General features: G+C 42.8%; 2 protein-coding genes across 5 annotated transcripts; both read left to right on the top strand.

Annotated features, from left to right (window-relative positions):
• The first annotated feature begins 22,842 nt into the window (after window positions 1-22,842).
• PARP1 (poly(ADP-ribose) polymerase 1) lies at window positions 22,843-88,116 on the top strand. 2 transcript variants are annotated; one of them, XM_055725807.1, is made up of 24 exons: window positions 22,843-22,938; window positions 49,398-49,552; window positions 58,399-58,561; window positions 59,382-59,500; window positions 60,575-60,789; window positions 66,280-66,376; window positions 67,985-68,101; window positions 69,064-69,240; window positions 69,684-69,825; window positions 71,370-71,510; window positions 72,198-72,440; window positions 73,458-73,526; window positions 74,282-74,414; window positions 75,937-76,132; window positions 77,417-77,545; window positions 80,828-80,911; window positions 81,714-81,836; window positions 82,267-82,395; window positions 83,138-83,236; window positions 83,785-83,937; window positions 84,204-84,331; window positions 84,712-84,773; window positions 85,682-85,796; window positions 87,285-88,116. In XM_055725807.1, exons 2-24 carry the CDS (start codon window positions 49,535-49,537, stop codon window positions 87,364-87,366), a joined length of 2,934 nt encoding a protein of 977 aa, XP_055581782.1. In that variant the 5' UTR covers window positions 22,843-22,938; window positions 49,398-49,534; the 3' UTR covers window positions 87,367-88,116. The 2 variants fall into 2 exon arrangements, with proteins under 2 accessions (XP_055581782.1, XP_055581781.1); XM_055725806.1 differs by lacking the exons at window positions 22,843-22,938; window positions 49,398-49,552 and adding an exon at window positions 54,439-54,629.
• A 5,440-nt stretch (window positions 88,117-93,556) lies between these two features.
• LIN9 (lin-9 DREAM MuvB core complex component) lies at window positions 93,557-133,551 on the top strand. Of its 3 annotated transcripts, none has more exons than XM_055725998.1 (15): window positions 93,557-93,659; window positions 103,112-103,144; window positions 104,141-104,235; window positions 107,932-108,036; window positions 109,958-110,091; window positions 114,111-114,236; window positions 118,985-119,142; window positions 120,268-120,401; window positions 121,398-121,517; window positions 121,691-121,792; window positions 126,480-126,560; window positions 129,961-130,086; window positions 130,450-130,632; window positions 130,743-130,840; window positions 132,147-133,551. In XM_055725998.1, exons 1-15 carry the CDS (start codon window positions 93,581-93,583, stop codon window positions 132,250-132,252), a joined length of 1,680 nt encoding a protein of 559 aa, XP_055581973.1. In that variant the 5' UTR covers window positions 93,557-93,580; the 3' UTR covers window positions 132,253-133,551. The 3 variants fall into 3 exon arrangements, with proteins under 3 accessions (XP_055581973.1, XP_055581974.1, XP_014137085.1); XM_014281610.3 differs by lacking the exon at window positions 93,557-93,659 and adding an exon at window positions 100,467-100,539; XM_055725999.1 differs by lacking the exon at window positions 107,932-108,036.
• The last annotated feature ends 2,009 nt before the right edge of the window (window positions 133,552-135,560 follow it).

The following is a 135,560-nucleotide window of genomic DNA, read 5'->3' as shown; positions in this document are numbered from 1 at the left end:
TACACAGTGTCTTACTGTCCGTTTCAAAGCTGCATTTTTGATGAGGAATTCCTGCTAGGAGTTTAGATCACAGCACAAAATCCTGAATATATGCCACTGGAATGCCACCTGACAAATACATGATTCAACAGTTCAATCAATTTCTGTACCAATTAGTACAATTAAGTTAGTACAATGAAAAAGTTAGGTAAACTGAATGACGCAGATGCAAAATCCTGTTACTAGATTATAGGGATTTTAAATTTTCTAATAGCTGCATTCTGAACCTTAAAACCACAGGCATCCCTTGTAAAATCTCTTTTTTTTTTTTTGCTTATCTTCTGAATGCCTTTCATCCAAAAAATCTTCTGACTTTTATTAAACAACTTTCTCTTGGAAAGATCTGATGTAACTGACGTGAATTCTATCATTCTCTGCTGGCTGACCAAACTACAGTCAGATCAGAAATCTGTGTGATATGAATATTGACTAATATTCATTAGTCTGTGCAAAGCAGAATCCACAGTTGGAATGCTATCAGTAACTTGCAGTGTTATAATTCTCTATAGACTCCACCGCATGATGAACTGATAAAGGTTCTGGAAATTACGTGTGGGTGAGCCCACATTACCTACACTAAAAGTAAGCAAAAGGGCGTTCTGAGAATAGCCCAAATAGATAAAATCAAAGACTAAGGTTTATTAAAACCATATTTTGTCAGAAATTCTTAATAGCAGGTTGTACTTTTATGGAACATTTCCTTGGAAGATCTCAAAGCATTTGACAAATGTGAGTTAATTCATTTACTTCTTTAAGATTAGTTGGCAGTACGTAAGGCTTACTGTACCGACTATTAAAATGCAGGCACTTCTAGGCTTAACTGCATCATTAATTCTGTGCTGCCAGTGCTCATGGACATTCTCAGGCGCCTAAGGCAAAAGTTATGACTGACTAAGAGTATATTAAACATACCATCATGTAACAAGTTGTGACATTTCCAAGCTTCTCTAAACAAAAGAATAGGTGGCAACATTACTCTGCTGTGATTGTTTCGCGCTCCTCAAGTGGCGCATGATAACCATACAAACCATCTCATACCGAGCACCCGTGCACTGCATGCTTTACCATTACTCAGGAGACAAAGATTCTATGTCCTGGAGAGCTTAAGTGAGGAAAGAAAGTTGTTAATGAAAAAGTATGCTGGAACCTAGGTAAAAAAGTATGACCCAGGGTGGATTTTTTTTTTTTTTGAGGAAAGTAAGTTTATCACTTATAAAAAGTAGTAATATTTGTGAGTATTAAAAATACTAAGATTTCTTCAGATTTGCTCTTTCAAATACTCGTTTCACTTCTCAGCATGAAAACAACTCACAGAACCAATATACATAACATTATTTGCCTGCCGTTGAGACGAAAAATGGTTCAAACAAACAAACAAAACACACCTGAATTCAAAATGGTGTTTCAGATTGCAGAGCTCCCCTGGCACACCCCTGTAGCACCAGTGTATTGACACACAAGACTGGGGGTGCATCCTCACCAAGCCTTCTCCAGACTTCTCTCCATAGTAGTTCCTGCAGGAGGCAAGCACTGTAAAACTGAAGACAAGCATTGCAGCTGTGCATCAAGGGTGGACACAGTAGTCTTAAGAAGTTGAGACAGCTTAATCTCCTGGGTGTTTGGTGAAGAGTAGGTGTTGTAGTTGGCCTAGGTGGCAACAAAACTGCAGGACCTCCGCAGATGGCTGGGTCTTCCACACTGTTGTAGCTCTTAACACCAAAGAAGTCTGGCCTCTGACTTCCTCTAGTCGTGAAAAGAGTACCTATAGCTGCCAGCTCCTTGATAAGCAAGCCTGAACAGACAACCTGTTTGTGAAACAGCCTTGTCTCAGTGCCAACAAGACTTGAGCTGGACCTCCTGATTGACAGAAGCCGATGGTCTTACCGTGAAGCCTTTGTGATTAGTTATACTGCATGTGGACGTTGCTGTGGAAGTAGATGCTGGAGCTTTGATCAGTATCCTGAGCATTTCTTATGTAAGGCTTGGAGAAGTCTAATGTGGCTCATGGCCACCAAATCCCCAGTCAGAGGAGACTAATCTCCTGGCTGAGAGCAGAAGACATTTGTGTTATGGTCACCAGCTGACTTTCAAGGAAGCGTGATATGAGATTTTGTAATGGGAGATTTTCCCTTTGTTGGGTTTCCACAGCTGTATTTCAAACATTTTGCAGGTATGGGCTTTTTTACTTATACACTAAAGTGTAAGGGAAGTACCCTTAGGACAAAGGGAACTTCAAGTTGAGCTGGTTGTATGAGTTTGCCCTGGTGCTGTAAAATATCTTTCGCTTGTTTCCCTGCTTGTACTAGTATTTAAGTTCTTATGCAGTCAATGGAGAACTAGAGGTCCTGCAAAAGGAAAGGTTGGTGCTTCTCTGTTACAGTGTTCTGAGGACTGGGCACGCTGCAGTTTGATTCTGTCTTTAGAAAGGAAGAAAACCTGCAAACTGGATACCAATGACATACCTATATTAACCAAGAGTCCATCTCTTTTAAATACACCCCACTCCCACGCTTGGATCCTTTCCAAAGCCATCTTCTTAGGTATCATACAAGCATGTTAAGAGAGATACAAAAATAGACCCAAACACAAATCAAATTAGAAGTGTTATTAACAAAGACAGTAAGGAGCCAAGCAGAGCTACTGCTCACTAACAGTACCCTGGGGGCAGGAGGAGCCCTGAAGTCTGCGTTCCAGTACACCACTGTAAATCCAGCATTGTTCCACCTATTGCGACTGGAAACAGTTTGGTTCAAGGAGTCTAGATTTCCCCTAACATAAAAAATCAATAAATTCCATTCATATACAAGAGATACAGTTATTGGATCACAGATGTGACAGAGTCATTAACAAATCCATTGTATCAGTTGAAATTGGGGCTGGGGAGCCCTGGTTTTTTCAGACAAATGTACCTCTGTGCAGAGGAATGGTTTATTCACCAGTACCGATTGTGGCCCATGTAGACTCTGTTCTGACAGGACCGTCACAGCACTGAGACCTTATAAATAGTTTCCATCTGACAGATGTCAGTCGCGTAAGGCTGAGTTTGACTCCGTGTGCTCCTCCTGGTGCAAATGAGAGCTACACCTATTGCTGACATAGTACACAGTTATAACCTGCACACACAAGATTCCAGACTAGTTTTGTTACAGACTTCAGAGGGACCTAAAAAAAAAAAGCTGAAGTGGATTCTTTGTGCCCAGTCTGGTGGAAAATCTGCATGGGTTCTAGTGGGAGAAATAGTAGCCTCATATTTATTAACTCATCTTCTGTTACATGAGTTTGTCAAAACAACAGGAAGTCTTTTTCTTTCCATAAATTTCTGTTAGCCTAAAACTTTCAATGGTGGCATTTGCAGCTGTGTCCTGCTGTGTCTTGAGAGTATGTGATGCTACCAAGATCACCAAGAAATGTTTTGGACTGCAGGATAAATCTGTTCCCTGGCTCCTGCCTTCCTTTCATGGCTTCAGCTAAAGCGTCCCTTCATCTTTACAGCCTTTGCGCAACAAATTACAGTCCTTTCTAGAAAGCATGAGGATCTCATCACTGACAGTCCTCCTCATGTTTTAATGCATGTAGCGATTTTCTTTCTTCCCAGCTCATAGTGTTCATGCAAGTCGTTCTTCCTCCAAGCAGCTTTGCACTGTTACACATCGAAACACACACGCCCACCCCATTCTGAGTCATGCACACTTGCCCTGACAGTAGAGCAGATACCCCAGTCACAGTGGCTGCAAATCCAAGTGTAAGGAGCCCAAACAAAACAGCATCCGCTAAGTATGCAATGATACTGAAAGGCACATGGTTCTTCTCTCCTGTGTTTCACTTTTGAAGCCCAGTGCTACCCACAAGAGCTTCTCCCACGTAAGCACAACAGACTTGTCTAGCACTGTCTTGCTATGGAAAATGCCTTCTAGCTGCAAGTTAAGTTTCAGTTGTCTTAGAGTTTGAGAAGAGGGGTGACCTTAATGTAGAGCAGTTAGTTCAGGGTTTGTACTGTTAAATTGTCTAGTTTTAGCCTTCCCGCATTCCAGGTTTTCCAAGAAATGTGACATATGAATGGAAATCTGGATTTCAATCTCTTGGTGATTGCATCTGGGCTTTAGGTTTGGGTCTGCCCCCAGTTTGGTTGCTTATTACTGTCTTAGGCTAGAATGGCTTAGGCTTATTGTCAGACTGCCTCTGTCTAAATTATTTGGCAGCACCTCTAGCACAATCTCTAAAGGTTCAGGGATGAATTCTAAAATTTACCTCTGACTGTTACAGGTTAACAGATATTAACCTGCAGTGAAACCTGCAATAGCATCAGGCAGCTGCATCATGTAAGATAAAGCAAGCAACCTGACTAGAATAAATTTCTACCCTATTTGTCCATTAACACCAACTGCTTGTCAAATGGAAGTCCTTCACTCTGAATCATATCCTGTTGATGCCACTGAAATAATGTTCTTTGTCTTTCTTTTCTTCTTCCCTGTCATGAAGTCTTGGTGGAAATGGACCTCAATGACAAAATTTACAGGCAGATCTTCATTCACCTCCAAACATCCCCCAAAACCTGTACAGAAGAAAAGGACTGACTTGGTTTGGTCCTTGCTCTGTTAATTTCATACTACTTGTCTTTTTTTCTCATTTCTTTTCTGTCATTGAAACAAACACACTTATGGAAAGCATCAGGAAGGCTATAGATTTCCACTATTACACCGGCAGCTGCCAGCGTCACGTGCAGTGATCTTGTGGCACTGGCCATTTGCTTTGCCGCTGATTATATTTTTTCTAGCAGTCTTTAATGTCTCTATCCTCGTTTGAACTTATGGAGATGCTCTTTAACTGTTGAAAAGTTCTTTTTTCTCTTAATGTAACCTCATTTCCCCTTTTATGGCCCCTTTCTCTGTGAAACTCTACCTTGCAACATAGCATAAACCTCTTTATTATTCATCTAGCATTCCTGTGCACTGCCATCATGTTCTTTGATTTAAGCAGTCTTCTCTCCAGCATGAACAAATTATTGATCGCAGGCATTATATGATGCTCCTGGGCATTCTGTTTTTGTAAGTGCTGTCAGCACAAAGTTTCTGGGAGTTAACTCTTGTGACATTTAGTATCCTGGATTATTGAGTCCTCTTATAGTTCAGTAGATTGGTTGCTGTGCTTGGAAATGCCCAAGGCTTGCTGTTTTAAACTGTTTGTGTTTTCCAGGCCCATTCCTACACCTCACAAATACAGTGTTCCTTTTCCCCTCTTTTCCACTGGCCACAATCTCATTGCCTAAACAGTCCCTGTGTCTCCACATGATGATACGTTTTTCTCTGCTTTGCCTCACAGCTTCTAGTACCAGCCTTACTCAAACACTGCCAGATTCTGCTGTCTGCCAAGATGAGACCCTGTGCCTTCTCCCCTTCAAAAACTTTTTTCATCCTTGCAGTGTGATAGTTTGCAGAAGGAGGACACAGAACAGACAGGCACAATTTTGTCACCTTTTTTTTCCTTCCCCATGTTCTGTTTGGGTCTAAACTGCCACAATAACGGTACATTGCATTTAAGGCACTTCACCCAAAGCTATCCAGTTTACCTAACATAGCCATTTAAGTTCCCTGTTGCAGTCAGTGGAGAGGAAGATCCTCAGGTCTTCCAGGAATGCTCAAGTCTGCTTAAGTTGAGCATCTATTTATCTGGTTAAGATTGAGAGAACCAGTAGGAAGTATTAGGTTTCTTCATCCATTTGGCGTCCTTTCTGCTTCTTTCTTTTTGAAGGACAAACGTTTAATGGTTCAGTACATTTCACACAAAATAGAACCCAGTATCTGTGTGCTCAATTTCCTGGGTGAGTATATTCTGCCCAAGAGTATTATTTAAAAGCTAATGCTGCTACCACCATGTAAGATGAAATTTCTCATGCTCTGATCATGGCTTCTCTGAGGGACCTAGGCAGAATTCAGAAGCCATGGCAGAACTGCAGGTGGGGGAGATATACCAGTCTCTGTAGAGGAGCACCAATGAGGAGCAACGGGCAACTAAAATTATGTAATAAGGAAATATCCTGACTGTGTAGTGAAGCACCTCTAAATTTAGGTGCCTGAAAGATTAAGCAATCCTGAAAGGTAAGCAGGAATGGATTACTGGGTGGATCTCGGTGGCCTTAGGGTATCCGAGTTACAACTTCAAGCAATGTTTAGACAGATCAGATTCCTTTCTTTGTACACTTGGATTGACTCCCTCAAGGTCATTATTCTTGGACACGTCTTCTAGTATGAGTGTGAGATGAGACAGGAGCCTTTCATGTGCAGACTGTTTCTCTCAGATGATGTCTGAGGGAGTCAAAATATGATCTGTGACTTGAGAACAACATCAGTCTATCAAGTAAACTACTGCAAGGCCATCACGTTCTGCCTTAAATGAAATTACTCTTCAGATCAAATTTCTTGCAACTTATATAATACTTCTTATTTCTCAATAAAAGCTGGTTCAGACAGGATTAAATGTTATGTATTGTAAGACAGCCTTTTCAGAAAGCTGTGAGATAGAAAAACATATGCTGCTCCCCTTTCTTGACATTTGCTTGAATCGTGATGCCGACAGAGTCTCATTTGCCAGCATACATAAGTTTTGATCCTGGAGAAAGGTACCCATCTATTTGACAGCTGTGAGGAACGAAATCCTCTATTTACCAACACAAGAACAGTGGAAATGCATGCTTTTCTCATACTGTTCTACCTCTTATCTGGAGGGACCAATTTTAAAAATGAGTTAGAAGTCCAAAAATATGAGCTATTCATCCTTGTTTCTCTGCTACAGTTGCCCATAGCTTTGTAGTCTTAGTTGGATGGAAATCAGCAGCTCCTGTGACATAGGTCACATCCAGTGGAATGGGGAGTTTTATGCACAGAGTATAAGAAGGTTTCTATTTTCCTACACATGGCTGCCTGGGCTCTGGTCTATGTTGAAGGCTTTTGTCCAGCATTTTGTGGGACAGCAGTAGGTCTCTGGTCTGTTCCAAGGTGCTGATATCCTCACCAGGAGTTCAACAGTTTCAGCCATACTTGCTGAGAACAGATTAAGGGTTTTGCCTGAGGAGTGCTTTCTTGAGATCACTGACAGGCTGTGAAACATGAGGATCTCAGGGGTTTTTTATGATATAACCCATTAGACTTCAAGCTTTCCAGCAGGGATGGGACTCAGTGAGCAGTCATCCTGTGAGCTACAGGGGAATCTTTCTCTTTGGTGTGTAAAAAACTGTGTAGAACCTACGTCCTCTGCTGCCTGTCACTGGAGACTAGCCTGTTCACAAATGCTTCAGCAGGTCTTTTGTTATGTCCAAGAGGGAGAACTTTTATCTATGCACTGTCAAGTACTTACTGCAACAGGAACTTTCTCTGATGCTACCAAGTTGTTCTTATGAGCAAGTAAGGGACATAATTTTCTGAGACTGTAGTCTTTTTGTAAATACTCCATTGACATACCACAGAGTGCTACTAACTGTAGCTATGTTCCATGGCTATTAGGAATTAAAATAGGAGAAAAATGGTATTTTTAAGCTTTTTCATCAAAAGAAGAAATTGCAAAGCTTCACTTGAAGCATAATGCACCCAACTAATGTTGGCAAGAGTTGGGAAGTGAAGATTGTCATAATGAAGAAAGAATTAACGACAGAGGCTTCTTCTCAGGCAATGGGAGCTGGTATTAGCAGCATGCAGAGGGACTGAATATCCTGTTGTAAGTGGACTCAAGGAATGAATCGTGGGGAGGGAGGCTGGTTCCTCATTTGTTTTTGCAATTCATCTAACTGTAAGAGTTCTTGTGCTATCAATGCACTATCAGTCTAAACCACTGCTTGCTCAGGTTTTCTTTCTGAGATCCATCTACTTCTTCCCTGTCTCTCCTGCTGGAACTGGAAGATTACTTTAAACTACTTCTTAGCATAGAAAAAACACCTGCTTAAATTACTTTTAAACTAGAACGGGATTAATGTTGCATTTGCTCATCTCCTTGTGAGTTATTCTCACCCACAGGAAGAGTATACCTGGTACAGTAATTGAGAGAGATGAGTCAAGTGCAATGGGGATTACACAGGAATTATTCTCTGAGCCCTGAAAGGGGTGTTTGCTGTGGAGATTATTACATTTCTGATTTTCCCAGGCAAAGATGGGTAGCAGGTAGATAGATCCTGTATAGAGGACTGTGGTGAGCTCAGGGAAAGAAAACAACGTAGCTGCTTTGGGGTTTCAAAGGCTGAGGGAGAGAAAACAGCCTGCAGTTTTCCAACCCTGAAGAAAACTGCCCAATTTAATCCAAACTTCTTCCCCCCGCCCCAAGGGATTGTAGCTGTCAGTGGCTCTCTCCATCCCAAAGTAATTTTCTGTGCTAAATGAGGCCTAGGGGTCTACACACAAAAAAAAAAACCATGCACTGGGCTCTGTGTCATGAATAGCTGGCAAAAATCTCACTCCAGCATACATTTCTCCAGGGCTCTATAGGAATGCTGGCTGAGCCAGCTGGAATACTTACTTATGATGTGGTTGTAGGGAACTGCCAAGTCATGTCACCAGAGACTGGGAGATTCAATCCCATGATCTCACCCTAAGCATCCTCGTACTTTATCTGCAAGACCAGTACACATCCAAAGTTTCTGTTCTCTCTTATGAAACCCTTACTCTAGTTGCTTGGGAACCTTTGCCCCTGTGTGCTTCCTTGTTGAACAGACTTCTGTATTAGATTTTACTGCATTTAAAAGAGCATTTCTAATGTCCAATTAAACTGGAAAATCCATGCTCAACAGATTTGTTAAGTATGATTCTCCATCTAGTCATTATCATTAATGAGGTCATCACTTCCTGAGTGGTTTTTGCGTGTCCTTAATTAGTGCCTCCATTCTGTATCCACCCCCTCACTGTGGAAGTCAAGCTGTGGGCTTCTTCCTGGTTCTTGGATCCCTCTTAAACTGCAGTATGCACCAGCACCTCTCCAACCCACCAGGTCCTTTTCTCCTGTGGTTTCTCTGGCTGTTTGTTAACGCTCTTGTCCCAGAGACAGTGTCCGCATCCCTCTTATTTAACTACCGACAGAAAGTGCGGTGGAAGCAGCGTTCCTCAAAAGTACACGCTGCCTTTTGAGATAGCCACCTTGCACACAGAGGTTTAAAATGGCTGCAGCTGAGTGAAGTTTTCCCCCATGAGAAGCTGGATCCTCCTGAGTCTTACCTTCCTGTGGCACATTCAACTTGGCCTTTTACTGAGGCCAGGTGGGGCTTATTTTACTCAGTTGCCCATGTGAAATTGCCCGGGTGAAGCATGATGGGCCTCACTCCTTTAATTCATACAATGCTGTATTTTGTGTTAGTTAATTGCTTGATTTTTCTGAGACAGATCCCATCTGGCCCTGATGTTTTGTCAGCCTTGTGACATTCTAAAAAATTTTATAACTATTTTTGGCATGATCTCAACTTCTGACAGTGTTTCTGCTTTCTTCCCTAGAAAATGTATGGCTGTTCTTGGCATCATCTCCACACTCCCCATTCCTTATAAACACTGCACAGAAAATTTGTTTTATCAGTGCCTGCTTCTTCTGTATATAATTCACCCTTCTGCCCTTCTGAGGAGCTGTCCCCTCAAGCATGCCATGTTCTCCAGCTGTCTATAGTTCTTCTTTGTCATTTGTGCAGTAGTTCTGCCAGTCTCTACTTGCTGCTTTGCTCATCAGCTTCCCATGCAGTTCTCCTTTGTGTCTCGTTATAGGTTTCTACTCACCTCAAGTAGTCTGCTTGGGATTTTAATCCCAAATTGCCTGCTAGCACATGGAAGGGCAATACTTGCAGTTGTAAACTTTGCAGTAAACTGCAGATGCCATGCAGTATTCCAGCTGAAACACAATGGAGTTAGTCCTTTATTTTTCCAAGACAGATAGATCTAATCCTAAAGTGATTAAGTGATCTAAGAGTAGAAAACAGGCCTTCATGGAAGGTCAAAAGAAGATTTGATCACTTTATATAGATACGTATGCAAAGAGATGTGATCCAAGGGTGTAAGGCTTTTCAGCCTCGTTGACAAAGGCACAACTAGATGGCTAGTGTGCCATCTAGTTGTGCTTTTCTTAGGGTGACCTATTTGATGTCTGTCTGTCTTGCTCATGAACAGAAAGTTAAACTTGCCAAGGTGGAAAAGACATTCCAGGTTCCAACTGACAGGTCTCAAATCTCTTTGCTCCCTTTTGTTAACAAAAATCCCAAGGGTACTTGTCGTTCCCTGCTGTAGCCCAGGCTCCATTCACTCTATTAAATGAATTCATAGTCTTAGGAGCTCTTTGCTGGCCAGTTCCTAACCTTTTTTTTTTATTTTTTGAGATAGTCTCTCCATCTCCATAATCTATTTTCCATATGCCTTCTGTTCAGCAGGAAAGCTTTCCAACCTAACTATTTCTGTGCATGTACAAAGGTGTCATGACATTACCCACTCACATATTACACGGGCCTGGTATGATGGTTGAGCTTCCTCCGCGCATATTCATCACTGACCCCAATTTAATGGAGAATGAAAAATCTAGCAAGTTGCAGGCTGTGTGCCTGAAAGATATAGGCAGCAAACAGGCTTCACAATTGTGAGCTATTATGATTCTGCAGAAGTCTGTCGCTACTGTCAGGGACAGAAGTGATTTGATAACTCTGTCAGCCTAGCAACATGACAATACTTCAGGAGACTTTTAAAAACTTCCCCCGTATTTTCCCATGTCAATAGATTTGTTATCAGTTGGAGCTTGTTATCCTTTCTATAGGCATGAGAAAGACTTCTGCCAGTAATATTGTCAGAGTGAACTCTTCTGCTTTCTGAAGAGAAAGGGTAAGCAATCTGAACACTGAAATAAAATCATAGTTTTAAGATTTGGAGAGACTTCCTGCGGTAGAGCAGGAACCTATCCAGTCCAGCACTCTGCTAGTTGCTGGAACCTCTAATGGCCCACTTCTAGTTTGACTTTCCAGGGATATTTTTGTGAACCTCACTCTTGGTCTACACATGCCTTCTAGTCCATGGCAAGATTTCCTACATTTTCTGGCCTTAGTGGTTTCTTACAAAACAGTAGTTTGCATCTGCTGTCAGTGCTGATTCCCTAATGACATGTTGCCTACTGTAGTACTTTTTGTATTTCAGAACTTTCTTGGTGATGCTGGTTGGGGGGAGAAAACATCCCATAAAACCCCTTTGGATCTGTTGATACCAAGGTTGCATCAACAGTATCTCAGTAGGAATGGAGAGTAGTGATAGGAGGAATATTGGGATCCGTAGGGGAAATCGTGTAGGCAGGGACTCTCTCCCGCTGTTCACTTAGTCTCTTAGCAACAGCAGGCCCAACGGGTATGGCACTGCTTGCTGGGGTGTGCAGTCCCCTTTGTCAGGTGAAGAAGAGCAGAGAAGATTTAGCACAGAGGAAATGGGGAAGTGAGAGGAGAAAGAGTCAGTAAGAGCGTGAACCATATCATACTGGGAGAGCAATGATGAAAGATGCCTTACCTGACACAACCATCAATGAATGTGCTTTCAGTAGCAATGGGATGCCAGTGAGCAAAAGGTATCTCCAGGCTTTCAGAAAGAAATGCACGTGTGCAGCCTTGGGTATCATTTGTATCCCTTCCTGTTAATGATCCCCACTGGGGCTTTCAACATGGGTGGATATCGTTAATTAATATCTGAGCCAGGCAGCTCACCTGCTGTCTTTACCTGATCCCAGAAACATTGCCTGGCTCACCTGTGCCTTGTCTGCAGAGCAGTAGTGTAAGCCCTGACTAGACCTCTTCTTCACTCCATCCTTTTGCAGTACCACAGCACCGTGGAAGACCATTTGTGCAAGACTGGAGGCAGATGCTGAACTTTAGTGCATCAGCCACTCGGATGCCTAAGCCCTAAGTCCTCTGCATTACGACCTCTTGCTCAGTTGGTTTCTAAGGGTCTCTCTCCCTACATTTCTTGGGCCTGGAGGGTTTAGTATGCAACAAGGTATGTAGAAGCTGTGCGTTGCAGCCAAGTGTGTGATCTTTTATGCTGACTATATCCACTGTAACAGCGACCTTGGTAATGCCAATATGTATGTTAGAACACAGGCTGAATCACACGTTAAGTCATTTCCAACATCTTTGATTTTCTGAAATATGGTTTGTTTGTTGTCTAACAGGTAGGCTGTGTTTTTTCCTTCATGTAAATAGTTTTTTTATATATAAAACATGTAAGTCTCAACCATAATGGGAACGAAGAGGGGAAAGGAGGGGTGAAGAAAGGAAGATAGGGCACAAGTTAAAATGTTCTGCTTAACCTTCTTCCCCCTACTGAAAAAATATCAGTGTGTTCTTTTCTCTGGAACTGTGCCACCTGCCTCTTTATACCTGGAGAGGCATTGTGTTAAAGCCATTATGAAACATTATAGGTGGTGACGGCAATGAAACAGCATAGCTGTAGCTTCCAAAGACCCTCTTTTTCATAGTGTCAGGTCAATGCTGAATTTAAGAGCCTTCAGAATGGAAGTATTATTTAGTCCTTACCTTTGTAAGTTTCCTTTTCTTCTAATGCCACATTAGCACATAAAACAGAAACAAGAAAAAAGAATCTCATTCTTATTTTAAAACTAGTCTTTGCTGCTGGTAATGCCATTGGGAATGATGACATGCAAAGTATTCCATAAGTCAAAACTAGATTTTGAAGTCAGAGCAGTAGTTCTAGACTGGCTGTTTTGATACTAGCTGGTATAGCTGGACCTCAGCTTCTCTGCACAGACCCCGAATTCTCTTTCAAAACTCATCCAGATCCAGCTCTTAGCATTTCAATGTATCTCACACCACGAATTTCCTGTTCAACATGTTGACATTTACTTAGAACTGCAGAAGGTGTATCTGCCTCCACTCCCCTTCCAAAATATGCCTGAAATAGATACTTTTAAGGTGACTCGTATTATATTACCAGGGAAAATTCTTCATTTCTTGCAGCAGGGGTGACAGCCAGTGATCTGATAGACTGTCCCCTAAATCTAATGTCTCTTGGGGGGAGGGAGTATTATATAGGTACAGCATATCTGCACCCACCACTGATTCTAGAGGTAATTGAGGGTACACTGACCTCTAACTTAGACTGTCCCTAGCAAATGAACTGTTGACTTCATGGTGTGTTCCTACATATATTGGCCTGCATAACAGCTACAGGTGATACACATCTATAGTGCTCCTTACAGCATAAGCCACTGTAATATCTGTTCCATTGTTGGATTTAAATTGTCCTGTGCTCAGTTGTTGCCATGTCTGACTGTTCTGTGAATCAGACAGAGCTAGCGAACACAGAGCTGGTGCCACGGACCGGTCAGGCAGTAAAAGGAGAAACTAAGGAAAATGAATGAACTGAAAAGGAGAGAAAGGATGTAGGTGTGTGAACCTTCAGAAGAAAAGCTTTGGGGGCTATCTCTTAATCTAAATTAGCAATACTAACTCATGGTAAGAAGCTGATGTGTCAAAGGAGATACTGGAAAAAGCTAGTATAAGTGAAGGCAGTAAAAATCAAACCATATTTGTCAAAAAATTCTGAAAGCATGTGGTCAATTCACAGACCTACTAGGACTCTATGCACTCCTTCATTAAAATCAATAACTACTTCAAAAAAGCAGCCAGTTTGATCCCCATACTGGAAGGTGCTAGGTGTGATCCTGAACTAAAAATAACCATGCAAGAAATCTATAAGAAAATGAGAGAAAATTCAGCAGGTCTTTGAAAACAAGATTCATGACCTGTAATTTTATAAAAATTGATTCTGTTTCAAACTACATTGGTGAAAAGTTTGGCTCCACAGTCCTGACATTTGTCTTTTAAGCTTGAAAAATTGAGGGCTTAATCTGAAAAACATAGGAGTATGGAAGCTCACCATGACTTTCAGAGTATGACTGTGCCATAATTCTCACTTTGAAATCATGGAGTCAGTATTACAGCAGAGAATCTGACCCACAGACTCATCCCCTTCCTGAGAAACATGTTCTGTCTCTCACATTACCCAAGCAAGAGAAAAATCTACAAGTAGTGCTGATCTGACAGTTCTACCACTAGTGCCAGAGACAGGACAGAATCCAGCTCATTCTTCCATGCTTGCTGTTTCATTAGTAAAGATAAGATTTACAAAAACACATAGAACAGATAAACTGAGTAAGAATCCCTTCTATAAACTGAGATTTCTGACTTGCTTTTTAAGGTGTTCCCAGCAAACTCTGTTTCCAGAGTTTAAAGGAGGTGCTGTCGTCATATTCTATGTTTATTGTATTGCTCAGGCAGTGTTGAGAAGGTAAGGCCAGTGTTTTGCACAGCATTGTCACAAGCAAAGAGGAATTACAGCATCATAACTGAGTCTCTCAGTGAAGCTGGTCTAAGAGAATGTGAAAATTGACTTGCAGCTGATATTTGTATCAAGATGGAAAATAGCCTTTCACTTATATTCAAGGTCCAGTTCTGGAATCCACACACATCTAGGAATACCTGGACAGTGAAAAGGAGTTTCACTGTAAGGAGCGCAAAGGTCTACTTGTTGCAGACTTCTGTATATTGACCCACTCCTGACTGAGCAAAGCTACATCATCGCCAGGGATTTGGTTTTCTCATTTGAATGCTCTGAAATTATTTGGCTTTTGCCCAGTGTCATGCTAAATTAGGTCAGAGATTGAATTGGAACTCTGGATCATGACTATTCGTACCTAAAAGCTGAATCCAAATATGAACTTTCCATCCAGGGACCACGTCTAGAACAGTTTAATTAATCTAATATCACAAAGTGAACTTCATGGTACAACAGTTCAAGGGTGTATTTCTTCAACAACACAGCAAATGCTCTTTGTCTTGGCCTTAAATCCAACTTACAAATATCTCGGGAGCCAACAGATCTCATTAATGTGACTCAGAAATGTAAGCAGTTCTTTGCACATCAGGTATAATCTCTTCATATACATCAGTGCACAAGCTCACTGTCATGACCATGTTCCTGAGTTTTATTGCTGCTGAGGCCTTACTTTTCTGCAAAAGGAGATTTTAAAAGTTTTGCCTTGTCTAAATGACCAACACAAGCATTTGAATTTCATTCTCTTTCAAATTCAACACCATCAGTTGACCCTTTAAAGTACAGACACTGAAGCAGTGTTTAATCTAAATGCCATTTCTAAGCAAACACCCACAGAGTTATTAGGCATTGGCTCAACACAGTACATCCAACTTACATTAAAAGGACCAAGCTGAGACCCATCTGCTTTTTAAACATTATTTGGCTCAATCCCCAAAAGCAAAGCAATAATAACATTTTTTTTAAAATAGTGGTTTGTGATTGTCTGTTAAGAGATTTTACAAGGTAATGTTAACTTATCTCTCTAGCAGTACTTGGCATAACCCAAAACTGTTCCTAACATGACTGCCTCGCTAGGAGAGTACTTTTTTATAAGTACTTTAAAATACAGTTAGCAGTAATGAGGAGGGGGTTACGCTGGCTTCTGCGGAATCAGGTTTGCCCTCCTAATAGAAGGGAAAGTTCTTATCAAAACTTCATCTAGGTAGACTTAGGAAATGATGTAGCTTTCAGGGGGGCGACATCTTACATACAAGCTGAATAAAACTTTAAAAATGGTCAGTGTTTTTAAAGCAAAGAACAGCTTCAAAATTGAAACACCCTTGTGACATTTTCATGTTATCCAAAATTGTTCTGAAAATATTTGTGTGACAATGGTCCATTTTAAGATTATCAGTTAGGCTTTCGTTTTAAAAATGGTCACTGTTAGCTTTAATTTTGGATTAGAAAACCAAAAGCTTTTATCAAAAGTATATTTACAAAAGACCCCCAAAACCTCAACCCTGTTTAAAGCTTTACGTTTTGTTTTTTACCTAGAAAGCAATGAACTGTACTGAACAGTCCTGAGGAAAATGCTTGAGGATTATCTGTGTTTGGGTGAAAAGAGTAGAGCTGAATTCAAGTAATTTAGTGCCCATTTCTTTATTAAGAAAAACAAAACTGCACTACCATGAAAGAGTGCATTTTACTTGTACAATGAAATGCTCTTCCCTTTGAAGTTAGTGATGACTTTGCTTTTACTGCAGTGGATCCAGTATTCCAACTACATTCTTTATTAGAGGTGACAGCCCTGTGACAGGGATGTGCAATAGCTTTTCAGAAGCAGGAGAAAGGTCTGTTAATTTGGACTAAATAAATTTTTCTTTAGTATCTTTCTATTTTGAATGAACTCTCAAAACTAATTCAAACTGCCAACATAGGAAAGATCAACCAATTTCACTGAAATGTGTCCAAGCCGTAAGACATCAAAAGTAAGGAGACATCATAACTGCAGGCCATACAATGAGTTCTACCTAAAGGATCTATATACACAAACATAAATTGTTATTTATCCCTCAGAGAAGGCATTCTCTGAGCAATCCCAGCACACAGCTCCAACAGCTTACTCAATAAGCTCAAGTGTGGATTTCTCAGCCAGTTGATCTAAGGCCAAGGGACCAGCAGCTTTTGAATCATTTACTGCAAGAAATGTGATTCAGTGTGCACTTCCAGCTGAAAGGACAGAGAAAATGGTGCATTGGATGGAGCTGAGCCCCAACCCCAAGATTTTGACCCTCAATCACTGCTGTGACTTTCATTCAATTTGTTTTCACTGTCACACAGCCACTGGTGCAGTTTCAGAGACTCACAGCTTTTGTGTTCATTTACATCGAGTGTGATGTACTTAAGACTTAGTACTTAATTTATAACAATGTTGTCCCACCTGCTCATGAAGTTAATGAACCCAGAGACCAGAGAGAGGGCATATTTCAGTTATTCCTTAAGGTGGACAGTCTGCTGTTTACCTTGTATTGTTCTGTGCTATGAACCATCATATTCCCAAGCAGGTAATTTTTAGTCTTTTCTGGGCTTGGGTCATTGTCCATGTCAGGTACCTGCCATAAGTTATTTTCTTTCAAAGAAATAATGAGGATGTAATTTTGTATGTTGTGCCTCAAAAAAGTAACTTAAAAATCCATAAAAGTCTTTGAAAAGATGCCATAAAGATTAAAAATAACAGTCTTTAACTGGCAGCTTTTAACTATACAGTACTGTTCTAGAAAAAAAAATCTACCAATAATGTTCAACTGTTTGTCTATGGGGGGCTTCAGCAATCCTAGACCTAGACCATTTCAGGCAATGACAACAAAATCTTATTGACATCAATGAGTAAGCCAGATTCATCACTCAGTTGGAATGGCACTATTGGCTTTTTGTGCTCTGTCACATCATTTCTCTACTTGACGTGTTCCTTGAGACGATTTACTCTTGTCCTTTAATGTCAGTATTCCTATTTCACACAGCTGTCAGGCAGGTTAACATAGCAAACACATTTCCATTTGGGTGTTATAAAGATTTTCACTCAAAGATTAAAATGTGCTCTAGGAATATTAATTAATTAAATCTGAAAGCACCTGGATGAAGTTAGTGAGTAGCACATAGAGTTCGTTTCACTCTTGACGTCAGTTTAATTGATTATAGCAACACTATGTAACGCTTTAGGATAAACTGTAAAGAAATGGTGAGCTCACTTGAAGCCAGATGGGAATTGCATTGCAGACATCACATTTATTAAAGTAACACCAGCCAACAGACAGATTAGACAGCAGCTAGTGAAGCTGTTTCCCTATCAGGTGCTGTGTTCAACCACAATAGTAAACACACATGTTTGTGGTTTGATACCCTCATGGAGTGCTCAGAGGAAGACAAGCTATCTGTATTCCCAGTAAGCCTGTATAATCCAGGGAAAGCAGCCATTCTAGGCTGCTCTCCAAACTCTTCACAGAGGTTGGTAGGAATTGCTCTCATATCGACTTCTTATTGCAGTACCAGTTAGGCCTTTTCTTGTGGTTTTAATCTAAAAAACTAGAAGAAAATTTAGAAAATCTAGAAGCAATAGCTGACCAAGGAGCTAGTAAATAGCATTTTTCTAAGTATTTTTGCTTTTAATGAGTATTTATTTTCATTACAAAAACAGAAGCATGTTTCAGGAATTCTAAGAATTGAGATAATAGGTATTAAACTGACATTTCTGTCAGCAAGTAAATTTAAAAGTTCTGTTGCTTTTTGTAACGGCCAATTTGTCATACTTTACACAGGAACATCAGAAAGGCCATGCTTGCTCAGAGTAAAGGTCCATCTGGCTCAGCATCCTGTCCCTGGGCAGTGGCCAAGAAAGGATGCCTGGGGTGAGTATAAGAACAAGGAAAATCAATAGTGATTCTTCTTCAGAATACAGCTCCAACCTTCAGTTGCCAGTGACTCAGGAACTTCCAGTCTTACTGTCTCGGTGCATTTTCTAAGACTAACAGACTCCTGTTTGGTATTTGAGGGAAGGAAAAGAGTGTTTGGCATGGCTGGCTTTATAGATCCCGAGATATGCCTGTTGTTAGTGATGCCCATGGAGTGCTCAAAGGAGAAAACGTGTTTGGGTTCCCCAGGTAGTTTGTGTAACATAAGGACAGCAGTGGTTCCTGTCCTCCATCTTGTTGCTTCTCACAGTTCATGACTGTCTGTTCCTGGCCAAATACAAGCTGCCCCTCTGTTCAGGATACATTACCAGTTTTCTCCCACTCTTCCCTCACCACCCCTTGGCTCTCCTCTGTTTCTTATTCTCTCATTAGGCAAAGATGAACTATTTCTCCTCTGCTGCACACACCTCCAGGCTGGCTGTAATGTGCAATGAGGGAGCACAGAGCCAGCTGCCCTCACAGTTATTCAGGCAAGAACAGGAGCAGGTTCCACAGGATCCTACCCACAGGACTGCTGATCTCCCTAAGGCTGGAAGACTGAAGCTGGGAATCTCACTGCCTGTGAAATTAGTCCAGGGAAAAGTATCTGTGTGTTTATAACTAGACCTCCCAGTACAGTTTTCCTGTAAAGCTCTTGACTGCATAAGGTCTGTGCAGGAGGTCTGAGCCAGCTTGATCCAGGCCACTACATCCAGCAGGATGAGAGGCAATCAAAACCTTGTAGCACAGATGAGAAAAACAAACATCCAATCAAATATGAAGTAACTCATCTGGAAGGCATATCCTGTTGTGTATTTTAAAATTAACAGCCATTTTTCTGTTTCCATAGAAACACTGAGGTGGCAAAGCTGGTGAAGGGTCTAGAGTATAAGTCTTACGAGGAGCAGCTGAGGGAACTGGGGTTGTTTATCCAGGAGAAAAGGAGGCTGAGGGGACATTATCACTCTCCACAACTACCTGAAAGGAGGTTGTAATGAGGTGGGTGTCAGTCTCTTCTCCCAAGTAACAAGCAATAGGACAAGAGGAAATGTCCTCAAATTGTGCCAGGGGAGGTTTAGATTGGGTATTAGGAAAAATTTCTTGACCAAAAGGGTGGTCAAGCATTGGAATAGGCTGCCCAGGGAAGTGGTTGAGTCACCATCCCTGGAGGTATTTAAAGAAGGAGATGTAGATGTGGTGCTTCAGAATGTGGTTTAGTAGTGGACTTGGTAGTGCTAGGTTAAGGGTTGGACTTGATGATCTTAAAGGTCTTTTTCAACCTAAACAATTCTATGATTCTATGACTTAATAACAATTTGCTGTACAGCTGGCAGACTGGTGAGGTTCTTGAATGCAGACCCTGAAACAAACAAGACTTGCAGGTGCAATGTTGTTTGACTTTTTAAAGTGAAATTGAAAAGTTGGTACAGCTTATGGATAGAGCAAAGGAACATGTAACTGGAGTGAGAGAATGCATCCAGCAGAAACACTGTCAGCTGTGGTGTTAATAGGCTGTTAGAATAGGAATAATTTATTACAGAGCTTTCCCTGTTAGTGCCTTGTCATGGGCATAATTAAAGGGGTGAATACATATCAGTGGGGGCCCTAGAACAATCTGCTATATGGCTTATCTTTGATCCAAATTACTATAATGCTCTTTGTTGTGTCAGCAGGAAACGGGCATACAGGCAGCTTGAAAATGAAGTTGCCACTCCAAGGAGGGACTTAGGGATGTATGTGCGCAAAAGTAATGTGTAGGCAGTCCCTGTGTTGAATCTTCCCTTCTCCATATAGCTGACTGCACACAGGTGAGACTAAACTGAGATCCTCCATCCTTTTCCTATCAGTTGCTGAGCAGATGGTGAGCCGTCATCGTTGTTATTTTATATTCCAGACTCATGGAGTGGGGCTGTGAGCTGGCAATTTCTTTTTCTCAGCTTGGGACCAACAGATCTTTAGAAGTCACAACATTATTATTTTATTAATCTCTAGGGAACCACTAAGATCGGGGTGCCTTGTACTAAGTACACACATGAAATAGAGGCTACTAAGAATTCCTTGTCCCAGACAGTTTAAGTATGGACCTAATTTTGGCATAAACCTGTGAACTATACCTAAACAATCCTGGCTTCTTCTGTGCCAGTCCTAATGCCCCATTTTGCTCAAAGGGGCAATATTTGGCTGTGATCAGGCGGATGGAAGGTTACTGTTCCAACTCCCAGCTTCTTCTAGCAATAGCTGGTCATCATACACTCCTAATTTCTATAGTGACCTGCTGAAAGTGACTTACCTGTATTAGTTTTACATCAAGTTGAAACAGAGTATGCGCGTGCACACAGCTGGTTACTGTGTTTGTTGCAGTGGGGATCTCTGGTTCAGGCATGGTAACTTTTTAAGCCGGTTTAGTGTGATATCAAACATTCATCTGATGATACCAGTCATGTCAGATGAGTACAAAAGGCAATTAAAAAAATATTGGTGAACAATTTATAGTGCTAAAGCTAAGCTGAGAAGCTAAAACCACAAGCTTTGTCTCTGTTAGCAAGGTAACAAGCTGCAACAAGCTGTTCTTATATAACAAAGCAATTACGTTTTCTCAGTCTCACAAGTTTTTGAAAACACAGCTTTCTCAGGCTTTCCACTGATAACACTTTGAGGCTCTTCAGGGGAAGTACGATAAATAAGCAGTCACTACTGCAAGCATATTTTTGATCACCAACTTTTCCTGCAGAAATAGCTTACATTTTGTATCTATGCTGATACACTCTCACACTTGAAATAGGTCAAATAGCTGTCACTGAAAGAAGTAGCAAGTCACTCGGTGCAGATCCCCTGACAGAATCAGAAACAAATCAAAAAAAGGTCATTGCATCTACGGGGAGAAGCAAGAGGCTGGGTTAATGTCCATGGTTAGAAAGAGAACTAAGTAATGAAGCTGTCATAGAGTTTTTCCAAACCATTTTTTATCCTAATCTTCCTGAAATATTAAATTACAAGAGCTGCAGTAGCAGGCTCCCCAGACAAAACTGTGCCATACATACAAATTAAAAATAAATTATAAATGGCTCTGTACAGGAAAAATGTAATTCTTCCCATCAAAGCATTGAATGGACTGAGGAGAACATGTCTCTTATGGCTTACAGAGACGCTTAAGAAGAGAAGGCTACCATTTGTCTTTCTAAAGCAATAACAAGTAGTATTTGTGGCCAAATTATGCATTACTCTTTGCAAGACAAGAAAGGCAACTAAGACTCTTTAAACCAGTAGTGTGGAAAAAGAAAGATGATCCTTAAATCCATATTCCAGGTACAAATGGGTGTTTCATGGGGGTGTTGAGATCCAGACATGAAATTGCACATGCTGAAATTTGTCAGCTCAGGCCCACCTCTGTGATAACAGCAAGGGCTCCCAAGGACTCAGCCCACTCTCAGAATCAACCAGGCCTTCAAACCCAGGAAATAACAGGAGCATGTGCAGAGTGCCCAAGCACTGCAGGCATCAGCACCCATTTAGGTATGCAAGTGTGTATTTCTGAGAGCATATTCTTCTGATCTTAATGCACTCAGGAGGAGGAGAAGATGCTTAGTGTTATGTGAGTAGCACTCAGCTGTGTCCAAAACACAGAATCTTTTGGGCCAAATTCAGAGGTATGTCCTGCAGCTCCCCTCCACGTTCTCTAGGAACTGTAGGAGTCTGCTGGATGTTCAGCATTTTATTCTCTTGTAACAGCCATTATTCACAGGTGTCTGGGAGAAACAAAACCTGTAGCAGTTTGTTATTGTTCCAGGCAGGAAAAAAAAGGATAAAAATACTGAATCCAAATGAAATTGCTGGCAGGATTTCCCAAGATAAAGTACAGCCTTCTACCTGTGCAAAATACCTATATGCATAGTTTTGTTCTTGTGGGGTAATAATTCTGAGCTCTTTAATGACCACAGATGGTAAGTAGTCCCTCTGCACATATTTTGAATCATAATAACCGTAGTAACTATAATAGCTATCAGCAAAGAACCCCAAACACCTAGCTGAACTCCTGCATTAGAAATGACTCAGGGGTATGAGAGATGATTCAGAAGGTGAAATATTACCTCACATAGCATGTGGGTGTTCTTCTAAGATTTCCATGCAAGTATCGACTTTGTTTAGTTTATGAGATCTGACAAGATCACAGCCCTTGCTAGTAGACTGTATTACAAAGCACTGTACTAATTCACAGGTGTCAAATCTGCCACCTCGGATAAAATACACTGGTAATATTCAGATTTCATATTGAGCCCTCTGCCTTTTCAGTGGGTACAATTTAAATAGGCAAAGGGAGAATAAATCCAAGTTACATATTGAAAATGCTGCTGAAAATAGCCTAGGAAAAATAACGTTAGTAAATGGCAATGTTAGTACTATGTGAAAGTCTATTAAAATAATCAGACTTACACATACATCACACCTAGTTTCAAAGCACCTCATAAATATTAGTTAATCTCAATAGCTAGCATTCCTGTGGTACAGAAGCATAGCATCTGTTTCTCTGTTTTACAGAGCTCCATCAGACTGCAAAGGAAGAGATCATACATTTAGAAAGCAGCAGAGGAGAGGCTGTGACCCCTGGAGTCTTGATGTCCTTTGTGCACCTGGAAGAGGTTAGGTATACTTTGTTACTCAAAATTCCCAAGCAGGTAAAACAGATAGAAAAGTCCCTACCAGAGCAGCTCTGCAGCAAGACTCAGGCTACACTCAGGCAGTTGAAGTGTGCCTCTTATGCACCCCAGCCGCATCCCATGACCACCACAGAGACTGTGCATGCCCAGACATTGCTGGGAAATTCTTCTTCCCTGAGAAGAGAGGGAGCCAGGCAGCTCTGGGCTCCTGTTCACACCTTGTTGCAGACTCCAGCTACATGCTCATTACAGTGTCATCATCCAGTGTAATCTGCTGATAGGCTATGGATATTCCCTGCATGTGAAGATGACCCTCAAATAAGTGACATATATCTGGTGGCTGGGTGAGAAGTCTGGCAGGTAGCTGGGGTAGGTTGACTGCTCCTGCTAGAGAGCTTGCTGGGGAACTGCTGCATTATTTCTTTCAGACACTAGAATCTGGCCATCATCATATTAAGGAATATCGATGCACAAGTAGCCTCTTCATCTTAAACTAACAACAAAAAAAGGTTATTATCAGGTACATGGGCATAATTTCATGATTAGGGCTATCTAAATAAGGCACTTAGGCAGATGGACTTGAAAGAACATCATTAAAGACCTGTACAAGCAGCTGGCTTTTTCTACTGCAAAGGTGCTTAGAGTCAGCTGAGCCCAATTCCTGGCTAAGCTGTTTGAGTAGGGCCCTAGCTGGGAGGAAAGGGTGGAAATGTGAATGGCACTTCAGGGTGCAGTTTCTCATCAGACAGTGATTTAACAGCTGCCAGCTAGGGAAGGGGGTGTTCTTCCCCCAGCCCCTATGTAGTCTTGTGACTTTCCTAATACCAGCTCTGGTATTTATCTAGCCCCAGGGAAATTAAATTCAGGTAGCAAAGCTGGTAGAGATTTGAGCTCCACAGAAGAGGAGGAACAGATTTTCACTGGCTGAGCTTTGGGATCTGGTTTGCAGTGGCAGCAGGCAAGTGGTAGAGCAGACATGGGAAAGGAGTGGAGCAGGTCCAGCTCTGACCTGTGGCCAATTGTAAGATAGGCTCTTGGGACTCCTTTTTTTTTTTTTTGTAATTCCTTTATCTAATGAAAAATACTTGCATTTGACTCAAATTTGAAAATACTTCGCTCTAACAGAAGTGATTGTCAGGTCCTGTTTGCCTTACCTGCAAAGTTCTTTTTACTTCCCCTAGCAACCCCCTGGTTAGAGAGCTGTGCTGGAAATATGTTCTGAAAATCCATTTTCAGGAGACTAAAGTCTTTGATGGAAACCTGCAATGCTCAAATGAATGTCCTTCTGTTATGCTGAGATTGCCTACAGAAATGTTAAAAGAAAGTCTTCAACTACCACTGTGTTTGTAGGGTAGGAACAATTTAGTTTCAATAATAACAAGGCGATTGGCAAAGAGTAAATAATTTCTGTAGTAAGCTATGCCTTAAGTGTAGATCATTGTTGTAGTGACATGCCCAAACAATTATTTATCACAGGAGATGTTAGCGTGGGCTATGGAGCTTAGTGACCCAGCAGCTGCAACGTGCTGGGAATAGTTTTCTTGTTGTATTTCCTACCCTGACCTTTTCCTGGGGGTAGGGAAGAAACAGTGCTGTGGAACTGAGATTACTTGTGTGTGCTTACCACTAGCAAAATGGCCTTTTCTGAATGAACTGCGTAATCCTGGGGAAAGAGCAGAGCTTAATTAACTAACTAGCATGCGTGACTGGAAATGGGACTTCAGTTATTCTGCTGATAGACCACCAGCTTGAAGCAGCAGTCACTGCAGCTCTTGTCTTCTGAGATCTATGGGGTGACTTTGACGAAGTGAGTCTGAGCCTCTTGAATCATTATAATGGCAAGCTTGGAAAAGAAAAAGGAGCTCTCACTGCATGTAAGTATGGAAACGTTCACCTGCCTTCATAGGTGCTCTGTGGGCAAGTGAAATGAGGCATTCATTTACTTTTTGTTTTGTTTTTTTTTTAATTGGATATGTAACTAAAAAAATATGAACTGTGCTGGAATGCAATTGTAACATACGTTTCCAGAAAAAGTTATTAACTTCTGGAAAGTATAAGTGAAAGCTGTACAAATCAGGAAAGATTTCAGTATGTAGTTTAGTGTGGTTATACAGTTGACTTCTTATTAAGGCAAATCTTGCCTTCTACATAAGCCTACCAATTTCTTCTTGTCTGCTATGCTGATTCTGATATGAATTATGTCATTAATAAGCTGACTGCTTGGTTTAAAATTACTAGTTTAACTGGCAATTCCTGCTTTCTTTTCCACAAATTGAATAAGTGGTCCTCTTGAGGAAAATCATGGAGGGAGTAAAGAATTATTTGTGTGTGTGTGTGGCTATTCTTCTAGTGTGATTCTTGATCTCCAGGTGGTTTGTCAGCTCTCAGATTGAACTTTGGAGGGGGCGAAGCTGATGGAACATGGTGATCTGAGGGTAACTCTGTTCCATTTTGGTTACCCTCATGGATCATGGAATTTAGTTATTTGTCCTAGGTCTGGATTTGTTTGGATGAGTTAATTTAAGGGGTACTGTGTCTGGGCAAACATATATCAAGAATTTCCTTTTCTAGAATACTGGTAAGTGAATGGAGAATGAATGAAGCCATACTAAATTCACACCTTCATCCAAGCAAATACTCCGGTAATGCATTTGAGCAAATGACTCAACACTAAACTAAGCATATATCTAGGGACTAATAATCATAGATTCTTCTCTTAGTCTGCCAAGTGCGTATAGCACTATATATACCCTAAATAACCAACAGGGATATGTATTACATGGACTGAAATAAAATAGAGTTGCAATCATGCTGCTTCCAGCAGCTGCTGCAGCTGCACCTTATTTACATAAAGAGCGGAAATGTTTTGAAGCTATTTCCTTTCCTACTGGCACCAAGAGGACCAACTCTTTCAAAAACACTGAAATAGATCAGCCAGTTCAAACAAACTGAAGCAGGCCTGAAATTCTGTATTTGGATTCACTTCTGACCCTGATCTTGGGCCTGTCTTGATTAAGCCTGCCAATGTAAATTCATTGGCTTTCACTGACTTGAAGAGGAGCAGGGCTGAACGCTGAGCTGTTAGAGCTGTTATAGGGGAGTGCAGAATGGATTTTGCTGTGTTCTTTCTTTACAGTGATGAGCAGATTTATTGTTTTGTTTTAGTTCCAAGTACTACTTTGCTGTAACTTTAACCTGGTGAGGATCAGATAGCAAAATGCAAAGAGAGAGCTAGCCAGGCATTCCCAAGCGCGTTTGTCTCTCCTTTGAGAGGCTAGTGTTCAAGTCGCCGATTCCTTGTGTCACTGAGCCAGGCTGCTGCGTAGGCCCATAGCCACAGAAGTACTGGGGCTGTTGTGTCCTGCTGACTCCAGATGGGCAGAGCCTGCTCAGGTCAGTGAGGTGCTGATGGGGCTGGGGTGGGAGAGACCAGCTCTGGCCGTGGGAACTTGAGCTGCTTAAAGCAGTGTGTTGCAAGCCTGCCTCTGCAGCCCCACTGCTGCAAATGCCAGCCTTGGTGGCAGGGACCACCGATACCTCTCCCACCAGCTTTTGGCCCCATGCAGCGGGACACCAGTGCTGTGAGGGTGTGCTAAGGCTGCCAGGCCAAATGCAGTCACCGGCACTGACCCCATGAGAGGGGCAGGATCTCGGTGCTGAGGGAAGGGGCACACAGCTCAGCTGCGGCAGTGCAGAGCCCCTTGTCTCTCTGTGCTGTGGCTCCTTGGGGGCCCTGGGATTTGGGATAGCAATGCTGTCTGCCTTTGCAGAGAAGTTGTGAGGATAAGGGAATTAAAAGTCACAAGAGTGCAGAGACTAAGTTAATCAGTGACAGACAATTGCCTGAGACATATCAAGATACAGCTTCCCTTTCTTTCATCTCCCCTAATTACACAAAGCTTTAAAAGACCTTTATTATTCTCTGTATTACACTGGAACATAACCTATGATGTTTGTTAGGAGGAAGTGACAGAAAAGCCACTGCAGCAACAGGCTCCTGAAGGAAAGATTGATTATTTGTGTGTGTGTGTGTGTGTGTTAGGATTTCCATTATTTTGTGAAAAATACAAAGGCTTTCTCGTATTTATTCCTGCTGATTTCCTTCTATGGTGAATTCAATGCTTCTCCACTCAGGTACTAGTTTGTTAGATATACTTCAGCTAAATGGAAGGCGAGAAAGATCTCAGGTTAATTTGCTGCCCTAAAGATACTCATCTTATGAACCATGATGCTGATACATATGGCAAAGCAAAGGTGGAGTCTGCCACTGTGCAGCAGGGGCTTCTGCCTCCCCAGTCGTTTTGAAGAAGAGACATCTAAAACTCCAACTCAAATGTTAAGAAGATCAGGAGGTGAATGATTACCTGTAAATAAAGATGTGCAGCCAAGCAGCTGCTTCACACATGCACAGTACAACTGTAGGATCATACCTAAGTCTCTGTCTGCTTGGGGGTTAGCTGAAAAAAGCCTGCAGCATAATAGCTACTATTATTTTTAAACATTTATTTTGTGATAGCACTCTGAAGTCTAGCAGGTCAAGCCCTGCTGTCTGAGGCACTGCACAAACATGCTGCAGAGAGCTGATAATCTGAAAGGTGAGACTTTTAAGGTGGCTAAGACAGAGAGGCAGATCAGAGAGACACAGCAGTATAACAGCAACTGCGATTAATGTTGTCGCTATATTCAAAGTGATGCTGTGTGTTCTTTCACCCCAGAAGAAATGCTGGAGCTGAGTGAAGTCTCATGTGGCTGGCCTTTTCTTCCTCAGGCTCCTCTTTGTGTGGTTGGTTATTTCCTATGCATCTTATTTAGGGAAGTTTATGCCCACAGCATAATTCAACCCCTTTATTCAGACACCTTCTTATTTCTTTGTCTGAACCATAACTTGACGCAGAGGTAGGCATTTGACATGGAAATCTTAAATCTGCTTCAAGGAAAATGTTTCCAGGTTGGAGGCCACTGAGCATATGGCCTTACAAAGGGGAGACAGTCAGGATGCATCATTATAAGCAGTACTTGTTCCTCAGCAATAAGACACTGTGCGCATAGTGCCTTCTAGTCTTTTTTCATTATTATTCTCCTGTGTGTGTTACTGATTTCATTTCTGGCAATGCATATGGAAATCAAGTAACTTTTCTGTTATAATTGCAAGAGAAAAGGAAAAGAAAAAAGTGAGAAAAAGAAAGCACAAACTTTCCTTCTAATACTTTGTAAAGACCCAATTTCTAATAAAGCAAGACGTTCTGCACTTACAAGTCTTCCACCTGCAACATTTGGCTAAGCTCTGTTACTGTTAGCTAGGGTACATGTTCTGTAGCCATTTGACTTGGCCAGCTGGTAGCGTTGCCTCTCAATCACGCTAGTTTAATCTTCAGTCTCATTTCATATTGTGATTATTTCTTGCTGTTCTGTTCTTTTGTTTTGATAATTCAAAAGGAAGTATTTCCATCAAGTGTCCAAAGTGTGACCAAATGCTGGTTTAGTGGTTTTTATTGTTTGGGGCTTTTTTGCAATTCAAACTTTGTTCTCCTTTTCTTTTGCAAGATCATATGTCAAGATATGCAATGGCCCAGATTCATTCCCATTTACTTTACTAGGAGTGTGACTATTAACTGAATGTGTGTCGGTCTTTACCTATTGCATTTTCCCCATGCACACCCTTCCATCTTTTCAATTTTTCTGAATCTCTCTCTGCTCACTTCCGATTCATTTCTGTTTTATGGACACTCCTGATATGATATGACCCCGTGTGACCAGTTTGCTCAGCCCAGAGCAGTTACAGGATTTGGGACCAAAGAAGCCTAGGTGAAAGCACTTCACCTGATGCAGCTGTACTTTGTTGCACCTGCATTGCTGTCATGAGAGGGCACTATAAAAACACTAAACTGAATCCAGAGTGCAAGACCTGGCAGTTTTGTGATTGTCAAAGCTGAGCTGCCTGGGGAGATTTTAGTAGTTGCTGTCAAGCTTTCAGAAGGTCTTGAGTTGGCTGAGCACCTAAAATTCAGCACAAACTATTTGTGCAGCCCCTCCTCAAGGAGGCATGTGTCAGCCCTTTGCAGAGTGGGAAGCCTCTTCTGTCCTTCATAGTGGCACAGAAGTGCCACCTTGTTCCTTCCACAGAGACAAGGGAGCTGGAGAATAAGCTCTTGGTTTTAATCTGGGCCAGCAGCTTTAATGGAAATCAATGTTAATTACAGAAAACTCATTCCTGTTTAGGATGAAGCAAATGCTGGTTAAATTGCAGGATTAATCACTCTAGGGGCAGACTGGCTTTCCTATTCTCTCTTGCTCATGGGTAGAAACCACCTACATGTTTATAACTTCCAGCTCCCTCCTGCTGTGTGATGGCACGAAGGTGCAGATTTGTCAGTCTCTGGGGACCAGCCATATGAAATTGTTTTCTTTGCTCAGTCATTTGCAGAGGGTGTAGGGAGCAGAGCTGCGTGGCTGACTTGCGCCTGGGAAAGCCAGCTGGTATTGCAATGGCTGCTTTAACGATTAGGGAAGAGTGCTATTACTGCTGTCTCTGGGGGAGTAATCAATCAGAGACAGCAAATGTCTTTTCACTCAGCACAGATGACCATCTCCACGTGTACAGTGCCAGGAATACCTTCCAAACTCACTGTAAAGAAAGTTGGGGCCTGGGCCTTTGGCAGGAGCTACAACAAACAACAAATACTGATTTACCTGGGGAGTGCAAGGGTGGAAGGGAAAGGGCTTTTTTTTCCCTCCTGGTAGATTAGGGTACACTAACCTTGATTACAGCATTACAGTAAAATCCCTGTGTCCAGAAACACTTCAATTGGCAGCTTTCCAGCTTTTCCAGTGATGCCACCTTTGAGCTCTGAGCCACAGCAAAGGCAGTTCTAGCCCTGTTTTCCCTGCTCATCCAGGAAAAAGAGCAGCTGGCAGCTGTGAGGGATGGAGAGGAGCCCTGTGGGGAAGATCTGTCACTGCCTGCTGACAAGTGATGGAAAATAACTTACTAGGGCAGGCCTTTTCAGGTACAGTGAAGTTTGGGCCATTTTGTCAGCTAATGAAGGGAAATAGCCACATTGACAAAGCTTCAGCCTGAGGCTGCCCTGTAAAAAAAAAAAAACAACCTAAAAAAACCCCAAACAAAACAAAAAGGCCTGAGAAAGGATTTTGTTTTGTTGGTTTGGGCTTTTTCTGTTTGGGTTTTTTTGTAATTTTTTTTTTAGTTACCACAATCTGTTAAGAGTCACATGGAGTCTTGCTTATGAGATTTAAATCACCTGAGTGGATCTGGGGCAGTGGACAAGAGCAAGAGGCTGTGATGGCTTTGAGGAGGTAGCCACAGCATTGGAGGTGCTGCTGAGCATGAGGGATGGGGATGGGGTTGAACAGGGAGTCCTAGGTGGAGGTGTCTCTTTTCAGAAATATGCACTGAATTAGTTCTCTGGTGAGGGCAAAGGAGGGCATCCCCAAGTAGAACAACAGTCAGGACTGGTGGATTACTGGAGGAAAAAGCAAGTGAGGCATACAGAGGCAGTTAATGCAAAAATGTGTCTCATAAGAGCAGCTTCACTGCAGGAGGACTAGGATTAAGAGGGTTGTCTTCTGTCCTTTTTTTCCACTGCCTCCCCCAGCACATCCACCTGGTTTAGACCCTTGGTTTCAGCTTCCCAATCTGGGAGGACTCAATTGCTTAGCTGGGCAGCAAGCTGAAATGATGCTGCTGACCTATAGTTAGTGAAGGGTAACACCATTCAGAAGTTCTCCTGAAGTGCTTGAACCCTGTCCTCATTAGAGCCTGCCCAGAGGGCTTCAGATGCAAATTCAGGTGTTTTCCCGGAACAAACTCTTCCCCATCCTGCAGAGATTGTACCTTGATATAGCCTAAAAACAGACCATCCTACAGCTGCTTTCTGTGTGCTGATTTTTACCAAGAGCAGAAACAGCTCTATATTATAAACTCCGTGGCCCCAGAGGCTTGTTTCTGCCCAGGCTCCCGCTAGTCTGGGAGGAGAAAGAAAATAAAAGCCAAGTGCAGACAAGGCAGAGAGCAAGGCCTGCTGACAGAACTGAGCACAGAGGACAAGCAATGCAAATTAAAGTATTCCAGGACTTACTTCTGATCCAGTGGCCAGTTTGGAATAAATGAGGTAATACCCTGTGGGCTGTCCTTATCAAGAAGACATTGATTACTGTAGGAGTGGTGGTGAGCCACGGGCATCTGAGAGCCCATACGTTTAAGCTTCATGTCAACTTTCACCCTGTTCTAATCAGAATCTGATTTAAGGTGCAAGATTTTTTTGACTATTCCTAGTATCTCTCAAGTTTTGTTCAACTTTGAAATGTCCTTTTCCAAGTTATATGTTTCTTTGTACTTTTTTTTTTTTTTACAAGCCCAAACATAAAAGGTCTTACAACCTGGACCTTTTCAATATATGAAGAAATGTCAATATATTTTCTAGATGTCTGACTTGCAGCCTCCTCTGTCTTACAGTGAAGGCAACTTTCCCCTTCATGCTACCTACAATCAATGGATAAATTAGACTTGCTTTTGCCCATTTGCTGGTAGCTGTACAGAGGCTGCAAGATGTCACACATTTGATATTAACTGAATTATGAAGCTAGCTTTCTGTGCGATGTAAACCAATATGCTAAGGAAGGATGTGCCTAGTCGTCAAGCATTTTCTAGATTACTCTTCCATTTACTGAAAGCAAGCAATTGCTAAAAAAACCCCAAAACACACACTGATATTTCATCTTGCTGTGCAAAGATGTGCATTCCAACAGCTGCAGGTTTCTCAGAAGGCTTTTTGGAGTTATTCAACAAAAGGGAAGGCAAAATCTGGACCAGGAGATTTTCTTGGCATATTTTCAATGTCCATTCATAACAGCTCAAACACTTGCATCACTTGCAGGGTGAGGGGGTTACAGGCAGAAACGTTGATCTGCTGAGAGGAGTGCTGAGCTTTGCTGCTCTGTGATGGCTGAGAGAGGGGATAGGAGTTGAGTTTCCAAACTCGCAAGGCCACAAGACCGCAGGACCAATACTGGACAGCATTTCATGGTATGCATTATCAGGGCCTGTGTCTAACCCTAGGGATGACAGCAAGGAGCTGCCTCAGGGGCCACTGTCTTGCCTCCTCACTGCCTCCTCACTGCCCTGGCTTTTTGGTCCAGCTTAGCATGGGCTGAGAAGTTTGTCTGCATCATTTTTATGTTCTCTTTCCTGCTTCTGAGAGAAACAGGGCATTTGGACCTTTGCTTCTCTCACCATCTCCAGCATGTGCATGGTTAATGGGTCACTAGTTACCTGTGTCAGGAGCCAGCAGGGCCTTGCTGCTTGGGAGAAGTGCTGAGTGGTCCTTGGGAGAGGTTTCCTGACCCATTAACAACATGGAGGTAGAGCACAGAGAGGAGCTCCCCTGTATCCCCACTTCTTTACATGACAGGCATGTGCTGGGGCTAGCCCACTGGCTTGCAGCACCCACTCCTTTCAGCCAGCTGCTCTGGCCCAGTGCTCGCCAGCCACTCTCATGCCAGGAACCCTGCCATGCTGAGTTCTCAAGTCTGTGCTTCACTCTTACACTGGTGTTTGTACTGGCAGAGGAACCTGGGGTGGAACCAGGGAAGCTTTTTGATGCCAGAGTGCTTGTGTTCGCTCCGGATGCCACTGTTTGCCTGATTCCTTTTCTCTTCTGGTGGGTCAGGAAGCCTCCCCTCTCTGGTCAGTGGGGCTGGAGGCTAAGTGCCTGCATTCAATCCCTTGCTATCCCCCCTTTGCTATGTGCTGTTGGCAGGGGCTGGGAGGATGTTTTCCTAACTTTGCAGCACCAGAGTGCTAGGAGCAGATGGGCTAAGCTTGTCACTGAGTCTGCTTCCTCCCCTCATAGCGTATTTGTCACAGGGGATGAGGTGCTGGCAGCTTGGTCTTTTGCTGGGCTTCTGTTGGGGCCAGCCCCTGGCAAAAGGTTAGTGCTTGCTGCAGATCTGCAGCCAAGTTTGCAGCGTTGACTCGGCCCCGTGACTCAGACTGAGCCACAGCGTGAGAGTAGACAGAGTTACATAAATCTCACTCTGGCTCCTGGGGACATGGGCAGAGACTGAGGTACGTTGTGTGCTGTCCATGTGTTTGGATTGCTGGTCAGCAGTAACGACGACTTTGCATGTGCCTTGTGAGCTGAAGCTGCTGTGCCCAAATGGAGGGAGAAGGGTGAAAAGCTGTGCAGGAGCAGCTATATCACAGGATGCCAGGATGTCCCTGTCAGCATCACTGGAGGAATGGCACTAAATCCATATTTATCCCATGCTCTTTGCTCTTTCACGTGCAGCCTGTGAAAGGGCTTGCCTTGCTGTTGTGTTTGCTTCCTTCCAGCTGCACAGTGCTGTCACTGTGCAGATATGTATGGCAGATAATGATTTTTCACAAGAATAAGCACTGCCCCTGAAAAAACCTCAAACCTTTAAAATTCATAAAGTAACAGAAATAGGTACTCAAGATTAGCTTCCACGAGATGAACTTTCTGCCTTGCTTGACTCACACTAGCATAAGCAGGAATATATCAATAGGATTTAACAGTGTAGCTATCTAAGCCCACTCTGGCTACTTCTTTATGAAGCACGGAAGGTGGGAGGAAAACCTAGCAGAAAAGTCAGTTTGCTAGGGTGAGATCCCTCCTTTGCCACCCACACCACTGCCCATAGAGGATATAGGCATAAAGCAGCCGTGCTACGGCAGCTCAGGGGAGCAAGCAGTATTGTGAGGCACCCTGAGGTGATCTCACATGGACAAGATAGCTCTCAAGGGTAGGCTGAGCCTTTCTACAGACAAGATGAGGAGCCTAGTGATATTAGTCTTCACCATAAATGCCTCAGCCGAATGTCTTAGACGGGGCAAATCCACACAGAGGACCTTACACCAAGCACGGGTCCTCCAAAGCATCTTTCCCCAGCAGTCTTTTTCGTGGCGGGTCACCCTACAGGCACTTGGCTCGCTCTGCCCACAGGCATCCCTGTTCACAACAATTATCTGGCCCTGCAGCACTGACTACAGCTGCCGTTCAGGGAGCACATCCTCCAGCTGGTACGAGCCCTCCGTAGGCGTTGTACCAGCATTTCTCCTAGGCCAGCGAGGAAGCAGGGGTTAAAATGAACACAGAGCTGTAATCAACTGAATCGCACGGTACTAGAACTAAGATGCATTTGATGAAGCTTGTAGGGAATGGGTTTCACAGAGAAATAATGTGTACCTCTAGACAGCAGGGAGTGAACTTCTGCAGATTTATAACCTGTAGTATCCCTAAGCAACAGCTGTGCATCCTGCTGGACTAAGCAGAGAGTAGGCTGCAGAAAGTTGCCAGGCTCAGGTGATCTGAGACAGGATGGAGAGTCTGGATGCCTGTTAGGTGTTTCTTTTATTCTTAGGGCTGTTCAATGAACAGGAGAAATAAAACACTTTTTTTGTGGTTCAACAGATAGCCTTGATGATACTATATTCCATGACTGTCAGATTCAGGCAGTTTGTTAAAATTAGAGATGGTAGATTTATGGCCCAGAAGGGATTACTACCGCATGTTGCAGACGAGACTTCCCTCTCTTATTTTGGCATGTTTGCCCTCTTCCACGCTACTGGTGTTCTCCCCTCTAGGGATGAGGCCTTCAGGCACAACTCTAACATAAGCAGAGATAAGCAGCAGCCCAAAGGCTGCCACATTGGGCCGTAGCTGCCATGATGTTAGCAGGCCCAGGGTGCTGTTCCCTTCCTCCTCTGATGCCTTTGGCCCAGAGAGCTGCCTCAGTACCTTCCTTTCCTCTCCATGTCTGTGGCCCAGGACAGGAAAAATATTTGAAGGTTTGAAAGAAAAATGAGGACAGGGACAGAGATCTTCACTGTTATTTTGAGGAAGATGTGGCTCACAACTTTGACTTCTAGCACAAAGGATTTTTTTCTAGAGTGCCAAACTAGGATCAGAGCATCAATCCTCTAGCCCGCTTCCAACCTACACTCTTCCTTCTTGAACAGAATCTGGTTTTCCTCACTACCTCTGGCAAGATGTGTATCCTGGTATCTCATCTCCTGTTGCCACAGCCCTTTCCCAGGCTTCTCTGCTCTACTTTGCACTGAAATATGCTGTCACTTTTTAATTGCAGTCCTAGTACTTGGCACAGTTATTGTCCAGTGGTGTCATATGAGGCATCAGGCAGTAGCTATGGTCTCTTCCGTGGTGTCTGAAGTGCACATGCTGTCACATGTGTAGCTCCTTTGCAGGTTACACAGCCCCTAATTGTTGTGTGTCTACTTTCTTTTAAGCAATGTTTCTACCATAATTCTATGGGGTAAGAAACTGATTAAAACGTACCAAACTGTATAATCTTTAGTGCTTTGAAAAATCCCTGCAGTCGGTGGGTGGCTGTGGGGGAGGGAGTGATTGATGCAAAATGTCCCCTCTCCCCAGGAGATCTTTCTCCCCCACACCCATAATCCTACTACTTTGTACTTACATAACATTGTCATCTCATATAGCGCATATGCAATTGATTTGTCACCAGAAGAAAGTTCAACCAGAAGTTGGATCAAGGGACTGAGAGTTGGGGGTCCTGACTTCTGCAGCTGGCTTTGGTTTTCTTCTTTGCAAAAGAGATCCTACTGAGTGGGCAAGGCAAAAAGCAGCTGATGTGAAATGAAGTTTATGTTGGAGAAATGTTTTGAGATCCCTTGATGGAACTCACTAATTTATTAATGGAATCTTCTCTAATAATCAAATTTCTTTCAATTAACTAATGAGACTCCCTTGTGAGGGTACAGTATGCCATTCAGCAAGCAAAATAAAACCCCTGACCTTCAGAGAGCTCTTCCTAGGTGTGCAGAGTGAGGCAGTGCTGGAGTTCTAAAGGGTGGCAGGACCAGAGCTCTGCTGGTGCTGCACACTGCTGTATTGCACCAGGGCCTGGTAGCCTGCAGCAGGTGGGATGGGCTTGTAAAGGGTGGGTATTTTTAGGGAGAAAGAATTAGGCAATATGAAAAAAACAGGTCCCATCTGGGAGGAAACACTGAGTGATGCTTAACATCTGTATGTGCATGATGCATGTCTGTTATTTTAGTGGGTCAAGGAAGCTGATCCATCTGCCCCCTAAAACACATGTCAATGCTGGGACACTTTTCTTGGGCTCCATCAGCAGCCTTATGAAGCACAGGGGACCACAGCCCCAAACTGGACTGGACAGAGTTTTATTCAGCCCCAAAACACCATAGATGTTCCTGTAATCTTGGCTAAAGGGGGCTAAGGAAGCTGGTCAGCCGAACACATTTATAAAAAGTTTTGCATCTGTGTAGCAGCAATGGGAGTGTTAAATTACGGGCACCAGTGCCACATGGCTGGGTTATGACCAGATAAGGAGAGGCTGTTAACTCTACTAGAGCATGTAAGGGACAGTAGGGGAGGGAGAGAGTGTGTGCAGAGTCTCTGTGCAACAGGTCAGGACTGGGAAGGCAGAATTAATATTGCCTGCTCTACAGTTCCAGTGTAAATTACTCTCTTGAGCTTTAATATTTAGCTCTTTGTATTTCTGTATATTAAATCTGGATAAGCAGTTCCTGAGACAGGAACAGATATTGTATTCCTGCAGCACCCAGGTTGGGTAGCTGTTGTATTCAGCTAGCAGCAACAAGTATCATTAGGTTTAACTGGTGATCAATATGTCATTTCAACTAATGGGAGAAAATTTGCCACATAAGAATGTATTGGGTTTGCTCAGAGCAACACAAGGGCTGGAAGTATTCCAGAACCCTTAGAACAAGCAGACGCTGCTGCTAGGCCAGGCTTACCTTCATGGTGTGAAAGAGGGATGGATGTGACTGTGACACTGGAGCTCAGCCTCAGTGCAGGGGCAGGTGGGAGCTGTCAGTCCCTGGCTCCCAAACCTCTTCTGCTACTGCTCAGGAAACTTGCTTGTTAGCTTTCTGACTTCCTTCAATTGTTGGGGTTTCTTTCTTTGAAATACATGCTATTCATCTGCCCTATAGAGAAGCAGATATAGTTAGCCTATCGCTGTTAGAAACATGATGCCTCTACAAATTTAGCCTGTTTTTTAGCAGAAATTCCTCTCCAGCAAGGCTCCCTGCTTTGTCAGAGCCATTCTTCCTCCTGATCTTGCATGCAAGGCATGCACTGCACGTGGTCCTCATGGCGGGATCTCTGGGAGGGCAGCTACATGCCAGCTGGCCACAGTCACAGCACTGTGAGTGCATCCTTTTCTCCAAAAGCTCGGGCACAATGTCACTGTGTGACTTTGTAGCAAGTGTGTCATATCATCACATCCAGTATGAGCTTTAGTGAGTGTGGTTGATTTCTCATTTTAGGCTCATGAACAGCACCCTTTTTCTTCCTTTCCCTCCATCCCCTACAGAACCTTGGATCTGGTCTTTATTTATAAGACAGCATCTTTTCAAATTTCTTTATTTGTCCCATGGATATGAGTGCCTAGCTGGAACTTGCACTGGATAGAATGCGAAGAATTTCTTTCTTCGTTCATGTAGCATATGTTTTGTAAATTCTTTCTTTCTTTTCCCCTAAAGATTTACTCTCTAGTTAGATGTTGGATTGTGATATCCTATTTACAAATACATCTGGAAGAAGCAATGAAGGCAAGAAAACATCAGATTAGGGGATAAAAGGGAAAAGGGAAAATAAAAAAAAAAAGCAGAAAAAAAAAAAGCAATACGTATAATTATTTGTAAAGGACACGCTGTTCCTTTGGGCCACCAAGGTATGTTGGTCTGACTGGAACTTTTGCTTTTTGCCTGGTCCCACTAAGCACTTTCCATGTACCTTTGTGAACTAGCACATGCTGGAGGAAGCAACTGTTATCCATTGCTTCACGGGAAGAATCCAGAGGTGGTTACACCCTGCTGCCTTGCTGGCCCCTATCTGTACTTCTGAAAGGCAGCAAAACAAAATTAGATCTAGTTGAACAGGACAGAGCATAGCCTCGGGGGTCTAGTATATTTTGATAAGTGTGTCTCTTTGGCTGCCACATCCGAGCAGCTGAGGTTAACATACATGCTTCCACTGACAGCTCCTCGTGTTGGGCTTGCAGGACCCACTCTCCAGGGACAGTTCTGGCACATGGGTCACCTGTGGTGCTGGGCCCAATTTGCTGCTCTTCATAGCACAGCAGAAGCTGTATTTCCATCCCAACATGTGCCGATTCAAAGAGAAACAAAAAAATACTGTGATATAGTTGTAGGTTAGCAAAAGGGCTATCAGTGTATCTACACTCCCCTGCAGTGGGTAGACACATTTGCACCTCTTATGTCTCCAGTCCTATTCTGGCTGAACTGTCTTAAATATTCTGTGAGCTGTGCATTCTTCCTCCACTTTCCACATTCATAAATTCAAAGCACAGCTGGGCTAAGACAAAATGTTTGACTTAAGAGTAACTTCAGAAATGGGATTCAGTACTGTAACACAGCTACATCATGGGTCTGTGTTTAAAAGCACAGCACTTGCGCTTTTTGCATGAGTTCTCTCATCCTGAGTAGAAGAAACCAGCTGTTTTCAAAAGCTTCCTGCTAATGTTGAGTGAAAATCATGTCCTCCCAACATTTAAAACATTTCTACCCAAAAATACACCAGTGATCTTTTTATTTCAGATTAGAAATGAAGGCATTGTTTAGAAAATTGGTTTTGTAGCAGGCTACCTTCTAAAATCCAAAGAAATTCCACATATTTATTAAATATTATTATAAGCAAAATGTCCCAAGCTGTCACGCACTAAAATGGTACTCATTGGTATGTCACAGTCATTTTCCAACACTTGCTGCTGTTCTTCATTAGCAGGTATCAACAGCAATCAGCATGTCATTTTGTGGCTTCAGACCACCAGGCTTGCACACCAAAGGAACCAGAAGGTTCCTGCCTAATAAGAAGTAACATTTTTTTTCTCTTCAACCCAATAGTCAGAGATATGCCCTTAAACTGGACTCGAAATGTGCAGAGCTGCAAAGAAGAAACCACAGACGCAAGGTACTGGGTTGCTACTGCGGCCATGGTTTTAGACCTTGTAGCTTAGCTGCTTCTGAGCTGTGGGACCCACAAGTAGTGTGACGTGTTGGAGGAAATCCCGTCCAGGGACAAGGCAGACCCGCTCACTCTCGTAGCACACACAGGTGGCAGCTCTCTGCTGAAGTCATACCAAAGCAGTATTTTTAACATGACTTGAAAGAACTGCCAGCTCTTCTGCTGATGAAAATAAGGCTATTTTTAGCAATTAGCAGTATTCAAATGTTCTTTTCATGATTTGCATAGCCAGCAAATGGTTTAGTAGATTACCAGAAAGGATTAGATATTCCTCTGGATAAAAGCAGTGGTTACCATTTTTAACACACAGATGGAAATCTTCACGCTTCACAGTGTCAACTGACCCTGAGGCAGGGTGGGGAAGGAATATAACCTTGCGGCATCCTGTTAACATTTATTTGCCCACTTTCTGAGAACTTGTCTATTCATCTGTCTTGCCTAGTTCATGATAGCGCTTTGCATTACTATAGCTTCTTTCAGCTCGTAGTCTCAGACCTTCCCCTGAAACATCATGGAGGTGGACGAGATATTCAGTAGGTGAGTGTGATCTGTTCCCATCTGGCAAATTGACTGTTGAATGTAGTCCTCGATAAAATCCACTAGAGCTTCCTGGTATGTGGCAGTCTGTGCCTTCCCATAAACTATACTGTGTTGTTGTTAATAACCAATTAATATTTCTAGGATTCACAAAAACACACTTGAGCGGAGTTCCCAGGGAGGCACAGGGCTGTAGTACTGGCTGTAGTCTCAGATTAACATAGCAGACTTTGATAACAAGGCTTGATGCTGCAGTGGCAGCCAGAGCCAGCTTTCTACTTGCAGTAGTCAAAGCTTTCTCCTGTTCCCATACGCAAAAGACAAAGGAAGGTTTTGATGCTAAATATCTGGCATTTTGCAGGTCAGGTTATTATTTAATTGGCTTTTCTAGAGGCACAAGCGTGTGTGTGTCTGTCTGCAGCAGAGCCTGCCATAGCCTGTGCCATGGGTTCGTCAGTGTGTGCTTTGGCATCTGGGGAAGATCTCCTGCTGTGAGAGTGGTGGCAGAGACAGCACCAGGGTGGCTTGCAGGCAGTTCTGAACACATGGTCACCTCTCAGAGCTCACTAGTTGTATTATATGTGGCACTTCACTAAAATTAACACTGGTTTCTTAAACAAGTCTGACATCAGCCATCAGGCTGCCATGGGGTGGCAGGAGATGGCTGTGATCTAGCTATTGCATAGACTGTCATGTAGTACGAACGGTGCCTCAGATGGCCCTGATTCTGCAAATATTTGAATGACTATTGCGCAAAGCGTATGCTTATGCTTTAAGTCTGCAGTCAAGGAGTTTAAGCCAGACACACAAAATTAAACAAGTGTTCAACAGATCTGTTACAATTTTAACTCCTCAGTTTGCTTCAGAGGGCCTGGCATTCAGTATTGCAAAGCAATTTTAATGCCTCTTGCTTGATCTGTAAAGCTGGGGAATTACTCAGCTGGGGAAAATGCAAAACATTGGTTGCATGCAGTTGGCAGGTTTCCCTGACTTCTGGGCAGGAGCAAGTCGCAGGCCTGCCAGATTCAGTGTTTCTTTGAATGAAGCCATACAGGTGCTGGAGGTAGTAGGCACCGGAGGCAGCACTCCCATCAATCAGAGCCCTTCAGGAAGAACTTGGTGGAAAAAGCTCTTTTCAGACATAAAATGACCTATGCAATTGGATAGCAGAGCTACACCAAGACAAATCCTTTCCTATGTATGGCAGGGAAGGGAGGCATGGTTTGCCTTTTCTTCCTCTTGACAAGTGCATCTGTGAGTTGAGATTTTCTCTGCAAGCCAATATGGAAACTTTAATGCCTGACATTAAATATCCCTTTTTAAAACTGTACTGAACTGAAAAAAAAGTCAATTAGATCTTCTTGCAAAGGAAAGAAAAAAAGTATATTAGCTAAATCAGTGACATTTCCTTTTGATAGAAAGCTGATGTTTCCAAGAGTCTGAGATAAAGGCTAATAGGCAGTAATCAAAGAACACAGGAACCAGTCCTTATGCAATACCTCTCCCGTCTGTTCAGCACAAATCCATGTGATCTTTACCATTAAGCAATGGAATTTAGCTTCATCCCGCAAAAAAAAAAAAAAATATATATATATCTTGGAGCACATGAGAATTGTGCCAGGCCGTAAGCTTTCTGCCTGGGCTCACAGGCACATTTCCCCACAGTAAAGCTACATTCAGATACAGAGTTTGTTTTGGCCTACTGTAAAATTAGTCACTAGCCATAAATCTGGCGCTTGAGGAGGTACTGGAGCCTGAGCCCCAAACTCAATTTTGTCTCTAAGAGGTAGGGAAAGTGCCACTCTGCAGCCCAGCTCTGAATCTTAGGTTGTTCTTCATCCAGGATCCTCTTTGTCTTCTAGTTCCTATTCTGTTCCTTTTTATGCTCCTTCTAGTTCTCCTCTTACATACCTGCTGATATTTTTTTCTGCAGCATCTTATTTTTTCACTATTTCATATTGCCAATACTAAACCACCTGTTTCTAAGAGTCAAAGGTGACAATTTCTGACTCCAAAAAGCATTGCATCTAACGTAGGAGGAATGCTGTATTAGAACTGAGTCTTCTGGACAAGATTCACTAGATAGAGAATTCAAATCTCTTGTTTCGGTGCCAGCAGGGATGTTTTGGTTACACTTGTTATGTGCAAACAGGTAAAGCACAGAGCACAGCGTCTGGCACGGATGGGGGTCAGGTTCACAAAGTGAAGCTGCTTCTTGGGCTAAGTGGGCTCCATACCCCACTTGGATGCAAAGAAATGTTTGCAGTGTGCACCAGCTGCCCTCCTGTCTCACAGACAGTAAGCAGAGACCTGGGGGGTGGAGGGCTAATCACCAGCATCCTTAACCCCTTCAAGCCTGGCAGCCACCTCTTTTTCAGTCACAGACACTGTATTGGCACTTGTCTTTTCCAGTCAGACCTCAGCTGCTGCCCAGCAAATCAGGCTTTGAAAAATTGTCTGGTTGATTTAGTGCAGCAGTGTGTGCACAACAGAAGTTTCTCCCAGGACTGTGACTCGTTATGAAGTGGGTGCATATATCTTCCTCAGTTTGAATAGGTAAAGAGGAAGCAGACTTTACAGTGGTATCTGAAATGCAGAGAGGGTAGAGTCTTGTAACTGTGCACCAGCCACTGTGACTTGCAGCGGTGGGTACTGGTGAAACCAAACTTTTGGTGGGAAAGGATGAGAACAAAGATCCAAGCTCTAACATAACCGATCCCAGAGGTAGAAACAGCAGAGAGACATTCATCCACACCCAGTAGAAAAGTGAGATTGGTCAGCTGTGAGGAACCAGAGGGAAATGCCCCGCGAGGGTCTTTCCTGGGCAACACATCTGCTTGTGCAGGGCCTGGGAGATGGCTGGCTCCCAGCCTTACCGTGTCTCCTGCTCCAAGATCTCTGTGCATGCTCTGAAGACCAGGGCAGGGGAGGCTAATTGTGCCTGCTAATAGCTACTTTGAACAAGCAAACACCAGGAGGTTTATTCTTTTCCTTTGGCTGCTTTGCTCATCCCAGTGCATGTTGCGCAGAGCCTCAGTGTCCTGTGCAGTAAGACTGTGTATTACAAAATACCTTCAGTGCAGAGTCTACCTTGTGAATCCAGCAGGATGTGATCCATCCAGCAGGATGCATGGGCTCTCCATGAGGAGCACCATGTTTTTCTCTGTGTGGAGCAGGTGCAGAAATCTAAGCCCAGAAAAGGCAGGAGCCAGGCAAGGGCTCAGGACACCTTCTCTGTGCTGCCAACTGTGAGCAGAGTGGGGTGACCCTGTGGTTTTTGAGGTTGCCTGATAAGGGAAAGCCCCCAGCTCAGGACTTTGTAGAACAGGACTGTGCCTGTTGCCCACAGTAAGCGTGTGGGCAGCTGGAGGGCTCTTGTGCCTGGAATTAAGGACTAGGGCAACACAACCCTCAAGAAAGGGAAGGACTTCAGCCTCCACTGCCTTCTGACTCAAAACCTCTTGGAGCCATCACCAGGCCACAGTCCTGGAGCCTCCCCTGCACAGAGAGATGGGGTTAAAATCCTGACTACAGCCATAGCTGCAGCCTACAGTAGGAATTCCTGAGCCTTATATGGTTGGGTTTCCTACTGTGAAGATTAGAGGAGCTCAAAAGGGCAGCAACATACTTTCTCCAAGTGTGGGGATTTTTTGTAGCTAGCTTTTTATAAGCAGAGACTTCTGCTGCTTGTAAAGCAAGCTAAAGGAACTGCCTTCAATGGGCTTTCCTCCTCACCTATGGATGAGATGTCCAAACAAGCATTTGTAAACCTGTGGAGTTGTATGAGCCAGTCCAGTTCCTTCAGGCACCGCTGCTCTGGTTGTGAGTTCAGGCAATTTCTGTTTTGAAGACCTGGTGGATTTTTTTCTAATCTTCTTTAGAGGAAACACTAATTAGCTTCAATCAAGAATAAAGAATCTGGTGCCTCATCGTCTGGCACTGCATGTTCTTTGATTGGAAAGAGATGAACCGGTGTTTGTGTCTTTCCTCCATGAAGAAAAGCTTGAGTGGGATTTGAAACCCAGAGTGAAAACAGGTTTTGCTGAGAAAGTCACTGCAAGTCAGAAAGCCATCCAGAATAGCTGAGGCCACCACAGAGGGAACTGAAGGGAGATGGTTGTGATTTCAGTCTCCCTTCAGAAAGCAGCCATGATATCACCTTTCTGAGTGTGCTTTCTGGTTTTTGCTATAGAAAAGGATGGGGTGAAGCACTTCGCACGAATCTTTATTAGACTCCACTACAATACAGATTCTGAGCTCGAAAACTGAGGCATCTGTGCTTGCATTCACTGAACTTGCTGGACATTTTGACATGTAATTTAGTGTGAAAAGGATCTCATACTCATTCCCTTTCTTAAAAATGGATCTTAAAAAATGATGAATAACCTCAGATTCCATTAAGCTCGATGTCTGTGCTCAGCTACTGTCAGGATTTGGTCCCTATGCTTGTGTGGAGTTTATGGCTCTCTCCTTGGTAACATGTCAAATGCCGTGTTACTCCATTGGTTCTTCACCAGGAACACAAGAATTACTGCTCCTTTAAAGAAAATTTTTCCATGCACTGCTAATAGGCTTCATAAGAGTCACAGATTGGGGTGAGTGGAAGAGGGCCACTGCTAGCCTCTGCTCAAATGAAGTCCAGCAAGAGCAGGTTGCTCGGGACCTCATCCAGTTGCGTTTTGAGTATCTCCAAGGATGGACATCCCACAGCCTCCCTGGGTACCTGTTCCAGTGCTTCATCACACTTAGGATAATCCTTTTTCCCTGCTATCAAAGCCATAATCTCTTGTGTTTCAGATTGCCTCTATTGCCTTTCATCCTTGTGCTGTGCACCTCTCTGAAGGGTCTGGCTCCATCTTCTTTAAACACTCCCAAGTAAAATAATTAGGGACATGTTAAAAAAAAGGGGGCAGAGTTGCAGAATGTGTACCCAGACTGAGACTTCAAATATTACAACTCCAGGGGAATTAGTCTGAGCTACTGGTTCAGATAACCTTTAAGCGAGGAACAAAAACGTTCAAAAATCATGTTTGATCTGAGAGTCAAAAATTGTTCAGAGCCTTGCACAGATCTGTCACTAAGAAAAGCCAAAGGGAAAACCCCCTTCAACAAGTTTCCAAATAAATTGTCCAATTTTCTTTTGAAGAGCCTGTGAGTGCCCAAACACTTTGTGGTGGTCACATCCAAGATGGCCCTTTGTCCTTTCAGGTGGATTTGATATGTGCTGATCCCCTCAGGAATACAGATCCCCTCAAAACTGGTTGCGTAATGATTCAAAGCCAAAGACAGAGTAAAAGGCTGTAATACTGTCAGTGTATTCAGACTTCAAGGTCAGCTCTGAATTTGGCTCACTGCATTGGTCACCTGATGGCAATGGCAGCAATGTGGGATCATAGGTAACCTCTGTGAAACGGGAAGCCTTAAAGAACTGTAAGAAAGAGGTCTCTTGGGAACTGTCCCCTCAACTGTCTGAAGAGCTATAGAAACTCTCATCTGTTGAAGCTTACACTTTTGGGTGCTAGTGTCACCTCAATAGATAACTGTGTAATACAAAGTTATGGAGAAAATATGTGTTGGGCATCAGGCGTAAGAATCCAACAAGACATGTTAAGTGTATGTTTAACTCTAGACAGGCATATAAGACCCATGCACGTGAATGAGTTCAGAAACATTGCTGGGTCAGAACTAGGGAAGGCAGAAAGCTTTGCTAGCACCTTTTTTTTTTTTTTAACAGTGACATTTGAAAACTAGAGGATACATCAGTCTAAAGGTCTTAATTTTCCTTATAGCAGATAAAAAAGTACATGCCACTAACCACACAGGCACTGGAGAAAAAGTTCAGTGCCTCTTTTGGCAGCAGGGCTACAGTTCATCATCTGGTTTCAGTAATGGTACCGCAGCAGCAGCAGTACGGCCAGCAGAACTGCTGATATATAGCAATGGCATTGGCTGCTTCACCATGGCACCACCATCACCTGCCCTTGCGTGAGCTCTCTGCACCCATGTGCCAGGCACTGCAGACTGGCTGTGACCAGCACAACTGACACCAAACTTCCTCGGAGCAGCTCTGGGCTCGGTGTGCTTAACTGGACTGTGCAGTAGGAGCAACTGTGTGGGGCTGCTTCATGACAGGGTCCTTCCTGGCCAGGATTCTCTGACCTCGAAGGTGTCAGGTGGCCAAAACAGAGACGCGGTATGAAAGCTGCACTATATGAAAGCTGGTGTAAACCATAGTGCTGTTATTTTTAGGGTTTTTTTAACTTTGTCCTCGGAAGCATACGCTGTCATATACTGGCCTATTTTAGTTCCTGTGGATGTGACTAGAAATATGACGCATGATAACTAATTAAGACTAGTTGCAGAATGATTAAACTAAACAGTATTTTCCTTTGGGAGAACCATGAGCGTTTCATGCCCTAGATAATTGATTTCCATATGCTTTGCCTTGGCTAGGAAATGCAAATTCCTTGCTACATGTTCCCTGCTGGGTTTGGTCACTGAATTCTTGATGTTAGGAAAGGAGATAACAAAAGTTATCATATCCTATTCACTCCTACAGACTCAGTTCAGTGGGGGGTCTGAGCATTTTTCCCATCAGCAGTAATCATAATGGGTCTCACTTAATGAGCAGCCACTGAGATAAGCATGCACATGACAACAAATTAGCAAGTACATATGCAGCCCTCGAAAGAGGAAGACCATAGGGCTCCAGGATCTCTCACAGAGGTCATTGATTTGTTGGTCCTTTAATGAAACAGAGGATTACTGGCCTCAGCCTTGACACTGGTCCTTGCAACTGGCTGATCCTGTTAAAGAGACACTGTAAAGGAGGACCATGCTTTCCAAAAGCAGTTTCTGAAATGTAACTGTAGACCGTGCGATCAGACTGACACAGCAGAGGGGACATGACCTGAGGAGGCTGAGAATAGCAATGAGACCTCTGCCAAAGCTGACTCTGGGGCAGGCGGGAATAACTCCCTTATTCAGACAGAGCAAAAGCAGGGATAAAGCAAAGTACCTGTAAACAAGACCCGGTGAGCAAACTTGGAACCTTCTACTTTGAGAAATGCCAAAGCTGCTTTCTTTGCAGCCACAGCAGCCACTGTCACTGCATCAAGGCAGACAAGAGCTGCTTGTCTTCTGCATCACCCTCCACAGCACTGGATCGTAGCCAGCGGTGTTGCAGGAAGTCAGCACCATGGAAGCTCCCCATAGGTAATTGAAAGTTGATTGTATCCAAAATTAGCCACCAGCAGCTGAACATGTACTAAGCGTCATGAAGTGGGCACCTGGCCTCAGCTCATTTGCAGAAGGGATGTGTCCACTTCTGGGCACCAATGGCACAGCCAGCTCTGGCTGTCTGCAACCTCAGCAAAGAAGTGGATTGGTTCCCCTCCTACCCCTATCAAGAGGTCAGTGTGCCCAGAAATAAGATGTGCTGATGGCAAAACTGGCCTTGTACTGCCCTCATGCAGTTTTTCTATGAGTGAAGAGAGGACTTCGGTTTCTAGGGCTGCTAATCCTCTGTAAAGTTCACATAGTAGCTGGAGAGATTGCTGCAGCTTTACTGAAAACTAACATCTTCCTCTGAAATGTGTTGCCTTTGGCTGGACTAATGTATTTATCAAGTCACTTGCATCATTGCTTTCTTTAATTTATGCCATATATTATCACTGTCCTATATGCTTTAGCTCTCTGATGTGCTTTATGTATTTTTTCTACAAACACAGTGCAAATGAAGTTAATCTGATTGCACCTGGCTTGCTCTAATTAGAGCAACACTGAAGCATGGGTACTCAGTGTTGACATTGTTCTCCCAGATCAGGAGAGCAGACATCAGGACTCCTGGGTTCTGCTTCCAGCCTTCCTTCTCTGTGTGATCACTGCAGAGTAAATTGTGTAAATGGGATTTCCAGAATTAGAACCCCGAATAAATGCAAGGCACCTAAATTAGTGGCTGAATATTTTGCAGATCCATGAATGCATCAGATGCCCTTAAAAAAGTTAATTTTTATTAGGACAAAGAAAGCAATTATCCTTTAAGCAACCCCCTAACAGTTGTTAGTCACAAAGGAAGATTAAGATTCCCTATCAGGAATACACAATTTAAAAGAAAACTATCAAGATAAAATCCATACTTGGAGATATTTATTGACATGAACTTGTGTGACTGTAGTAGTCAGAACTGAGAAATACTTCAGAAAGCAAACTTGATTAGATAGATGGTCAGTGCTCCTTTTTGTGGCATTTTATACAAGCAGTTCACAGTTTTCTGAAACCAGCTGATGACAGAGGAGTTAGACTGGCTTTTTACCAAGTTATGACCCAGGCAGAAATCTTCTAAATGAGCGTAAGCAATGCTGAGCTCTTGGCTAAACCTGGGGGGGGATCCTGTAGATAGGAAGCATTTTACAAATTTTTGGCAACTGAGGAAAAAGAGCATAAAAAGTTTCTGGAACAAGACACGTTTGTGTCTGAAGGCAACTGAGAATGGAAGTGAGCCTGTAAGAGGAGCCATGAGGACAGGTCTGTCCAGTGTAACAGGAAACCCCCTCATCAAGAGGCAAGGGAGATAATTATGGGGCAGTGTAACCTCCACTGTCACCACTCATTTGTTGCACTTAATGAATTACTGGAATCAGTCGCATAGTGGGTGCTTAAAGACCTGAAAAAACATCCTACTGCTCACCTGGGCAGAACTACAGAGCATCTGAACAAACGCATGTCTGGCCGTTGCCTGACAGAGCCAGCGTGGGTACAAGCAAAGCAAAGTCAAGTCTGTCTCCAGCTGGGCTGAGAAAGCAAGGTCTCAACTGTTTGTGTCCATCAAAATCAGATGGGATTTAGATTTTCCATAATTTATAGGGAGGGACTAGCTGGGTCAGTAACTTGGCATGTTTCAATTCCATATGCAGTTTCACTGCTTTTTAACAGAATGCAGGATGCTGTAAGAAATTGCCGTTTCAAAGATGGATTTGTTTCAGAGGCAGGTGGTATCTGTGGAAGGGGCCTATTGACCTGTGCAGCCTGAATCCACCACAAAGCATGCACAAGACAGTGGAAATATAATTTTCTTCTGTAGCCTATATAGTGCAATACTGCTGAGGGTGTCACTGGCCACTCTGTCCCTTTTAGCCCTCTGGCTCTTCTTTTCTGCTTTTCTTTTTTCATTTTCAAGAACCCAGACTGGGACCCATATCCAGACTCTCTAGTTGGTATCTCGTACTGCCCAGTATGTGTTTTGGCAGCTGTGCTGGGCCAGAGGATGCCCATACTGCTGATACAGGTAGGGCAGATATCTGCCACCCCAGGCACGGGGTCATCTGCCATGGGGCCGGAGCAGCATGGTGCTGTAGTCACAAGTCACAGCTTGGTTTCAAGCCTACGTGGAGACAAGATGTATTTGAGATTAGAGCTCTGGATGGGGAAACTGACAGCCTCAACTAAACTCCTTTTCCATAATGCTAAAGCTTGGGACTGACACATACAGATCTGTGAACCTTACAACTCTCTCTCCTGGTTCCTGCTCTTGAATGTTTCCAGTGTTGCAGCTGGTGCTTCATTCTTTTGGCAGCAAAGGTTCTTGCCAGTGGCATCCATGCAGACAGGATGCTTAACAGCCACACTGCACCACATAGGGGAAAGATGGTGCTTGGGAACCCAGGTCAGGGAACAAGCTTCTGGGCAGCATCCACACAAAAAAGTAGCAAAGTGGCCCAAGAAAGAGTTTGCCATAATTTTTCATGAACTGTGCCCAAGGCTGACCAAATGGCTGTGGGATTAGCCCATGATCTGGGAGACCTGAGATCTGCTTTTTGCTTGGATGTGATATATTATTCTTGTTGGCAGGTAGCAGAAATCAAGAACGGACTACAGGTGCCCATTCGGCAAGTGCTCATCCATCTGCAACTCACTGGACTGAGCAGTTCAAAGGAAGGCCCCATGCTGAGACTGAGGATCTTCTCTTCCAAAATGATGGTCTCCTCATGACCATCATTAATGAGGTATGGGCTTAATCTCCAAAGCTCAATGTTTTATGTCCCTTTTAACATTTGCAGTTAGGAGAACTCTAAATGCAGTATTACTTTGTCACAACATCTGCCTTTGGCTGTAGACCAATCGGTGGTTTAATTAACCTGCCATAAGAACAAATTTCCTTTTACCCTTTTTTAATTTCCCACTCTCTAATTTCATCAAATAGGCATCTGTGTCTTGGTTGCCACATGGGGACTGTAAAACAGGGATAATGGCGCAATCCTTCCTATATTGGGATAATGTCAGAGTGAATAACCTCAGAGCCTGGCAAGCAGCCAGATACTAACTATGGCAAGCACTAACTATGGCTGCACTCAGCTTCTGCCACTGACTTCAGACTCCAATCTTCCCCAGATTCAGGATATGTAATTCATGCCACTGTTACGTTACCACTGAATTTACTCCTCAGTTAAGCTCCCAGTCAGTCTGAAGTGCTGCTTCTGCTCTGTCACCCCCTCCTTCCTTGCCTCTTCCGACATCTATTTTTCCAGGCGTCTGGAAAGCTGAAAAAACAGGTTTATTTAAGGAAGCTTTCTGAAGAATGGAGAAACCATCAGAGCCGCTTCTCAGAGAGCTCTGTGCTGGTCTGTAATGCAGAGTTGCAGAGAAAGGCTCAGGTCTGGGCACCAAAACTTCACTTCTGCCCTGTGGGAACACTCTAAATTCAGTTTAACAGATTGCATATGTTAATTATCATCCAGGAGAGGGGAGCCATAGGAGGTTATTAAGCTATTCAAAACAGGTTTTGGAACCCTCAGACAGGAAGGTAAGCACTCTGATTTTCTTCAATGGAAAGAAAAGACAATACGACACCCAGTTAGATGTGGGATACATGATCTTGTATCCCTTTCCCATTGGCATAGTCTTACTGGTTTTGGTGAGATGATCGTTTACATAAGCAAGGAAGGCACAGCTGAGCCACAGCAGTAGTTGCCTGTAGCCCATTGCCTAAATGCAAACAGTGATACCAGCCATACTGATTATGTGCAGTGGCATGAAATAAGTGGATAATCAATATGGACAGGATAACCCAGCAGTGAACAGGTTTTTCTTGCAAAACTCTTGGAGCTGTCCAATATCAAACATCAAATAATATAAAACCTCCCCCAGCAACAATCCAGACTTGAGCAAGAACAGTTCTGACTCTCCTCCCTACAAGTGATAAGCAATAATGTTCCCTATGTATGTCCAACATTTTCTCACCCTTTCTGAGATGCTTAGCTGGGTAGAAATCTTATAGGAAGGTATCTCAAGTATGTGTTAGAAATGGAGCCCAAAGCAACACAGTCTGTAAGATTTAGTGCTCAGGGTACCGTCAGCACAATGTGAGGGGAAGCATTTGGTCCTGTGACACTGAAGAGATATCTTATGGCTTCCTGCTACCAGGAGTTTGACCTGCTTCCCTCTGGCTTTCAGAGGAATCTAATGCAAAATGGCCCGGAAAAGAAAAGACAATTCTCTGTGGTGCCCTGAAGTCACAAGCCAGGCACCTGAATGCTTGGCATTGAGTTTCACATCATGAGACACAACTGTCAGAGCTGGCGTTTCTTGGGTTGCTCTTTTCTTCTTTGCTGTTTTCTTGGGATTTGCCTCTAGAGATCAAAAATTACTGGGGGCATCCTAAAGATAAGTGAGATTCCTATATAATCACATGACTCCAGAAATAGAGTCTTTGAGAAAAATACCAAATGTCCTAACATTATGGGGAAACCTGCAAATTAGACCCTTGAATTATACCCCCTTCCTCACCTACGCTCCTGTCCATAGCACAGCAAGCTATGGGAGCCATGGTCGCATGTGTGATACATGTTTTTCCTGGCAAGCACCAGCAACCAGTCTGGCATCTCAGCATCAGTATTTGGAGATAAACAAACCTTATCTCTAAGCATCCTGGTACCGTAATCCATGATTTCTGCTCTGGTAACAGAGAGGAAAACCAAACCATTGGTCTCACATGTCTGTGCAGCACCTGTCGTCCAACAGGATCTCAAAAGTCAGCAGTCCACTGAGATGGGATTATTATTAGAAAGGGAGGTAGACAGCCTGCATGGGATCATAAAAAGCTTTCCCTCTTTAACTGCCCCTGCTCCTGCTGCAGCCTGTGGAAAAACCCAGCAGCCAAATACCAGGGCTCTTGAAATACCAGATTTACTTAAAGGGATGGTCCCCCAGGAAACTGGCCTTGCAGATGCCACTTCTCACAGCTGCTGCCAGAGCATTCTCTGTTTCATAACAAAACAGCATCCTCAGCACTGTTTGTGCTACTGAGGGGCCTGCATGAGCACTAACTCACTGGCCACCCACTGCAGAGGCAGAAGGAAGAGGGGAAGGGATGTGTTGTGATCCACATGTCACACCTGGGAAACAAAGATGCAGAGTGAGGCAGATCCGTTGAGATCAATGGATTCATGAAAGGGATTAATGTGATTTGGCAACTCTCACAACCACAAATCAAGATGACAGTTTGCCTACCGAGGAAATTACATTGCAGTAAAAAGAATCATAACAATGTAATTATTTTTGTACAGACATTCCCATTTCAAAGCAAGACTTACACTGGTTATAATCATACAAACTCCTGTACAAATTTTCAAAGTAAGGTTGAAAAGGCAAAGCACCCAGAGCTTTGAGCTTGGTCCTTCCAAGCAGCATGTTTGAGCTCATTCATACAGAAGGAACACCTATGCATTTCAAAAAGGAAAATTCACTCAACACCATTTTGTACAGTATTAATTCGTGATTTGCATTCACAACTGAAAAAAAAAATAGGGTAAACTTTAAACAGCCATTTGTTAATTCACTTTCTTTGCTCGCTTTCACGCTTGCATGCCTGTGAATGTCTGTGTATGCTTCTGTAGACTACTACTTGATGTCTTACAGATCCTGTGCCGGTCCCTAGGCTGCAGGCTATGGAGCAGTGCTTTGCTATTTACACAGGGCAGCCTTTGCTTAGAAGTGAAAATGGCCCCAGCTGGATGAAATACTAAGAAGAAGCCCTTTCTCTTTTGCTCAAAACCTATAAATAAATACCATATAAACAAAAGAGTATTTTCAGAGAAACTGGAAAAATTCTTGGAATAAAAATTCCCCCCAGGATGATGGCATGCAGGAAATCCCTAAGCCACAAATCTCGGGAGGCTGGAAAATGTTTGGGAGAGCAAGTACTGCTTGCTCGGCCTTTCTTATGTCAGCTCCTGGCAGACAGTCACTGGGAGAGGCAGGATCAAAGTTAAACAGGCCATTGACTTGACTCGGGACAAGTCTTGCAACTCAACCCTCGTTTGTGTGTAATCTGCTTTTCTCTTGGAAAACCTTAGTTGGAGCAGGGTGGCAGTAGGTTTGTTGAAATGGGTGAATGCAACGCCACACTTCACTGCTGTTCACCTTCAAATTGGGCAAAACCCCTAGCAGACACGTCAGGCAGTGAGGGGTGCAACCATCTCCAGCTCCTGGTCAGACCATCTAGATGAGCTCTCAGGGTGCAGGGGGGTGGGGGTATCTTTCGGTTTTCTCTAGTGTTGCACTGATCTGCCTCTGAACCACTCATGTCTGATTCAAGAACTCCTGTAAGAAGTAATTAGGAGCCAAGACCACACTGTATTGAGCATCAGTACGGAGCCGTGTGTACGCAGCACCATCTAGTGCTTTTAGGGAGATGGTTTTTTTATTCCTCCTTCCCCAAATCTGGACTGATGTATTCAGGGCGCAGCCTTTCATCCCTGGCACACCGGGAGTCTGTAGGCTCTTGGAGGGCTCACTGTAAAGGGAAACGCTGCGTAGCTTTATAGCAAATGTGTGACAGCCTGAGAGATGGAAAGAGTACCAGACGAGAGGTGTGGTAACATCCCAGCCCGTACAGGTTTGCCGAGATGCCGGCATGCAGCTCCAACCGACACCTGTGAGTGTCCCAAGCCCACCCGGGACTGAACATCCAGCTTTAGTGGGACCCCAATTCGAGAATCACTATAAAACTAATGACAAATACTTAGCAAGGGTTCGGAATAACTTCGGTGCTCTCTTCCTTTCTCCAGTGAAGCTACAGAACCAATGCCCTCTGCTGATCCTAGAGGATACTACCTCCTGTAGGAGAAAAAAGCCAGGATCTGATTAGTCGAATTGCTCTTTTTTGCTTTCTTCAGCCTCCGTGCTATTATCCCGAGCCTGGGGGCGAGCTGACCTGAGGGACAGCTGCCAGGCACAGGTCCCCCCCGCCCTTTCTGCAGCAGGCGCCACCCGGGGAGCAGCGGCACCAGCGCGGCGGGACACGGGGACACAGGGACCCCGTCCCTGCCCACCGGCGGACCGGGTGGGTGCCCCCGGGGCCGGCTCCCGGGGCCCACCTGCCGGGGCAGAACGCCGGGCGCTGCGTGTCCCGGGGGGGATTTACGCCCCTCCGCGGCAGCTGCCGGGGCGCTGCGGGCCGGGCCCGGGGCCGGCTGCGCTCCGCGTTTAACCGAAGGCCCTATTCCCCGGTGCGCGGCCGCCCCTGCAGCGGGACGGGATGGGCTCAGACCAGCGCTGCTGCAGCAGAGGCACCGGGAGCCGCCGGCTGCCTTCTCCCGAGGGCTTTCCGGGGGGGGACACAGCCTGTCCTCGGTGCGGGCCGGGAACCGGCGACCCCTCCCCGCCCGGGCCGCCGCGGGAGCGGGGACGGGGGCGGGGAGCCGAGGGAGCGCGCGGGGCCGGGCGCACCGCCACCACGTGATCCGCCGCCGCGCGCCGCCCCCCATTGATACACCGTACCAAACCGGAACGTTCCAGCCGCCGCCAGGCGTGCCGAATCGATGCCCGAGCGGCAGATCCGGCCGGCCGCTGAGACGGGGGTGGGCGCTCGGCGCTCGGCTAGCTCTCCCGCGGGCGGTGGCGGGGGGAGCGCGGAGTGGTGGGTGCGCGGCGCGGGGTGTCTCCGCGGCGGCGGTGGCAGCGATGGCGGAGCCGGCGGAGAAGCTGTACCGGGCGGAGTATGCCAAGAGCGGCCGCGCCTCCTGCAAGAAGTGCGGCGAGAGCATCGCCAAGGACTCGCTGCGCCTGGCCCTCATGGTGCAGGTACCGCGTGGCTGGGCCCAGGCTGGCAGCGGGGCGGGCTGGCCGCTCGGCTCCGCGGCGGCGGGGCCGGGACGGGGCTCCGCTCCCTGTGCCCGCCGCGGCGGGCCGGAGCTCCTCGGCCGTGCGTCTCTCCGCCGCCTCGGGGGCGAGCGCAGCCTATTTTTAGCAGCGGCGCTTTCGCCTGCCGCTCCCTACGGTCTGTGCAGCAGCGCCGGCGCCCGGAGCGCCCCAGCCCGCAGCTCTTCGGGCCGCCCCCGGTCTCCCGCCCCACTGCGGGGCGGCCGGGTGGGCGCTGCTCCCCGCGGGGGCCGGCGCCGTCGGGCTGTACAGGCGTGCGGAGGCGAGACGGTGCAAAGTTCACCGCCAAGCGCCTTAGCGGAGGGGGCGGCCCGGGGGCGCGCACAGAGGCTCTTTGTTGTCATGGCGGGCAGGGAGCGGGGCAGCGGGGGGGGCGAGCTTGGTGGCTCGGCGTGTCTGTACCCTGGCAAGTGTCTGTCACCTGGGGTGTCTTGCGGCGGGGCAGGGGAATCTCCGTTTGGTGCCTGCTTTGCATACGAGACAGAAAATCCGAGCCCCGAGAGGCGCTGGGGGCCGCGGCCAGCCCAGCGGTTTCCCCGCCGCCCCCCCGCGGGCGGCACGCTGCGGCAGCTGGGGGTCTCGGAGCTGGCTGCCCGCTGCGGGCGCGACACGGAGCTGAACTGATGGCGGAGGCATGTTTTGCTCTTAGCTGGCCTCAAATTATTTGCGTTTTGGGGTCGAGGCTTGCTCGGGTTCCTTTCAGAGGGAAGGGAAGGGCCCTTGGAGGGCGGGGGGCGCACAGACCCCACCGCCGCGGTGGCCGGCGTGGGACCCTGCCCTGCAGTGGGAGGGTGGGGAGGGAACGGGGCTGGCTGCAGGCAGGACAGGTGGAGCGGAGGCTTTGCTCGGGGTGGGAAGAGCTGTCTTCTTCCCAGGCTGTGGGCCTTCAACCAGCCTCTAGCAGGAGAGATGGAAAGGCACCTGCATCGTGCGGGTGGTGCGGATGGGCAGCGGGCTGGACTGGATGTGCCTCGCTGTGTCTCGCGTAAGATAAACAAATGCATATGTGTTTATTTATGGAAAGCTGGCAAGGACGTGGGGTGTGAACGCTAGAGCAAAGCTCTGCAGATGGGTGCTGTGGCTCCCAGCCGCCTGAGGAGCAGTCCCTGGCGGCCGTGCCCTTGGGAGAGGCTGCGCCTGCAGCCGCCCCTCGCCCGGGCTGCCGCGGGGCTCGGCTCCCCGCAGGGGGTGCCTGGCTGCCGGGGCAGGGCTGGAGACAGGCGCTGGTGCCGTGGAAAGGAAATAACTGCCTCTGCTTTTGCTCCCCGGAGCCTCCGTCCCATAGGAAGGATGCTTAACTGTGCAGGCCAAGCTGGCGTGTGCTCGCACGTGTTCCCGTTGCCTTTCTCTTTTGTTTCTCCTGCTGCCCTCGGCAGCTCTCTGGAGGTGCCTGTTTTCCTTCCCCCCACCCAGCTCCGGCTGCTGCTTCTCCGGTTCCCTCACGTCCGTTACCCCTTCCTGCCTTCCCCAGCAGCTGAAGCTGGTGTGGGGCGGGTTGGCCTTCCCCCAGCACGGGGGCCTGTGGGACTGCAGCGTGCCTTACTTAGTTCAGGGACTGTCTTTGGTTTTGTAGGGTTGGGAGGGGAACAGCTGGGATCACGGCATCCTTCACGGAACCACTGCCTTTGAGCCAACCATCTCCCCAAAACTTCTGGTCTTTCACCAAATGCTTGTAGTTTTATTTTTTTTCCCCACAACCTCTTATATTTGCAGTCTTCTGCAAAGGGCTCCCCCTCCTCACTGCCAGTTTTTGTGCCAGCAGAGTGCTTTTCATACCCTGCAGCTGAGCATCCCCCCAAAAAAGGTCTGAATTTCACCTGAGCACCCAGGCCTCTTGTTTCCTCTTGGGGAAATCCCTTGCAGAGCAGTCTCTGCTCTGCATTGCATTCTGTGCACCAAGGTCTTTTGCAAATTATGCAGAAGAAATTAAAAGGAGGCCTGGAGCAAGTCCTTAGCTGGGTGCCTTTTAAACTAAATCCGCCCTTTTGTTATGGTTCTTCAAGTGAAGAGCTCTGAATGACAATGCAATGCTCGATGTTTAGCACTGGGTGGACACCCAGGCTCTGTAGCACCAGCATGGCTTTGACTTTTGCTTCCAGGTAGAACTGAGTGGTTTCTGTTATTTGCATGTGCGATGTGAAAGCAAGTGAGTCTCTCCATAGTTTGTTTAGGAAACTGTGCTCTAGAGATAGGTGAACTGAGAGAAGTTGTGTAAACAAGGTCTAGCTTGCCTGGAGGTTGTGTTTCCCACACAGAGGGAAGTAATGTTCCAGGTGCACAACCGCATGTAGCGGAGATCTTAACTCACTGCTTGCATGGTTGTCTTAAAGACTGAGCCAGCTCTGCCCCCTTCCATGCACCCCAGTGCCTTGTGCCCCCAAAGCCTTTGTGTTAGGGACGGAGCCATGAGGAGTCCTCCAGGAAAACTCCAAACACGAGCCCAGAGCTCAGGGGTGACCAGCTTCCAGTGCCAGAGCTGTGTATGACTTCCAGACATGTTGTGAGCAACCCCGGGGTGGCTTCTGTGTGGCTGTGGTTGCTGTGAGGGTAACTGGGCAATCCAAATCCTGGCTTGTGGGATGAGTCCAGCTGGAAATATAAATGTTCTCTTACACTTTTGGTTGATGGTTAGCTGTAACTGGGGCTCCCAGCTCTCCTAGTCCCACGCTGTGGTCTTTAAAGCCCTTTCCTCTGCCTTCCTGCTCATGTGAGAAACTTTCTGCTGCTGTTTTCAGCTTGGAGATCTCCCTCCTGTTGGTGGGTGAATATGTAGAACGGTTTCCTAGGTCATTAGTTCTGTATCGTCAGTAGTAATAATTATACGATACTGACTATTATTAGCACAGCGGTTGTTTGCATGCATTTCTTGGAGCCAAACCACTATACACTTATTTTATCTGATAGGTAACTGGAATGATGCCAGGTTGGTACTTAATGTGTCTGAGTCATAAATGAGTGGAGCACTTCCACGATGAGGCTGGTGTGGCAGGGCACACAGGAGCTGCGCTTTGGGGAGGACGTGGGTGATGCTTCTGTTCTGACTTTCTTGGGCTCTGATGTTTCTCTTAAATTTTGCTTCTGCCTCCTGCAGTCTCCTGAGGAATCTCTTCAGACCACAGTCGTCTTGTGCCTGGTGATGCGCTACCCAGGAGGGCATGGATGTTTTGCTTGAGAGGCATCTCTCAAAGGGATTGTGCGTTGCACTTGGAGGTCCTGCAGAGCAAAGCCAGCCTCTTGCGCTGCAGCAGTCTCAAAGGAGTTTGTAGCAGATGAGCCATGTGCTGTTACTCGTGTTGCTCTTTCCACAACCTCTGTTTTGCTTTGCTCATGCCTGCAGATGGTCTGATTCTCATAGAGAATAAACCTCTCCTTGTCTGCTCAGGGTTGATACAGCCACGCTGAGGCTGTGACCTTTCTGTTTTGAGTAAAACAAGCTAAGCAGTGAGGAGATGAACTGGTTAAGCTAGGCAAATGCTCCTTCCACATCTATTCCCTTTGGGAGCTATCTCCAGCAGCTCATCTGTCATATCAGATTTTCTTCTTAGACTTTGTCCTAAATAGTATCCATCTCTTAATTTAAAAAAAAGAAATTACTCGTGTTTACCCAGGTACTCTGTTTCATCCTGGGTTTTTTTTTCCCCTTGATTCTGTCTGAGTCACTTCATCTTGGCCTAATGTGCTTTCTTCCTAGTCACCCATGTTTGATGGCAAAGTCCCTCACTGGCACCACTACAGCTGCTTCTGGAAGCGGGCTCGAATTGTGTCCCATGCAGACATTGATGGCTTCCCTGAGCTGCGGTGGGAAGATCAGGAGAAAATCAAAAAAGCCATTGAAACTGGCGGCCCTGGAGGAGGTAAGCAGAGGTCTTCTGGTGTTTGGAGCTCCAGCTGCAACCGTGCTCCCTCTTCTCAAGCTATTGTTGTGGTTATTTTTTTGCTGTGTCCCTTCAGCAAGTGATGTCAGAAGGATTCCTTGTGGCATCTCGGTACTCCAGGGCTAGGATGCTGGCAGTATGATCCAGCGTGTTAAATCAACAAGGGAAAAAGACAAGTCAGGTGGCAGATGTGTTGCCAAATATTTCTTGTTATCATGATAGGTGTATTTTGTTCTTTAACAAATGCTGTTGTAATATGTTGTTTTAATGGTACCTTCACTGCAACGTATGGTTATGGTGGCTCTTTGGAATTGTTACACGATGAGCAAGTGAGTTGAGGAGCAAGTGGGAAGGGTCTAAGTACAGATCAGACTAAACTCACCACTGGTGGTGATGCTGGGCAGTTTTAGATTATTGTTTGTCTGTTGAAATGTAGTAACAAAAGAAATAAAAGGAAACTGGCAGTTGGGAAGAGGAGTTCTGCTTTGAAGCAGAGCTCTTTGTGACCCCTGTTACAGTCAGGTCTTCAGGTAGATTGCACTTCACACTACTTTCAGGAAAGAAGTAGAAAGGGTCAGTTCTGTGCACATTTGAAAGTATTTTAAAATCATGAAATAAGTGGTCCCATAAAACTGTTTCTTGGCTGTTTATGGAGCTCTTTATTTTAAAAGTGCTTTTGAGCATGGACTGCTTGTCTTGCTCTGTGGTCATATTCTCAGCAGATGAGTTGCTGGGGCAGAGAATAAGAAATAAGGGAATGCTTTTAAAAGCCAAACTCTGTATTTGCTTTGTACTCCAGGAAAAGGAGGAGAACAGGAAGGAGGTGGCAAGCCTGACAAGAGCCTAAATGACTTTGCTGCAGAATATGCCAAGTCTAACAGAAGTACTTGCAAAGGCTGTGAACAGAAAATAGAAAAGGTAGAAAGCTTTCCTTTGTTCTCTCTCTCTCTTGTATTCTCTCCCACCATTTCCAATTCAAACAGTGCCTTTAAAAATTGGTTTCTATGTCCTGCATATGGAAAGCACTTGCAGGGCTGCATTTCTGTGTCTGAGGAACAGCTGCGTCCTGGACAGCTGACAGTAAAGGCATCCCTCAGGCATTGTAGCCTGGGCTTCAAACCTGCTGATGCTTCCTTTCACTTGGGTCTTAGAGCAGGCTGGAACACCGCTCGCCAGCATGTCTGTGGCAAGAGAGCCACCACTAACTGCAGCTTTTCCTGCTTGTTGCAGCACTGCGGGAGTGTTGGCCTCTTCTTCCTCCTCAGCCAGGCCAGCTCTGTGTGCCATGCATCCATATTAACTCCATGAAAGCAGACAGAAACAGTGGTGCAGCTAATTAACAATGCAGCCCTGTAGATGAACGTGTCTTGGTGCTCTGCATTTAAAGCCAGTTGGCAAATGAGGTTGTGAGCCTCTGATAGATGTGGATAGACCTGCCAGTTGGGTAAAGCTGGCAAGGGCCAAACACCAGTGCTGGTATGCTTGTATCTGCAGGAACATTGGTGACTGTTGTGTAGACATTTCCTTGTTGGAACATGAAGTATTGCAGTCTAAAAGCACCTAAAACAACTACTTTTTGGGCATCTGGGAAGTAATTTGTAATAAGATGGGGTGAGATCATGCTAGCAGAGATGCTTGAGTGGTAGGGACATAAAGTTAATTTTTTCAGTTGTCTGTATGGGGTTTGGTCATGTTAGTTTTGGTTGTTCGAGCTTACTGGGAGTTGGAGTAAAGGCTACAGGATTACCTGTTTTGACTGTTTTTTGAACAGAACATTACCTAAGAAGCTGGGTTTTTTTCCAACCTAGAAAAAATATTGAAGAAAGCAGAGGAAGTGCAGTGAAGGGACTCAAACAAAAGTTGCAGGCTTTGCTAGAGGATCTGTTGCTATTTTACAGGTGTTTAGGAAGCATCATGTTGGTAACTTGTTAACATCCTGCTCCTCCTAGAATGACTTAACAGTTGCTCTTGTGTCACTTCAATCTACCTTAGGGCCAGATCCGGATTTCCAAGAAGATGGTGCATCCTGAAAAGCCGCAGCTGGGAATGATAGATAACTGGTACCACCCGGACTGCTTTGTGAGCCGCCGAGCGGAGCTGGGCTTCCTCCCAGCATATGGAGCCACTCAGCTCCTGGGCTTCAGCATATTGAAAGCTGAAGATAAAGAAACTCTGAAGAAGCAGCTCCCAGCTACCAAGAGTGAAGGGTATGTCGGCAATGTAAGAAATTGCGTTGTCTAGAGGAGCCAGTGCTTGCTGTCAGATACTTCCATGGTAAATGTTTTGGGATGTTGTTGGCTCTGTTAAAAGAATACTGTTAATAGGAGGATTTGGTTCTTCCTGTGACCTTAGGCAGACGACAACAGACAAATTCCTTGTCCCTGGGAGCGTGCAGTCCACTTGCCCCTTGTGACTGCCTTGAGAAAATGCAGAGACCAGCAGCTGTGACTTGGAGGACTGATGTAGGGCTTTCAGCCATAAAACGATGCATACTTAATACAAATGGATACTCAGCTCTGCACCTCCTAGTGTGTTGCTGTTATCAGTGATGGTTTCTCTGCTCTAACCACTTGTTAGAGAATTGACTTGACATCTGTTATAATCTATGAGTTGCTGATCTGTGATAGGCACTGAATCTGATAATGGTGTTTATTGGCTGCGTAGTGCTTACACTTGGATGCTTTTGTTTGCTAAATCTTTTATAGTTTGCCTGAAATTTCATTGCCTTGCCTGGAAATTTTTAGTGGAGGCTCTTGGCAGATCTTGTACTGACAGAGAAGCACTTCCAGGTGACTTGCTAGCTTTGGTCAATCTTTCTCTGTTTAATGAAGGCTTTTGTTATTTGTTCTTGAAGTGACTTGCCTAAAGTCATGCTTCATAACACAAGCCAGTGTTGCATTGTCCTCATGGAGGAAGGAACACAAGGTGTTTCTGGGTCGTACAAGTCGGATCTTGTCATTGTAAAACATTGGGCTTTTCCATGTAGCTTGTTGACTGAATTCAGCTTTACTTTTGCGAGGGTTCACCTTGAAACTGTGCAGTGAGACTGACGCTGGGTTCTGAGAAGCTGCAGCCATGTCAAATCTGTGCAGTCTTTGTTAGTATTGGTCCTCCAGATGTGTGGCCTATGGGCATGGTGTGTACTGTTCAGAGCCTTGCATGTATGTGAATGTCATCCTTGGCCATAGGTAACAGCGGAGCGTGCATAAACTGATCTACGTGTTCTTAGCAGGCTGCAACTTCAATGCTTTATTCTTCATTGGCAAGTAGTTGCTCCAGAAGCATTCAGCAGTGGTGTGGGTGCTGTGGGGAGGGACCCACAGTACCCCAGGAGCAGGTGCTTCTGCTGGAGCCCTGTCAGATTCTGTGCTGTTCGCCTCACTTGGCTAAGATGAGCTGTCTGCATCTACTCAGCAGCCTGCTGTCTTTTCATGCAGACATTTTACCTCTGTGTGTGTTGCAGGATGTAAGTAGAAGTACAGTGTTTTAATGTGCTTGCAGCTTTTCAAGTAGTCCTTTACTTTTTGTGCTGAGGTGCCTGTTCTGCTTTGTCCTAGAACAGCATGTGAGTTTAATAGGGTTATTTGTAGTTTTCTCCTATGTCTTCCGCAAAGCTCTAGAGATTTGACTGTGTAAGTGTTTCTCTTGTCTGCCCTGACTCTGCTTTTCTGGGCCGCTTCTGGGATGCTATGCAAAATATGAAGGCTTTGTAAAGATAGGCTACAGAGTCGTTTGCCAAGTCACTGTGTAAATAAAAGCCTAGAACTGCAGTGGAAAAAAGCTTGAACTGGTGATGCAGGGTAACGTGAACCACAACCTGGTGCCAGAAAAGCAGCAGGAGATCTCATCTTTCCTGCTTTCGAAGGACTGCATGGACAGGCACCTCAACCCTGAAGGTGCTGTCTGCCTTTAACGCTTCACTACCTTTCTTCTGCTTGGGCCGTGTGCTTGAGCCACGGATATTAAGGGTCAATTGGAAAAACAGTTGTCTATCAAACTGAATGAGTGAGAGTGTAAACAGACTGAGTGGAGGGGTGTGGTGTGCTTCCCACCTGGTGATTTTCTGCCACAAAAGCACAAAAGTTCTGGAGAAGCCAAACTAAAAACACCCCAGAAGCTTGAATGAGATGTAGTTACCTCTGATAATTCATCTTGTGCATTCAATCAGGTAACAGAAATTGATGACAGAAATTACAGCATCTCACAGAAATGATGTTACAGTATCTGCTGTAGGTGAGATTCTCAAAGTGATCTTTAAAGATATTCCAAATTGTGCTGTGTCCAGATTATGTTGGGACTCGGATGTCTCTGCAAGTCAGATGGGATGTATCCAGATTCGCGGGCTGCTTGTGCGTGCCTGGCCCATATTCAAGGAGGAGCTCAGGCTTTGGGACTGCCCTCTCAGGTTCTGTAAGGGCTGCAGTGTGATGTGGCTCTTGCAGATGGGGGAAATGAGGTGCCGAGTAGGGCTCCCAAGAATAGGTTGGGACACCCCTTCCCTTTGAAGGGCAAAAATGGGAAGGTTTCCTGCAAGGATCCTGGCTCCTTTTCTCAGTCAGCTCCAGGTGAGACGTGCTGACCCTCCCCTGGGCTACTGGCTCTCATGCCTGAGCACCAGCACTTTGCAGGCCTGGGGAAGAAGGATTTTGTATCCTTCCCAGCAGTTTCTCTGTGGAAGGAGTGCTCATGTACTGATGTAGGAAACGCAGCGGCAGCTTGCGAGCTCCCTTTGACTGCGTGTCTTCAGTGGCATGTGTTTTGCCCTCCTGCTCAGAGCTGTAATACTTCCCTGCATTTTCTGCCTCACTTGTTTGGGTAGAATTGCTGCCCAGGACAGGAGCAAAGCATAATTCTGGAGGTGTCATGCAGCTCCAGATTAAGCGTAGAGGTTGCCTGAGGCAGAGGATAAGTACTCAGGTCAGCAACAATCTGGGGTGCTTTACAGGGAGGAGGAGAAAAGAGGAGTAGGCTCCTCCCTACGTAGGCTGCTTGCTTTATCCAGGGTTGTCATGACTGTCCTTCCCACCCTTCATTTTCATTGTTGGGAGGGGAATGTGAAAAAATGGAGAGTAGATGGTAAGGAAGGGCCAGGCTAGAGTGGGACAGTTCACCTCCCTCTTCATCTTCATGAAAGTTGTAATCCTGTAGTTGTGTATCCTTCATGGAGGTGAGGAGTGGTTTGCGTTGGCTGCTAAGCAAGTGGTTGGGCCCTGCCTCTTGAATGCAGGAAGACTGTCCCATCCCCAGCAGGAGAAAGGGTGTACGCAGCAGCAGCCAGCTGCTGTTAGCAACGCGTAGTGTTTGGTCCCAAGGACGGAAAGTAAAATTAACATGTATGTCGGTGAGTGTGTATTTTGTCGATTGTTCTAGAATTTGCTGGTTTGGGAAGATGTAAGATGGATTCAGCTTTGCCATTCCGTTCTCCAGGCTGTATAAAATGAGCATTTGCTTTAAGCCCTTGGGATAGCCAGGGGCAAGAGGGTGGTGGTGACTGGCAGCTTTATGCCTCTCTGCAATCAGGATGATCCCTCCCGCTCTGCGGCTTGTTCAAGTGGCTGGAACAGGTACAGTAATCGCTCCGTCCAGGAGAGCAATCCGCTGTCCCCTTGGCTCCAAGGAGAAGCTGCCAAAAGTGTAAGTCCCTTTTGGAATTTGGATGCTTTCCCTGGGTCATAGGGCCTCTCAGCAGGGTGATAGCCTTCCAGCGGTTGGTGTGCTGGCTTTCCTCCTCTTGGAGACAAGTTACGGCACAGGAGGGAGCGCTGGCTTGCTGGAGGCAGCCCACCTGTCAGCCTGCCAAGGGAGAGGCATTGCAGATACACAGTGTTTGGGCACCCATCCTAAGCACTTACATTATTAAGCCCTCTGGCTTGGGAAGGTGCAGCAGAGCACTTGTACTTAACCTGATAGGCTTTTCCAAGATTGTGGTTGTACCCATGACTCTCTTAAAACTTACAAAAGCCATTATCCTCATGTGGGGCTCAGTGAATACTCTGGTCTTGCCCCTTGCAGGGAGTGCAGCTGGGGAGGAGAGAGGGGGACTTGTTTGGCTTGGGGACATTCAAAGGCACAGCTCTGTGTGTGCTGTATCCAGTCCTGCCGCATTGCTTCCTGCTTGCCTGATTTAGAACGCAGTATGGAGATTTTCTCAAGAAATGCGAGCTAAGCCAGAAATGCGAGCTAAGCCAGAAATGCGAGCTAAGCCGTTGTTGCGCGTTGCTGATAGTGCGGTGCGGCTGTTCCCCCTGAGGCAGCGCACCTTATAGCATAGCCCCAGCTCGACTGATGGGACCTTGCAAGGGGGCAGCTGAAAGACGACCTCTTCTGCAAAACCAGCCCCCTTAAAGACTGGCAGAGTGCCCTGAATCATGGGTTGGTCAGAGGGGCTAGTGGTGGCCACTGCAAATAAAATGAGAACTTGGCCCAATTTTAGGGGCCAGGACAGTTACTAGAGCTTACAGGTGTCTTGTGTGTGAGTCTTTAGAAGAAGAGTACCTTTTGATATTTTCCTGCAGCTTTATAGCTCATAAGCTGTCACACAAGGTTAGTCTTAACAGTAGCAGAGTACTAGAAAGTGAGGTGTTTAAAATTGTAAGTAGGAGAGCAATCGAGAATGTCAGCTTTATAGCTTAACCATCAGCCACAGCTTATAAAGTTAAGACAGATGATTTCTTAAAAAAGAAACCTGGCTGACGTTTCAAAACAACAGCAGCTCTGTCAAAATGAGGTGTGAGATCCAAGCTGTGTTCATGCACTGCCTCAAACTGCAGGCCCATCCGGCCTCAACTGGGACAAAATTTCCCTTTATGTCCTTATGGGGAGAGCACACACTGATTTGATTTACTGATACTAATGTATTTTGAAGCCAGACAAGGAGGTGACATGACTCTGGAAACATAAATGATCTTCCTCTGAGGTCTCTTGTCGTTCTGAAGTCTGCCAAAAATCCCTCAGTTTTCATTTGGCTTCCTCTTCTTTCCACTCTTGAGCAGTGTCTTCTATAACTTCTCCCTGCACAGCTCTAAGGCCCCATCTAATAACGATAAATTTCTTCACACATAACTGCACAGTAGTACATCACAAAACCGCTGTCAGCCTCGGAGCACTTTGCAAGTCAAAACTCCCTCCTGTCTGACTTCAGAGACCTGACTTAATTCCAGTCTGAAGAGAATCTAGCAGGGAAATACCTGGTTTCCCAGTGTGTTAGCTTATTAGAGTTAGCGTGTTTGCTGTCCTTTATTTCAATACAGACTGTCTAAGCTGAAAAATCAAGCTGTTGATTCAGCTGAAAGATGCTGTAGTCCTTCAACCTGCAATGCTACACCTCCTCAGACTGGAGGGGTGTGCTTGTATTCAGTGATTCTTAGGTATGCCTTTGGTGCAGCTAATACAGGTGTAGATGAATGTGCCGGAAAATGTTGCAGTATTTCATGTGCTCCCTTGCCACACCGTCCAGTTACCCTGTGGATAAGCTGTAAGTGTACCTGACCTGATTGAGGCAGCTCACGTTGCACAGCCAAGCACATGTCTACAATCTAGCACTGAGGAATCTGAAAAATGGGCTTGCCTGCCAAAACTGAGGATATTCAAGCCTCTGCAGATACCGGCCGTCAGTAAACCGAGCTCTGGTAACTGTTGGACAGGCATTTAAATAACTTCCTTTCATGTGTACGTTTTGTTTTGGTTTTCTCTAATAGAAAGAGAAAAGGAGAAGAGGTAGATGGAAATGTGACTGCAAAAAAGAAACAGAAAAAAGAAAAAGAGAAAGAATCAAAGCAGGAAAAACAGCTGAAGGTGAGTTTTAGTTTATCACACCCTAAAAACTGCTTTGTTAGAAGAGTGCCATGTCGGGCACTAACTGAAGAGCTGTGGCACCTAGAGAGGGGTTGTACCTCATGCCCAGACAAAGCAGAGCTGCAGCACAGCCCGGACCTGGCACAGGAGGTGCCCACCCTGTCCCTGAGGCAGTTCACCCTGCTGCTCTCTCCTGAAAAATGGGAAGGAAGTTCTCTCGAGCTTGTGCTTACTGGATTTAAATAGATTCGGTTAAACGCCTTCTCTTGGGGAGGCTGGTTCTGTGGTCCTTCCTGTATCATCTGGCTGTGGTGGCTGAAGCTCTGAGCCCAAGTACTGTTGCAGAAGAGCTTGGAAACCGATAAATGACTCATTATAAAAATTAAACAGAGGTAAAGTGCAGAATAGATTAATGATAAATCATATCTTTTTTTCACTCTCTGGGGAGCTGTGTTCAGTTCTTGGGTACAAAGTGTGATAGATCACAGCCTTCTACCTTTCACTTTTTTGAGTATTGTGGGAAGAATTCAGAATAGAGCATCAAGAATTTCGTATTTATTGAAAGTTTGGCATAGGTACTTTCGAAGGAAAAAATTAGCAAGCTGCTTTTGGTGTTTGAAATCGTAATGGAGCTGTAGAAGATGGTCTGTCTACTTCTGAACAAAAGTTTTTCTTTTTTGTTGTGTGGCAGTGCCTTAATTTTCAATAAAACTTAGCTAAGACATCAAGGTTTTACTGCTGCGGTGCAGATGTTCTAGATGGATCAGGGTTAACTTTGGGTTCACTGATACTATTTTTTTTAACAGCATTTTATCAAGCATGATTGTTAACTGAAAATTAAACCATTTAACACAGACAACCAGTTTTTCCAGAGTAGACTGCATTTTTTACTGTAGTCAGTGAATAACATTCAGAAACTAAATTATCTTGAGATATTTTAGGATGCTACTTTGCTGTCCAATCATTTGTAGAAAGGCCAAAAAGAATGTGCAGGTTCCTCCACGCTGTTGCAGGTGACTGATCTGGTAGAAATTCCTCTTTACGCTTAGGTAGCTTAAAAGATGAACTGAACAGATAAGCATTTCTGATTTTTTGCTTTAATGCAAGGCCTGCTTGTTGGTGTCAGCTAGTTAGGTGATATTTGCAAAGTTTGTTGAGAGCTTACTAAGGGTAGAAGTGTGATAGAAACACAGGTGTCACTCTACCTAAATGCTGGCTGTCTTGTTGGTATTGCTTGTACCTTCTTGTTTGGGATAGTGCTGTAAAGGTTACTCTGTGGCCTTTCTTTACATATACATGATGGAGAAGCCTTGCTTTATACAGAATCCCATAGGGATGTCCTTCCACGTGTAATCTTGAGAAGAGAAACTTCGCTGAAGCTGCGATGTGCTCATGCGTTCATACTGAAAGCTGGAGCATGTGGCTTTAAAGACCTGTTCTCCTTTTTCAGATAAAATGTGTGACCCTTTTGGTAAAACTACTGGTTCGTGATGTTCATCTCGCCCTCACCACGGGCTTGCTAAAACCTTGTTCATATGCTGCAGTTTCAGGACTGTTCTCAAAAAGCAATTGACTGCAAGTAGCTAAGCTGCTGGGTTTTGTCAACAGGAGCAGACAGAGCTGATCTGGGGCATCAAGGATGAGCTGAGGAAGTTGTGCTCCACTAACGACCTGAAAGAGCTGCTAATCGCCAACAAGCAGGAGGTCCCTTCCGGGGAGAATGCTGTGAGTCTGCCTGTAGTTGCTTTGCATGTGTGCTGGGTCTCTGAATTGGTGAAGTTGACCTGAGCCAGTATCGCTGCAAGGTCCACAAGTCTGAAGCATATTTCTAACGTAACGCTTCAGAAGGGAATTCAGTGCAAAGCCCGGTCTTTTTTTGTCCCAGGATTCTGATGATACTGCTGTTACGCTTGCTTGTGAAGGGCTGTATGGTGGTGTGTGATGCTGAACTGGGCGCCTTGGTTTCAGTGACGTGCCTTTATTCTGCTACGCCCAAACTGGTCCATGTTTTTGGTGGGGTTTTTTCTGTTGCTGGCTCTTCGAGTGGGTTACTTATGGCACTTCACATTGCCTCCCTCAACTGCTAAATTATGCAAAAAGAAGCAAAATCTGCACAAATTCTTTCCTGGTATCTTTTCTAAAAACAGTCAGTTTTCAGTCTGTGTAATTTGTGAAAGTCTTCTCTCTTTTGGAGCCACACATCGCTTCAAGTATTTGTATTTATTAAGACTGTAAGGAGTGTGGGCTGGGATGTGGGAAGTGTCTAGACTCAAAATGGTCAAGAAATACTCTCTAGGCAGGAAAACCAGGATTTGTCTGAGCCTGCATTCCCAGCTACCTACTCATGTGCTCAGATGCCATAGCTGGTCTCCTCCTTGGCTGTTCTGGCACGGCTGCCTGGTCAGGTGCTGTGTGGTAGGTATGCTCTCCTGAATGCTGAGTCTAGGAGAGGGTGTGAGCAGACATGGTATGACCAGGGAAGCTTCATGTCTTGTCTTTGAGGCATCATAAATCACTCGGTGCTGGTAAGAGTCTTGGTTTATGTGTCATGTTTGCATGACAAGCGCTGGGAGCATCTGCGTGCCAGCAGCCTGGCAGTTCTTTCCTTGTGCAGCCCAATGTAGTGTAGTGTGTGGGTTTCCAGCCTCCTTCTGCCATGACCTGTTTTGTATTCTTCGTTGCTTTAGATTTTGGACCGAGTAGCAGATGGAATGGCATTTGGAGCTCTGCTTCCCTGCGAGGAGTGTAAGGGGCAGTTTGTGTTCAAGAGCGACGCATATTACTGTTCTGGGGATATTACTGCCTGGACCAAGTGTGTTGCTAAAACGCAGACGCCCAACAGGAAAGACTGGGTAATCCCAAAGGTGGGTGTTTACTGCGAATTTGATGATCTCAAGCATGTTTCTTAACTGATGTTACCTCTTGGAAGGGGACTGAATAAGCAGCAGTCAGTGTTGGATGCCAGAGTGTGCTGCAGTGCTGAGCAGGTGTCACAGTGGGGAAGTCCTGTCACAACTACATCCCTCCAGGGGTAGGCAGCTAACGCATAACTGAGTCATATTTTTTCCAGTAACACTAAACTGAAAGAGATGTTGCTGTTTTGATTTGAAATCCATCGTTTACCCTCTTCTAGTTTGGTTTTCCCTGTCAGTAAAGTGGATATTTGCCTCCCTTGATGTGAATGTCTTGGAAATCCTTTTCAAGACCTGCAGTAAATGCTAACATCTGGCCAGCACGCAGTTTAGCCTTTAAATCTTATTATAAGATTTGTTGGTTTTAAATTCTGCTTATGCTTAACACCCTACAGGAGTTCCGGGAAATTCCGTACCTGAAGAAATTTAAGTGTAAGAAGCAGGACAGGGTATTCCCTCCAGATGCTGCACCTGTGAACTCTGTGCCTCCTCCCTCCGCATCTGCTCCTTTGGCAGAGACTGTGTCCGCCCCCAGAGGTAAGCGGCTGGCTGGGCATGGGTCAGTGGAGGTCAGGGTGGTGCATAATGCCATTCCCAGCCAGATAAACGTGCCACCCCGAACAGGCAGAGCTCTGCTGGTACAACGCAGTGTAGCAGAGTCTTACATGCTTTATCTTCCTAGTGCGGGTAGACACTGATATGGTGGGTTGTCTGGGGACATGGTATTGAGGTCCTGGTTGTTTTCTAACAAATCATTTGGTATAATATGTATTTGCTGATGGTGAGGAGGTGTTTGCAATGAATCAGAAACTTAAAGGCTGATGTTGGAAAATGTGTCCCAGGAGAGACCTGCTGTAAAATACCTTCTTGCTCCATTTCTTGGGGAACATCCAGGGACCTCCATAATGCCAGATATTCCACGTTGTGTTGGGTTTTTAAGAGCAATAGGTGGTTGTTTTTTTTATAATCCTCCAATGGGATTTGGCTTTACCAATCACTGACGCTGACTGCCCTTATGCAAAACAGATATATTGTCTCCCATCCGCAAACTGGCAAAAGATTGGGCTGGCTGTTGGAGTGAGTTGCATGCTTTAGTGATACAGCCTGTCCACAAAGAGTTATACTTTCTTTCTTACTCAGCCTTTTTTAGCCCTGGCCATAGTTTTGGTAGCAGGGGTTTATTGTTACTTGGTGAAAAGGTTGTAATTCTGCACAGTTTTAGCCAGGTCGTGTTAATTTAGCAATGAAGACCTTGGTTCTGATTGGCAAGTTGATTCCAGCCCCAGTGTGCCCTGAAAGTAAACTCAAAAGTTAGACCAGAGTCGGGTTACCTTGTTTGCTAGCAGCCTAGCTACTCCGAGCTGGGGGGAGAAGAGGAAACACCACCCTCAACTGGCCAGCCAGAGTTAATAGCATGTATCTTCAGCAGTGCAGATGCGCTCTTAGACACTTGCCATGTCTTGGAGCCGCTTGCATTGCAAGGTGTTAACACGATCATGTGATGGAACATCAGATGGGTGCCAGTTTGCTCCTGACTTGTTATGGGGTTTTCATCAGATACAACCTTGTACTGTCTGCAAGGTGAAGACTCAAATGTACTGTAATGTAGTAACACTGTTGCTTGAGAGGCAATCCTTTCTACAGCCCCTCAAAAACAGACTTCCTTTTGAAGAGGCAGGAGCTTTCATGTTACAGTGAGTTTCTGCCATGCTGTCCAGGCATCAAAAGAAGAGGGAAGCAGAGCACAGCCTGAAGTAGCACAGTGCTGAAGCAGACTGATTTTTCTTTTTTAATTTTAGTTGGAAAAAAAATAAACAAAACCAGGCAAATGAATGTGCCTACATATCCATCTTTGCTGTCTTCCATCACTTCTGTTTGTTGGCTGGTGCTGAGCTTTGGTGCCTTTCCTAGGTGAAGGGGAAGCTTCCTCCCACTTGTGTAACACGGGTCAGACCTGCTTGGACCCTTGTCTCCCTGCCAGTTGGGCTGATTTTACTGAGATGCTGTCCCTTTGTGCTTGTTATTTGTCTGGGGGGCCCTGTGCCTGTTGCTGACACACTGTGTTACTTCCTAACCCCTAGACAAACCGCTGACCAACATGAAGATCCTGGTTCTTGGAAAGCTGTCAAAGAACAAGGAGGAGGTGAAAGGCATTGTGGAGGACCTGGGAGGAAAGATGACAACAACAGCTAACAAGGCCACCCTGTGCATCAGCACACAGAGTGAGCAGCTGTGCCTTTGTTACTGGTAGCTGAGCAGATTACAGAGGACACGTGTCCTTGGAGCTGTCTGGGGATCAGTGTTTGGATTAGGGGGAGTGTTTTGTGTGTGCAGGTGGCCTTAGTGCACTTGGAAAAGTAAAGACAGATGGGTGCTGTTTGAGTTTTACTTACCTAGCAAGTTAACCCTGTGGGTTGGGCAGTGATGCTCTGTTGGGTCTGTATGCAGACCACGGTGGTGCACAGGCCACCCTTGTGGGGATGACAGGTGCTGGGGCTGCGTCCACGCTTGCCTTGGAGAAGCTGCAGAGTGACTGTGGGTGCCTGAGGGCAGTTGTTCTCTGCTGGCAACTTTAGGTCTGCTTTCGCTCCCTGTTGGAGTTGAAGTGCAAACTGGATGCTGAGGTGGATCTGCTCCCACCTGCCAGGAGGTCCAAGGGGGACTGGAACAGGCCCAGCTCTGGGAAGGGGAGAGCTGGACCAGCCGCATAAAACGGGAGTGTTCCTGCTCTAGCGCAAGCTGCAGCTTTGAGCTGATGGGGATTTTCCCCTGCAAAGGTCAATCTAAAATGTGGTGGAATTGTGTTTCCACAAAGTGTTACAGAACCCTGAATCATGCCCAGAGGGAGGGGCTAAAGTCTGAAACCTCACTGATGTTTTTTTCCTTTGTTTCCTACCCTGTCTCTGCAGAGGATGTGGAGAAAATGAGCAAGAAGATGGAAGAAGTGAAGGAGGCCAAGGTCCGTGTGGTCTCGGAGGAGTTTCTTCAGGATGTGAAGTCCTCTAGCAAGGACTTTCAGGAGCTTGTGTCTCTCCATGCGCTTTCACCTTGGGGTGCGGAGGTGAAAATGGAGCATGAGGAAATGGCCGTGGATGGGAAGTGCAGCAAGCCCCCAAGTATGAAGAGTGCTGGGAAGGTCAAAGAAGAACAAGGTGAAGAACAAAGTGGTTGTTTCTCCATAGGCCTGTTCAGTGCTGTGCATGCACAAAGCAAACCTGGGTATAGTCTATCCTTGCTCTTTCCTTGAGTTCTCTGCCCTTTTTCTCAAAATAAATTTAAGTAATGAGATCTCAGGTCAAGAATAGCTTTAGGTAAACATGAAGTTATCTCCTGAGCTAGCTCTTGTTTCCTCTAGTTCAGTCTTGCTTCAGAGATCTTCTGTGCTGTGTGTGCCCAGGCTCCCTGACATCAGCCCAGGCTCTTCCTCGTAACACATCAGTTCATCTGCCAGTTTGGGTCGGTGTTGCAGCTCAGGGAGGTACTGGGGCACCAAGATGTGACAAACACTGCAGTGTCCCCCCAAGGGGTGTTGGCAAGTAAGAAAAAATTGAGGTCCAGAGCAATGGGTCTTTGTCCTATGTGGTTTAGAAAGTAACACTTCTTTAACGGAGGAGAAAAAACATCCAACACCAGTGGCATTCCTCACCAGTGCTGTAGAGGCCTTGCATTATTAATGCTGGACGGTGAACAAAACCATTGGATTTGCTTGTGCATCTTCAGAACCCATTTTCTATGTCCTCCAAGCGTAGGTTTCTGTCGTACAGTTGGGTATGTTGTTGCAAGGCTGTCTCACAGCAGTAGCGTCTCTGCAGTATCTGAACATCCCCCGTGCCCTGTGAGGTTTTAAATACCACTTAAACACAACCATAAATGTGACTTTTATCTGTTGTGCAGGTGAAAAACTGATACAGCCCAGCCCTGGGGCCAGAAGGAAGGAGATAGAATCTGGGAAGATCTTATTTTTTGTTTTGCTGGTGGGGTGGGGGGCTATGAATTGGTTGCTAAAGCCAGGTTAAAAAAAAAGCCATGGAAGTCATTGTGCTTATATACTGGAAATCTGATTTGAAGTCTCCTTAGGGTGATAATTATGCAAATTGAAAATTTAACTGTTGATTCAAGTCAGGCTGTGTTGTCTGCCTAGGAAAAAAATGAACTCTCTTTTGCTGCAGGACCTAGCAAGTCTGAAAAGAAAATGAAGCTAACAGTTAAGGGTGGAGCAGCAGTAGATCCTGATTCTGGTGAGTGATAACAATGGCTGTGCCTGCACCACACACAATCTTCAGGATGTGTGATCATTTGCAAAATGTTTTTCTGTGACAGTATAAAGGTTCCATAAAAGGAATGTCAATTTTTAAACCATTTTTGCTCGCTATCTGAGGAAGGATATTGATTGGCATCCATCCAGAGCTGGCTATTCCAGGATTTTCTAGTGCAACTTTCAGAAGGACCACTTAAAACTAGGGTCTACACCTTGTTCAGCTTCTGGAGCATCTGTCGGTGGGGTGAGTAAAGGCCCAGCCAGCAGAGGCCACAGGTCTGGTGTGAGTATCTGCCCCTGGACTCTTCAGGGGGCAGCTGATGCTATTCTCCAAACTTGTGGTGCGTGGACATTGTTCAGATGCTGCATCCAAGACTAGCCTTTTGGTTTTCAGTCTGTTTGCTGATGTGACACCTGCAGAGCCTGTATTTCTCTTGAGAATTCCTTCAGCCAGTCACAGGGTGTTAAATGCTAGATTTTAGATGGTCGCTTACAAAGTTACCATCTTTTTTCCTCTAGCTGTGATTGATGTTCACTCCAGTGTATCTAAAGATAGATGCTCACAATTTATCAAAAAGAAAATACGCTTCATGTAGTTTTGAATGAGCATGTGGTCACTGGTTTTGTGGTATTTTAAGAGTCACGCTACTTCATGGAACATCTGGGTGAGCGCAAATGCAGGAAGGAGGCCTAAAATGGTAACCTCCTCTGTCCCAATTTGTTTCTTCTCTGTAGGTTTGGAGGACTCTGCTCATGTCTTTGAAAAAGGTGGAAAGATTTTCAGTGCAACCTTGGGACTAGTAGATATTGTGAAAGGAACAAATTCCTATTATAAACTGCAGCTGCTAGAGGATGACAGAGAGAACAGGTGAGTTTAGTTTTCCCTAGAAATACTTCTGTTCACTTTTTTCCAGTAAACATTGGATTTTTGGCATCTACAAAAGCAAAGCATGAGTGATAATGTCTTTGAGGAGATCTGAATAAGTTTGTTTATTTAAAAAGGGAGAAAAAAAACCTCCACCAAGAAACAACAGCAACAAAAACCCCCCACCACCCCAAGAAACTCCCCAAAGGCACCAAAAACTACAAAACAAGCAAACCTATCACCCATGGAGAGATCTCTGTTCTGTGTGGAGGTGTTTCTTTGTGGTGTTGACAAAACCTTGTCTAGATCAAAGCCTACAGAGACCTTTGATGGATCTCAGTGACTTTCCCATAAGTTGTGAGGTGAGTGAGTTTGCAGAATTGCACCTGGTAGTGTTCATTCCTGTATCCTGGGATGACCAAGGCTTGTACAGTTGGTGCCTTTAGGACTGGGTTAAGTGGCTAATGTGAGGGCCATAATACTCTGTGACTGATCGCTGCTCTTCAAAATACAGAAGCAGAGTTCGGTGATGGTTCCTCTGTTCTAACATCAAGGCCCCACACGTACAGTCAGCAGTGGTGGGAATCTTTCCTGTGTTCTCCAGCTTAGTCTTTTCTTCTAATTGCAGAGCTGTAACCTTGGGAAATAAAACCAGATTCTGGCTGTTCTACCAGAATTTAGTCCTGTGTTGTGTGCCCTGAGGCTTAACAAAATGTACTGAAATGGTCAGGGGACAATCATGGTTTAGCCTTCCAGGCTCATCAGACACGTGGCAGAGCTGTCCAGTGGTTGCATTACTGAATAGATAAGGAAGTTGAGAGGGTTCCTTAAAATGAAACTGGCCCCCCAAGCACATAGGGGCGCACAGAAATCCAGGGGAGCTAATTGCTGTCAGCAACAAACCTCATTCAGCTCTGAATTTATTGCACTTTACGGTGTTCCTAATAAGCTTTTGTTGCTGGCTCTTGTATGTGGGGTTTGAATCTGGATCTGCAATTCAGTGCATGGGAGCATCTCTGTGCCTGCGTTTCATGCGTGACATGAGGAAGGTTGATTGATTGTGTCCCTGTAAACGCTACGGAAGCTTACCCAAGGTGATGTCAGTAATACAAACCAACACTTGAATGTCTCTAAAAATCTGAACTTTAGGACTTCAGGCTTAAAGATGCATTGTGTTTTTCAAATACACGACCCCAATAGTCTGAAAATTCATATTTGTGAAACATGAAGACTGAAGAGATTAGCCTCTCTTTTCCTGCTGTGCAAACGTTTATCCTCGGGGCTCTAGGTCTGGCATGTTAACACCAGGCATTTTTTCACACCAGTTCTCTGATGTATGCTCTGTGGTGGCTCTTCCGTTGCTCTCCTACAGTCTTTGATAAGAGAATGTCTTTCATAAAATTGATGGTATGCAGATGGGTGATTCGCATGCAGTTGCATAGCTGTTGCAGGGCATTTCATTTGGACCAAGATCTAGAACCAGTGTATCTTACATCGGTTCTCTTCTCATGTTTCTCTTCTCTAGATACTGGGTGTTCAGATCTTGGGGTCGTGTGGGCACTGTAATTGGGAGTAACAAGCTGGAGCAGATGCCGTCAAAAGAAGATGCCGTTGAACACTTCCTGAATTTGTATGAAGAGAAAACTGGCAATTCTTGGCATTCCAAGAGCTTCACTAAATATCCAAAAAAATTCTACCCACTGGAGATAGATTATGGACAGGTAACTCTGCGATGTCCCTGTACCAGGTGGAGCATTGCTTAGCTGCTCTGCTATAGCTGTTCTGTGCTCGCTGTTGGATCACTTACACTTGCCAAACCTGAGGAACGAAGTGCAGGTGCGACTATTGCATCTTCTCTGTGCTACAGAAAGAAGCTGTAGATCCATGAGTGGCATGCGTTAAAATAGATGTGTTGGGAAAACTACGTAGTTTTCCATTGTCAAGTCTGAAGTCCTATTTAGTGCTTGTTCGTGCTCACTCAAGTCTTAAGTTTAATTTGAACTTCATTCAGTAGTTACTTCACATATAACCTGTCTGAAAACACCATTTTCTTTTATTTAAAATAGATACTTCTCGTCTGTCTTCTGCATCCAAAACCCTCCCAAGTGCTGAAGCAGCTCCTGTGCAGCATTCTGCTTAGTGCATATCTTGAGCAGGCTGAGGAAGAGAAATTATTCGCTGCCAGTGAGATGTGGCTATTCAGACAGCTAAACTAAATAATTCTCTTCCTTCTGCCCAGTGGGGGTTTGTGTGTTTATTTAAAGGCATACTCATAACTTAAGCTATTTTCAGATAAAACAGTTGAATGCTGTTAATAGCTATAAAGATACAAGAGAATGTATTTTCAAGCTGTTGCATTTTTCTGTGGCCAGATTACCGGATCTCATCTTTCAGTGCAAAGTACTCGACGCTTAGCTTTGTTTCTGGAAATTTGAATATTGCAGTGGCAAAGCATCTGTCACACTGCAGTGTACAGTGATATTCTGAGGCATCTGGCAGATGCTTTATTCATGCAATGCTCTATCAATGAAAGCATCTAGATGGTACTATGGCTAATTGATGATTCCTATACTCATCTGTGACAGTTTTCATTAGAAAAACTTAGTGAAACTAGTGATTACATCTCTATGTTGTCATAAAAGCAACAAAGTAAATAGTATTTTTTTCGTATCAAGGCCTCTATGCAGCAGAAAGCTTGCAGAAAAAGTAATTCATACTGTTGCTTGAGGTGAAGCAGAGACACATGGAGAGATCCTATTCCTTTAATTCTACTTGTATTTTACAGTGCCACCTCTTGAAATAATGTCTGCCAAATTACTGAATAGGTGGATTTTTAAACCCCCTTTGTTCCAAAATGTCAGAGCAATGTCCCACGCTCCCCATGAACTTAAGGCTAGTCATAGTATGCATACACTAAATTGGTTTTCAGTTGTTACCATGGCAGCCAGCCTGTTACTTTTATCCTTTGTGATTTTGCTAATTCTGATACTATTTTTACCTCCCAGGATGAAGAAGCTGTCAGGAAACTGACAGTAGGTGCTGGGACGAAATCAAAACTTGCTAAGCCAATCCAAGACCTTATTAAGATGATCTTTGATGTGGAGAGCATGAAGAAAGCGATGGTGGAATTTGAGGTGACTACACACATTCATGTTTCTCAGTGCTAACTCTCCATCATACTTACAGCCAGAAGCAAGTTCTTTGCAGTTCAGGGTGTATCATACTTCCCAGACATCAGTGCAAGTTTTAGATTGGCCTTAAAATAAGGGCAAGAGTCTGACCAGAATTTGCCAAGCACTGGAAGTAGTAACTTAGTTATGCCACATGCAGTTTTTAAAACATGGGTACATTCTGTGTTCTTCAGTGTAGAATGTCTGTATTAGCATCTTCAATTTAAGAAACTTCTGAGAAACCCATCTGCCAGTCCTGGGATCAGTAATCATTCTATGGTTGTCTTTTTTTTGTTGGTGGGGTTTTTTTTCCCCCAGTGATAACATGCATCGTGACCACTGTTCACTGAACGCTCTTAAAATATTAATGCAGAACCAACTTGCTGCCCATGTGAGGCTGGAGGCACTTCTGGGTTTTGTGAGTGGTGAACCACATTTTGAGCGGGGCAGCACTACCCCTAATTTAGGTAGCAAATGGGCCTGCAGTTCAGACTTTAGAAGTGCTGCCAGTTGATACACACGCGAATGAAGTGCCTTGACAGAGTCCAGAGCTTCTTCTGAACAGGGCCAAACTTGAGACTTTTTTGGTTGTATTTCTCATTTGTTCTAATGATACCCTATTTTCATCCATTCGTCTTTTCTCCATACTTCTTGAGCCACATTTCTAACAAGCTTTCAGAGAGTGGTCGGGTAGTATTGTCTGTCCCTCCTTGCATAGAAGCAGTTTTACTGATGTTTAGAGATCCTGCATTTTGTTTTAATGCAGCCATTCAAACTGGCTTAGTTCTAAATAACACATTTCAATTTTCTTCAGCCACCTTAATTATCCTGCCCTAAGACTTCATATTTAAGCAGCTGCTGTTTGCTTTCTGTATCAGTATTTTGTGTACCTGCTTTTCAGAACAGGCTTTGCACCATTTCATAGAGCTTATCTGAAAGCTTTCAGGTGGCTTGCCCAACATTTTGCAGTACCTTGGGTTAATTGTGTTCTCGTATATCTTCAATGGTTCTTTACATCAGTCTGCTAAAATATTTGTGATTCTTTGTAACTGCAACTGGCTAAAGACTGAACTGATAATCATCTGATGTCATTTGGTCTTGTAGAACTGTTGAAACTATGTTAATTCACACCATCTGCAGATCTATAGCAGACCTAGGAGTCCAGATGGGCCTGTCTTCCTATTAGATTTATCTTCCTGTACTGTTGCTGCTGAACAGCTGTTTTCCGTTAGAGGAAATAATGCTTTTCCTAGTTAGAGGTTTCTGTGCATCCTCTGAAAACTGCTGCTTGCTTTCTTTAATCAGCCTGATCTCAAGTATTTCGTTCCATCGAGGTGCTCTCACTCTGCCAAAACTGTAGCAAAAAAATCTACTGTCGTAGAGTAAATCTGATGCATTTCTTTTCCTGCTTCTCATTTAGCTTTTAAGGTTTTACCTCACCAAGCATACAGTTTATGACAATTGTCTGTGACATTGCCTTGCATGAAATTGCTAGTTAGAGGGCTGAATCTGCTCTACTGCTGTACCCTTTCTTTCTTGGTGGAAGGCAAACATCCCTCTTGCCTCTCGTGACAATCTTGGTGCACACATCTGTGATGTGGAGCTGATTCTTCATGCTGCCCTCGGTGCATCTGGTAGTAATTGCAGTGCTGTTGTTTTAGACCTAGCCCCTTGGCTGTTTGTGCTCTTTTGATGCATTTAATGATAAAGCTTTGGATGCAGTTTAGCTTTACATCAGAGGTTAGATCTGTTCACCTCCCATGAGTCACAGGGGACGCAAACTCCAGCCCTTTGGCTGTTTGTGGGCTCAGTAGATGTGCTCCTAAATCACATTACTGGGGGATGTGTTAGTTTATAGGTGTTAGTGTTTAGCTGTTAGTGCTTATACGTGTTATTTTATCGTTTATATAACTTACAGTTAGTATAGGTGTCTGCAGCTATTCTGCACGCCCAAGTTAAATGGCCCATTTTACTTTTACATGTCCTTCATGATTTTTCAGCTACTAATTAGATAATGCGGATGATTGGTACTCAACAGGGAAGTATTGGCCCCAAAAGTTTGAGAGCCACAGATGTATTGCAGGTTGTTTTTCATTAGGTTATTAATCTTGGCGTTGTGCCTCATGTGTCCCCAAGACGTGATTGGTTTTGAAGCCCACCTTCTCTCTTGCAATCCGTCCTGACTTTTCTTAGTATCTGGCTTTATGCTTAGCTGCAGCTAAAGGTGAAAGTTCTCCTAAGCCCAGTACAGGGTAGAAATCTCCATGCAAAATCACTTCAGGGCTTTCACACCAGTCTCTAGCTTGGAAGAGCCTTCCAAGTTCAGCTTGCAGAGAAGATTTGCATATGGCTGGGTTTCCTAGCTCCATAGTGGATAAATAATATGGAACTTACCCAGATGGTATGTGATATACATGGATTCGTAGGCTGTTCTGTCTTTGAGGTGAATCTTAAACCCATGAAGTTAAGTAATAGCCAATTTGACCTCCAGAGTGTACGGTGAGTACTGTCAGAAGTCCAGAGGGTGTATGTATAATCTTTGTTAAAGACTCCATTGGACTTCACTTCTGTCAAATGTTTTTGCATTTGGATGATCCTTAACTATGCAAGGATTTAATGCAAATCTGAAACTCTCTCAAGTTCTGTCAATACACAAAACAACAACATATAAATAAAGTCAGTGGATAAATGCAGGCAACCAAGATACCACTTTTAATTTAGTTGCGCTTTTTTGTTGTTCCTTTTTCATTAATGAATATGAAGCATCTTAAAGCCTCTTTGCATTTGACCCTTGATAACTGTAGGGTAAAGCTGGAAGAGGGTGTCTGGGCTGTACCTATAGACACAGATGATCTTACGAAAAAGAACTACTTAATTGAGGTTGCTTCTTTGCCAGCCTGAAATGTATGGCTACTGAAATGATTAAGGAACGCATCTGTTGCCAGGTTAATATTCAACTTCAAGCCAGATGCTTAGTACCCTATTTTTGTATTGTCCTAGCATGCATACTTAGTTTCCTGTTGCAGTATTTCTTTGTTTATAGGATGTCTTCTCAGTAGTGTGCACTGTCCTTCTGATGTCGTTCCTCAATTCACAGAGATTAATACCAATTCTGAAGTGTTTCCATGCTTTCTGTGGTCAGTCCTACCAGGATGGAGATACTGGTTCCCTAGAAACCAGAGAAGGAAGGCTGCAGTGGTTTCAGTGTAGCAAAACCCTGTGTTAACAATTTAAATCTTCCATCAGATTGACCTGCAGAAGATGCCATTGGGAAAACTGAGCAAGCGACAGATCCAGAGTGCATACTCCATCCTGAATGAGGTTCAGCAGGTGAGCATGAAAGAGATGTTAGAGCAAGAGGGGAATTCAGAAGTTCTTCTGGGCTTGGAGTGAGGTGAATGCTGAGCTCTGTGTATGAAGAAGACCTGTGCTCACTTTTACTGGGGAAGAGGATGTCGCTTCCACATGTAACTCATTAGTTCTCTTCACTGTTGTACCAGTTTGGGCAGTACTTGTATCTTTCACACTTTTGTACCACAAAGCTCAGGCTGAGCCAGGCGCAAGTGGCAGCTGAGTAAATGAAGCCAGTGTCTTGATCTAGTAGTGAGCTGGGTTTCCACCCCAGAGAAGTCTGTTAGAGGATGAGAATAAAGGTTGAGTTGACACAGTAAAGGGTCTGGTTTGATGACATCACTGTATTAACACATCGTGATCTGGACCAGTCCACGTATGACTACACAGTATGCCTGAACAGCTTGCAATAGTGTACCAGTATGTCCTATTTTTTGTCGTGGGCTCCCTGGCAAAACATAGATACAGGAAGTTTTACTTTAGTTGTCAGAGGACCAGAACTTTGCCAAGGACATGTACCCCTTCCATATCCAGGAGCCTTTATTTTGCTTTCCAGAAACATAATCCCAAATAGATTTTTCTCATACCAGAAATCCTGTGTATTTCTGTGCAAGTACTGTGACTTCCTACATGCAAAACAATTAAATAGAATTGCCATTTTTAGTCCTGTGAGAGTTTCAGCATTACTGCTTGTTAGTCCTCAAGTATCTTGTGTGTGTCTATTGCTATGGAGACTGAATCTTACTCAGTAATTTTCTTTGGTGCTTGTTGTCTTGTCCAGGCGGTTTCCGACAGTGGCTCAGAATCCCAGATTTTGGACCTCTCCAATCGCTTCTATACTCTGATTCCTCATGACTTTGGGATGAAGAAACCACCTCTCCTAAATAACTTGGAATACATTCAGGTATTGACTGGAAGTAGTATGTTGTCTACAGGCAGCAGGTCTGAGACCAGACATCTAACACAGAGAATTTGTGAGGTTTTAAGACTTCTTTAACCTCACGCTTCCATGAGGTTAAGCTTGTCTTTCTTAAGAATATCTTCTTGTTTGTTTATTTATGTGGTTATGCACATACAAATAATTATATGTATAAGTTATTAGAAGATGTATATATTATGGTCTACTTATATATATGTACATACGTGTATTTATATTTTAATATATTTATGTGTATGTATTTTATTTTCTTAAAAAAAAAAAAAAGCTATGATGTTATGTTGTTAGATGGCAGTGTGTGGCCAGTGATTCACATACACTTCTATAATTCGGGATATTCCAGAGTTACTCTGAACATGTCACAGGCGCAAGTAAAATAAGCTCTTTAATTCTTCAGGCTAAAGTGCAAATGTTGGACAACTTACTTGATATTGAGGTTGCTTACAGCCTTCTCAGAGGTGGAAATGAAGATGGAGATAAAGACCCAATTGACATTAACTATGAAAAACTTCGTACTGATATTAAGGTAAGGAAATGAGCGAGTGAATACAAGCTGATGGCCGTTTAGTTCGGAGTATAACAAGTCACCTAAACTATAAGTGGACAGATGTATTGGCATGAGTTCAGAGAAGGGCCACTGAGTGGGTTAAGGGACTGGAGCATATGAGGAGATGCTGAGAGAGCTGGGACTCTTTAACCTGGAGAAAAGAAGTCTCAAGGGATATCTTATCAATGTCTATGAGTACCTGATGGGGGAGGGGAGTAAAGAAAACAGAGACAAACTCTTCTCGGTGGTTTCCAGTGACAAAAGGCAATGGGCACAAACTGAAATACAGGGAACTGTATTTAAGCAAAATTAAAAGCTTTTCTTGACGGTGTTTGCTTTTGGGTTTTTCGCTTGTTTACTGTGTCAAACACTGTCAAAACACTGGAAGAGGTTGCCAAGAGAGGCTGTGGAGGCTCCACTCCTGGAGGTGTCGGAAGCCCGATTGGACTCGGCCCTTGGCAGCCTCCTCCAGCTGACCCTGTTTTGAGCAGGGGAGCTGGAAATCATCTCAGTGTCCAGAGGTGCTTTCCCATCTCAGACATTCTGTGACTGAGTGCTGTCTGTATGCCTGTACACCATCTCTAGCTGGGAATAAATTTCCGCCTAAATGATAAAAGAGGCTTAATCTGGAGAGTTGCCAGCATAGTGTGGATGTCAACATTTTGTAAGAAGCCTGCTAGTTTGTATGCTAAAGAAACTTGTCTCATTTGCCTCTTTGCAGGTTGTTGACAAAGATTCAGAAGAAGCCAAGATTATTAAACAATATGTGAAAAATACTCATGCTGCTACTCACAATGCATATGATCTCAAAGTCGTGGATGTAAGCTGGGCAATACTGGGGTTTATGCTTGTGAAGATGGACTCTAAGTTGACTTCCTTGTTTGCATTTTCCTTTTATATTTGAGTGGCTTATCTGGTTTCCTTTGTTGAAAGGGTGGTTTGATAGACCAATTGCTATTTAATAGCATAGCAAAAGTCTAGGCAGAGATGAATCTAAGCTTAATGAGGTGTCTTTGAGGTTGTTTTTATTTTAATTTAATTGGCCTCAAAATGGAGGTGGGGTAATAATCATCTAGAATTAAGCCTAAGTTTATTGAATGATTTTTCAGAAAACTATGATCTCATGAAAATGCAGAAGGGAAGGTGGAGAAGTAATCGATAAGAAATACCGTGTGATCAATGCTACCTACTTTTTTGCTAGCATGACATAGCAAACAGCAAATACTAAAAACCGTCCAGATCACTTTTCCTAGCAGATTAGTGCATATTCCAAATCGGGTGATTTTTTTGTTTATCTGATTAGTTGCATGAAGGTAATGGTTTATTTGCTTGGTTGTTCTTTTTCTCCTGTCCATTTTTTAATTTAAGATCTTCAGGATTGAGCGTGAAGGAGAGAGTCAGCGTTACAAGCCATTTAAGCAGCTTCATAATCGCCAGCTGCTGTGGCACGGTTCCCGCACCACCAACTTTGCTGGTATACTCTCGCAGGGTCTCCGGATAGCTCCTCCTGAGGCTCCTGTGGTACGTTAAACAGCTCCTCTGGCTGCCTCCATCCCTGTGCCCAGAGATTGCCGCAGTCAGAGACAACCTAAATAGGAGAATTTGGGGGGGAGGGGGGCAGTGTTATCTCTCAGCATGCAGACAACATCGTATGTCCAGAGTGGATTGCTGACTGGTGTCCGCGAGAGCTTGAGTTGCAGCTTTGCTCTCCTGGGAGCCCAGCCAGGTGGATTCAATGCTGCCTTTGTGTTATTGTCTCAATCTTTTTTTTGTTTTGCTGCTTGCAGACTGGCTACATGTTCGGGAAGGGCATCTATTTTGCAGACATGGTATCCAAGAGTGCCAACTACTGTCACACATCTCAAGCTGATCCCATAGGCTTAATACTACTGGGGGAAGTTGCCCTTGGAAATATGTAAGTAACTTATGAAGAGTATTTGCTGAACAAGCTTAATATATCGTGGTACAAGGCGATGCTAAAATTGCAAGCCTTTTGTTCAGTGTGAAGAAAGAGCACGTGGTATTTCATTAGAAACAAGATTCTTAAAATGAGAGCTATTTGGTTGGGGGGAAAAATATCAGTGTTTCAGGTCTAGAATCTTGTACTAAATGCCAATATTGTTAAAATCAGTGACTGAAAACAAAGAAGGGAAGGCAGCTAAGTTTCAGAAGTTACAATCTAAATTGACTTTATATTAACTCACCATAAACTGAAGCCTGTAAAAAATGTGATTTTTCATCAAGATAGTTTAAGATGAATATGAAATGCTATTGTGTGTTCTTTGTGCTGGCCAGGTATGAGCTAAAGAATGCTTCTCACATAACAAAATTGCCCAAGGGAAAACACAGTGTGAAAGGTAAGCATTAATAGTTGTCGTTGGTAATCTTTTATTGATGGCAAACTCACATTGTGTCTCTCTGCTTAGCAAAGAGAACTGTAGTCATTTCATAGTTGTATTTTATTTAAGAGTCTGCATAATGTTGCCCTGTAGTTGCATCTGTGTATGTGGCATTTTGAGGCAGGAGTTAGTACACTTGGTATGTCCATACTGAAGTTAATGTGTTACCTGAAGTTAAGGAGGAAACTTTCATTTGATATTACACAAGAGAAAATGTAAGGTGCCGCCTTACTCGCTTTCATCATAACAATACTGTGTATTTTAGAAGAAAGATGAGAGGTTTGATAGGTCAGAAGAATAATTGTTTAGCTTTCAAAGTGCCTTAGAAGCTTGGGGAAAAGGGAAAAGCTAAGAATAAAAGTTCAGAGGGAACAGCTGTTCTCATTACATTTCCCTCTGCAAAAAGCATCAGTATCTGGCACTGACAAAGGATGAGAGAAAAGACTCAGCTCTCTAATTCAAGCAAAAGAAATGGTAATCATTACCATCTTCTGTACTGAGATGGGAGAGTGGAGAACAGTAACGTTCAGTAATGAGTGAATGTGCATGTGTTCATTAATGGACCTAGGATATTAGAGCTATTAGTCTGGTCTGGTTTAGCTTTGATCATACAGATTATCTAATTAACAGCCAAAAGTCTTAAAATTCTCACTTTTAGTGTAGCAGCATACGACTACAACAGGTACAGTGGTGCTGAATTGAATAAACAGACTGTATTTTTTGTGTTCTTTTTAATATATTTTTGCACTTGGTCAGCATTTAAAAATATATGTGAAGTAATAATTGGCTGGCTGAGTAATTTCTTTATGTGCAAAATCTGTGTTTGCCTTCTAGATTTGTAACTTTAACGTTTTTTCCCTTTCTAGGCTTGGGCAAAACTGCACCTGATCCCACAGCCACTACCGCCCTTGGTGGTGTAGAGGTTCCCTTAGGGAATGGGATCTCAACAGGAATTAATGATACCTGTCTTCTGTATAATGAGTATCCTTTGCTGTTATTTGGCTGCACACTGTGTTTGAGTGTTGCTGAGTTTAGCAGGATCTCGCTAATGTCAGTCAGGAGTTTTGGCACACTGTTCTGTTTCTTTAAGATATGCTTTGGAATACTGGGAGACAATTTAGTCTCTTCTCCAAGGGGGATGATTTTATAGTTGTAACACTTAAATTGTCATCCTGCAGAAAAGGGAAACAATACATGTAGCAATTAGCTGTTGCCCCCACAGGACTCGATACCTGAAGGCACTGGAGTGGCCAGACAATGCTGCCCAATAGTGTCTGGCCCAGAGACATGCCAGGACAAGGGGTGGGGAATGCAGCCTGTGGTTTCACTTCACTCCAGTTTGGTTTCTTCCTTGTGGTGCTGTGGCTGGCCAGCTTGGCCAGGAGGAGGTGGGGGAGCCAGCGCTGTGGCTTGATGGAGTCTCATCACACAGCTTCTCTTGTGTTCCCCACACCCTTTGCAAGTATTGAGGTCGACCTCAGGTGCCCATCAGAGATGTGGCCATTAAGCCTCTTTCTAGGCAGAAGTGCACCCAAATGAATGGGTGCTCAACATTCACAAGAGGTCACAAGAATAAGTAATGTCTAAGGTTCCAGGTCAGTCTCTTCACTGCCCTCTGGGTTGCATAGAAGCTGTCTTCTCGCTTGGTAAGGTGTTTTCCTCTTACAAGCAGTTTTGGCAACAGAACTCATGGCAATGGTGTTTTTATCTTGAATTTTCTTAAATATAGCATCTGTCTTGGTCAGAGAATAAACTAGAATACACTTATTATTAGCTAATTGAGGTACCGTGTGCATTCGTTTTGTTTTACGCCGTGTTTAATGGGGATGCTTTTCATCTAAAACTGGGATTAGAGGTAAGTTTGAGGCCTAAAGCACTGAGAAACACGTAGGTGATCTGGGACAGTCTTCTGGGAAAAAAATGGTGTGTTCATAGGATGTGCAAGCACTGCTAACCATTGTAGAACTCTTCTCTTTGATTCCAGTTTGGGTTTTTTAGTAGGAAATTAAGAGGATTTTAATGACTTTGTGCTAGATGGTAGCAGTAGAACTGCAGTTACAACTGTAGATGCCAGCTCTGTAACTGCAGATACCATCTAGACTACATCGCTCCACTGTTTGGTTAGTGGGACAGATGATGTGTGCTACGGCTCTGGCTGACAAAAAATACTCTTCAAGAGCTATAGCCTTATATCTAAAGTCAGTTCATCTACCTGTCACTCAGGATTCCTGCTGCACCATCATTAATTCTCCATATGACTGCTAGTTGCTTGTTTCTAACTATTGCATAAAACATATTCGGATTCAAAGAAAATTCAGATTTAAAGATTTATGGTTTGATCTGTTAGAACTGCTTAATCACACAGGCATCTCTATGGTAACTTCAGCTCAAAGGTGAGGTTTGACTGTGTTTTGAAGTTTTTCTGTGTTGATATCAGCAACTGTAATTATTCCTTAACATTATTCCCAGATATATTGTGTATGATGTTGCTCAGGTAAACCTGAAGTACCTGCTGAAACTGAAGTTCAACTATAAGACATCACTCTGGTGAACAGTATTTAGAAGCCCTGTTAGACTTATACTGTAGTTACACTATAGCGTTGACTTCTGACATGCTTACGCATTGACTTCTCTTACCAAGATATCAAGAGCTAAACTGCAGAAGAGGTTACTAAATCCTATTTAGTACAACACTTAGTGAAAGTTTTATATAAACGTGTGGCAACACATGGACCTGAATTCTGATGAGAACAAGTACCTGGTTTTGTTTTATACCACTTGTAATTTTGGGGTTTTCAAGTGTTTCTTTTAATTGACCAAACTGACAGAAAAAAATATCAAGGTTATGTTTTTAGCCAAACAGAGCAGGGCAATAGCAGAGAAGGAACTTGAGGATGTTTGCGGTATTTGCTCTGTTAAGGCTTCCTCTTGTTTAAGATGCCCATCTTCAGTTTTCATTTGAATAAATGATAAATGTGCATTTATTTTGAGGTAAAAAATAAAAGCTAATTTCATACTAACAGCTTTATGTTTCAAAACTCCCAAATTGTTTTGGTTTTGAGTCACGATTTAAATGTATTTGGTAGAATGTTCTTAAACATGATATATCTCTCTGAAGATCAAATGCCAAATATTGAGATCTGTAGTCACGTTTCAGGAAGTCATGGAGAAATGAAAATTTGGACTTTCCACTGAGACTTCATCTGTCAACAGTTGGTGCGATAAACATGGAAAATTAATTTGTGGATGTTTTGAATTTAGTATTAGCCCCAATAAACCTCCTTTAAATATCTACCTTCAATGTGATGTAAGTTGGTTGTTGTAGACTTATGTCCTAACAAAGCCATAAGTTGAATTTGGGCTCAAGCTTCACTCGTCATGACTTAGTGAGGTCTGTTGCCACTCTGTGGGTAGTCTTGAATTCCCTGACTTGAAACGTCAATATAAACTAATAATTTCAATGTTTAGTGATGTTTTGCTACTTTTCACTTTCAGTAAGTCATTGAGCAGTATGGGAGTGCTAGAGCAACATCAGTTCTTTCTCGTCAAAAATGACTGATCTCCCTGACCTGTTGGGGCAAGTTGGCTAATGCCCAGGGACATTAGCAGGACGTTCACTCTCTCTTCCACTGACAGTTCCCTTCCCAAGAAGAGACAGTTCAAGCTCATTCTGACGGTTGCAGCTTTGGTCTTTGGTAACCTGCGCAGAAACAGCAGACTAGATTCCTAAAGCATTGTCATGTCCCAGTGCCCTTTGAAAAAAGGAGTTTGAAGCCAAAGCGGTTGCTAACGGTGCAGCTGCTCCCAGGACCCCTGAAAGGAGAGGAGGATGAGGAGTGATGGAAAACAAAGCTGCTGCTGGGAGAGAAGGAAGTGTGGAAGGACTGGGTAAGTCGTATGGCTTGAGGACAGCTCAACACAAGAGAATCAATTGAGGTTGGTGCTAGTGGGCTTTGAGGAGAGTGGCCCTTGTCTTCTGGTTCTTCTGTAGCCTAACCAGTGGCTAATTACTGTTCTGATTCCAACAGAAACTTTTGGTTGGTCACTTAAGTATAATCCTGTCAGTCTCTGAAAGAGAGCATGGGAAGTGGTTGTTTAGTTGTGAGGTGGATTCCTCCTCCCCTTGCAAAACAAACGAAAAACCAACCAAACAAAAAAACCCGCAGGAATTAAAGGTAGATGCTTTCAGTGTTCCGTCACCTGTACCACAGGCAGCTCAAAATTCCCTTTTGTTCCAACCTGAGCAGCACAAGGAGTGCTTTACATGTATGCAGTGCTCAGTTATAATTGTAGCACAACCGGGTATATTGCAAGCTGTCTCTAGCCTCGCAAATACAGCAGTAAAAGGTACGGTGGGACAGGACCTTCTGGAGCGGCAGCATGTGCCCTCTGGGGACTGTAGGAGAGCCCTGGTGTGGCTGTCCCGCAGGGAGATCTAATGTGGATTCAGGTGCTGCATCTGCTACCAGCTTGTCTGACGGCAAAGCGGACCTGCTCCTGAAAACAGGCACTGGTGCCGCTGTGACCCAGCATAGAGACGGCCTCTCCCCGGGGCCACACTGGGAAGAGCAGCACGGTGACAACCACCGAAGGCATTAGTTCTGGAGTATGTGCAGGAAGCACAGCTGAATGAATAGGCAGCCCCATTTCTGTCAAAAGTACTGGAAAGGAATGAGTTGTCAAGACAGTAGGTCCCATGACATCCTCTGCTTTTTTCAGAGAAGTGATGTTGAGGAATGACTTCTGATACAAACACTAAACTGCAAAAAGCAGCAATTTATAAATATTTAAGCATTTTATCTTTATTTAGCGTGGCTGGAGGCTCTGTTGTACAATAGCTTGCAAATGTTAAAGATAGTCCATGCAGTTTATGTGAATTGGGTAAACTGAAGGAATACAGCCTAGGCTTACTGATTGGCAGTCAGCGTGAATTGTTTGTGACTTGCCCGAGTTCATGCAGGAAAGAAGTGGCTGCAAAAAAAATACAATACAGGTCACCCAATGCAGTATTTTAGCCCTAGAACAATCTTGGTACAGCCTTTAATGAAATCCACACACCTCACCTTCTGTTTCTAATCAGAGGAAAGGGGGGAAAAAAAAAATCACCAACCCAAATAATTTATATATGTAAAAAGACCTCTGGGCACATCAAGTTCTCAATACCGTAAAGAGTTGTACTCATGAGTCATGCACTGTTCGTAACTATTGAGGTTTTTGCTTCAGCTTGCTTTCTGGAAGACTGCTTCAGCCTCTCTCTATGAGTTCTGGGGACGTGATTTTCTGCTGAAGTGTTTTTGTGGCCAATTTATATCCCACTTACTATTTTGCTTTAATTACTTTTATACATGTGGTGAGCCCCCTAACTTAGTCCATTATACTCTCACTCCTGTTATGACCATTAAAAAAAATAGTTTCCACTGTTGTGGAACACAGGCATCAGACCAAGAGCTTGTGCTTTTACTTTCAAGTAAATGCCAGGCTACTTCTCCAGAAATCCATTTTGGAGATGCAGTGGCATCTATGAGAAGAAATGCAGATGTAGATCCCAGCCAAGATGACTTGCTGGTTTTCATTTGTTCCCGTGTGAAAGTAGCATGCGGGCAGTGGGCACTGTGGGTCACTTTCACGGAAAGTGAGAAACACAAGTACAGTCTGAAAGCAAGAAGGAGGAATGGCCTCCCAACAACTGAAAGGGGAGACTACTGCTTCTCCCGCCCCCTCGTTACAAATTCTAATTTCATAATGTGATGAATGCAGTAGGACTCAGACTTTACAAGAACATGCTTTGGTGACTGAAGAGAATGCTCTTTGCCAGCTGTCTGTGCTTTTCTTCCTACTACCAGGGCCTGTCTAGGGGAGGAGAAAAATGACACCCTAGCTGTCTCCTGTCCCCGGGATGTAGTGCTACCTGCACTGTGCTTACAAGACTGATTAGTAGGTGGTGTAACCCATGTCTTAATACCATCTGCAGAAATTAAGAAGAAACAGGAGTGCGGAGGTGCTTTCTGCAGTATTTGGGTGCACACCGTTAAGAGCAGGTTCCTAACGCGACCCTTTGGGAAAGGGAATGGCGTGGGTTGAGTGAAGCCAGTTTAAAGATCTCCCTCCATCTGTGCGAGGCAGGTGACCAGCAGTACCTAATGGCAGGTTGTTCGCAATGAGCGCAGGTGTTCTCTGTCACTGTGCCTGCCTATCGGAATAGTTGTGTGGCTTCTGTGTCACTCAAGTGCAAACGGCAAATCTGCCAGAATGGTAGAAGGACGCACTGGAAACATTGTGTATTGGTCTGCGTACTGGCAAATGGCACCGGCTGTGGCTTTGTCAAACAGGGTTGCATCTGTGTGACTCAGAAACAGCATGCACAGGAGAAATGAAAAATCAGAATATAGGGATACTGCAGCAGCCATAAAAGGCCAAGATGTAAGAGGCCTTTTGTAGCAGGAATCGTCGTAATATGGTGGTGTTACCCTTTCAGCACAGTGAATGGTAGCAGTTTCTGCTAAATATTTTCCAAATGCAGCTGTTGGAATGAAATGAAGGAATACCCAGCATCATGTTCTTGGGAGCTGAATTCTACCTTCTGACCTGGTAGTTTTTAAGGTGGTCGGCAGGAGGTGTTGGGGGCAGGGGGAAAGCTCTCTTAGTTTTTTCATGTGTTTTCTAGGGTTATCACAATGTACAAAAAGCCCTGAGAGGCACTGGGGTTTTTGGTTTCATTTTTCCTCTTCTAGAAATTCAGGCTCTGAAGACTGTTGCAAAATGTGATGGTGGTGTAGAAAACTTCTCTTCCCTCCCCTGAAAAGCTCTTGCCTTGGTGACAGCTCTTAGCATCGGGGTGGCACGGGGCAACTGCTGCTCTCAGCACAGCGAGATGTGATGACAAGGTTTACAAAGCACAGCTGTGAAAGTCTTGCTGGAGATCAGTGTTTTCTGTCAACTGTGGAAGTCTCGGTGTCGCCACTCTTAGCTGAGCGTTAGCATACAGCCCTTGGAACACGGGGAGCCTAGCTGAAATACAGGGACGGGATTAGTGTTAACACACTATTGTTTACCTGAGCCTGGAAGGTCTGGTCCACCTCAGGTCTTTTGGGTGGTGGAGGTGTTTTATTAAAGGAGAAAGCTGTACAGGGTTTAATGTGTAGCTTTGGCCTTTGAGATAGCACAGATTACTATTTTGTTGGTTTCTGTTACTAGTTTATTTGGTGTTATGCCTGTGCTGCTTTGCATCTCTCTGCTGTAGTTGCTTTGCTTAGTGCTGTGCAGTACAGAAAGCTCTTGCTGAAGTGTCTTAGGCCCTTTGGGGGCTAAAGGGAAGGAAGGCTGTTTCAACAGCCTTTCAAAGTGACCTGGAAAAGCGGGTGGAAATGTGTGCTAGGCTTTGTCTTCTCTTTTTACATTATTTTTTTTTTTTTAATTCTGCTACAACGTATATAGAAAGCCCTTGGGGAATTTCTAAAGGATTCTACTCTGTTTGTTTCTTCTCTTAGAAACTCACTTTTTTTCCTCTTAAGCGCAAGGGCAGCATTGATTTTTTTTTTATTATTATTGTTTGTTTTTTAAAATTCTTTAATAACATGACCTATATCCTGCCCATCTCAACCTGCCAGAGCGCCTAGTCATCTGAGTTCACTAGCAATTTAAGAACTATATATATAATTTTCTGTGTTTTGCAGAATCCTTGGTTTAACCTAGATGCTTTTAAAGAGATGCAAACAGGCATAGTGTCCATTTTGCATTACACCACGGTGCTGTTGGCAGTATACTGAAGATGTAATACAGCTGTAGCCTTGACTGAGATACATTGTTTATTTTTCAGTTTGCATTTCCATATATTAAAAAAAGGGTGGGGCAAAGGAATTTTGGTTGCTCTAAGTAGCAGTAGGTACTGTTGTCAAAGCCCAACATACATAAAGAGCGTGGTCCATAAGCATTTTTGGTGCTTGTTGTTTGCCTCAATATCTCCATGCTTAGATTCCTTGATGCAGAGACCTGGGGGGGGGGCTATTCCAAGGAAACCATCTCTGCTGCTTGCAGAAAGCTGTCAGCTGTGATGGCCGGGGGCTGCATTAGAGGGCAGACCAAGACAGGGAGTTTGTTAGGCAACGGTAGGCTTGTTGGCTCTCAAGCGAGACCTTGACCTTCAGGCCTTGGCCTCGGTGAGCGTTTCAGTTGGCTCTTGCGGAGGAGTGCCACAGACCAGGACTGATTATGCTGGGGTTTTTGTTCTTACCGGTCACCCCTCCTGTAGCCTCACCTTTGCAGGCATTTTGTTTAGGCATGGGACAGGTGAAAAGCAGAGACAAGGAAAATAGGTGGAATTTAGCAAAAAATTAGTATTTAACAAAGGAAGATGGACAGAATATAAAGGTTGTTTAAAGGCACTAAGCTAGCACGGCTCCTTTAGGGAGCCCCTTCGGACCAGTGGCAGCCTACCACCCGGAGCCGCCCGTTCCCCCCTCATCCCGCCAGGCTCCAGGAGGCCCGCGGGGGGGAGCGTACAGTTTCTGTCACAGGCGCGGTTCGCCCTCGTACCGAAGCGGATCGGGACGAAGCCCGTTTCCCCTCCGCGGGAGCGCGGGGCGAACAGCCCGCCGCCCGTCCCCCTCCCCTCAGCCGGTGGCTCCTCAGGGCGGCGAACGCCCGTTAGCCGCATCCCCCCCCGTTTCCCGCCTGCCCCGCGCACGCGCGCGCCGCGCGCTCGGCCCGCGAGTGCCGTCCCCGCGCGGCAGCGCCGCCTCGCGCAAGGCCCCGTCTCCTCCCCCAGAATGCACCGCGCCAGGCAGCCTTTGAAAAAGCGGCGCGGCTCGTTCAAGATGGCGGAGCTCGATCAGCTGCCTGACGAGAGTGAGTAGCGACCGGTGTCCCTGCCGCCGCCGCCCTCCCGGCACCGCCGCCCCCTCGCCCTCGCCTCCCCCCCGCTCCGGCGGGACGCCCGCGCCGCGCCCCGCCGCCGGCCCGCCTCCCTCCCTCTCGCCGTGGGCGCTGTGCGGGGCCGGAGCCCGAGCCTCCTCCCTGGCAACCGGGCCGGCCCGTCCCCCCCCCCTCGCCCCGCCGCCGCCGCCCCTCCCGGGCGAGGCTCCGGCCCAACCGGTGGCGCGGGGAGGGCGGCGGGCGAGGGGCTCCCCCCTGAGGGTGCGACCCCCGTTGCCCTCGGGGGTGCCGGGGCTGGGCCCCCCGCCCCGCCCGGGTGAGGCGGCGGGGCTGCCCGGGCGTCACCTGGCGGGCGGGGTGCGGGGTAGGGGCGCGGCGCGGAGGGCGGGGGGTGCGGGGCGCACCTGACAGCCGGCCCTGCCGCCGGCACCGGGGCGCTGCGGGGGAGCGGCGTCCTGCCCCGGGCGGGCGGGCGGGCGGGCGGGAGCAGCCCCGTGCTCCTGTCCCTTCCTTCGTCCTAGGGGGGAAGGAGGGCTTAGTGATCGCAGTACGGTGGGAGCACCTCTGAAGGGCTGGGGGCGGAGGGTGTGCACATTGCATCTAGGGGGCACTGATAAATGCGGAGGGAATCTCTCAAAGACCCTGTATTGTCTGTCAGTAGATGAAAGCTGGTCACACAGGAAGACGGCATGAAAATACATGCTTGCTTGTGTATGTACATACAGACCTATACATCTGCATAGGGTTTGTGTGGATGTCATTTGCAGTGCACATGAGGGTTAGATAAAAAGTTGGGTATAGATGGAAAAAATACATGTGGTGTTGTGTATATGGATTCATGCATGAGGTACTTGAGTGTTACAGAAGAGGAAATTATTCAACGTAAAACATGTCTACATGCTATCTTGACATGTTTTCTTACAAACTGTAAATATATGCTAAGCTAAAACTAGGGCATTTAGTGGTTTCAATAAATGTGCACACAATAGGGTAGACTTTTTTGGTGAAACCATTTTGTTCATTGCCATGCAAGTTCACAAACGTACCAACTATTTCTGTATCAGAAGATTCTCAGAGTTGAAATCTTGCTTCTGACTACTCTTTGTAGGTCTTTGTTACAACTCGTGACAACTGTCAAGAGCAAAATTGGTTAATATGCATACGTGGCCAGTGTCATGGTGTTAACTGAACAGATTTATGAAGGATCATCATAAATTAAGGATAGAACTGACACTCATTTTGGTACAGCTCAGTCATGTACGCTGTACCACATTAGAGTCTGATTAATACAAGTCATGGACCAGCTGAGACAACTGTAATTAACAATTAGCAATGGTTTATTGCTTATTGAATCAACCTTCTTTCTTCGCTAAAATGGACAGTGTTTAAGTTACTGTTTCTCCTTTTGCTTTACCTGTCTCCCAGGTTATGTTACCTGGAAGTTTTTCAAGAAGTTAACAAAAGTATGAAAAGTAACTTTTTGTCTCTGCCACCTTTATCTTGCCTACAGTGGGATTAGGGGGATTTGACAGGTCTGTTGCTTTACCTGTCACAGATACTAGAATAGAGTGTGCTGTTCAGATTCGCTTAGGACTGTGCTATACTGCAGACCCTTGCCAGCAGTGTCGTTATGGTATCTGCTGAGCAGGTGAAGCAGACACACAGTGCATGTATTTATGAAGGTAATAGACTTCTGCTCTGCTGACCTTCCCTCTAAGGTTTGTATTTACCCAAGTTTGGCACAAGTAGGGGATGTTTTGGTTTTGCATCAGATAGGAAGCTTCATGTTTTCTCTAGTGCTGGTGTTGGTAAACAGGTAGAAATGTGAAAGTTTCAAAGAGTGTTTGCCTTGTGCATCCATTCCTATTCTTTCCAACTTTGGTGCACTGGATATTTCCAAATTACACTGTAACTATTGCTGCACATATTTCAAGTTACACTAACTATCACAGCACATAATTGTTTCATTTCCAGTCCTATACTTAAGATGTAAACTCAGTTCTGACTGATTTAATACTGACTTTGTGCAGCTTTTGGTCTGCAGCTTGATGTATAAGGGATAATAACGGTAAGCATTGCAAAATTGTTTTTGGAATCTTCCATGGTGCAGTACAAAGATGATACTAAAAAAGTTAGATTAGTTCATGACTAACAAACAGGCTTTCAGATTTATGTATCACCCCTGTGAATTTTCTCCAGCATAGTTTATAGTAAAGTAGTAGACCATAACTGAGTTTTCACATTAAAAGAATTATAAGTAAACACAGCATACTCAGCGACAAGAAAACTGACATTTTGCAGTGTGGTAAGGAGTATGTAGTTTCACTTTCAAATTGGAAATCTGATTAAGCGGAATTTGTCCCAGAGTATTCTGATTACAGAACTTGCCGGAGAGCAAGTAGGTGTTATGCAGCTGGGCAGTGAATATTCCTTAACCCAGCAGGGAGATGAACATAATGCACATAGTTGTCTCTCATAATGTGTGCTTATTTTATCTGCTAAAGTTACTATTGTTCCATTCTTCTCTAAAGCTGACATTCTGTCCTTTTGGAATGGATAAGAGAGTTCACACTGGCCACCTTAAAAATGAAGAAGATGGTAATGCGTAAGTTTATGTGCATTTCTTGTAGTTGAGGCCTTTTCTTACTAGTCCTGCCAGGGGAGAGGGATCTGGTAAACTGGGATGGAGCAAAGTACTGTGAAGAAAGAAAGATTCTGTGGCAAACCCTCTAGCTGAAAAATTCCAGAATTTTAAAGGTCCCAACTGCAGAAGTACTTCCAATACTGGTAATTGGATTTATATTTTGCAGAAAAAATTCATTTCTGCAGACTGTTGGGTTGGTGCCCGATGAGTGACTAATTTTAGTCAATGCATTTTTTTCACCCGTCTTATCTCCTGGTAGTTTTGCAGTGGAGGTAAATGGTGGGCAGTTTTACTGCTGCAAACCAGATGGCTATTTCTCTCTGTCTCAGAAGAGGAAAACAGTTGATTGTATTGGGCTGTACATAATGCTGCCCTGTCTCCTGCTCCTAGTAATAACCATCTTATTTATGGGTTATTCAGTTATAAAATACACGCAATGAAGCTGAGGTGAGACTTGGATAAAACAGACAATATGTGCAAATGTGACTACAAGACCGACCTAGTCCCAGTAGAGACAGAGCTCTGCAGACACCACCACAGGCAAAGCTGTGTCTTGGTGCATTCTTTTGCACAAGTCAGTATGAATGAGGAGGACGTCTGAAATCAGCTCTGTAAAAGTGAGAGTGAGATCTCATTTTTGATAGAAGTGAAAGCATGCTTAGCTAACTAAATTGTCATCAGCATGGTGCTGCCGTCAGCCGTAAACCACTGAGCTGCTGTGGAGCACAGTGTTTCTGTGTTGTATGTAGGCAAACACCAACAAGTGGCAGGTGAATTAGGGAAGGAAGCAGTGCTGGGTGTCAAAGCATTAATTAACCTTTTACAGTATGAATGCTGAGAACAGTCATATATTGCCAAATATCATATTGGTAGACATTGCTGGTGGTGTTTCTAGGACCTTGTGTTTTAGGACAGGCAGAAGAAAGGGACAAGCATCTTTCTGCATGGCCTTTTATCCCATGGATGGAGCTGCGCAAGTCATTGTCCTTACCCCCAGCACAACCTTATGCTGTGGTTCACAGGCACCCTGCCCCTGCTCCGCTCTGACACTTTCATGGATAGCTGGAGGTAGGATGTGGCACATTCTAGTCCCAAGAGGCCGTGAGCCCTAGCACCACTGTGCTGTGGACATTTGAGGCAAAAATCAGCAGAACTGTATGAGATTACAGCATTTGAAAGAAAGCTCGATATTAGTTTTGTGGCTGCTAAATAGAACCCACAACTAATAATTTTGGGATCGTTTGTGCTGCATACCTTTAAAATTGTATGTTACCATGGTATCAACGTATTGTCCGTTATAAGAATACAGTGTTTCAAAAAGAGGGCTTTGGTATTGTGGGTATTGTCTACACAAGTTCTGTGAAAGGGCTTACATGGCTGAAAAAAATATTTCCATCCAGTAGTTAAATTAGGTTTTGGAAATGCATTGATGTCAGTTTATTAGTGGGCTCAAAGCATGAAGGAAATACTGATTTATGATTGAAGCGAAAAGTTATTGTTCATTTATTTATTTATTTGTTTACCTCTTCAGCAAGCCCAGAGTTTTGGGGGAGCTTAAAAGCTACCTGAAACCTCTGATAAGTGTTTTTCACTTTCTAAACTTTCCTGAATAAGCCATCCTTTTAGTGGCCAATTGTTTGAGATGCTTCCTCCACTGGAACAGCTTGCGCCGTGCTTTTGTAGATGAATGATCGCTCGGAGGGTTAATGACTCAACATATAATAAATGCTCATGTTTTTCCCTTCTCCATGATTTTCCTCTGTAACACCATTTTTAGCGTTGGTGATGTAGTTTAATTACAAGGGGTTTTGAGGTAGTCGTGCAACCAATGTTAAAGTAACTGCTCACCTGTGCAGAATTTAGACAAAATAATGTAATGATCTGGAGAGGAAAGGTTTTACATTATTTAACTGCTTATTTGGATCCTAGAATTTTCTAGATTAATTTAGATAAGCCCCTTGTGTCTACACATTAGTAAAATCAGTAGCTATGGTACATCCCTGTGGTTACTTGTAACCTTTAATTTCAAATTTGTAATCACTCATTATGAATTAATTATAAAAAAATCTGAAAATACTTTCATAAGTGTAATGTGCTTGTCTATGTTCCTGTTCAAATTTTAACATCAGCTGTTGGGAAGCTGTACTTAAACTGCTTTGCTTCATGTTAGTACTGAAAATACACCTCAGGGCATCCACAACTGCCCGTATGGAATTGCAGTCATACTCCACCTCTTCAGTTACAGTGTTTTCAAATGAGGGGAGACCATAGATGCTTGTTTTTAAACTTAAACCCAACTTTAACTTTTGAAAAGGAGAAAAGCTTTTGTTCTTTTTTCCCATGCCTCAGAGCCCATTTCCACATCAGCAATACTTTTTGGAGGGCAAACTGTCAGAGTTCCTTTTTAAATCTGTGTGTACTGCTCGCAGAGCAGTTAGAGGAGGGTTTTTAGGCTCTCTTCATGTAATCCTCAATCCTCTGTGTGTGCTCCCTTGTGCTGGGAGAAGGAGGCTGGAGCTAGAGGAACGATTCCTGGTGGCCGTGCTGGTGCAGGGAGGGTGGTGGGTGAGGACTAGGGGAGCTGTCCATCTGCTGGACCCCGCATGGGCAGCCACTGGAGCTGGCCCAGCCTCTAGCTAGCCTAGCATGAAAACACCAAGGTCCTTATCATGCTAGACTTGGTGGACTCGAGGTTATTTAATTTTTTTTATTTGGTTTAACATGGACTTCCTGAAAATGACTTCTTGCAAATGTTTAAAACACATAAATACACTTATTCCTGACTCTGGGTTACTAATGAGCTTCCTGTTACCATACTATTAAATGCCTCATAATCTAGCGTGCAGTTATTTTTACTGCACATCTGTGCTGCACATATTTTACAGATATTATTTTTTTTAGGTCCAGAAAAGGCCGTTGTAATCCTCTTGCATTCTTCATTAAACATGCTAGGATACTGGTATCTGGAACTTCTGTGCATTGGTTCCATGTTTCCTTTTTAGCTGTAGTTTTCTCTTTAAAAATAGATGTAAACTTGGTTTAAAGATCTGCAATGATAGGGAGCTCGACATGCCCTTTTGTAGTATAGTTACATAAAATCTGTTTAACCTGAACATATCCAATGTTAGTTTCTGACAAACAGATGTAGTTATGCCTTTCCATGTAAAAAAAGGCTGCAGAGCTATTTACTGTCTGAATTGTCTTCCTTTGTAGATACTTGTGATCAGTGCAGATCTTGACCTTCTTTGGGAAGAACAAGATTGGAGTGTCTTGACTTTCTCGCAATAAGGCATGTTTATAGATCTTCAAATCTTTCCCCTAGCTCTGTTCTGAATCCTTTCCTAATTTTTCAGACTTAGTCAAGTATGAACACTGTGTTCCAGTATTAATTTACTAACAACATAGGCAAAGCAATACTCAGTAGGATACTAAGACAAGACTAAGGCAATCGTACAGTTTGCACTGGAATAGTATGCCAGTTAGGCTACTGAAAGCAGGCCTAGTTCCTAAGCCACTGCTGTGGTGAGCTGGCTGTGCTTCGTCCCTAGGTTGAGGGGTTTTTACTCTCTGTATTAAAAAGGTCATTTCCATGATCCTCTGAACCGGGAGGATCTGGAATTAGCTCTTAGCCATAATATGCTAAATGATGCATAGGCCTCATTTCTTCCTTTCCACCCATTTGTTTTTTTAGTGTTTGGTGTTTGTAGAAATGAAATCTGTGTCATTGTCATAATAGGTGTTTACATTCAAGCATGTCTCTATATTCTACTTTAATCTCTGTGTTTATAATTAAAATGCAGGTTAGAAAGACTGCCTATGATTATAATTTGTTATTCAGAACAGGAGTGTACAAAATTACTGGCGTTTAATGTCAGACTGGGATATTATAAATCTAATAATTACTTTGACTAAAATTTTGGATAGTTTTAATAAACTTAATCTGTCCTAAATCACTTTGCATTTTTTATAGTTTCTGAAATGCTTAAATATGGTTGGTTTTTATTGTAACATATTATTACTTAGAGGGTCATCCGAGTTTCTGTTTTTCTGGCCCGGTATTGCCAATCTAAATGGAAAAAGTAGGGAGGTGTACCTTCTTCACTTAAACAAGGCGTGTACCTTGCAGTTTGCTGTTGTTGCAGGTAGTCCCTAAAATCAACACAGAAGAACTTGACAAGAAAACCCTTGTAGCATATTGTTGCCTTTAAGGTAAAATTAAGCTTACGGACATCACCGTTGTAATTTTCTACCCTACATGTATTCTAATGCTTTAAGCTACAGAAATGTTGGTGTTAATAATTTTCTGCAACTTGTTACATTAAAATAGTTTAGTTTAACTTTGAACTTGCCTAGATCAGGTATTTCTTCTTTGGACATTTGTATTCCTAAATAAAGATGGCCTTTTCTGGTTACATTACTTCGGTTGCAGGTTAAGTGAAAACAAGTGAGCAGCCTTATTCTAGCATGCGTCTGTTGAAGATTAACTATCCCATGTGGAAAAATCCTTGGCAACTAATGCTGTTTTGGAGTGGTAGTCTTACAAAGCTAGAATGTAGCACACCAACATTCTTCTGTCCATCGCTTCTTTACCTGTTGTTTCTGATGCAAATCATCTAATGCCCTGCTCCACTGACCCATCATCAGTCTCACAGGTAAAGCACCTGAGTGTCATGGTTAGCAAAGGATCTCAGGCACTTCAGCTATGAGATTGCCACCACTCCCTGTATAAAGCTTTGCTGCCTCTTGCTGAGTTGTTTCATTTCCATTGTTGACATACTTACCCTTGACTGAATTGACTGAACTTGATTCATGTGAGCAAGATGGTCAGAAAAAGGGGAAAATGATTGTAAAATCAGTCTTGCAGATGCAGTGCCTGAGATCTTTCAGAACAGTGATTCATGCTGAAAAGCCAGCATCTCCGCTGGACGATCCTGATGACCCCACTTCTGCCTTTCCATCCCCAATGACATGTACTTTCCCCATGTTCTTAAACTGCTTGTACTTACTGATCTCTGCACACACTTCCCACCATCCCTTGTGTTAATTTAGGGGGACACTAGTTCTTCGCTGTTCTTGCTGTTACTGTTCAGGACTGTGTTCTTGGCTGATAGCAGGGTACCCATGTATTTATGCATGCACAGTGTACAGTATCTGATTGTTAGTATGAAATAATAAGAAAAAAAAGGCTTTAATCCTGTGCTACCTTTAATGTACAGCTTAGTTACAAGAGCTGAATTGACTGTGAATCAGATCATCATAGAAGCATGCTCCTGTATCAGTCACTGTTAGGTCTCCAACCCAACAAAGGTGATATGTCAGAAAAGAAATGTGTAAGAAGGGCAAGAGTATAGCCCAGGTTCATCACCTTGTTTTTGACATGTAATCCCTTAAGTGTTAGTTGTTGTAGATTTGAACAGCGTGGGAGATACTGGGTGGAGGCCCTCTAAACCACCAGTGAGTCAAAACTGATTCCATTTCCTATCTTAAATATTTTTATTTTTTTTTTAAATAATAGAAATTTTCTTTCCTTTTTCTTCGCTTATTGAACTTTTTTTAACACTAGTTATAATAAGATGGCAGCAAACAAAATAATAAGATGAAAAAATAAGGAATGTGGGGGGGTGCCATTGCTGCACCTGTATTCAACAGTCCACCTCAAACCAAAATGCTGTTTCCCTGGAAAGGGGCAATAATTCATTTTTTGTCTCTGTGATATTTCCTGGAATGTATCCTCTTAGAAGCAAGGTTCTCTGGCACTGTGAAGTTACTGGGATTAGGACCTAGATACAGAACAGCCACAAGAAAAGGAATTTCTTGGAGTCTTCAGAGTCAGTACTGTTCTTGGAACAGAACTAAAGAGAAGCTGAAAGAGGGAGCAAGGAAAGTGAGGGGGAGAACAGGATGCATGCAAGAAGGAGTGGTTGCAACACTGGAACGTAACTGGAAAGATAAAGTTGATCTGAGGGAAAAGCATGAATCTGTGGAAGCATTATTATGCAGAAATATCTTTCCCATCTGCTAATGTACTTGCTTCAAACAGCTCATTCTTAGACATCTGAAAATTCCAGAGCATGAAGGCCATAGGCCCAGTTTTGTCCTTCCTGGCACAGAAGCGCTGCAGAGGTCCTACAGATGCAGTGGAAGGGGAGAAGTGACATTCTGATGAATGTGTGACACAGTTTGAACAATTCAAGCAAACTAAGGATCCTGTCTGCATTTATATCTGAACCTGGTGCCTTTCTGAATTAGGAGGTTCCACCAGGGCGCAACTAACTATCCATCTCCCTACTTGTGAACCAAGCTTAGAGAGCATAGGCTACTGCTTTTGTGGAAATTTTTGGCATTGAAGAATTTTTAATTGCTAGAAATAATTTTTTTAAAAAAGTAGTAGTGTTCATTACAGTTTCCTTGTCAATTGTGTAATACGTTTGCGACTGCATCAAACAAGCAGCCACATAGAAGCGTGTAGTTTGGACATAAAGCTTCTTCAGAATTTGCTGTGTTAAACAAAAGAGCTTGGCATCTGGAGCAGTTTTGTAGATGTGAAACTAAAGGGGAAAAAAAAACATTAATATCTTTTCAAGATTTATTGGGTAATAAACATACAATGCTATATTTAGTTGCCGTGGAGGGCGCACTGGGTTCACTCATTCAGCTGTGAAGTATTTAATATTAAATTCCACATTCAGCCTAAGAATTAATTAAGAATTGAGTAGACTCTGCATAGGCTCTACGGTTTGAAATAACTTATGATTTATGTGGACTTTTTGGTATATTGCAGGTTCTTCAGCAAAAGCACTTGTGAGCTTGAAAGGTAAGAAATTAATGTATTATTTATTTGTACCTAGTCTGACTTCAAAAAGTTCAAGAAAATAACACCGAGGAAGGTTTTTTGTTGAAATGTGATTGGTTTTGTTGTGGATATTTGTTAGTGCTGTAGACTAATAATCCTTGGTGGTTGAAACTATATATGTTGTGGTGTATTTAGACACTGCTTTTCTGGGTGAAATTCCTGAAATGTGTTTTTTATTCCTAAGTACTGCCTAGGCATCAGGATTCATGAGAAGATTGAGATAATCTTTTCTCTCTTGAGGATGAGATAGGGGAAGGATTTTTAGTGAGACCTGTACACGTGACAAAATTGACATTAGGAACGCATCTCACAATCTCATCATGTTTTCTGTCAGCAAGTTGTGGGCTAAATCAAAAATCTGTTCCTTATATCTTTTGCTTTGTTGTTGTCTTCATGAACATTCAAGTACTTATAATCTGCCCAACAAAAAAAGTTTCTTAATATTTTACAAGGTTTTTACACAAGGAAGAAGACATAATCTGTGTGTGTAACTAATATAGGTTTATTTCAATAAAATTTTATATGCTTGTTGGTGTGCACCCACTTAATAATTTTTTAGAACCAGAAGGCAGCCAGGTCTTGTAGGGCTTTACCATCTCCAGGTTTCAGTTAAAGCCACAGTACAGCTGTCTAGATGTGGGTCAACCTGGCAGTGGAAGTAACTGATTCCAGTAAAGGAGGTTTCAAGAAATCTAAATGGTGTCAGGAGTAAAAAATGTTCTGTTCATGTTTCTCCTTGTACTAAAAATCTCTTAATTTTTTTTTAATTGGTGTTCAGAACTATTTAATAAAAATGTTGAAACTAAAATCCATTTGTAGTTGAATCCAAAGATGATGTTGCAAGTAACAAAAAATTATATTAGTAGTTAATTATGTTATGCTAGCTTTTGGTCAGTAGTTATCTTATAACGTACATATATGTATATGTATCTTAATGACATGATTTCTTCAAAACAGAGGGAAGTTTATCCAGTTCGTGGAATGAAAAGTATAATTCTCTGCAGAAAACACCGATTTGGAAAAGCAAGAATGCTGGTTCTGCCGTGGAAATGGTAAGAAGCAATAAAAAGACAGTTTCAGCACTGGTAAAATGCCACAAAATGAATCAAATCTAAGGATCAGAAAATTTGGCTCAGATTTATAGTTTCATAATTTCCAAATGTTAAGCTATGTCCTTCACAAGCAGTCTATACAGTTTGATATGAGATGAAAACATATTTTATAAATTAATAATCAAATTAAATTGCTGACGTTGTTCAAGGTAGCTTGTAATAACTTCCCCTCATTTTTTGTAAAGCAAGTGCTGTGTGAAATGTTTGTACTTATTCTACCACCTTGAACTTGGGAATCACCAGTTCTGATCAACCATTTGTTTTACCTCATGAAATATCTCACATCTAATTATGGCTGAGAACTGATGCGTAAAGAAAAGGAAGAGAAAATGTCATAATGAGCTTCCACCATTGTGTCTTCTGAGGGCCAGATTTTAACCCAAAAAAAGGAATGTCAGTGAAATGCCATGTAGTGTTCTGAGGTTTCATAGGAGACCTTACATTACAGAGTAATTTGGGGTGGAGGAATGAAAAGTAATGAGCCTGCAGCCTCCAAGGGCACGTGTCTGGTGTTTGGGTTGACCCTTGCCCTCTCTCTTTTTTAAATATTCCATTGTTGTTTCTTTCCCGGTTGTATCACATTCGAGCTATTCTCCACCTCCTCTACGTTACCGAACAATGTGGGTTTGGTTTGGTTTTGCCACCAGCTATATTGCACCCAGTACCTTGTTTGTCTACACCTGTAATACTGTGTGCTCTTTTTACTACACCTTGGAGAGTATACAAAATGCTGTCTCAATTGCGAGACGGATCTTCCTCCCATACTTTCCTGGTGCTGCCACCTTCTACAGCAATTGCAATCAACTTGCCAACTATCACCTGTTTTTGTGAACTGTTTGTTTATTGGAAGCAAAGCATTATGTTTGAAAATGTATCACACTTGCCTGCTCTGCACGTAATAGAAATATCTGAGCAGCATCCAGCAGCGCATCAAGCAGTGTGACTGACATCTGTCATATGTAACTTGTTCTGTGATCTTCTCCCTGCAGAGAGAAACTTATATAGAGAAGGTGTTTATTTTGGTAGGATTTACACAGGTATATATACATACATGTTGCTATGTGTTTATGCTAGAGAACATAAGGTCTACAAAGTGCAGTTCCAGTGATCAGAACTTTGTGGTGGCCCTTAGCTCCTGCAGGAGTTCATGTCACATTTTTCTGCTGTTCCTCAGGAATGCTCATCTTCTCACAGCAACAAGCCTTACTGGTAATTTAAAAGATCGCATGTGCTGAAGAACCAAAGTCACTAGCCATAACATTTGACCAAAAACTTTGTCAATCTTTAGGTACGCTGGCTGTAGGTAATAAAAATGAGTCAAACTTTGAATGTAGCTCAGTGTTCTGTAGAAAGCTGGGAGGAAGACCAGAGGGTAGTCTGATGTGTTAGCAGTGGCCCATGTTGCTGAGGTGTGATGTGGTCTTCTGCACTACTCTGAGTTCCCTGAACACTGGAAGTTTTGCAGACATTGTACCGTTGATTGAAAAATCTTTCAAAAAATGCCTGACCTATTTAGCTAACATGGGCAATACCTCTTTGCAATGCTTGTTATTTTATTCTCCTGTAAGGCACTGGCAGTCCAGACCAGTGAAATGCTTCTCAGTTTTGGATAGTGACTTTGGCAGCTTCTGTTGAGGATTGTAAAACAGTTCTCATGGTTTGGATCATAGCCTTAGCATAAGGTTGAAGGAATTCTTAAGCTTTGTCTAGATTGTTTTACTGTTTGTGTTTCTGTGTTGGCACGTGCTTTTCAACCAGTATAGTGTCATAAAATCAATAACTATATAGACATTTGGGAGAAAAAAGTTGTTCTGGAACCAGCATCTCAAATGTCAAGACTAAAATATAGTTGCAAATATTCAATAGGAACCTGGCTCTTCATCCTGTGGGCAGAATGCTGTGATTAAAAAGTCCTGGAGTTGTGCGATGTAACAGTTCTTATTGTTGGAACACGATTGTGGGTTTGTTTTCTTGCTCAAAAGTTAGAATAGTTCTCACCTTTCTTTTTGAGGATGAATAGTTTGTCAAGGATGGCAGAGATGTTATAAAAGAACATAAAGACATTGTAATTGAAATTTTTAAGATTGTTCTTAAGGTTTAGTGAGTTGGAAGATGTGAAGAGAGTAACAAACTAATGACAATGTTAATATGATGCGGGCACCATTCAGTTACCTTGCCAATATGTAGTTCTTCTGTTCAGTGTGTGTCTCTTTCCTGGTTTGTAACATCTACAAGGAATGGATGTTTTCTTCTGTGTGCTGAATGTGCATAGGTGTCTAGCACATACAGGGCACTATCGTTACTTAAATACTCTTGTGTAGTTATATGTATAAAATATATATGATTTAGAGTAAGAAAGGCACATTTCCCTGGGAAAGCTCCAGCTGTTCGCATGGCATGGGACAGACAGCACTGATTAATTTAATAGAGAATATCTCTTTTCAAACAGATACTTTAATCAGTCATAAACTTATTAAATGCCTTCTTAAGTGTAAATGCTTGAAGTTTTATTTCACTTTATTTGTTTATTTTGTTCCTGACTCCTATTAAGGGCTTATCTTTATCATCATTATTCTTCACATTGTGGGTGTTATAGATTTTATACCCATATCAACTTGTAGCACTTTCACCATCAGTACTGAAAGAAGTGAAATCTGCATTTGTTCTGCCTTTACTCATCACCTTTGTAAATAGTTTGAAGTATGAAGCATGCTACAGGGTGTATGTAGTCTTGGGGTTCTGCAAAGGAGACACTTTTCAACTGTGCCTGGCTCTGGTGCTGAGCCACTAAGTCCTCATGGAAGGAAAGGCTGCTTGCTCTCAGCACTAGCCAGTCACAAGTTGCTCTTTTGTCCTGAAAGCATAAGCGTTTTGTCATAGTGTAGAATGTTGAGGAATAACCAAATGGAAGTGTTTTTTTCATTACATGTATTTGCAATATGGTTTCTTGTTTTCAATCAGCCTTCTAATTCTCTTTGAGCTATGGCATCTTGGCATACAGGTAAATTTTAGGTAGCATAAATTCTAAATTCTTCTCTTTTCTGGTATTTTCACATAACTTACTCAAGTTTTAGTTTCTTTAGACTTCAGCTTCTTAGCATTTTGCAGTGTAGGCACTTTCAGTAAGTTAACAAAACAACAAACCCCCAACACTTTATTAGACTCATAAGAAATCCTTGCAAAAAATTATATCCAGCTAATATTTTTACTGATAACATACCAAAATAAATGCACTGTTTGAATAAACTTTTTTTTTGGCCCACAATTCAGAGCAAACCATGTAGCAGATATGCTTATAACCAAAGCAAGCTTAGATACACAAGTGTTTAGACACCTAACTCCTCTGGAAACAAGTGGGAGTAAGGATCTAAATACTTCTGTGGAACTGGGCCAGCAGTATAGTAATGGGTTATAGTTAGCACTGGAAAGCCTGGAATCTTAAATTCCTTATTCTCTTCTCTCAGCCCTTAGATCTCTAACTGCTAGGAGGCACTACTTATTGTGCACCATGTGCCTTAAACCCAATAGGTGGCAAGAGAAAAGGCATTCCATTTCTCTCACTGTGAATTCTGTGCATGAACAGAGAAATCAGATTATTTTTTTCTTGTAATTCATTCTTAATTTTGATACATGCAGCCCTTCAGAAATTCAAAACGGAGTCGACTCTTCTGTGAAGATGACGACAGACAAATAAACACAAGGTCACCCAAAAGAAATCAGAAGGTTGCGATGGTTCCACAGGTACCTACATGTATGCAGATATTTTTACCAAAAAGGGGAACAAGCCTATCTGTGTTAGCTGGAAATGAGAATACATTTGCTTTTCAAGTTGCATTATCAGTTTCTGAATATTCTTGTGAGGAAAGCTGTTGCTAGGAGTAAGCCACAATTCAAAACAGATTTATTTTTCTTCCTCACAACTGGGTTCCTCAGTTTGTTTACGGGAGTACCTGTTCTTTTTGATCCTGGACATAAGCATACAGAGTAGAAAGGATTCCAGACTAATTGCCCATCTTGCTTCTGCAAACAATCATATCCTGTAGTCTGCATAAATTTATTCAGCTTCAGTTAAAAACTGGCTAGGTTTCTTGCACTGACTGCATCATTTAGAAGGCTGCTATAGAACTTAATGTATTCCAACAGTTAGGAACTTGCTCTAGATGCGTAACCTAAATGTATTCATGGGCATCTATACCTTCTTGATCCTGTAATGATAATGTCCTGCAATTCAAACAGCTTGTTTTTCTACTCCTCCACTTGACTGTCTACTCCTTGATAGAGTATGAAAGAGCAGCTGTAATTCCTCTTGGCTTTTATTTGCTGTTAGACAGGGAAATATCTCTTAGTCTCAAAGAGCTGGCTCTCTAGTACCTTTGTCATCCAAAGCACTTCTCTCTACCATCACCTTGTGAGCCTGAATTTGCCACACTGAAAAAGTACTATTTGAATACTGGTCTTACTTGCCTTCTAAACTGTATTGTGCAGTGTCAGATGGGGAGGACTTAGCAGTTGCCATTTTGCTGGGTCCGTTTTGTGGGAGATGAGGACCATGACATTTCTCTGTATTCATTACCATGATTTCTTAACAGTAGAAAGGCCTGTATAGTGTTCTAAAGCCTGGCTGGTTTGTGCTCATGTCTGGTTCAGGAGGTCTGGTGATTGTTAGATAAACATTTGTGAGGGACTGCGGCTGCCCTAGCTGACAGTTCTTGCTGTCCTGCTTCGCTTCCTGGAGTTCCAGTGGGAGGAAGGGGACCTGTATCTAGACAGTAGTGGTTAAGCACAGCAGGAGCCAGCAAGGTGCCTACCTTACGCTTTATCCTATTACCGCTGATACTAAAGGTCAAAGTACTTTTGAGTGGGTGGGGAAGGATAACACCTGATTATGGGATGGAGACCCAGTTAGACTAATATTCTCAAAAAGCTGGATTTTTTTGCAAATAAGGTTTTCTTTCTGTCTGTTAAGACAGCCATCTCTGGAACAAAATTACAGAATTATTTCTCTATGGTCTTAATTAAACACAGGTCTATGTATTATGCATGCAATCCAAGACAGTATCTTTTCTGCAATTTATAAAATACTTTCAAATGTAGTTAAAACTTGATGGCTTATGTCTATGCTAGTTTTTCTTGCAGTTTTCTAAAAAGCAGGTGCTCTGCTCAAAGCTCTGGCTATATTACATTCCTGTGCTAGCTTCATCCTCCGTTTAAGAAGAGTTAGCAGGAGTAGAAGCACTAGTGCAAATGAGGCGGTTGGTGTTGCTGGCATCTGAGTTGCAACATCATGTATGTTCACTGGAAACCATGTTCAGTAGTGCCTCAAACTTTTGAAGTCTGTGTGTACTTTAGCGCCATGCTATTGTTACCAATAATGTAGCTTCAGTGTTGGAAAACGTTTCTGTTAGAAAAGCTTTGTATGGAGATATTTTGTTGTATTGACCCAGCTAAAGTTTGCCATCCGTTCTGTTTGATTGCATTGCTGATATAATGCAGTAAGGATTATTACGGATCTGCAACAAAGAAATTGTCATGAAACAGTATGTGTGATTAAAATGTAACAATTATTAATGTGTAATATTTTATCAAGAAAATCTAGTTTAATTTTTTGAATATTGAATAATGTTAGACTGTGTTTAACTGTTTCCTTCCTTTTACCACATAGAAGTTTAATACAACAATGCCAACACCAGACAAGAAAGCATCGCAGAAGATTGGTTTACGGCTTCGTAACCTGCTCAAACTTCCCAAAGCTCACAAGTGGTGCATATACGAGTGGTTCTATTCAAATATAGATAAGTATGTTTGGTTTATATAGTTATCTCTTATTAGTATAGAAACAAGTCATTTTCTGAAACTGAGCTGCAAATTTCCATATATTTGTTAGATACTCCAAAGTTTATTCTTAAATTATCAGCTATTGAAAATTATGTTGTTGTTTTGTTGGGTTTGAGGGGTTTTTTCTTTTTTCAAAATGAGCAACCTACTTGGGTAGTTCCTTGGGTAGTCTTCTATGGAAAGCCTTTCTTCATGGAAATAATTTTTTTTTATCACCTCTGCCTCTGCCAGACATAAGATTTTATTCATAATGTTTTTAGCATGTTACGCATGAAGTTATCAGAACACTTAAACTTGTTTGAAACCTTGGATCAGTGTTACATATGGGGAATGGGAAGGAGACTGCTCCTTTATAAGGTGCTGCTTCCCTGAAAGATGTAAATCTAGATTTTGGCTGTGTCTTTCCTATCATCCTGTTTTTATTGTGACCACTAACAGAACTCCACGTTGTGACTCTTCAGCTGTTGTCTTGATATCTGTCCTCCTTGGATCTCCCAATCTATCTCTTAGGCAGTTTCTGCAATTTGTCCCTCGGAGTCTTTGGCCCTTGTTCTCTTAATGCCACTAGCAAGGTGATGTGAATTGTTTAAAAGAACCATTTTAATTTAGTCCCTCATAATGGAAGACTAAAAATTCTAAAATGTAAAAATCATTATTGATAAATGGAATCTGAAAATCTACACTGGTTGACTAATAGATGAAACACTATTACTTAATGTTCTGAAGAATGGCTTCAGAGTTAACAAGCATTATTTTCCAGAATTTATTCGTAACAAAGTCATTACTTTTTTTCCTTCCCGTTTTAATCACGATTCCTGTGGCTGTTTTCCTTAACTGAGAAGGCAGTCATAGCAACAGAAAAACATTTTAGGATATGTTCATCACAAATAGAAAAATTACATGTCCATTTTAGTTTTAAATTCATCATCTGTAGGATTTCATTCCTTTGAAAGAAGTAGTCTTTAAATCCTTTTTTTTTTTCCTTATTTGGGAAAAACAAACAAACAAATCCCCAACAAAGAACCCAAACCTTACTTATTTCTAGTAGTAATTTTAAAATGTGACATTTATAATTATGATTTTTACTACAGTCCAGGAACTTTTAGTTTATTCTCAATAATTGTCTATGGAACTTTAGGTCTATCAGTAGACTAGAATTTGAGTTTAGCAAGTAATTCTGAAAAACTCTTTGATAGTTATCAGTGTGTGCTTACGTGGTGGGTTGACCCTGGCTGGATGGCAAATGTCCGCCAAAGCTGCTCTGTCACTGCCCTCCTCAGCTGGACAGGGGAGAAAAAAACATAACTTAAGTCTCATGGGTCAATATAAGGTTAGGAAGAAATCACTCGCCAGTTACCATCACGAGCAAAACAGACTCACCTTGGGGGAAATTAGTTTAGTTTATTACCAATCAAATCAGAGAAGGGTAATGAGAAATAAAACCAAATCTTAAACCACCTTCCTCCGACCTCTCCCTTCTTCCCAGGCTTAACTTTACTCCCAAATTCCTTCCCTCCGGCCCGCCAGCGGTGCAGGGGATGGGGAATGGAGGTTGCAGTCAGTTCATCACACTTCATCTCTGCCAATCCTTCCTCCTCATGCTTTGCCCCTGCTCCAGCGTGTGGTCCCTCCCACATGACAGTCCTTCATGAACTGCTGCAGTTTCAGTGCCTTCCACAGCTGACACTCCTTCAGGAACAGACTGCTCCAGCATGGTCCCTTGTGGGGTCACAAGCCCTGCCAGCAAACCTGCTCCAGCCTGGGCTCCTCTCCATGAGGCCACAGGTCCTGCCAGGAGCCTGCTCCAGCATGGGCTGCCCACGGGTCACAGCCTCCTTCAGGCACCCACCTGCTCCAGTGTGGGGTCCTCCATGGGCTGCAGGTGGGGATCTGCTCCACCGTTACTAACCCTGGGCTGCCAGGAAATCTCTGCTCCGGCACCTGGAGCACCTCCTCCCCCTCCTGCACTGACCTTGGGGTCTGCAGGGTTGTTGCTCTCACGTATTCTCACTCCTCTCTGCAGCTGCAGTTGCTGTGCACAGGGTTTTTTTCCTGGTTTAAATACATTATCCCAGAGGTGCCACCACCATCACTGGTGGGCTTGGCCTTGGCCAGCAGCGGGGTCCGTCTTGGAGCCAGCTCTGTCAGACATGGGGGAAGCTTCTAGCAGCTTCTCACAGAAGCCACCCCTGTAGCCCTCCTGTTACCAAAACCTTGCCATGCAAACCAAATACAGCTTGTCATGCTAGTAAGGTATGATGATGTTAAGATACTATAACATAGTTTACTAAGAAGCTATGTATCTTTGGAAGAAAATCCTTGATGTATGTTGTTTTGAGTGATATGATGTAGACTTAATGAGAAACTTGAAAAGGTTTCAAGTATAGAGCTGTCAACTGACAAAATATGGCTCACTGTACGAGTCTCAAAATACTTTAATCGAATTGTCTCATCTAAAATTGAAGTCATTGATTTAAATGCCGTGTCTACTGTAAGTTTTTGAAATATTTTAATCTCTACAACTATCATCTGTGGTTATTAGATTATTGAAGCTGATTCTCTGTTGTGCTGCAGAGGACCATTTTCTGTAAAATCCCATTGACTTCTGACACCCAGAGACTTCTAAAGAGCTACTTACTAACACAGTGATCACAGGCCCTCAGAACCAGATGCAGCTGTAGCTTGCCTACACCGTTTCCCAGAGCTTCCAATCTTGTGGATGCTGTGAGTTTATAGTTTGCCTGCTTAGGGATGAGTGATAGTAAAAACAATCAAATACAGATTCTCTTTCTCCAAAAATAACAAAACGGTTGTTCTTTACACAGGTATCTTAAGTTGGTGACAGTAAATCTGGATAAAATAAAACTCTTTTATGTGCTTCCTTGTCCATTTCCTGAGCCTCATTGATCATTCTTTGTGGCTTCCTTTTCACTTCATGGCATAACTGCAGATCTTTCTACTGCAAAAATATTCTGTTCCATTCTTGCCCAAGTCTCCTTATCTCCATGCACCTTTCCTCTCTCCCAACACCCCATACACTCGCCTGAGAGCAGTCTTGCTTCCAAGGTCCTCTTTATTCTGTGCTTGGAGCTATTCCCCCTCTAAACCTCAGCACCCTGCAGAGAGTGGAGAAGAGTGGCTTTATCTAGGATGCAGTTATTCTTTTGTTCTCACCAGGTGAGATCTATTTCAGTTGCACATAGTCTTTAATGATTAACCTGCTATTAGATGGGTATATCCATTACGGCTCCCTTGTCTCTTTAGCCGAAGAAGGATGTGGTGCTACAAAGTAAAAGGCAGTCATAAAACATACAGATACAGACAGGTCGTAGCATCAAAGAGAAATTCATAAGTTGTGTAGGTAGTTTTCTGAACTGTCACTTTTATAGTACTGATTCTCTGCTTCGTCATGGAGTCATGGTATGATACAATAAAAGTCTCACCTGTATAGCTGTGGAGAATGACATGTTGGCTCAATTTTGTGTATTTTGGAACCCTCTGTTGAGAATCTGGGTTATAACTGAATGAATTTATGAAAAATGTACTGTCTGTCTATTTCTCAGTATCACATTGTCCCTTCCTTTATTCTCAATACCTCGCCATATCTTTATGGTTTACTTCAGCATGTTGCAGTATCCTCATGATACTGCATTGGCTTTGCTGAAGTTTCATTTGGTGCTTTTATATACATTACAAAAGAGGATGAATAGATAGTTTCTCTGTATTAACAAGAGAGAGGGACATTTTTAAACATCACTGATAGTAAGGCTCAAGTAGAACAATAGTCTGGAAACTTTCTGTCTTTGTTTTCAGTTTAATTTATTTCAGATTATATTTTTCCTTTGAATAGGAGTGTCGTCTTTATATGACTAATTTACACTTTTTGTTTTCAATGTATTTCATGTGATGGATGTTTTTTGGAATCTCATGACAAAAGTTTACTAAGTGTAGTTAACAGAGGACCAATTATGTTTCAACAGGCCACTATTTGAAGGAGATAATGACTTCTGTGTATGCCTGAAAGAATCTTTTCCAAATTTGAAAACGAGAAAATTGACAAGAGTAGAGTGGGGGAAAATCAGGCGATTAATGGGAAAACCACGGAGGTAATTCTTTGTTTTCTTTCTATCTTTTCAACTAATAACTGCGTCTAGATTTGATGTTACCAGAACTGTTCCTTCCAAAACAATTTTGCATGCCAGTAGTAAAGCAAAGTAATAGCTGACAGTAGAAAAGTATTTTATTGAAAAGGTGTTCCCTGAGCACACACCCCACTCCCTGACACACCCTGTTCATTATATGATATATCCAGTCCGTGTAGTTCTCATAAGCCTATATTTGAAATGTTCTCTTCCCACTCTAGATGACTGAGTGTCCAAGCCAGAATATGTTGACATTATTGCATCTTCTACGCTGTATTTCTTCCTGGTATGGAAGACAGGCTAATTTTTTGCCTTTTTTTTTTTTTTCCTGGCTGTAACTAGCTCTTCATGGGGAAAACAAGTGCACATTTTCATCTCATTTATTTTATTTTTTTTTAAACTGTGTTAGAGAACCTCAGCTTTTCCTGGCTTGGATTCCAAAATAGAGGAGAAAGTCACCCATAAAATACTGTACGTTGTAGAGAAGAAGCCAGAATTTAACGAAGGGCATAGTTTTTTCTCTAATGTAGAATTCTTAATTCTTAAACCCACTGATTCATTTCAGCCTTTTTACACAACCAATACAATTTAGCTTAGAGAAGAGGAGGCTCAGGGAGGATCTCATCTCTGTGTGTAGATATCTGAAGGGAAGCTATAGAGAAGACAAGGCCAGACTTTTTTTAGTATTGTCTGGAGATAAGACAAGAGGCAGTGGGGAGAAGCTGAAACACAGGAGGTTCAGTCTCAACATAAGGAAACACTTTTTACTGTGAGGGTGACTGAGAGGTGGTAGAATATCCGTCTTTAATGATACTCAAAGGCCATCCTGGGTCCTGGTCCTGGGCAGCCTCCTGTAGGTGACTCTGCTGGAGGTGTTGGAGCAGGTGACCTCCAGAGGTCCCTCCCAAACTCAGCCATCCTCTTATTATGTGAGACCGGGAGAAAAAGGTATAAGCAGTGTTGCAGAAATAAAAGCCTGGTTTATTTCTGAAAATACAAACACTAAAGCACCGAATCCATTTCATAGATCGCTGTACTGAGTCAGATTATATTTTGTCTGATGGAGGCTATTTCATCTCCTATAAACAACTTTATATAACTAACAAATACCAGTCAAGGGAAGGCGGAAGAGCCAGCTTAAAAATAGTTCCTTTTGGAAAGGTGTTCATGAGCTTAACTGATATAGCTTTTCGTTCCTCTATCATCATGCTTCCTACTGAGAGGGAAATGGTGTATTTGGAGGTTAAATCATCACTTATTCATTTGACTTTTGCCAAAAGTGGGTACTGCTATAAAAGATCAGCTTGCCTTACTCAGCAGTCTGTTGAACCACTGATAAAATTTCCTTCTCTTATTTTTTGGGGGGGGAGATGGGGGAGGGAGTGTTTTTGGGTTTGGTTTGGGTTTTTTTGTTAAGCTATTATATAGTTAGCTTTTTAAAAAGAGAGGCTCGTGCCTAGGGAACCACAGGTCTAAATGGGCAGGAAGTTGTTTTATCTGAAGTACAAGTATTTGACTGGATATAGAGTCTCATTTTGTTTACTAACCCAAATTTCATGAGTTCTTGCTTTCTATCAACATAAAATAAGCATTCCTGCTTACTTATAATTTCTTTAATGTTTTTTAAAAAGACATTTATTAGCAGTCTTTTTCAAGATTCCAGAGCGGTCTTTGGCCTTAGTTCAGAAAAATTTTGAATTATTCTAAATAATTTGAATGCTTTTTCAAGAGAATTTTCATCTACCTCTGGAGCAAAGTTTTTTTATGTTACTATTCTGTTAGAAATTTCTTCTGTCGTCCTCATATGTGAGCTAGATACTATGTCAATACTGATATCTTCCCATGAAGGAAGAAAAAAAAATAAGACATTTTGCATCCACAGTGTTGATGGCAAAGAATAATAGTGTCTCTGTGTGATAGCTGTGCACGTGGTTGTCTTTTTTTAAATTTTGTTTTAAATATATTGTAATATTTTCTTATGTCTGCTGCTACTTTAAATGTCCTATCACACCATCAACAGTGTGGTTGATTGGCACAACAGTATTCTTCATGGGAACCTGCAAAGCTTGTAAGATTCCAGTAGACTGTGGGGAAAGATATGCTCCAAGAAAAGGAAGAGGTAATAGTTAGTCTTATGTACTCTGTATAAACTTAACTGGGGTTGTGAAATAGGAATGGATATGAATTAAGCTCAGATATGCTTGTCCTACCACTATATGATGGTGATGATTCCTCTGTTAGTTCAAATTCTCATGACTGAGGTAGAAACTGAGAACAATGTTCAACCTCTTAAGAAGTCTCTACAGAAAACTAATGAGGTTGCAATGTGATCTGTACAATAGTTTTAATCTTCATTTTTTCATAGGAATGGCATGAAGATGGGACAACCTTTATTAAATACATTTGGGGGACATGGGGTTGGAGATGTCCTTTAACAGAAGCCAAAAACATGTTGCAAATACTTTCTACATCCATGACCTACAGCATTCGGAACAGAGACTTTTTAAGAACATCTGAGCTAGCAGTAAAACAGTAGTTGCTGTTGTAGGGACCTTCCAAGGTCAGTGATTAGTATATCAGCATTTGAATTTGTATTTCTAAGAGTATGGGTCAAAGAGCATCAGGCAATATCTGATGTTCCTGATGCAAGACCCTGGACATGATTAGAAGGACTAATATTAACTTTTTTTTTTTTGTCTTGCTGTGATTAGTCACTCTGTTCTCCTCAATGATACTGAAAACCTCTGACCTGCATTTTGCTACTTCATATTCACAGCCTATGGCAAGCATTATTTCACACTTGTTCCTCCCCAGTAGTAAATACAAAGCAAACCACATCTTTAAATGAGAGTATTCAAATAAGCTTTGCATGTCTCCCAACCACCATCACTCTTACTCTGCCATATCCCTTTCCAGATATTTTGAATTCCTAATGAGGATCATTAGGCAATACACAGTTCCAGGTAACCACATTCTGGTCTTCAGTAGCGAACTGAGTGAGGAGTGGGACATGCACCTACAGTTGCTCCATCTACAACACAGTTCCTAGACTGTACAAAGACTAGTGACAACTTTGGGTGGTAGTGATCGGAAAACCTAGGAAAGGAACCTTCAGTGCAGTGCATTACTACACATACCTGACAGAGGTGCATCACAGCTTCAGTTCATTCCTGGTCATTCCTTTTTTTTTTTTTTTTTTTCCTTTATTCCTATTTTTTTCTTCTTTAATGTCTTGCTCAGGACTAAGATCTCATTGTGTTAATACTGTAGACACTGGACAAAACAGATGGTCTATGCCCCATGTAACTTAGAAACCATGTATAAGGTAAAAGGCAAATGATGTATGTATGAAAGAAAGTGATCTCAGCATCCATCCTGGCAGCTTAGATCTTAGGATCTTCTCAGGCACACTGCAAGGAAGAGAAATTTTGGAGAATAGTGAAATGGCTTGTGGAACTCTCTGAGTGGTACAGAGAAGAAAACATAAGAATGTTTATTGTGGCATATAAGAAGAGATTAGTAGAAGCAGACTGGGAAATAGGAGCTGTCTGCTCAGTACTGAGTGAAAGATAAATAACTGAGGAAGACCTTGAAGGGATTTAAACCAGAAAATAATTTGCAGTGTAGAAGAGGGAACCAGCGCAGGACTTGCCAGTGTCTTCTAAAATAACCTCGTAAAATAGGACTTTTTATTGATCAGTAATCAATATATAACTATGAGTTCCACAGAATTTGTTTAAATTGCATTTGACTGCATGAAGCAATTAACAAAGGTAGTAAATCATTTGATAAATAACTGCTTCTGCAATTAATTAATTCTGCTACAGTAGCATCTGTACTCCTTTTTTAAATTTCTTTCATTGACACAAGAATGATAAAACTTTTTTTTTAATAACTAATGAGAGATAAGATCAAGTCCTTAATGTCTTTATGCTTTCAGCATCTCTCTCATGCAGCATGCCTATTCAGTAGGTTAAAAGTGAAAAAGAATAAAACCAAGTAAGGACCTTGGGAGTAAGTCTTTCATCTTTTAGATTATATTTTAAGACCTCCCCAAAATGGGGGATGCTATAGAGATTATCTGATTTTACACAATAACCCAAGTTTAAACAAATTTGTACTTTTACTATGATTGATCTCTAGACAATTCATCTGCATAATAGAGATTTTGTGGCTGAGTTGTACTCTGCACAGATGCAAAGATATGAGACAGAGAAGTGCCCTTTTATGTTCTGAGTCTGGTGCTCTTTCACACTAAGTTTGTTTAATTGAGCTAATGAGCACATGTGGAAGGGACGTACTACGTATCATTAAGTGATGGCAGTCAGGGACCTCACAGTAAGTCCTTACATGCATTGAACTGGTATTCAGAGTAGGCTGGATGTGGGACTGCTTTAGCTTTGTTGTGACACCAGGTGGATCCCTATAAGCAGAAAAAGTCACAAAAAGTTGTGCTCTTCTGATATGCTAATGCAACAACTAGCATTCCTGACTAGTATTTTTAAATAAACTGTTATTTTAGGAGCAATAATTCTGGAGAGTAAGACTCTCTAAATCCATTCAACAGAATCCTTTTGTCTTGAACACTTCACCCCACGTTTTTTCATTGTCCCTCACTGATTTGTAAACTATGCCTGTTTATTTGATGTCTCTTCACATATGTATGTTTTCAGTGCTGAATTTAAGTAAAATTTTACCTAATTGTATCATAGGTGTTCCTCTGCATTCTTTGAGGAAGAGAGATCAGCATTAAAACAGAAACGGCAGAAAATAAGACTTTTGCAGCAGCGGAAAGTTGCAGATATTTCACAGTTCAAAGATCTTCCAGAAGAAATTCCATTACCGCTTGTAATAGGAACAAAAGTTACAGGTAATTCCTTAAAAACAAAGAAAGAAAAAAACAGCCAAGTGTTTTGCAAAGATTTTAGTAAATCGTAATATACTTGGTGCACATAGTTAAATTTAAAACATTAAAAAATGTATTTTTTTTGTTAGCTCACTGAGAAGGTGCTTGTGAGGATTAGCTAGTATTTTTAAAACAGTGATACAGTTTTGAGGTACAAACTTGGTATGATTCATTATTTCTGCTGTTCAGATTGTAGGATTTTTAAAATGTTTTTTTTATGTCTAGTATATCTGACAAATCTTAGAGAGAGAGATGCTTAAATGCAGAGAGCTGAGTGCTGTCTAACAGTTTAAAATCTAACCTAATATAAAACTTGTCCTTTGTTTTTCCATAAATACATCAGTTTTGAAACAGACACACGATTGATATTGCAGTGTAGTTGGACATATATACTAAACATGACATTGCCTGCTGAAAAAATTTACACATAACTGAGGAAGGAATATTGTTAAAAACATTCCACAAGTTTTGTCTGATTTTATAAAAACTTTAAACCTCCATCCTGTCTGTTTGTGATCCAGATGCTTTTCACTTAAGCATGGTATCTCCCACTAAAGCCGCTACCGTTCATTGCTTTTTGCATTCTTCAGCAACAGTGCCCTTAATTCTTGCTGAAGAGCAGGCATGCACAACACTGCTTCTCCTCACTCTCCTAGAGCTGTATCCTTGAGCTGCATTCCTCATTGTCTTTTGCTAAATATGCAGTCATCAGTGGAAGTGATCAAAGAGAAATGGTATGCAAAATCATCTGGAAATTGACTTTTGCCTGCAAAATCTGTCTATCAGAAGGTATTGGGTATTAAATAGTGTTTTACTTAGACATAAGTGTAGTGCTAAGAATTAGGTTTGGGAAATACTTGACTTGCAAAGATAAATTTGACAAAAATTTGGGTGGTGTTTCTATTGTATACAATTCTTTTCCTGGTTTTACTTCCCCCCCCCCCCCCTTTAATCTGTGGGTTTAAAACGTACATATAAAGGGTTACTTGCAAAAGGTGTATTAAGTTTATTTTTCTCAATAGTATTAGAACATTATAATGTTTGGTTTGTTCTTTTTTTTTTTCTTTCTTTCTTTTATTTTTTTTTAAGCACGTTTGCGAGGTGTCCATGATGGACTGTTCACTGGACAGATAGATGCTGTAGATACTCTCAATGCTACATACAGAGTGACTTTTGACAGGGCAGGTCTTGGAACACACACAGTCCCAGATTATGAAGTTCTTGTAAGTATTAATGACACAATCTTAAAATAGCTGTAATGAAAAACAAAATGAAATTAAAAAATCTACAATTGTATGCTTTAATCAAAAATAAATCAATTCAAAATATTACATGCAGGTAGTATTGTCATAGATTAGAAACAAGCATAACAGATGCATGGGAAATTCTGGGGGAATGAGCTTCTACTGTTTATGTTTTTATAGAACGGGATAACCCTTTATGATACAAACATAATGGCTCGGGCTAGAATAATTTACTAGACCTACTATTACAGGTTATTATAATAGTCTGAGTTTAGTATGAAGAAATATAATGAGTAGCGTAAGATCCAAAAAAAATTCTGCTATGGGATCCTGCCAGGATTTGCAGAAAATGTTAAAGAAAACCTGGCCCTTTGTAACTTCCCAAAATCTGGAAAGGCCTGTGGTAGTTGCCAGCAAGTATGATGAGTTGATTGAACCTGGTTTTTAAGCTTCTTATGGTAATGAAGCTACCTGTGGGGGTGTTGCTCTGGTCAAACAATTTGGGAGTATTTCCTAGCTCATAGGCTCTTATACCAATTAATGAGCTCCCAGAATTGTTCCTGCCCAACAGTCTGACCTAGACTGCAAGCTTTTCAGAGGACCTCACGTTCTTTTGTATCTTGTGTAGTGTTGAATCTACCAAGGGCCCATAATTTGTCTAGTCTCTCTCATAATCTGATCTTGGAGCCCCGCTGAACTCCAGTTATTTGTCTGCAATTTGTCAATAGAATTTTTGGAAATATTCTTGCAGGTTTTATCGGATATGATGCCATAACACTTTGAAAACTCCAGCAATAGAATATGGTTTTGAAGTTCCTGCTAACCCAAAAGCAAAATGTCAGTCTTTTAATGTTCTTGGGTTGGGGCATGGATGGGTATGGCTAGTCCAGATTCCAGAAATAAATTAAGTATTCCAAAAGGTGTTTAAAATTAATCTGACAACTGAAGTATATCCTTCCTGTTCCTGTCTTACAGAGCAATGAACCTCATGAAACCATGCCAATTGCTGCCTTTGGACAGAAACAACGGCCTTCAAGGTTCTTTATGACCCCTCCCCGATTGCATTATACACCTTCACTCCAGTCTCCAATTACAGTAAGTTACTTTTTTCACGTAGTATTAATCATTGAAATATTTTCTGATACATGTTGAAGCTGTTACCTTAAACATTTTTTGAGATTAATTTTATGAGGTTATTCAACAAGACAAAAATTCTAGCAAATCCCTCTAAAAATAAGCTACTAAATTAAGTGTTCTTTCTTGTATAGGACAGTGATCCTTTATTAGGACAATCTTCGTGGAAAAACAAAATTTCAGGCACAGATAGCGAAACATTAGGAGGCTTTCCAGTAGAATTCCTCATTCAAGTGGTAAGTGTTAACTGCAGCTCTTAACTTTGTTGTGTGTTGTCCTTTTGTGCTTATTCTTCTAATTCTTCTGCAGTGAAATGGCCTTCTGTTGATTTATGACAGATATGGTGATATTCAAAATAACTTTTGAAAATATGTTAAAAATATTTGGGTTTATTGCCCCACCCCAATCCTTCTTAATTTTCTCACTTGTTCATAAGTTTTGAAATATGCTGCTCTTGAGACCGCAGGGGGAACTTATGTTTCCAGAAGTCTGTCTTTATTTTTCCCAGCTCTACCAGATGGTCTAAAAAAAGATATTGTTTCTACCTGTAAACTTTGTACTGTGTTAAGGCTTTTTTTATTTTATTTAAAATATACTTGCATTACACAGAGAACATTTGCCTATGTGCATTATCATATATTGTATTTTATGTTCTGTAATGACCTACCCTCTTGGAGAAGAAAAGAAGCACTCTTTTTCCCTGAAAGCAAACATAGAGGTTATAAATAAGAAAACTATTTTTGACTATATCTTTATGAAATAATTCCTCAGTTCCTAAGTGATTTTTGTCCACCAGTTCAGAAGAGCACAGACAAGTAATGTGAGGAAGCTGAGATTCATTGAATATCAAAACTCATCAAAGCATGCTACTTTTCAGGATGATGGAAGAACATAATTGCTCACGTTGGCTTAGCTTGAGATCTGTGATTGAATTCTTTAACAATGAAAGCTATTTTGAACATGCTAAAGGAAGTTGGAATGGTCAGAGTTTAACATACGAAGAACCAGGAAATAATATTGCTAAAAGTTTCTCAACTTTCAGAGTGTATGTAATTGATCAAAAGAATCAAATTGTGTCTGTAGCTCGCATGAGACACTAATATTTTGGCCGTTCAACGTATATTAATGTTATTGGACAGAATGATCTATTCAGGTTTTTAGAGGAAACTTAGTGCATGAAGCTGATTTTGAAAAAAGTGGCTTGGCATCTAGCTTAGCTAAGAAAAATTAAAACAAATGCAGTTGCCATAAGATTAATTATGTTAAAAAATTAAATACACAAAAGATACAGTTTAGCAGCATAACCAAAACTGGTATCTGCAGCTATCCTACTTGAGTCGCTAAGCATGATCGCTGAGGTGTATACGCTAAGGTGTATTGAGATTTACAACTGTTTAGTGCGTCAAGTTGATCAGTTTATGATATTTCTTCCGTATTTTAAATCTGAAAATGTGTGATTTCTTAGTCAGGTTTCATGGTATATTACTAGTTATAAGGAAATCTGAGTTTTAAAAGTATAGGCCTCTTGTTTGTATTACAAATGGTGGCGTTTTACAAAGATAGCGCACTAATAGGTATTTTTAATCATAGAACCATAGAATGGGTTGGGTTGGAAGGGACCTTAAAGATCATCTAGTTCCAACCCTGCTGCCATGGGCAGGGACACCTTCCACTAGACCAGGTTGCTCCCAGCCCCGTCCAGCCTGGCCTTGAACACCCCCAGGGATGGGGCACCCACAGCTGCTCTGGGCAGCCTGTTACAGCACCCCACCACCCTCACAGTGAAGGATTTCTTCCTAACAGCTCATCTAAAAATACTCTCTTTCAGTTTAAAACCACTATCCCCTGTCATGTCACTACATGCCCTTGAAGGGCATTTTTGCTTGAAGGTTTTTGAAATATTTTGAACAAAATCAAGCCACAGATTTTTGGCATTTGTTTACATGAGCAACTTAATACTTTATCCAGCTTTTTGCTAAAGAATCATGAGGCTTAAAAAAAAACATTTATAGAGGGACTGTGCTTTATTTTTAAGCCTAGCATCTTAAGCATTTTAAGCATCAAGTTTTTTATTGGAAGTTTAAGGATGGTACTGAAATATTTGGTGTTGTGAAATACACGTGAGTGGTGAATACTGATTATTGATTGCACTGCATTCACCAGTCCGGATGTATTTTTATGTTAAAGGTGACTGTTAAAGATGTTGTAGCCTTTGTTATACACTGGTACAGTAAAAATGTCAAAGCCCTCATTGTGATTTAATGGTGATTCAGGAAGTAAATGGTCAGAAAATGTTTGATTCAGAAAAAACTTTCTGGAGAGCTATTGCCTGGCGATACAAACAATTTAATGGGAAAACTTTATTTTGGACAAAACGGGGAAAATGCAACACACCTTGAATAAGATTTCAACCCATCCCCTTAGTTCTCTTTTTATGGGGTTTGAAATTAATTTGGAACAAAAGAAAGTGTAGCCAAAATCACATGCAGGCACTGACAAATAAATGTTAGGGATATTCTCTTTATGTATAATTTGCAGTTGTAAGTAACTTTGGGACTTTGGGAAAATCAGCAATTGGATGCTGGATTTTTGACTGTTTCCTGCTTATGAAAATTCTGAAAATGTTCCATAGTAAGTTATTGCACACTTTAGTTTGAACTGCTTGTGTTCTTCTAAATAGCCTTTTGACTGAAAAAAATGAAATCTGAAGTATGAATCTAAACATACTGGTTGGGTTGTTCCTTCGTGTCTTTTAATGTGGAAATGCATTGTAATAAAAGTTCATTTCCAGTTTAGTGAGAACTATAAATTATAACAGTAAACAGGATGAGTTGTGCTGAAAATAGAACTGTTAGGCAAGAATTTCTCAAGGAAAATAAGGTTGAACTGAGTGGAAGCATTTGCTGATGATACTGGCAAATGAAAATGGGAAACTATTTAACAAAATGTACCAATGAGAGAAAGCTGGTAGATACCACAGATACAGTGGAAGGTCAGAGTTTTGTGTAGAAAGAATCAGATTATCTTGATCACTGGGGTATGTCTGGGAATAGAGTGACTATAATACAAAATCCAAGCTCATGGAAAATGTGGGCCCTGTAGCCTGGAGTATGTCTGGACATCAAAGTAGATGTTAAGCACCAAATAGCTTGCAAGTTCTGGGAACAAATAATATATTCTACATTAAGCAGGGGACTCACCACCTTCATGAGGGAGAAGGACTTAGACCTGTTAGGCAGCTGCTGCATGGCGATGACAGCAGAGCCTGACGAGTAACTTTTTGGCAGCAAGGGCAGATGGTGCACAATGCTTTCCTTTCTCCCAGGTGTGTTTTTGCCAGCATGAGCATTCGTGTGAGGTGGTAGAAACTAGATCAGAGAGAAAATCCAGCCCACAAGTAACAGTTTTAAAACTTTTTTTTCTTGCCTTTTCTGAATTCATTGTTTTGTTGTTATCGGTTCCCGGATTGGTTCTTCACATAGCTGCAAAAATGCAAGTGCTGGCTCAGCACAAGCATCAGGGGGACGGCGTAAGGACAGAAATGAGCAGCTGCAATTGGAATAGTGATAACCTTCCAATTATCGCCTCTGAGAGTCTGACCATGGCTTGCCATCCAGTCCTAAGATGCATCTGGCCAAGTATGAGTGGTAGAAAGAGATGTATTGATGCCATTTTACAGGTTTAGTTACAGATCTGTTACTTGAAATACTGGTACAGGCTTCTTCCCATTGCTCACGTTCAGGAAAGATGATAGTGAATAGAAAAAAGACACACAAAGGGCCACAAAAGTTCAGGAGATGGAGAGCCTTTTATGGGAGAGGAGACTGGAAAGGCTTGGGTTTTGATTAGTCTGGTGAAGGAACAGTGGAGAAGAGATGTGTTTACCGTCTCTGAATAAACAGGGATAAATACAAAGAGGGAGAGGAGAGGCTGTATTTAACTGAAAAACGGCTTTGGCAGAACAGATTACTGTGAAGTGAACAAGAACTCGTTTAGCATGGAAATTCCAAGAATATTCATAATTAGCTGAAAGAGGTCCTGGAACAATTTTCCATTAGGACTTGTGAGGGCAAGAAACCTGGCTGTGTTAAGACTGAACTTGAAAATCAGTAAAGGGGACTATATATGAGCAGACATATGTTGAACTAGGAGTCCCTCTTCCTCCCAGTCCCACGTTCCACTCCTAGGATGCAGAGTTAACCCCCTTTGAAATGTGTCAAAGCTGAAATCTTGGTTCAGTTTACATGAGTAATAAAACTCTTGCTGTTTGTAGCGGAGCTAGGATTTCTCTCGGGGCCCTAGGCAGTATGAATGGTTTCAGGAGTGATGTGTGTGTTGAGAGCGCTCCCAGTGATTTCCGCTTCAGACTGCTAGTTCCCAAGGGCAGGAGAAACAGGGTATTCCCATGATGAAAGAGGGAAATGGAAAGCCCAGAGTTGTTCTGTATAAAATAGACCCAGGCTCTGTACCAGGTTTTACTGCAGGAGTGTACGCAGAGGGCTGGTGTCGGTCCAGAGCACAGCTGTAAACTGTGGGGGGGAAAAAGGTGTGGGTAAGGTGAGCGATAGGAACTGCAGCACATGGTGGTACCACCCTTTGCTTTCCTTCAGGCTGCATAAAAAGAAGATTCTTGATTCTTCAGCCTCTAGCTGGCCATAAATTATATTAGTCTTCCTACAGGGAATTTCAGCTGGTGGATTTTAGCATTCTCCAATCTAGGGTACTTGAAAATGCTTTAAGAATCTCTGGAAAATCCATCATTTAATTTTAATTAAATTTTTTTCTGCATCTTAACTTGAGGAACAACCGAGAAATGTATTTTAAAATGATGAAAGAAACACACATTTTATTATCTTGAATTTCTATAGCATTTCAAAACTGCTTAAGGACCTATTCATTCTAAAAATAGTTCCTTTGTTTTAGACCAGGTTATCGAAAATCCTTATGATCAAGAAGGAACACATCAAACAATTGAGAGAAATGAATACAGAAGCAGAAAAGCTGGTGAGAGTGTTCTCTTTTCAATTCTTAAAACAGGATATGCTTTAACAGCTAATGCAAGTAGACGTAATTAAAACTAGAGTCTAGATAAAATCTATATTTTATCACTTTCTATGATGTGAAATTTTTATTATTTTTTTTTTAAAGACAATCCAGAGAAGTCAGTTGTTTCAAATACGATTCTCCTTTGAAAGCATTATGCTTTGGAAACTGATTAATGTTAACATTGAGAGCATATGTCTGTTGACATGTAAAGTAAGGAAATACTATGTACTTGGAGAATCTCAGGTATAAGTTTATATGGTAAAATATTTATCATAATTTTATTTTGCAGATGGTAAGTACTTATTTAGCTTTCTGGCTAAAACAATAACTCATTTCAGAGATTTTCTATATAAAGCTCTGAGTGCCCTTGACCGGTATTTAAAATTACAATACCAGAGCAGCTACAGCATAATTAGCAGGAGCAGAATAGTTTTTCTTGCTAGGCTTTATCTAATCATCAGTCAGTAAATCAAAATGATAAGAATGCCTCTTTTACCACCCCTGTCTTTCAATCAACTTGAAAGTGGAAAGCTCTCAGTCTCAACCTTCTGCTAGCATCCATTCAGACAGTTGTCTCTACAACGTACAGACAGAAGCCTAAAGGTTTGTGGAGGGGAAGAGGAGTCCTTTTTATTTCTTGAAACCAGAAAGCTGGGCTTTTTTTAAATATTTGAATGTTGACGGATTTGATTTATTGTGGTGAGATTTCCCTCTTTGTCCCTTCAGTGATCATGTGCACATGTGTGTTCTGTTACTCTGCTTCCTGCTGCCCCATCCCTATGTTTCTGTAATTTTCTTCTATTGTGCTGCGATGCTGCTCTTCAAAACCTTGTTATCATTTCCATTACTAATTCTTCTTTTTCCTGCGCATGAAATGTTTTGTCTTTTAAATTTGCATATTAATAATTAAAATAGATGCAAGAAGAAGCAGGATTAAGACACACCATTGCAACCTGTAACTCTGATACTGAAAAATTAGGAATTCTTCCTAAAACAAACTAAAAAACATTTTGTTTTTACTGAGATATTAGTACTTTTGCATATATAAGGAAATCCATAGGAATGACATTAGCTTTCCTCTGACAAGAATCCAGATATTAACATGTCGCTCCGCTACTAAGTCATAAATTAACTGTATTGTTATTTTCCTTTATATTCTTATTCCACAAAATTGAAAGAGCGAAAAAGCAACAGGGAAGAAGGGGATCTAGAAATAAACGTTAAATTTGATATATTTTAGCTCAGTTGTAGCCTAGATAAGGACTTTGAGATACTTTCAGTTTCTTCCCTTGTGATGTTTCCTTTGCAAACCAGCAATCATAAAGCAACCTCTGTAACTATTCAAGGCTGTCCTGATAAAAATAGAGGATGTGATACCTTCCTATTGGGCCATATTCTTAGCCTGTCTTCTAATCCTCTTTGTCCCTTGGCAATCCCATCTCTGCTTGTGCTGCTGAGTATATGTTGTTTCTCCTTTAAAATGTGTTTTCTTTGAACAAGAATCTTTTTCCAGCACCAGCCCACTTGAACATCAGTAACACACCTGAACATGGAGAAAATTAAATCTTCTGAGTTCATTGAAGTATAGTTTCATTTTCAGACTCTAATAATAATTAATTCAATTGTGATTTGATAATTGTTAGAGTAACACCACTGTTTGGTTTAAACCAATCATTTTATGGTGACTTTTTAACGACTGATCCAATATAGAAATAAACAGAACTGACCAAAATCAGAACTGCTACTGAATGTAGTCCATTATTATCTGGCAATAATAATAAGCTTACCTGAGGCAGGGGATACCTTCAGAGGTGCTGTTAGTACACACAGCTGCACATTTTCTATTTCATTTTTCTGAAAGGACAGCTTATTAGTAGGTAAGCGTCTTGACATCACTATACTAGCTTGCTTGCAGGCTATAAACAAGCTACTGTGTACATAAAACAGTAAACACTTTTCTGATAGCCATTTGGATGAAAAAATCTAAACAAAAAGGATGGGTAGTTCATTTTTTCACTTAACCTGTGATAAAGACAAGGTAAAGGTGGTGCTGGTTGTTCCACAGAAGCATGTAGATGCCAGTGACAAAGATGTTACCTGATTCCATCTTCTGAAAGCCATTGTCTTTTGTCTGCCTGTTCAGCTGTTTGTCAGTGTTCCCAGATCTTGGATTGCTCCCTGATCAGAACCAGTGCTAGTGCTGAGAAAAATGTCTTTCATTGTCACTAGTATAGAATGCCCTTAGCCTGTCGTCTCTGATGGAGAATTCGCAATTGTCTGTGGCTTTCACAGCTAACCTGGAGTAGTACAGTCTGCTCTAGGGGGGCTGCTCACCGAAGAAGATCTGAAAGTTCCCATTTTTCCCTTATATTCCAGAGCTACAGGAAGTATGTCAAATTTATGCTGGTTTCCAGTTTGCTTTTAGGTGAATGTTGAAGTTACAGTGTTAGTTTAAAGCCCTATTAATCTGGTATTCAGGCTTGTAAATCCCTGGAGATCATTTCAGTGATTAAGTTTAATGGGGAGCTGAACTGAACTGATAACTGAAACTTTGCTTTTGAGTTTTTGACTTGGATCCTCCTGATGGAGGCTCTTGACTTTGCAGTTTGCTTTATCTCATGGTGTAAAACCTATAGCCACAGGTTTGATTGCACAAGGTACCTGTATCTCAGACTTGTGGCTGAGAAGCAGTGGAAATACATCCAGCTTATCTTGCAAGAGGCCATTTGTGGAGGAAATTTTATAATATATCGTAAATATCACACATTCTGAAAACAGTGTAAGAAAAAAGTACTCTATTGTGGCATTTATTTTTTGTGGAAAATTGTGCTTACCCAAAATACGTAAGGTACCATATGTAAGCTCTACTAACTTCCTTATTTGGCACAACTGTTAGCTGTAACAAAGGGTACGTAGCACTGAGTCATCCTCAGGTGACCACTAACTTACTAGGCAACTGCGCCTCCCATCCTGCAGCAGAGGTGGTTGTGGCCATATTGTCCTGTCCTGTTCTCCTTCTGACAGGGCAGGTTTCTGTTCATACAGTAGAGAGAAGCCCTAACCAACCCCTGCAGAAATCAGCAGGTCAGGCCACCGTCTTCTACTGTAGCATTTACCACCACAGGTATCATGGTGTTTTATAAAGAGAATAAAAGCATAGTAGTTACTACACAGTTGTCACTTGGAGTTTTAAATAGCGATACTTACATTTTAATATTCTGTATGTTAACATTTTTCTATAAAACATTGGGATTTCAAATCTCTCTGTTATTTTCAAGTGAAAATTCCTTTTGATGAGTTCAAGAGATATAAATGTACAGTATCGCATTAACTTTAATATGCTTTGTCTTTTCCACAGAAATCCTATTCTATGCCAATAGGCATCGAGTTTCAGAGGAGATACGCAACTATTGTGCTAGATCTAGAGCAACTAAACAAAGACTTAAATAAAGTTTTGCATAAAGTTCAACAGTATTGTTATGAGGTAAGGTTTTGCTGGAATCACTATGTACTTGTTGGGTTTGCTTAACCTAAGTACAAAAAAATAATTAGAATTTCCTGGGAATAGGGTGTAGGTGGGGGTCACTTTGAAATGAAACTAGTAGTAGCTGTCGGATTCCTTCTCTCTCTGCCTCAGCCTTTGTCTCTGTTTCTTTCACTGGAACGTAGACACTTCCGTTGATGCCAGTGGCCAGTTTTGAAATAGACATATGTGTTTGTAAAGGAAGAAAAAAACCTGTGTTACTACGTACCTGTGAACTCTCTTTGAAATAGTTTGTCATTTCACACGTACACCCAATGCAAAAGAGATCTTCATTCTTCATTTCTCTTCATTCTGTCTATGCAGCTTGCTCCTGACCAGGGCCTCCAGCCTGCTGACCAGCCAACAGACCTGAGGCGCAGGTGTGAAGAGGAGGCTCAGGAGATCGTCAGGCAAGCGAATTCCTCGACAACAGGACAGCTTTGTGTTGAGAGTGAAAATTTAACTGATCTTATCTCTAGACTTACAGCAATATTACTGCAAATTAAGGTAAAATACTTGCAAAAAAATAGTTTCTCCTGTAAAATGCATAGCATTAAAGCTCTGCCGGTTTCTTTGTGCCAAACTGTGAGAACACTTTTTGTTTTCTTCTCCTACAGTGTCTAGCAGAAGGAGGTGATCTGAATTCCTTTGAATTTAAATCACTAACAGATTCATTAAATGACATTAAGAATTCAATAGACTCCTCAAATATCAGGTATTACTTTTATGAATATTTAATTCTTAATTACACATTTTGTGCCAGCAAGCAATTCTTACTGTATTTTAAAGCTGAGCAATGATTATAATTAAGGGTTTTAATCTGGTAACTTTTACTTACAGGAATGGTCCTCTTTAAAAGAGAGCTTCTTAAAGGGAGTGAAACTAGCAGTTTTCTGTTTGAACTTATTAGTGAAGTAACCTGATTTTTTAAAAAAATGAAACAAAGTGCTAAACTGATGCAGCAACAACTAGACTTTCTTCCTCTTCAGTCATTTATGACAACTAATACATTATTTTAGAACGTTTTCAGACTTTGAAATCCCACTAATAATTTCTTTAAACCACAGAACAGTACAATTTCAGTATTCTTTTTACACAGTTACTCAACCTCTTGTCTGTAAATATCAAAAGTTGGCACATGAGACAATTATAGCTTCTGACCAGCTTCCATTAGCAATATTTTAAACTGAGGAACAGAAGAACAGCCATATTGTGCCAGGTCAAAGCCCATCTAGTCTAGATGGGCCATTTTTTAACAGTTGTCACAAGCAGGTGCCTGAGGAGGCATTATAAAAATAGCAAGAATTTGGTAATACTCATCTGGAGTACACTGCAGCCTCCAGCAATGTGTGACCAGGATTTATTTTTTTTTTATAATTATAATGCTGCTAAATTACATAATTTAGAAAATATACCTGAATGCTAAGTGTTTCCTTATATCCTCTGTACTTGTATTGCTACATAATAATGGGAGGCTGCACACATGAGTTTGTTTTTTGGTTTTGGTTTTTTTTTTTTTTTGCAAAGATAGTAGGATGGCCTTCTGATTTAAAAACTATTATTGAGAAATGCTGGTTTATAGCATTTTTCATTAGTAAAACGGAAAATAAACCCCGAATATTAGTGAAAATTCACGATAATCAACACTGCAAATTGCATGTTGGAGTGGATTCAGCTAAAGGCTGGTGTACATTGTTAAGAAGATGATGATGTTTCCATTTCACTGTACTTATTCAGGGCATTTTAGCATCTCTTCATAATATTTTAATTTCATTAACTCTGGTCATGTTAAAGTCTTCTTTAAAGTACCCGAGTCAGTAACTGCTGATTTCGTCCAGTGCTTGTGCAAATACTATTTTCACATTTGTCTCAATCAAGTTGCATTAGTATTACTACTTTCCAATTCCTCTGAATTTTTGTATCGGCTGTGTTCATACCTTGACTTTCACTGTAGAAATATTCGGACACAACTCTTCAATGTGAGGTTTAACGCTTTTTTTCTTCTTCTTTTCTTCCTGTAGTTGTTTTCAGAATAATGTTGAGATCCATGTTGCACATATTCAGAGTGGTCTGAGCCAGATGGGAAATTTACATGCTTTTGCAGCTAATAACACCAACAGAGACTGAAAACTTTCTTTCAAGTGTACAGCAAGTAGTTCTGGAAAATCCTCTTCCTTTATATAGGCTTCACCAAATATCCTAACTGCCAGAAGATAAGGGAAAAGAAAACCTCTCGGAAAGGACCCTTTGAAATATATTATATCTGCTTCTCAAGAAAACCAGCATTACTGGCCAGCGTTACATTAGATTTCTCCATTTGTTATTCACATACAGTAGTTTTGCTAACTGGTAATCTCATAGTGATTGCATTTATTATAATAAACTTGAAAACATACTTTCCTATAATTTGAAGTTAGTTTTTAAAATTTCAGATGAGTTCTGCACACCTCTTGCTGTTGGCTGTTTGGTATGTTAGAAGTGATGAAGAGGAAATGGCTCAAATGAGTAGCCACACGGCAGGTCTTTGTCATGTAAAGCTTGCCCCTGCCGAGGCACCGAGTCGCCTTTTCTGCCTTCGGGTGGCGCGGGGACAACGCAGGCTGAGTGTTCCTCATCTGGAGAAGCAGCAGCAGGGTATGGACAGAAGCTGTAAAGCTGAGGATGTTGGGCAGGTCCATCGATCAGTCAATGTCTTGTTGGAACTTTTAATTTATCATAACTTATAGAAGGACTATAATGAAGGAATATAAAAATGTAACTGGTAACTTTCTGGAAAAAGATTGGTTATGGTTTCTTCCCTTCAAACAGGGTGAAAGAGGCTTTAGTTGGTATTTTATGTAAACGACTGGTTAAACATACTGTTTTTCCAAATTTTTGTTTGTTTTGCACAACTTTTAAATTAGATTACTGGTTATCCAACAATACCCAACATATATAAATATGAAGATTTTTATAAGTAAAGATAACCAGTGAGATAAACTGCAAAAATGAAAAGTGACAACCTGCCTATGAGTACCTTTTGGAATGTTAATCTTGTAAAAAGTGTGTATTGGTTTGTTTAAATAGTCTTGTAAAGCTTCTGTGTAATGAATTGTTTCCAGATATGAATTTTCAGAGATAGCTGTAGAGATGTTTTTGATTCTTTTAGATGCCTCATTAAATGAGGTTTTTTATATGTTAATGTATAAAGGATATGTAAACAGGTTTATTTTCAATTTTAAAATTTTGTATAGTTTAAAGATGCTTCTGTATTCTGTGTTGGTATTGTGCCACTGCAAAACTTTAGTGCAGAGTTTATATTTAGCTAAACTTGTTCTGTTAATTAAGAGAAATGCATAAATCTTTTATTCTCAATGAAATTTGTAACTCTGAATAAATTGACCTATGAGAATTGATATATTTCACAGAAATGCAAACTCTTTTGCAGATGGTCTCAGGTCATTTTTTTTTTAACAACAGAAGTTAATTGCTGAAAATGAAACATTGTAAGGACAAGGTGAGTAGCTGTTTTAAAAGGTATTTTGAAACTTTGCAAGGGATATTAAAAATAATGCTGAATGCTAATTTTGCTGACTCACCTGTGGAAATTTACCTCTCATAGTGCAATAGAATCTTGTAGTGGCCTTTGCAATTGCTTTTGTGATTATGTTACCCGTTATTTTGTGGTGTTACCATCTGACAGCAGGAGGCTAACTTTGCCCTGTCGATAACAAGCATCCCAAACTGAGGGGGAGGGAAGCTGTAGGCACCAGCAGATACCACTACCATGGATGGTGCTCGGCAAAGAGGATTTGGAACCTGCTTTTCCTGACAAACTTATTTCTTGCGGGACACAGAATACATTGTTTCAACCACCACACTCCCATCTTGACTCCAATTCCATCGGTGTGATGGTTTTTACGTGTAGATTCTTCAGTGTGCTCTTTCCAACATGTTTTGTGTTGATGGGGGATTTTTTTAATCATTGCAGGGTTATGTCATATAACAGGAAGATACATGATTTGTGATAAGCCTGTCTGTGTGCTTTCACATGTCATTGGGCCAGCTGCTGCAGGCAACGTGGGCGTACATCCCTGACTCCTTCCAGGGGCCACGTTTCTCCTGATGTGTTGGGTCAGAGCTAATGGTGCTCAGTTTTGGTGAAATACAGTAACAAATAGGACTGCTTCAGCTGCACGTGGCCTAAGCCTAGTGGGAATCTGAAGAACTCTCTGCAACTGCTGCAACTTAAGGCTGCAGGAGTAGAATGAGTTCGTTTGGCTTCAGTCAGTACCCTTGAATTCCCGCTGCACCCCCAGGAACTGGTGGTCTCATTTTCTGCTGCCTCATGTAAGTGCTTCTCCTCAGGGGCCTTCCCAACCCCGAACGCAACAGCTCCTTGGGCACCGGTGCCCACTTGGGGCGGACGGGACCTGGTGGTGGGTGGGTGGGTGGGTTTTGCTTTATGTTTTTTTCAAGAGGGGCTCTGGTTTTTGGAGGGAGAGTATGAATCTGCAACCCTGCCCTGCGACCCACCCTTACAGGCTTGAGGTGCAGCTGTCCCAGACCTTGCGAGCACAGGTACGTTACAGGGTGACTGAGGGATTTAGTGCGTTGGTAACCTTATTCTGTGGGACACGGCTGCTCATACAGGGTGTTTCTGCTGCCAGTGCATGGGTCACTTTTTCTGTGCTTCCAAACCATCGGAGCCTCCTGGCATTCGGGTGCTCTTCTATAACTGGAGTCTTGGAATGGGCTCTGCAAGGCTGTTTTGTAGGCGGGAAGAATTGGCCTTATCCTCAAAATATATAGTGACATTATCCTTCCTTAATAAATTCATTGACTGAATTACAGGAGAGGCTTCTGTTACTACCTGACCTGCTCCTGTGACAGGGTGACCCACTCTGCAGGTGAGGGAAGGACTGTGGACAGCTGGGCGTGTGCTGCATGGGGCACAAAGCACACGGAGCCACAACGCGCTGGCACTGGGCACAGGGGTGTCCCCAGGGCTCACTGACTGCCCCTGGTGTGCCCAAGGAGGCCAGCAGTGCCCTGGCTAGTGTCAGAGCCAGCGGGGCCAGCGATTGTCCCCCCCGTGCTGAATGCTGGGCCCCTCACGGCCAGAGGGATGCTGAGGGGCTGGGGGCAGGCGGGGGTCAGTCTCCTCTCCCAGGTAACAGCCTACAGGACAAGAGGGAACGGCCTCAAGTTGTGCCAGGGGAGGCGTAGGTTGGATATTAGGAAAAATTTCTTCACTGAAAGGGTGGTCAAACACTGGAACAGGCTGCCCAGGGGAGCGACTGTCCCTGGAGACACTTAAGACGTACAGATGCGGTGCTCAGGGCATGGTTCAGCGGTGGACTCGGCAGTCCTGGGTTAACGGTTGGACTGAATGATTTTAAGGGTCTTTTCCAACCTAAATGATTCCATATTCATCCTCAGTAGAGAGCCATTCA

The sequence above is a fragment of the Falco cherrug genome, chromosome 13, assembly GCF_023634085.1.
Source record: "Falco cherrug isolate bFalChe1 chromosome 13, bFalChe1.pri, whole genome shotgun sequence".
Taxonomy (NCBI): Eukaryota; Metazoa; Chordata; class Aves; order Falconiformes; family Falconidae; genus Falco; species Falco cherrug.
This window is presented reverse-complemented; position numbering and strand designations above follow the sequence as displayed.

Excerpts from the sequence above, each read along its gene's own strand:
- PARP1 (XM_055725806.1), top strand. The coding sequence starts at position 54,510 with ATGGCGGAGCCGGCGGAGAAGCTGTACCGGGCGGAGTATGCCAAGAGC. Across the intron at positions 72,441-73,457 it reads GAAGGTCAAAGAAGAACAAG|GACCTAGCAAGTCTGAAAAG; the intron begins GTGAAGAACAAA and ends CTTTTGCTGCAG. Across the intron at positions 74,415-75,936 it reads GAGGATGACAGAGAGAACAG|ATACTGGGTGTTCAGATCTT; the intron begins GTGAGTTTAGTT and ends TCTCTTCTCTAG.
- LIN9 (XM_055725998.1), top strand. The coding sequence starts at position 93,581 with ATGCACCGCGCCAGGCAGCCTTTGAAAAAGCGGCGCGGCTCGTTCAAG. Across the intron at positions 121,518-121,690 it reads CACTCCAGTCTCCAATTACA|GACAGTGATCCTTTATTAGG; the intron begins GTAAGTTACTTT and ends TTTCTTGTATAG. Across the intron at positions 130,633-130,742 it reads CAATATTACTGCAAATTAAG|TGTCTAGCAGAAGGAGGTGA; the intron begins GTAAAATACTTG and ends CTTCTCCTACAG.